The 144,179-nt window shown below is 45.9% G+C and overlaps 1 protein-coding gene across 1 annotated transcript; it reads right to left on the reverse strand.

Annotated features, from left to right (window-relative positions):
* Window positions 1-479: 479 nt before the first annotated feature.
* Window positions 480-99,441, reverse strand: SEL1L3 (SEL1L family member 3). The gene is made up of 24 exons (XM_057730073.1): window positions 99,277-99,441; window positions 85,613-86,183; window positions 74,760-74,886; window positions 72,995-73,116; window positions 72,517-72,632; window positions 69,848-69,906; window positions 61,917-62,049; window positions 59,963-60,095; window positions 58,305-58,445; window positions 45,574-45,785; window positions 44,249-44,428; window positions 36,058-36,177; window positions 34,068-34,208; window positions 30,310-30,372; window positions 27,103-27,279; window positions 24,640-24,767; window positions 23,468-23,551; window positions 16,228-16,318; window positions 16,011-16,095; window positions 14,904-15,013; window positions 10,720-10,847; window positions 10,015-10,117; window positions 9,867-9,939; window positions 480-1,592 (listed from the first exon to the last, which is right to left on the reverse strand). The coding sequence occupies exons 1-24, from the start codon at window positions 99,439-99,441 to the stop codon at window positions 1,453-1,455; spliced, it is 3,402 nt and encodes a 1,133-aa protein (XP_057586056.1). The 3' UTR covers window positions 480-1,452.
* Between the last annotated feature and the right edge of the window lie 44,738 nt (window positions 99,442-144,179).

The following is a 144,179-nucleotide window of genomic DNA, read 5'->3' on the forward strand; positions in this document are numbered from 1 at the left end:
TTTGTACAACAGTAATCCAAGACTCAGAGCGGTTAATCACTCACCCAGGATTACTAAACTGGTAAGCTACAGAACCAGAATCTGAATCCGGCGCTGGCCGACTCCAAAGTCTGGTTCTTTCGCAAGCAGGAAGGATGACGTTTGCTAAAACAAGAGCAGTACACAGAACACACAGAGGAGAAAGAGGATGGGCCACAGACAACCCAGAACTGATAGAAACCCAGCCTCTCAACAGCCAGAACCCTGAGACAATGGCTGAGACTGTGCAAACGTCACCGGGGGCCAAAGCCTGAGCTCGGGCTTCCTGGAGAGGAGACTCCTGCCACCTCTCTATCCGCAGACGTTAATGGTTACCAGAAATAATCCCTCTCATAAGGGGACTTTTTTTGCCTCCTTGAGGTGAATGCATGGACCTTAGGACTTTGTATGATGACAACAGCAACTATGAAAAAGAAAATAAAAGCCACTTCCCAGGAATCAATGGTATAAAAATAATTTTTATTTACTACTGTAAATAAAGTAGTGCAAAGAGTAGTTTGGACCCACAATATTGCATTACTGATTTATTTACTACCTTAGCAGCATACAGTGTAGACAGTCTGCTCTTCCTCTTCTTCCCTCTCTCTCTCACGCACGCACGTACACACACGCACACCCCACCCCGGCCATGCAGACTCAGGCAGGCATAAGGGGTGGAGAATGACACTATGAGCTAAAGGCTTGTTTCCTGCATATCCCACTGCTGCCAGTCTATTCTAATGGGTAATTCATGGAAAAGACTGCACTTAAAGACTAAGAATTTTCTAAATGTTATTTTATGGATTGCAATTGAAAAGTAAAAGTATCCAAGTGTCATTACGTGATTTGGAAGCACTACGACCCTAGAAAAATTCAAGGAGAAAAATGTAAACCAATTTACAAAGCCATTGCCTTCCCTGTATTTCCAGCCTTAACCTATTTATTTCAAGGTTCTTTAGAACTGCTGGGCTTGGATGTCAAATGGAAACCTGTCCATGGGACTGCAAGGAGCAGAGCAGCGACAAACACACGTACCAAATATTATCTGATAGAGAAGTCACAATTTTCTGTTTTTAATAAAAGGGAATGAACAAAGGGCTAAGATTCTTAAAATACATCTGAGTGTATACAGATGTGGCTACGCCACAGGGCAAGCTCTGAGTCCCACACACACCATCATCAGGAACGGACATCTGCCATGACCTGTTAACCTTCCCTGTGATCAGGCTGTTCCTTGTATTTGTTTTATAGCCTTTGGTATAACCACTGTCTGCTCTGGGTATTTCTTTGATTAAAAAAAAAAAAAAGACACCAAGTGCAAAATTCGCCTCCATCTGACAAGACATTTAAGGTGTATAATGCACCAGCCCCAGCTTTGTAATACCAGCTGTTGAAAGGATTCTCTCTCATCTGGAGAGACCTGGAGGGCACAGTTCACCCACGCGGCTCTGGATTATTGGTGACGGTGGGCTGGTCCTGAGCAGAAGTGTCTGCAGCTGGAGTCGCAGCTGGACTTGCAGTGGGAGCGGTCGGGTCTGGGAAGGCCTGGGCTGGTGCTGGATGGGAACCGCTGGCTGCAGAGACACACGCACAACAAGTGCTGAATATTCCAAACAGTACGTGCAGGACACACAACCGCACCTAGACCCCAGCAAGCCAGGAGAGATGCTTCTAGCCTACTGGCCCTGGCACTAACTACATGAGCGACTTTGGACCTATTATCTGGGTTCTTTAGACTTTGGTGTCCCCTCCTACAAAATGGAAGGTTGGAATAGATGTGCAAAGATCTCTAAGTCCTAAATTTATGCTGTGAATTGCAGGTATATATGAAAGAAGGAAGAAAGAAAGAGAGAGAGGGAGGGAGGGAGGGAGGAAGGGAAGGAAGGAAGGAAGGAGAGAGAGAGAAAGAAAGAAGGAAAAGAGGGAGGAAAGAAGGGGGAGGGAGGAAGGAAGAAAGAAACAACTCTTTGGTCTGTTTCCTATGTTCATATCTCTTTTTTTTCACCTGGTGTTGATGCAATGCAAGCTATGGATTATATCAATCAATCAGAAAAGAGTGTTGGTTTTATTCACATTCTGATTCCATTTGGATGATATACCAAATTTGATTTAAATTGAATTATTGAAGTGAATGTGTATACATTTTGGAAAACATAATTACTAGGTTTAATTGTTTATCAATCTACCTTTAGTAAGGAGGCTGAACCACCATAAAGGTTAGGGAGGCTTATAAAATGTTATACTTTAGTCAATAGTTCTCACATGGAGGTAATTCTGACTCCCAGGGAACAGCTGGCAAAGTCGGTACATTTTTGGTTGTCACAACTGGAGGGTGGGGTGCTGCTGGCATTTAGTGGGTAGAAGCCAGGGATGCTGCTAGGCGTCCTAAAATGCCCGAGCCAGCACCCCTCACCCCCACCCCAACAAAGAACGGTCCAGCTCCAAATATCACTGCTGCTGAGGCTGACACACAACTGCTGTAGGCACTGAGGCTGAGAAGTATCCTGGTCCATAAGACTGTGGGCTCTGGGACCTGGCTGCTCCGCCCTTTATCAGTTATGTGAACTTGGACAAGTCACCTACTCTCCTTCTGCCTCTAAAAAATGGGGAAAATAAGAATATCTGTACCTCACTGAATGAGTTAACTTATATACGGTTCTTAGAACAGTGTTTGGCTCACCTAGGTACTCAACAGGTACTAGCTATTACTACCAGTGACCTGCTTTACCATGGAAATGTGTTGACTGATCAATTTCTGGGGCCTAGCTTGCAGGACCGATGAACGAGTTGGGGCATTTGTTTCTGGGATGCCTATAGTTAGATTTTAGACAGCAGTAGCCTATGAAAATAGCCAAAACTGCGAAGCCAGAACGCCCAGGAGTCACATGGTCCTGACAGTTATCAGTTACCGACAGTTACCCGACAGTCACATGGTCCTGACAGTTAAGTGGGCAAGTCACTTAACCTCTCTGAGCGTCAGTTTCTCTATCTGTAAAATGGGGGTACCAGTTTGCAGGGATATGTGACATATGGCTAGCACAGTGGCCATGGTTTGTGTGAACAATTGCAAGTTTGCCTTTAAGCAGTGCCCTTAAGCACAGCAGTCCTTGAGTCTTATACAATTTTCAGTAGGTGGGACTATTTTAAAGGTTCCCAAAATGTCCATCCTGAAATGTATCGACTTGTAGAAGATGCCACCACATGTTGACCATCTGACTTCTAGATAAGCTCTTCAAAATTTCCACCTCCAAGAGCCTAGTCTAGGAAATTCAGGAATGGGCTCCAAAGCCTCTGACCTTTTCGAATATGTAAAGGTGTTCTCCAAGGAACCCCTTCCAATATCTACAGAAGACCTTGTGAATGCAGAGACTGTTCTGAAAGAACAGGACAGTGGCGGGGGCGGGGGGAAGGGGATCCAGGCATAGCATGATGATGTGATGCTTCTAGGTCAGAGCCATCACGCTGGCAGGTGATCTAACCATGGCAGAAACCTTGAGACCCAGTGCTGAGGTACAAAGATCAGTTTCTGGAGTCAGGAGACCTGTTCTGAGCAAGTCTCATTTATCTACCACTAATAGGTGACTTTGGGGGTAGATACTGAATGACAGACATTTCAATCTTAAAATGCTTGAATCTCATAGGCTTCACTTTCTTCATCTGTGAACTGAGGGGCTTGGATCAAATGGTATCCAAGACTTCTCGGGCCCTAAGATTTATCTTTCTGATGATTCTCTGAGGAAGTTAATGAAATACTAAGGCACGTATTTTTCCTTTTCAAGCTCAGGGAAATGTTTAAGTCACCATGGTAACAAGATAAATCAGCAATCAGTTTTCTGATTAAAACAAAAAAGTGCCAATGTGTAAATGTAGAAGGAATGCATAATCAGCCTCGCCGCCGTTGAAATCTTCTTGTCGGAGCATAATAAAAATGCTCGATGTTTCGGGGGCAAGCTTGTTATTATCCACCTGGGAACTCTCCATTTCCACCAGGGCTTCGCAGTCACTGGACAAGCCCCCTACAGCCCGTCATAATTTTAAAGTGGCCTCTTTGTCTCTGCTCACCTGGAATCTGTGCTGATTTGATTACCGGACTAGAATCAAGGTAACCAGGAAAATCAGCGAGCTGCTTAAAAAATTACAGCGTCTGTTCCTGAGCCAAATAGAAGTGCCTTGGGGATTATTTGCTGCGTGGGGGGCCATTTTCCGTACATTAGTGAGAATAATAAAGAGCTGGCCCTGAGCTGGCAGCCCACGGGCCTCACGTGGCTCACGGCCTGTTTCCCGTGTGGTTTGCCATCTAAGAATGGTTTTTGCATTTTGAAATGAAGATCAAGAGAAGAGGACTATTTCGTGACGTGTGAGAAACATGTGAGATTCAGATCTTCGCGTCCATGGGCACGTTTTCTTGGAGACCAGCCATGTGATTTGTTTTCCTATGTTGTCCATGGCTGCTGTCGCACTATAATGCAAGTTGAGCAGTTGTGACGTGGAGATGGCCCTCAAAGCCCCAAATGTTTATTATCTGGCCCTTTACAGAAAAAATCTGCCAACCTCTGTTGTGGACCATTGCAGGAAAAATATCTGCTCGCCAGCTGACCCGTTGGGAGCATAAAGGAAAGAAGAATACAAGAGAATATAGTGGGTGAATCTGGAGATAATAGAATATTTACAGAGACGAAAGAGGGGTAGGTGAGGAGGTGAGGGAGGGACGCTCTGGAAATCACATACTATGAATAAGATCTAATCTACTTCATTTGGACCTCTGGATCCAGCGGGGACCAGTCCACGTATAAGATCCATGTCATTTAAACATTTCTTATGAGTAAAGATAGCGGGAGGGCACCAAGGGTAATGAGATAGGAGAAAAGTAAAATCTCACCATTAAATTCACTCTGACTTTAACGCTGCTGCTTTTTTCATGAGTGTCACTTTGTGACATTTTACTGTAATTTTAGTACAAACCTCATTCACCGGAAATGTAGAAGACAGGAAAAGGTTTAATTAATCTTGTCCATATCATTTCTCTTTTTAAAAGACCACTAGGCAAACCACTTAGGCGAAAAGGATGAGTTGGCTGAAATTATGAATGTTTTGAATAGGCTGACGTTGGTTTAAAAGGTGACCATGTCATGCCCAGAGCTGGTAGCCCTGCAGAGTTTGCTCTATACCGTGCATTCTATTTAGACATAAAGTTTACACTAACACGAGAAAGGCAGGACTCTCTCTTTGAAGTGGCCATTTCTTCCTCTATTCCTCCTGCAGGCAGCCAGCCAGCCAGGCTCCGTGCCTTTTCCGTCTCAGGGGACATTTGTGGCGGGATAGAAATGGAGATGGTTCGAGACATACTTTACTCTGAGATGTTTTTGTTTTTCCAAAAGCCTGGGTCCATTAAAGCAATTATGCTTGGCATCCTTGACAGGGAGGGGAGAGGGAAAGTGCTTTAGAGAGGCAATGAGGCAGGGAAAGGAGGTTTTTGGAGTGTGGGAAAGTGGCTGAGCCTGGCTGTGGGTGTACCCCAGTGGAGCCTTCACCTTGCCCTTCAGCAATCTGAGAAAGGAAGACTCGGGAGGAAAAAAAGGCTAAGGTGCTCAGCTTTGGCAAAGATGATGGGACTTGTAGGTGACCCAGAAGCTGCAAAGCTGACGGACCTGGAAGGATGGTGTAGACCCAGGGCGATGTATATTCTGCTATCAGACTGGTGACCATCTGAGTGGTTAGTGCTACCCCAAACCCAGGGACCTCTGCAAGTCCCCAGGAGGCATCAGCTTCAAGAAAGACTGAGCCACCTGGTGGAATGCAAACTAGGAAGCAAAACCAAGTTCCCTCAAAGGAAATAAAATAGATTTTTTGTGTGTGTACACAATAGTTTTTGTGGACTTGTTTTGGTACGCTTGCTAGACTAGTCAGTATCTTTGTTTGGCTGTTTTTTTTTTTTTCATTTTATGTTTTAGAAAGAGTCTAACAGCACAGAAAAGTGTGCTAGGCTCTGGTAGTGGTGTCTGCTGCTTACTGAGCTAAGCCAAGCTCTTTAAGTGTAGGTGCTGCCCAGTGTCAGCATGCTTTATGTGCAGGTAAAATGCCCCAGAGGGCATTACTCTTCAGGAGCTACTGGCTAACATTTCTTGAGTTCTAAGTACTTTACCGGTGTTCTCTCATTTGGTTCTCTCAACTACAATACGAGGTAGGTGTACTACTATTTCTGTTGTTTTAGAGAACGGGAAACTGAGGCACAGAGAGGGGCTCTCCCTTGCCCAAGGTCACACAGCTAGCGACAAGCCAGAATCTTAGAGGCCTGTGCTGTCAGCTGCTGTCGTGCACCGCTAGCCTTCTGAACGCAGGACAATTTACCGTGGCAAATGCGGCGAAGTGTTGACTATATATCACAAAGCGTATAAACTCAGGAGGAAAATAAAGGTAGCTGGAGCTGAACGCAAAATGGACGGACAGCTCAATTTAAAGGTTTGGCCATAAATCACTCGTTTTTAAAAACAACCGACTGGAAAAAATGCAAATCACAAAATGACAAAGATCCCTCACTCACAGCACAACTGTCCCACCCAGCGCCTTCAGGGAGGCTCTTAGCTCTCACATCCTGTCCTCCCCCACTCTGGCAGTCAGCATCCAGGCTGCGTTCCTGTGCCGGCTTCACTGCGGCCAGAGTCACCACCAGCATCTACTGCATCTGCCCTCTTCCCTCGTGGACCTCGGGCACCGGCTCACTGGGGAGACGCCCAGGGTAGAAACTCTGTCCCCGGGCAGTGCTTCTCTCCCGCCTTTCTGTGCTTCCACCCCCTTTGCCCCATCGTCCCGTCACTGATGGATTACCCTCTTATTTCAAAGTTATTCACAAATTTGCACTTATGTGGAGGACTTTAAAAATATGAAAATAATCCCACTCCTGGGCATATACCCTGAGAAAACCATCATCCAAAAAGACACCTGCACCACAATGTTCACGGCAGCACTGCTTACAATAGCCAGGTCATGGGAGCAACCTCAATGCCCATCAACAGAGGAATGGATAAAGAAGATGTGGCACATATATACAATGGAATACTACTCAGCCATAAAAAGGAATGACATTGAGTTGTTTGTAGTGAGGTGGATGGACCTAGAGTCTGTCATACAGAGCAAAGTAAATCAGAAGGAGAAAAACAAACACTGTATGCTAACTCATATATATGGAATCCAGAAAAATGGTACTGATGAACCTAGTGGCAGGGCAGTAATAGAAACACAGACGTAGAGAACAGACTTGAGGACACAGCAGATGGGAGGGGAAGGGGAAGCTGGGACATAGTGAGAGAGTAGCATTGACGTATACACAGTACCAAATGTAAAATAGCTTGTGGGAAGCTGCTGCAGAGCACAGGGAGATCAGCTCGGTGCTTTGTGAAGCCCTAATGGGGTGGGATAGGGGGGGTGGGAGGGAGGCTCAAGAGGGAGGGGATATGGGGATATATGTATACATATAGCTGATTCACTTTGTTGTACAGCAGAAACTAACACAATACTGTAAAGCAATCATACTCCAATAAAGATGAAAAAATTTTTTAAAAATGAAAATAATTTGCTACATATTTTAATTCAATGCTAGTCCTAACAGGGCTGGTAGGTAGCCCTGTAGGGGCACGTTATGGAAAAACATGGACTTTTTTTTTTAACTTCTAGGTCTTTGCAACTCTAAGTGTGTAGAATGGCATCGTGGATGTAACCTGAAACCTGGTGAGAAATGCAGGATGCCCGAGGCCACCCGCAGACCCACTGACTTAGAATCTGCATTTAACCAGATCCCTGTATGGTTCCTGTGCACATTGAAATGAAGAAGCACGGGGCTAGAATTTACATATTGAAATATGTATTATTATAATTACTTTCTTTTATATTTCTCCTTTATATTGCTGTTTAGGGCATTATTTTAAAAAAACAATTGTGTAAAAAAAATAACTGTGTAGGCAGGTTACTTGTTAGTCATGTGAAGGTACAAAAAACTGTGCTAAAAAAGACATCTTATCTAAGGGGACAGTGGGTCAGAGGCAGATGGTAGCCACTGTTTTAAAGTATTATGAGTGTGAAAAGTTCAGAAGTCTGCTGCCCTACATCCTTTCTTGGACTTCATTTTGTAATTTTGGGCAGAGCATGTCATTGCTTTAGCCCCATTTCTTCATCTGTAAAATGAAGGGCACAGAATTAAATTATTTTTAAAATCCTATCCAGACGTCTCCAATGCTCGCCGAAGGGATGCCGCATGTACAAGAAGAAGCAAGAGAAAGAGTTTGAAAAAAACAAAAAAGAAAATGAGTGAAAGAGCAAAGGATACATAGGAAGGTGGAAATCTATCAGAAGGCAGGAGGGACAGGGAGATGGGAATGTGGAGGGGCTGATCATGAAGCCACGGGAAAAGGAAAAGAAAGACGACTTCTGATAAAAGCCATTCTGCCAGCCCATGAATTTTCATGGCTACCAGCTGGCATAAAATCATAAAGACAATTTTCAGCTCCTCTAACGGAATTGCATTTGTAGTAATCATAACAATATTTCTACAGAGTAAAAATGACAAAGATAATTTGAAATGGAAAACACTGACAAGATGCAAAATAAATGTGCTATACCTGGCAACAAATTTAGGGACGGGACAGAATTTGCATGAGGAAAATTTATCAGCCGGCGTGCTACAGGGCATCAAACCTGGACGGGCTTGTGAGGGCTCCTTGTTAACCTCCTCAGGTAAACCAGGGGAGATGACTCCGTAACAGCCTCTCGGAACAGTGGCTTCTGTCTCACCATCGCATCTGTGCTGAAATGCACTTCTTTCGCTTCTCATTATCTGCTACACAAACAACGGCTGTGCTGATGCGCAAACACCATGTCCAGCCCTAACGTATCCATTTGTAAATATCCCTGTTGATCTCCGTGATTCTGGGCTATAGCATCCAAGGTGGTGGGGAACTGGAATCCTCCGCTGAGAGACGTTTGCAAATTTGAGCATCTACTAAGTGCAAGATCGTAAATGATGGGACCAAGGCCTTCCTCTGACTCAGCTTCTGGTCTCATAGGGAAGATAAACAGCTGACACTATCGACAGGGTTTTGTATGCCAAATAGATAGAGCAGCTAACATCGAACTACAGTGGTCATTTTGGTGTCGTGTATTTTTTTTCACTGGACCCTCCTCACATCCCTGAGAAGTAGCTACTATTACCACGTTATTCTATTGATGAGGAATTGTAGATCGGAAAGATGAAATAACCGGCCATAAGTCGCACGGCTAATGAAGAGCTAAGCCTGGACTCTAAAGCCAGCGAGAAAGGACTGGGGTGCGTATCTCCTGAACCACTGCCCTACACCAGCTCAGAAAAGAAACCGTGACTAGCGGAAACCACGCTAGACTAAATGCTGGTTGTATTGTCCCCCTTGGCCCCTCCCTCCACATCTAAGTGGCTGGGTATTTTTATTCATCACAAGTGCTTGTTTATCATCCCACACGTTTGACTTCTCGACTGGGATAAACAGGAAGACTTTGTATTGGAGGGGGCCTCGGAACTGGGTTTTAAGACACACAGGTGTAGTTTTGATAGCAGGTGTAATTTCAAGAGGAGAAGACATTTTTGTTCAATTTCTTAAGATCTTGTTTTTAAAAATTCTTGCTTACTTTGAAAAATATAACAATAATTGGAGCCTCCCATCAGCCTGAGGTTACCAGACAGCCCTAGGGGTAACCACCACACCAAAAATGATCCTCCTAACAAAAGGAAGTAGCATGGCTAGGGAGGGAGAGTGTCATTTTTCTAGTAGGGAAAAAGAATCCCTACATTTTTTATATTGCCCTGGCTTTTTATAAATCTTTACCTGAGACAGACTGGAAATACTGCACGGTCCAGGCGATCAATACAGACAGCAGGAAGGTTCCCAGAAAGTAGATCTGCAAACACCCGAAGCACACGTCAGACAAAGGGCAGGGACCACGAGGGCAGGGCTGAAGGGAGATGGTTCCTACCAGGGCAGAGTGCAGGACGGCACCCCAGATAAGCCGGAGGTTAAGGTAAAGCCAGGCCAGGGAGCAGGGGCTGAAGGACTCCTCGTTGCTGTGGCTCCAGCACCTGCAGACAAAAAGCAAAGGGCATCCTGACAGTGTCGCCAAACTTCGTTAGCATCACTGAACGACAGGTATTTGCAGATCCTTCACTCTGGGGCAAATGAGCACATGTAAGATGAGAGAAAAAAAAAATAAAGCCAGTTCAGCCAGGTTTGAGCCTGCGCTGAAATTCTAGGATCCTGGCAAAATCTCAGAAAAAGGTCAGTCTCATCCTTCATAAAAAGATAGGTCAAGGTGGACCTTTCAGCAGAAGGGCTGCCAAGCAACACTTTTGTCTGAGTGTCTGTCCAAAGTCCAGACACTGGGATGCCTCCCTATCTTGCAGAAAAGCATCATCTGATAGGATACTTTCTTTTCCACTTTCATGGAAAATCTTGGTCAGCATTTTAACTTCAGATCAAGCACATTCTGTATCTTAATCCTCAGATATTAGAAAAGGGAATTCAGTTTGGGTCCAGCTGAGTGTTCTCTAATCAAAACAAATCCTGAGCCCTTTATAACCACTGACATTAGAATATAAGACTAACACTAACTTTAACCAAGAAGCAAACACCACCCACTTGGGTTCCTCCAGCTGCCACGGTATTAAAGAGGCTCTGAACTCACCTTTCATACAGTTCCTGTAGGATGGAGATGTTACTGGAATGGATAGTTGGGTCAATTTCCAAGAAATCCAAAATATGATGTGGGATTATAGCACCTTCCTCAATTAGCAGGGCCAGGTTAAAAAATCCCTGAAAACAAGCCACAAACCAAACTCATTCACTCCTTATAATAAAACCTAGACACACAGCCTTCATCAGAATGTAAACTTTTACAACCTCTAGATTTTTTTTTTCAGTCCCTAGAGCCAGATGGTTTTGTCATCTTCATTGATGAATTGTTTCCCTAAATATATGCATCTGAGAAACTTATTTGCAGGAGATCCAGGAGGCTTTCAGAGGATGCTGTGTCCCATCTGCTCAGAAGGTAGTCAACCAGGGGAATCTGTCCTTTCTGCTCATTCTCTCAAAACGGAACTCGCTGGAAAACGTGCCCTTGTATCGTCAACAAAACCAGAATAGCGAATCAAAGGCAGGGTCTGTCACTTACAGACGACCCCCTGGGTCACCATCAGCATGTGACAATTCTAACCAATCGTGGCAGGGGTGCTGCTCAACGGCTGACATTCTAAGTGGAGAGGGTCTCTGATGTGCACAGTAACGTACGGGTGTTTGTCTCATCCTTCCTAGGTCAGTGAGGAAAACCTCCGCTCCTGATTCCCCCAGGCACAGACCCCCTACCTCTTCCATATTATACATCTGGTTCTTGACCCATAGCGGTAAGACCTGCCTTACTGGGCTGTGCAGGTCCAATAAAAGAACACAGTTAAGAGCCTGATGGTTGAGGTGCTTCATAAAGGATGGAAACTATTATAGTACCTGGAGGAGATACACTGTCCATCATGAGCTGAGCATGTGACCAGACCAAGAAATAAACAAAAAATGATGCGTTACTTATCATTACAGCTTGACACACTCAACTGAATTGTTGTCCTTCAAAGAATTAACAGTCATGCTTTAATGACTTACAGCCTCCCTTTCCTTTCATTTAGTTGGTTCTAAATAAAAATCACCATCCCCCGCGTTGTAAATAGCAGGAATCGCACAAGCATGCTATGAGATGGTCATGATAAAAATAACAGCAGCCAGCATTTTCTGAGTGATGCTATCTATGAGGCTTTGTTCTGTTTTATATATATTCACTCAATCCTCATAACAACAAATTGAGATAGGTTCTATTATCCTCTACACTATTAGTACTAGGAAGCTGAGGCACAGAGAAGTTAAGGAATTTGCCCTAGGTCACACAGCTGGAAAGGGGATTCAGATGCTAGCAGACAGGATTCAGAGTCTCAAATCCTGTTGCATCATGCTGCCAAATAACCTCTAAATAGATACAAGTATTAGGTATCTTTAAATTTCACACACACACAGAAGCAGAAGATAGACTGTTTCTCCACTTTCTGAAAGGAAGGTACTCTTAAAACTTGAGGTATTAGAAGAAAAGAAGAAAATGACTTTATAAAATGTTAAAGTCTCTGAACAATGGAAAAAGCAAGGTTAAAATAAATGGGAAAATGGTCTAGGGGAATATGTGTATGCAATGCAATAGCTTAAGGTTCATTATCTACTGGGCAAATGTATAAAGAACTAATTATAATTTAAATTAAAAAATATCAAAACTCCAACAGATAAGCAGACAAAGAGTAAGAACAGAGAATTCACATAAGAAAATATGAAGGGTAAATTATCACAGACTAATATATGTAAAAGTGTCTGTCCCAGTAGTTGTCAAATACATACAATTTAAAACAATAAGGAAGGATCAACTTACAATCATTCAGTTAGCAAAATTAAGTCATGAAAACATCCAGTGCTGACAAGATTTCAGTGATCCTTTTATACTAAGCACTGTTTGGTGATGTATTCATTGGGAAACAGTTTCAGAAAGGAAATTGGCAATATACAATTATTATGTAGCCATAAAACCATTGAGACTGTTTGATATAATCCCTCAGATTATAAAGAAATTACTCAAATGGAGGTGAAAGATGGAAATATGAGAATGTTCATTGTAGCACTTGCTATAATGACAACACAATAGGAAATGACCTTCACGTCTTCCTTAATAGACTATAAATCCCGTGAAGGCAAAAATACTGTCTATCTTTTAATCTTTTGTCCCAACACTAAGCCGTGTCTAAGACATGGCAGGACTACATAAACATGTGTCAAATCAATCAATAAATTAGCAAACAAGACAATAAATGTCCACCAAAAGATAAACTTAATAAATTACAGTCGATCAGTCAACAGACAATGAGGTAGCAGTTGAGTGATAATCACAGACGCTATGCAGTAGAATGTACACACTCCTGCAATATGTGAGAAGAGGCAGAGTTTTCCAGTGGCCCGTGTGCTCTAGTGGGACCCACTGGCCTGTGGCCAGGAGTAGAAAGGGATATGAAGGCTGAATGAATTAAAAAAAAAAAGACCAAAGGAATAAAGCCCATGACATGGAATTGTGGGTGCATTCTTTGAGCTTTTTTCTCTTTAAAAATTATTCTTTAATGTTTTTATAGCACTGTCTTTCGAAAAAATAAAAAATCAGAATTGAAAAAAAAAAAAAAAATCGGTCCGGGCATAATTTTGAGTAACAGCATATATCACTCAGGGGAGTTTGGTTCCCTGGCAAATCCTTTTAGCACCAACTTCTATTTCATTCCAGAAGAAATAATAATAACAGGAGAGGTCATGTCCACTGAGTGTACTGAGTGCTGGGGTTGGCGCTTTATATGCAACATCTCATTTAATCCTTGGAACCTATGAGGTGGATGCTATTATCATCCCCAGTTCACAAATGAGACAACGGAGAGTCAGTGATTGAGTGACCTGCCATATACAAATAGCTGTGAAGGCACAAAGATGTGGGGTAAAAATAAAAAGAGTACCTCCTTGGAAAAAAAAGCCTAAGCTAGGGATGAGTTTCCAACTTTTACTCTGTGGTCAGATCACAAATCACATGAGGAACCTGTGGCATGAGAGGGTAACAACTATTCCAGCTTCCATCGTGAAACAGCCCTGAGATCCTCACAAGAGAATTCTGATAAGCAAATGCAGAAGGAAGGAGAGAAATAGGAAATCATCACTGGCACACCCCAGTTAGTTGTCGCCGGCAAGATTTACTGAAGGATACTGAAATCAGTGGGCAGAAGTTAGAGGAGAAATCAAATATTCGCATCGTTGCAAACTATCTCCCCAAGACATCTATACATGAGAAAGAGAAAAATGTTAACTTTACAGGGGAGAAGCCCAACGGAAATCACCTTCACCGAGTGATGGAGATCAGCCTCACCAGTAAGAAGACATATTGACAGCATGTGTACCACATGTAATACATTGAGAAGGACACGTCACATCTGGGCTACCCCTGTCCCAAATGCATAACCTCAGTCTATTCACGAGAAAACAGAAGACAGACCCAAATCGAGGGACATTCTGCAAACTATCTGACCAGTATTCTTCAAAGGCATCAAGGTCATGAAAGGCAAGCAGAGACAGAAACTGTCCCAGATTGAAGAAGACGAAAGACATATGACAACTACATGCAACACGGGATCCGGGCTGGGATCCTGGAACAGAGAAATAACGTCAGCGGAAAAACGAGTGAAATCCAAATAAAGTCTGAAACATAGCTGTGGTACGGAACCAACACGGGTTTCTTAGTTTGACAGTGGTATTGTGGCTATGCAGCTTTTCTATAACTCTACAAATATTCCAAAATAAGAAGTTTTCCCTCAAAAAAAGTCACTAAGAGCAAAGTCCTATCGGTAAAGTATTGGCTCAGCTATGCAAGTAAACTACTTCCCATTTTGACCACTTCCGATTTCTTGAGTCTCTACCTGGTATGTTAGTTTGATGGAATCTGGTAGAAAGAAAGGTTTGGAGCCAGGAGACCTGGGTTTAGGCTCTGGCTGCTTTACCTACTACCTGGGTGTTTGGCCTTGAGCGACGTACCACCTTGTCACAATCTTGATGTTCTGTACTATAAAGTAGGTCTAATAATCCCCACTCGCATGAGGCTGCTGTGAGAGAGGCAGGGGAAACATAGTACGTGCTCAATAAAGGTTCACCGTTCGGGCCAGTGTCCTCAGAGAGGTTTTGTGAGGGGCTCGTGAACGTGGATGAGAAGTGACTTTGCAACCTCACAACGACCATCACCAGGGGCTCGTTTCTGTTGCTCTTTACCTGTGAGTCTCCATCCAGTGCTGCTTGGGCATACATCTGCACAGACAACTCAAGGTCTTGTGACTGGTTTTGGTGGCCATAGTAGTAAAGGTCTCCCATTTTCAAATACGCTGCAGGACGAAAAGCACAGGTCCATTCGTCAAGTGGTTTTATCTCAGACCGACATTTTCAATGATTGGTCTATTTGCATGATTAAGTTTTCCCCACCATAATCTGAATACGGATACATCTTTAGGCTTCCTTGACGTGGGGAGAGAAAAAAAGATTTCTGCCCTGGGTTTAGTGACTGATGGGTATTTCTTGGCTCTGTTTAAGCCACAAATGCTGTTTTTCCTCTAAGGAAAAAGTTTTGTTTAAGAGTGTATGTATCAATCAATGTCCAACCAGAAAAATAGAATCCTCTATCAGGTAGCTCAAAAGAGGGATGTTAACACTGGGAACCGGTTACCAAGGTGTTGGAAGAGGTGAAAGGGCAAAGGGAACAGTAGGCAACCCAGAGACTAGCAATGCAGGCAGCCACGACCTTCCTGGGACTGGGGGCCAGCTGAGACCACAGAGGACGGACTGCCAGGCAGGAGCTAGAACCATGGCAATGCTGCCGTTGCCAGAGATTCAGCTCAAAGCAGAGAAAGAAGGGGAGAAACATCTGGGCTTCTCACTTCCTCCCACCCTGCAATTCCCTGCCAGCGCCTCCCATTGGCTGAAAATAATCAGATGCCCCAGGGCACACAGGTCTGGGAACTAGTTCCTGAGGGTTGGCCTCTGATCACACAGGGCAGAGCCAGGAAGACAGGGAATCCAACTGAGGACAAAAAAGGCAAAAGACTGGCCCAGAGAATCTCTCCAGAATAGCCTTTCTCTTTTGCGTTCTCGCTGATTCCTTAGAAATGGTGGGTCCAAGCATTCGATGGACAGTGGATGAAGAACAAGGCATCGCTTGAGATGGAGAGCAGAGTTTAGGGAAGATCTTAGCTTACTAGCTGAGATTTTCCCCTCTCTTAATTGTTTAGAAATATCACACTTCACACAAAGCTGTTAGATGTTCCCTGTTACTAAAGATTAAAAGCCTCCAATGCTTCAATTTAGCACCCGTTTCTCTATACATACCAAATGAAGGCGCATCGATTTGAAAAACAGAGAAATTATAGTATCTCCAAACACAATTAACACCCAAGTATCTCTTGGCCAGGTCCTAAGGGGACGAAGGGGGAGAAAAAGTTAACGCGTTAATATTTTGGCCAAATGATTAATTTTGCCTCCATAAAGCCCAATTCATTATTCTTAACCTTAGAGCTTCTAGTCTGAGGAGAATACATTTACTTACTGGCCTCTCCTCACAGATGTGTGCTAAATTTGTCTGTGACACTTCAATTCCAGTTTCTGCTGCTAAAACATAATACAGCAAAGCTTCGTGCCTAAAAATAGATGATTAATAATAAATTTCATATAGTGGCTTTTACTAATACTCACAGAGAGCTTTATATTCACACATAAGAGGGCACAAAATAAGCAGTTTTTTTAAAACCACAAAATCATGAGTTTTTTTTTTTTTTTTAAATACTGTTGTTAAAAATGCTGCATGCACTGATTTATTTTCTATCTTAAAAGGCTGAATTCACAGATAAGGTTGGGGAGCTAGATGATACAACAGCTACCTCTGCTGGCCGAATAGTGTGTCGAGAGCTGGCTGGGGAGCTGCCTACTAGCTCTTGGGTCCTTGAAATCCTTCCATCCTCCACCCTCGCTTAGAGGAGATAAGTGGTATTAAGAAAAAGCTCTGCGCTTTCCGAGTCCTGTTTTGTGAAGGGCTTTATGGGGCTTAGGACTCCGAACAAGCTTAATTAAAGCTGAGCTTTTGTGGTACATTAGAAGTTTGGCAAAGGAGAGGCAGTTTACAAGGAACTTGATACCAATGGCCAAAAACACATCTGAAAAAAGTAAGTATTCGACACCACTGGATATTGAATAATTGCAAAACAAGGAGACCACTTTTCATCTGTTGAAAGATTGGCACACAATTCATAATACGGACACCGAATGGCAAGGGCTTGGGGAAAAATGGACATCTTCCTGCAACTGCTGCTAGTGGGAAGCCAGTTAATGCAATGGTTAAATGTGGGGAGTTTTACAAATGGACATGCCACCTGGCCCCACATTTCTGCCTCAGGAGGGTTTATTCTAAGAAACCATCAGAAACATGGGCAAAGATTCTGTGGCAACAGAGGTCATGGCAGAGCTGTTTATATGAATGGGAAAAATCAGTGACTAGTGCAATTAACCCATGGTGTGGCCACTTTCAGATGAGGCCACTAAAAACGATGTTGAGGAAGCGCGTTGAAAAATGTAGAAAAATGTCTCTGTCACATTTCCCACTGGGTGAAAAATAAACAACACAGGATAAAACACAGTGCAATTTCATTTTTGTAAAACAGAAATAAAACTGAATACACACATGTACACACACACGCGGACACATATATGTAGGAAAAAAAAAAGATCTACCAAAATGCTAACAGTACTTATCTCTAGGGGGTGAGAATGCAAGTGGTTTTTATTTTCTTTTTACTTATCTGATTTCCTCTGTTTTCTTTGTTAAAAATTTCATGAGTTAAAAATTTATTGTAACCATAAATCGTTGTTTCTAAAGCTTACTTTTCATGTTCAGTAGCTGATTTTAAGAGCTATTTCTTAATTGTAGCTCCATCTGGGAACTGGCTTAAGAAAGGGTGGGGGAGGTTGGGTCTGGGGAATAAGGAAGCAGATCGAGAAGCTTCTTTTCTACATGGCTAAAGCAGCTCCTGGCAAGCCATCGCATGGGGACAGAGAGAGGTGACTGGGGGGTCAAATTAGGACAGGTAGACCTTCAATCAGGCACACTGCAGGTCACAGCCACGTGGCTGCTGAGTGCGCGGATTCCTGGCCTCCGAGGTACCCAAGGCAGCTGACCAACTAGGCATGACTCATGCTAAAGAGACGAGGCTGGCTAAGCAGCATCCCCCGCGAGGACGAGCCACACAACAAGACCACAACTGCAACTGCAACAACACAAAAGGCCCCCAGACATTTTCTTGCAGAGCTTGCAAGCATCATGTCTGGTGACAAGAATCGTCAGAGTGGAGCCCAGACGGAGGACCTTCGAGGGATGCTCAGCAGAAAGTCCCCATCATCCTACAATAAGGTCCCGTTCCAAAGGCCTTATAAGCTCAGACACTTGGGTTTGCACCACTGCCTCAGTTTCCCCCAGGGACGGATGAGGGAAGGAGATGGTGTAGACTTGCCAGCCCAAGGTCAAATATCAGGCCGGCTCCGTCAGCTGCCAGAACTGGACGAAAGGGAGTTCATATGACTGCAACGTAATAAAATGTGTTTTTCTTTAGACAGCAGTTGGGCAGACTCTTAGAATGTGGGGGGGAGGGGACACAAGGTTGATACTTCCTGTAGGGGCACAGTCACTATGTTAAATTTTATAAAGACAATACCTTGCCTCTAAAGTTACCTGGACAGTGAGGGAAGGGAAGGGAGGAACACGTTTTTATAGGAAGAATTCAATTGACCAATTATTGGATAAGCCGGGAGGAAATGTCACGGAATTCTCCAGTATTTCCTTTGAGGAAGCACTGAAATCAAAGATATGACTAAAAACATTGATGTCAATAGAAGCACTGCACAGAAATCCACCTCTGTCTTCCATCTTGCAGAAGCCATCAGCAGAGGCCGTGGGCTCCAAAACCATCACCACCCGTCTTCATATACGGAAGAGTGAACTCTAGGCAAGGGTCAGAACTCTGTAGACCAGACTTTCCCAGCTTATTAAGACTTCGGAGATACGACACTTCTGCACAAACCCTACCCGCACTTAGCCTCCTAGCATTTTGCTCTTGCTTGTGTCTCAGCTGAGGCTGCCTGACAGTATTAATTACAGATATTTCTATCCTTATACTCATGCAATAAACATTTACTCAGTATGTGCTCTGTGCAGGAGGCCCAAAGACAAGCCACAAAGTTGTATCGTCCGTCTGGGAATTTCCTCAAGGTTTAGGAAGTCAACCAGAGGTCCAGCTTTATTTTCAATGCACTGAAGTGAAAGCGTTCCACAGGCAGTCATTCTGATGGGGATGGCGGGGGGGGGGGGGGGGGGGGGGCAGGGATGCCAGAGAGGAGGGGATTTAGAGTAAAGAAAGAGTGTAGGGGCACACTTGCTACCCTCCTGCTTCAGACTCGGCACATCCATTCACAGAAGTTTTATAATGATACATCTTAATAGTTAATCCTTTGGCTGCTTGCTGTGAATTGTGAATCTGAGTATCTCTGAGCAGTTTCTCAAACAATTCTATTGTTTTCTCTGGGCTCTTTTCTGCCAATGCCTGAGGCAGCCCAAACTGGAAGGATTAAAAAAAAAAATTCTGGGGCCTCAGCAGAATTTAAGACCCTGCTCTAAGGCAAAAAGATGAATCTCTTTCAGGTGGAATCTTACAAGCCTGCTTGTCTTGCCTCAAGCTTACTAGGATCTGGCTAACCTCCTGGGTTAAGTATTTGGGGTATATTTAAGACAAAGGACAATAAAACACAGAGCTCAAAGATGAAGCACACAGAGGGGTAAGGTGGAGAGAAATGAAAGAGGACAGGCAACCTCTCCTTAGCTGACTTCTCCTGGTGTCCGAGGATAGCCTCGGGCATGACAGCGTTATCGTCTGTATTTTGCCTAAACAGCAAAATGCCCTTTTTTCAATCATACTCCTCTTTTAAACTATCCCATATAAATCTTGGAACAACACCGAAAAGTACAAGCTCATCAAACTGACACATGTAATTTGAAAATAACATCCAGAATAAATTCACTCACAGAAAATGAAAAAGGGGGATGGACTTGGGACATTGATAGATGTTTTCACTCTATTACAGCAAAATAGATGGGACCCAAAAAACGCCACATTGTGGTTTGGGGAGGCCAACCCTCATATATTTCCTATTTAACCCCTGAGGCATTTGGAGGCAGGAGAAAAGGAAGAGAAGGAAGAGAGAAAAGCACTTTGTCTCAAATATATTTTGACAAAGATAGTCACACTATAATGGGTACTAAGTGTTTTCTCCTGTTGAAAGGAAACAGTCTTAAGTCCAGATTAAGACATGTCTAACAATACTTAGCATCCGCATCAAAATTGTCAAGGATATGAAGAAACAGAAATTTACGTGTGGTTGACAGGAGTGTAGACTGGTAAAATATTTTGGAAAACAGTTGGCATTATCTTGTAAACTGGAACTATGGCTAGCCTGTGACCCCACTCCTAAGTTCATATTTTAGAGAAATTTTTCCTATATGTAAATGTAACAGCAGATACTTGAAAATGTTCATGGGACTTCCCTGGTGGCGGAGTGGTTAAGACTCCACACTCCCAATGCAGGGGGCCTGGTTTGATCCCTGGTCAGGGAACTAGATCCCATACGCATGCTGCAGCGCAGAGTTCAAATGCCACAGCTAAGGAGCCCATGTGCCGCAACTAAGGAGCCCATGAGCCACAACTAAGGAGCCCGCCTGCCACAACTATGACCTGGTGCAAATAAATAAATAAATATTTTTTAAAAAATGTTCATGGCCACATTGTTCTTTAAAAAATGGGGAACAACTCAAATGCAAGTTAATATGAGAACTGGTAAACAAATTGCGGTATGTGACAGCAGTGAAAATGAATGACCAACACTACATGTTTCAAAAGATATGCACCTCAGAAACCAGGTTAACTAAACAACAACAAAAAAGCAGTGAACAATTATATATAATATGATTCTAATGATATGACGCTGAGTAACAAGTCAAATCTATTGCTAGGAATATATCCACATACAGCAAAACTATACAGAAAGCAAGGGGCAGAGCAACAATAAAATTCAAGGTGATGGTTAGTTCTGGATACTGGAGGTAGGGGGTTAATCTGGGAGGAACACGCAGCAGGCTTCGACAGTTCATCTTCTTAAGCAGGGGTGTACGGTTACAGGTGTTCATTTTATTGTTCATTTATGCTCTGAAACTTACATACATATCACCTATTATTTGGTACGTATCAATTATTGTGTGAAAAAAGAAGGGAAAACAACTTACCTGGCTCAGGCCACAGCTCCAGCTCAAAAGCTTAGCTCCTTTAACCTGGATTCTGAACTAGCTCCCCCTTTCAGGTTCTCCTTTCTATTCACCATCATTTGCAGCTCTTTGGTTAAGCTTCTCAGAACCTAGCTCTGTCATGTCACTACCCTCTCCCCAAACCACCAGTGGCTTCCCACTGCTCCACAAACTAAGTAGAACTACGTGACCTGCTATTTAAAATTCCATAATGCAGCACCTCTTTGGTCTTGTCATATATCACTCACTTTTACAAATTTTACCCTCAAGGTAAACTGGGTGGCTTAAAAATTTCTAGGCATACCCAGATTTTTCCTATTTCTTTGCTTTTGTTCCTCGGTTCCCTTCACTAGAAGTGTTGTTCTCTACAGGACGAAGTGGAAATTCCACCCATCCCCCCAAGGCCATATCATCTGTTACCTCCATTATAAAGGCTGACCTAAGTCCCCCAAACCAGGTAGCATCTTTTCTTCCTCCAAATCCCCGATGCTCTTTATGTATTGCTCATGGCTCTTGAGTTACGGTTGTTCTGTCTGTTTGCCTTAATTCATTCTCTCAGTAGTTTTTGAGTACTTCCCAGGTGCCAACAGGCGCTGGGCACTGGGATACACATCACAGGACAATCAACAAGTAAAGAGCCATCACGACCCATCCAAGGACAAAAGGGAGTAAGGAGTTAAGCAGGACACATGGGCAGAGGGAACAGCACGTGCAAAGGCCCAGGGGTCAGAGAGAATATGAGCTCTCTGAAAACTGCATGTAGTTTAACACCAGGAAGAGACAAGGCAGCGACTTCCCCCAGCCCTACTTGTGGCATCCCCCTGCACGCTGCATTTAAGTGCACCCAGTAAAATCTGCTGAACTCAACTCAAACTCACCAACAGTGTAGAACACACGAAATCCCTACCCCCAGCCCCAAAATCAATTGTGTGATGTGGCTGAATATTCTAAGAAAGACAGCAGACCACAAAACCTTAACTCCTCTTGACCGTCACAGAAAATTTTTTAATGTGCTCCCTGAAGTGCTTTGTGATATTAAATTCAAAAGTTGGCAAGAAAGCTAAGCTATTAGCAGATACTCTCTTTATGGGAAAGTGTCAGACATCTTGCGGGGGGTGTGTGTGTGTGTGAGTGTGTTGGGGGATGTTTACAGATGTGCCCTCCCTTTGGGAAAACCCCACATATAAACATTTTGATATTTAAATGCTTAGTTTCCCCTAAGAAGTTGTGGGGAGTAAAGGGTGGGAAATTTGGAGGGTGAGAAGTAGAAATGAGCAAATTTGGGAGTTTTACAAACTGAAGCTTACTTGGGAAACAAAACATCACACAAATTGTGAGGTGTATCAATTGGAAAATGATCATTTCATTAAAAAATTTCTTTCTGATTATGCAAAAGGAGGCCACAGATGATAAAATTTTACAGGGTAATAATAATAAACATTTTTATACAGTGATTTTTTTTCCCTGGCTCATTTCCCCTGAATTCCCTAATTTGAGATTCTCATTCACCGAGGTGCTGTTGATTACGTGGGCACCCATGGACCAAAGAAGAAAATGGCATTCTTTTCAACTTATATTTTAATTTTTAATTAAGGTTCGGATCAGAGTATGATCAATGATAGGTCTGCTCTAATGTCTTTGAGGTGGTGGACTGATGGGATATGTGCTGACTTGAATATGCTTTTTAATTATTACAGAAATACCCAGATCATTTAGGGAATAAACGAGCCAAGAAAATGTGGCCCAAGGAAAAGTAAGACAGAATTCAAGGCCTGACAGAAGAAAACAGAAAGACAGACTCAGGTAGGGCTTGCAGAAGTGTGCCCTTATTTGTAAAATCAAGTAACTGCAAATAGGGGGCATTTACAAGTCCTCATGTGCGGGGTCTCATCTCATTCAGTACAGGATGAGATTTGCTAACTCCATCAGAAGAAGCTTTGAAAGGGTGAGTCTGCTTAGCTGTGACACTGGAGGTCTGGAGAGTGACTTCCAGCAATCCTATGGAAGATGCAATAAAATATCTACGGGAAGATGTAGACTGAGCCCTAAACACACTGCTTTCCCTCATTCCCATGCACAAGGTGGAGATCCTGGACTTTCTGTGGCCTGCCAGTGAGAGGCAGAGGGTCAGCTAGATCCCCTGTGCTGTCTCCAGACTCTGAAAACATCAAGACGGAGCCTGAAGGGAAGAGAAGTCAACGTACTCATGTGTCTCTCAACTTGATGAATGTGGACGCTCCCCTCAGAGAACTACTTTTGTGTGTAATTAAACATGGAAATGCTATGTTTTCCAATCACAGCCAATCCGTCGGTGATACTCTGAATATCGTTACTGGGAGGCTGTGATTTCCCAGCAAATTGCTTTTTCGGTTACATTTTAAGACTCCATCTCATAAGACGACACTGTCAGACTGAAAGGTAAGGACTGAGAAAGTTCAGTCTAACTTACCATGAGCCCTCCAGGTAGGCGTTGAGGCCTTTGCGAATGACGTGACCCAAGTAGCCATTTTTCTCAGCTACATGCTTTGCCCATCTGAAAAGGAAACAGAAGAGAAAATACTCAAACTGTGGCAAATTACATAATTGCTTTTTACTTCATATGATTTCAATAAATCCCACTTGGGGAATACTTTGCTTCTTAGAATTTTTATGGAGCAACAAAGCAGAACTGAATGTTAAGAAAATAAAGAAAGACACATTTTGAGAGACTTGCATTCAGTGCCCTTTCTAATGAACGCTTAGGAGTTGTCACTTTGGGTGAAAAAGATGTGAAAAGTACCTAATGAAAAAAGTCTATCAATATGGAAAAAGATAATCTTTATTAAGAGTTCTAGCAAGTTAATTTCAGGAGGACAGCTCTTCCTAAACAAAGACTCCAGGAGAGACGTTGCCAAGAAGATTAAGTCAATAGAGATACTGGGAGGAGATTTAGACAACGGAAGGAGAATGTGGAGATCAAGTACACAGGAAATGATAAATACACAGAGAGCTAAGCAAATAAATAGCAATAAAAATAATTATTATTCCATAGAAAACAAAAAGTTATGCAAGAAAGAAAGAGTCGTCATAGCATACCACATGGCTCAGCTGTGAATAACCGTTAAAGGGTCATAACAATGTAAACCCTGATACCAATCCAACCAGAATAGTGATATTCTTAGGGGGAAGATGGGAGAGGGCAGGAAGTGTGAACACTCAAGGCAGCAAGAGGTGGCAGAGTGAAAACACTATACATTTTTATCCTTCCCAGTGAGACATCATTAGGCAATGCCCATAGTGAGTACAGCAAGAAATAGCAGTATAAGCACGTTATCGAGACAGAGAGGCAAATAAAAAAGAAACAATTAAAAGATGGAAAGTGATTTATTCTAGGGAGTAGGGAATGGAGTGTGGGTGGGGGAGGCTGAGCGTTCCTATTTTTTCTTGTCAAAGTATTTTTCGTTTTTAAGTTTTGTCTTAAATGACTTGGCTCTCGATGTGCACGTGTAGCTGATAAAAATAAACATGAAATTTTAAAACTGCAAAAAAAAAGAATAAAAGAAAAAAGAACTCTATTTTCTTAGCCATGGTGAATATAGTATATGTCTTTCCCTTCCTATGCAACACCTGGCAGGTTCTTACACAACAGCCTTCTCGGGATCTCGAGGGAACGTCTCCAGGTTGCCTGTGATGTAGTAGAGAGAACACCACAAGGTTCCTTCTATGTGTCCGCCTTGCGCAGCCTTATGGAAATATTCACCAGCTAACGTCTGTAAAGAGATGAGCAAACGTCAGTCTCATTAAGCAGAAGTCCTCCTGGACTAGGGTCGTGAGGCACTTAACACCTGATACCATCATAGGTTTATAACATATCTTTAAGAAAACTAAGTCAAGATCCAGGAAGACGGTCAATCACAGAAGGTGGCCTCTCGACGTGATCACCTTGACCGCAGCTATTCCGTTGATTAAGCTTACCCAATAAATAAGATTACAAGAGGCTAAGAATATCACTATCATCTTATCGGATCCTCACATAACCCCTGCCAGCCAGACAGGAGACTGCATCAAAAGTCCCACCAGGTGAAAATTCAGGCATTTGCCTTCCTAACCTTGCTTCATCTCTTTTTTTCAAACCCAGACGCAAAAACTGCATTTCCAGTAGGAAGGTGAGAATTAGAATATGACAATAAAAAATTCATGCTGGCAGATGTGTGGGAGGGCTAACAGACATTTGCAATGGATAAAAATATACAGCCTCCTGTGTGGTCAGAAAGAGGTAGAGGGAGAAAAGAAAACACTTAGATGGGTATACGTTCCACTGATTACTGTTATTTTCCCCAGGCAGTTAACTGCCATTTTTAAGTATGAGCTTTGGAGTCCGACAGGCTTGGGTCCTCATCCCAGCTCTGCTCCTTACTAGCGGCGTGACCTTGGGCATGTTAGTTAATCTCTCCAGCTAAGAGAATAACTCGGTTCCTACGACTGAAAAACGTGGCTTCTGATAGTGGCTGGCATGAAAGTTTGTTGTGAGGATTACCTGAGAGAACGGATATTCAAGGCTTGGTATGGGGCTTCACAAAAAGTAATTTTCTGCTTCCCCACTCCCAAATCTGCTGCCAGAGCTTGCCCATCCCACTACATGCGACCTTTCCTTCCCATCTCAATAAATGCCAAACACTCTGGAGCCATCCTGACGCCTCTCCTTGCCTCACACCCCATATCCAATCATCACCAAATCCTGCTGCCTTGACCTCCAAAATATACCCGGAATCTAGTCGCATCTCAGCCCCTCTTCTGATGCCGCCCTTCCTTTCTCGCTTGGATTCGATGCACTAACCCCCTTGCTCTTGCTCTTGTCTCCTTCAAGCCCAGTCTCCACCAGGATCCAGGAGGAACCTGTTGAAGCACCGTGTATCCCTGCTCTGTTCAGAGCTGTCCCATCTTGCTCAGAGCAGCTGCCTCTTCGACCTGATTTTCTGCCTCCTCATACCTTCCTTGCTGTGTGCTCCTGCCAGTTCAGCCTCCCTGCTACTCCTCGAGCACACCAAACCTGCTTTCTTCTCCGGGATTTTGCCCTGGCCGTTCCCTCTTTCTGGAATGTTCTCCCGGACATTCACAAGACTCCTTTAGGAGTCTGTACAATGTCACATTATCAGACACATCTTCTCTGATCTCCCTTATGAAATAGCATCCCCCAGTCTCTACCCTCCGGTCTTCCTTACCCTGCTTTATTTTTCCCCACAGCACTCATCCCGCCTGCCCTCATACTATATGTTTGTTTGCTTATTTTCTTTCTGCCCCACTGGAACGTAAGCTTCCCCAAAGCAGGGACTGTTTTGTCTGCGGCTTTATCCCCCCTGCCTGGAAGACTGCCTGGCATAGGGTGGGCATTCAATTAAGTTGTTGAATGTAATGGTGCTCAGATTATTATTACCACCATCGATATATTATTAAAAACCAGGGGCTTCCATTTCACACAGGGACCAGGTCCTGACTCCACTTAAGCGTATAACTCTAAGTTGTGAAAGTTTTCAGAACCTCGGCTGCTTACTCTGTTAAGTGGATGTAACTATCACAGAGGATAGGTAGGATGACATGGGGCGGTACACGGAGAGGGTCTGGCCCAGAGGAAGGGTTCGGCAAACACTGAAGACTGTCACTGCTATTTACATTATTATCAAATCCGGTCTCATACCAGGCAATCTCATTTGGACCCAGCTCTCTGCTCCCAGTAAGACCAGTCACCCATCTCTGCACCGTCTCTCTCTCTCATCCTCTCCTTTCTCCTCTCCCTGTCCTCTCCCCAGCTTAGGCCTCATCCTCCTGCATGAAGCCTTGCTCACTGCTTTGGTCTTCACTATTTCCCCTTTCCAGAACTGTTTGGATCACAGCAATTAGCACACACTTGGCATTTGGCTAATGCCAGCCTTTGCCCTTCACCCTCTTGTCTTCCTAACTGGGCCCTTGAGTTCCTCAAGATCATGGTCTGTGTCTTGGGGGGTGTCTGTACCACCCACGGGGGCTCGTCCGGGCTGGGCACACAGTACCCCTGCTTCATGACCAAGTGACTGACCAGCTGCACAGCTGCTCTCAAGTCTTACTTACTTGATTCCTTCCAGGAACTCCCGGGAAAATGCCATCCAAGTATAGGACTCCGAGATTGTACGATGCATCTGGGTTCCCCATTTGTTCTGCTTTTAACCAGTACGTTGCAGCTTTGGCATAATTTTTCTTGAATTTGTGGTAATACCATCCCAGGCCATTGACTGCCTGATGCAATCCCTGGATTTCAGAACAACAAGAAAGAAATTTCTTTTTTTTTTTTAAATGAAATCTAAGGAGAATCGATTGTTGTGAAAGCATTCTGCCTGAGTCTGAGAAAAACCTTTCCTGTCTCTTTTTTGGGGGCAGATGGCATGAAAGAAACGCTAAGTGCCGGAAACCATGAGCCCGCCTCAGCGTCTTCCCAGGAGGACTTCACCCGGCTGCTGCCGGGAGTTCTGCCTTCCAGCTCGGCATTGATGCTGGCTCCTAAATCATCACTCAGCCCCTGTGGGCTCTTAACAGCAATGCCCTCACCTACAGAAGGTCTCGTATTGCCCTGCAGTATCAACAATGCCCTTGAAATTCATGACCACTCAACTGCAACAGGAGGCCGGAAACCTGCTCTGGCTAGGACGATTTCTAGGTGACCTGCCTGTCCATCTGTGGATCACTCTGCCCTGAACACCAACCAACCCTCTATGGGAAGCAGCCGCAACAGCCAACGTGTAAAGCACTGCTTAGCATCCCAGCTCCGACAGGCAGGGTCTGGTCCACAGGCAGGGTCGGGTCGGGGCTGAGGCAGAGGGGAGGAGGGCGGAGAAGGGCAGGCCATTGCAGAACTGTGTCTAAACTGGAACTGTACCAGGGAAGGGCTGGTTCGTGTGAGTCGAGTCTCAAGCCTCCTTGTTCTTGCTGATGCGTGCTCTCAGGTGCCTGCCTCTGCTCTCCCCAGATGTTCCCACCTGCTTCTATTCGGCAGCCTGCAGCCTGGTTGCTGAAGGCTCAGGAACCCTGCCGGGGTGTGAGTGTGCAAACCTGGGCATTCGGTGCTCTCATTCCTCCTCTCCTGCCAGATCCACAAGATCATGGACAAGCAGGGGGAAAAGGATTGCAGAAGCAAACGGTGCATCTTGCATCTGTGAAACAGGTTAAGAGTCCAAGTGTGGCAGCAAATCTCTTTCGCCTTCCCTTTCAGAAGTGAAGGACAGGTGTCCCTTAACAAAGGATGCCCAGATGCCAGCCTGCAGCCTTCTCAGTCTGCATCAGCTCCTAAAATGCTCTACTTCCTAGTTATTACGTTGGACTCCAGGTGCCAGGCAGACCAGGAGAGAGAAACTGACAAGGCCCATTAGAATTGATGCTCCATGAGGGCAGGGATCTTTCTTTTGTATTCCAAGCACCTATGTTAGTACTTGGCATAGAGCAAGTGCTCAATAAATACTTGACAAATGAACGAAAGCCATCCTTTGAATGCTGATGACACACAAAACAGAATCCAAATCCTGCACCCTGAGGACAGAGAGTAGGGTTCAGATTCACAGACCCTCAAGATAGCCGACACATGAGATGGTGTTAGTGCTGTGTATCAGTCACAGAAGCATTCTTTTTGAAGATGCAAGGCAGGCTCTTGAGAACTTGCAGGATGAAGGCATTTCCATGAATTAATAGACCATGCCATGTTATAAAGTAGCAAGAATGAGCTTTGGAACAAGCTTACAGAATATATATCAAAACGGCTCCTGCAGTGCTCACCAACCAGGCGCATAGCTTTATTCAAAGGTACCCGTCATCACTCAAACCACTCCCAAAATATCCTTTAGAAATTGTATTTGGACCCAGATCAGGAGCTCCCCAAGAACTCTTGTTTTATTGCATAATGTTCACACCTTATTCTGGACATTTCCAGCTGTATCCACAGATTTATTTTCCAGTGACTTTTGGCTAATTCCAAAAATCAAACTCTGAGCTTCACCACAGTGCCTGACAAAGAGTAAGGGCTTAATAACTCCCTGCAGAATGAATGGGTGAGAATCATGTAAAGCTTTTAAGAATGCGAGTACTCCAGGCCATAAAACTGCATTTCCTCCAACATTCATCTCAGCTCTGCTAAAAATACACTCAGAATAAAGCACCTTAGACAACAATTCACCACTAGCATGCTAAAGAGATGCAAATTTCACACCTGCCAGGAAACCCCATTACTGCCCATTTAAGGGTGCTCTGGAACCATGCCCTCAATGACTACCCTGAACCTGCTTTCTATTTCTGCCCTGTAGTCTGTGCCAGGGTGGGGAGCTGGCATGTACTTCCGTGGTTCCCTTCTCCTGGGCCCCATGTCCTCTCGAGACCACACAGATGGAGGAAAAGCCTCTTGGCTCTCTTCCTCTATGCTCCAACTTCCTGTTCTACAGAAAAAAGACACTCTGAGCTCCCTAAAGAAAGGGGATTGAGGAAGAGAAACTGGCATGGTTACTTGAGGAGTCTTTGTTGATAGGGCAGATATGATCGGCCTTGGGGAGGGAGGCACATTCAAGAGCCTGAAGGGCCGTAAAGGGCCCTGTCGAGGTTGTAACATTACAACGGTTTCTACCGATCCACTTATTTGCGAATGGTACACACGCACATGCGCACGTACACATGTGGATGTGCGTCCACGCGGGGTTTGCACTCAGGGATGTGTGTACGTGCGTGTGTGTGTCTCCCCGTGCAAGTGGTATTAGAACCTCCACTCTGTAGTGCAATACTGAAAGCAGTTCGCTTGAAAATAACTTTGAGGAGTAAATAGTGACAAAAGGAAAACAATTCCTAACCCCGGCAATAAACTTGATAAAACGGCCCCTTTATTAAAGCATGGAGAAGCAAATGAGCATTGGACACGACGGGGATAACCTTCAGAGGATTCAGGCTTTTGGTTTTCCTAATTCGATGGCCTTTATATCCATTCCATCTCAAGGACACCCCCGCCCCCCGCCACTAGGGCTTGTTTTTAGGGCAGCCCTTGATTATAATTTTAGCCTTCAAACAAAATCGGTCCGAATTCTATTGATTGGAAAGTGAGTTCGGCTTTTGAATTTTGCCATCCTCATTGTGTGGGTTTCTGTATGTGTGGTAGCTCAAAAATGACTAATCACTGCAATGCCAGCGACCCCTTCCTCCCCACTGCCTTTCTACCTTCTTCAGAAGGCTGGCCATTTACTCTCCCGACTTGTGAGCGCGTGGGTGTGTGGGGTGGAAATGTTTCCCTCTGACAATATGCACAAGTGTTACCTTGGAAGCTGCTTTCTTCATCAGCTCTAAGGCAAGCCGTCTGTTCTTTTTGACTCCTTGACCCTAAACAACAATAAACAGCAACGATCACAAAGAAATTAAACGTGGAGTGCACACAAAATCATCACACCAGTCTGTCAGTGTTCCACGTAAGATACTTAAAAATAAAGCCCAAGCCTTCTCAATTAAAAACCTGATCTTGACGATTTCTCTACACAAAGCTGTTACATCACCATCATTATTTTGTATATATTGGTAGAACAGAGGCAACAAGCCTCACCCTCCCAGCTTAGCATCCATACAGAATTCCCCATTGATCATCGAGTGAGTCACGTCCCCATCAATCCACAGGTGCTGTTGGGAGAAGCCATGAATAAGGTTAAATGAGTCTGGTCATCCTGGCTGCATTTCCCTGAGATTACCTGATATGCGAGCTAGATAAAACACTTTCTCTGTGTCAGAGAGTCAGGAGTCATTAGGCTGTCATTTGCAACCTTCCAGTGTCCTCGTGGGAGCCCCCAAGGTGGAACACTGTGGCTTCAGAACCAGCTCGAGGGCCAGAGGTCAAGGAGATGGCACCTCTTAGAATCCGTTCCCTCAGACGCTGCCAAACTGACAAGCTTCCTCCAGCAAAACCTCCAGGTTTTTCCAACAGAGGTGGTTTGTGCATCACACAGAGAGATGTGGCTTTGGAGTTCTTGTGACAAGAGCAGAACTCCATGGGAGCATGCTGGGGTGTCGGCAGGACCACACGGGAAAATGGTGGGTCTGAGTGTGGGGCAGGAGGGTCCCTACGGCTCTCTCCACATAGCTCTGACCATGCAGATGGCAGGTAAGAGGAGCTGGATGAAAACTCTGATGCTTCCAAGCTCACTTAGAGTCTGTTATTGACCCACACACCCCATGGAGTCCTCCTGGTCTCAGACTCAGCGCTTGACAGGGTCACATGTGATATAATGTTAGAAGGCTCTGCAATGAATACAGCTATTAACTCTATTTAAATACTTAGCTCTCCAGGAAATGAAGACAGCACTAGTAAACAGTCCTGTGTTAATTAACGTGCGCCAAGAACTCTCCTGTCATATCTAATCCTCCCAACCCCAGCCGGGGTGCTGCTATCATTCTCATCAGAGAAACTTGCCCAGAATCACACAGCGAGCGAGGCGGAGAGGCAGGATATGTGAACCCAGGCTCCAGAGTCCAAGTTTATAACCGCCATGCTGTATTTTCTCCTATATATTTTCATTTCCATGTTGAGAAAGCATAATGATTTGTAATCTCCTTACAGGATACAGAAAACATGCTGTAGAATCTGTTTGTCTGAATAGTTTTCCAGGACCCAAAATAAAACTGTGAATCCAAATAAAGGTTAAATTATACACACTGAGTTTCTACTCGATTTTAACTTACCTATTTAATAAAACCAATGAGCTGAAGCAAAGTGGAAGATGAAAATATTTTTCAGAAGTGCACCATTACTTCGTTTAATTAGAGAGGGAGAGGAAAGAGAAAAGGACATGAAGGCTATTTGGAGTAACTGGATGCAGCAATGAGACAACCTTTTTGGATTTCAGGGAAGGCATGAGAACGACCAGGATGACAAAATGTCAGAACCTGGTTGCACTCAAAGTTTATCTTCTCCAACTTCTTTGTTTTGAAGGAATAAAACTGGGGCCCAGAGGGGTTGACTTCCCCAAAACCTTGCAGTTAGATCTGCAACTTAGACACTCTGATTTCTAGGCCAGGGATTTTCCAGTGTGATTATATAATCGGAAGTGGGATGATGTCTCGCTCAAAGACTACACCTATGCGCAAGTCTAAGTAGTACCGGAAGTGGTAAAGTGAGAGAAAAATAAAGTCCTGATGCATAGCAAGTGCTCAATAACTACCCACTGAAGGAATTCATGGAGGGCAGTTGCTGCAGTAAAGGTCCAAGCTCCATCCTCCTGTGAATGCGGAATGAGATGGACCCGACTGTCTTGGACAAACTATAGCCGTCACCATGGTGCCATCTTTGAATACAAGAAGCCCAATACCCACAACAAGACAAGAAGCCGAGTGCACGCTGCCCTCCTTCATGTGTCGAAAGTTCATGTTTTGTATAGGGTTCTTTTACGTTGAAAACACTTAAAGACGCCTTTGGCCAGAGGTAAAAATCCGCCTTGAGATGCTGATAAAGGGCTTCCTTCCCCAACTCAGAGATAACTTAGAATGCAGGAAAACCAAAAAAGCTTTAAGGTTTGGGAAATCAGACCCCGAAGAAACATTCTGTCACCTCCCGTGTCATTTATTTATGTCTTTGGCTTTGCCTCTAGTGTTTGAGCTCCTGGTGGGCAGAAGTAAGGTCTGAGTCATGCCTTTATCTTCTCCGCACTTCGGGCAGTGGCCAGCCCTAGTTCCGGTGGACTGGTGCCTCTCCTCTGTGTCTGTTTCAGTCCTCTGTCTTCCCCACGAGTGTCTGAGACCGCTGAGGCCAGGGATGTGGCTCCTGCATCCATACGTCCCTCTACCTAGTGCCATCTGGCACGGTGTCAGCCCCGAATGGGTGTTTATTGTATAAACACACAAACGCACTGGCATACGGCTGAGAGGCAAACCATTTCTACGTTGATTTGACGACGACAAAGGAAAAGTCTCAGCTCTAAATCTGGAAACCATAACAATCAATAGGTTTTAAGACTCTGGAGGGTCAGAAATGTAGCAAAAGCCATGGCTGTTAATCAGCGAGCGGCCACAGCTGTGGTTCTGGAGATGAGCCGGCCATGTGCACCCACGTCCTTGTTTGAAGACCCTCGCCCTCTGTGGACAGTTGCCGCCTTTGGGCCTGGACATAGGGACCAAGAGCCTTCCTAGAGCCAACAGTTTTCCAAGGTTGGTGAATTGATGTCTCTGCGTTCAGGGATGAAGCGCACAGACGCTGAAGCCAGACTGCCTGGATCCCAGTCCCAGCTCTGAAACCTACCAGTTGTTTGACAATGGGCAAGTTCCAAACCCTTTCTGAGCCTCTATAAGGACGCATGTAAACAGCGATCATAATACACCATGGTACCTGCCTCGCAAGGTTTTCATGAGGATTGAATGTGGTAATAATTCATGTACATCAGGTAAGAGGCACAGCATCAATCAATGTGAAATATGATCGATATTATCCTGTAAAGCATTTTGCAGTTTTTAGAGCCCCTTCCTTAGGTTATTTCACTCAATCTGTGGTCATTACCAATGTCCCATAAGATCGGATAAGTCCAAGGATGAAGTCAGTGCTTGCAGAGGAGGGATTTGACCTCCATCCTCTGTCTCCTGGGCTAATGCGCTTCCCTTCCATCCTCCTGCTCTCCTGTTGGCTTAAAATCAAGATGTTTGTCTTGATCAACAGAACTGTTGGGATCCAGCCCAAATGCACACTTTGTCTCAGCTGTAATTCAACGATAGCTCTGCGTGGTAGAGAACTTGCAGCACCTTTGGGGGCTGCCAGCCATGTACCAATCTGTAAAATATGGTTGTCTCCTCCAGAGTGCCAGTCTTTGCAAAAGCAAAAAGAATCCAGGTGTCAAACCTAAGACTAATGGTTTAAAAACGAGGCCAGGGAACTGCTTCTGACTCTGCCTTTTCAGCAAATACCCCTTTCCATCCAAACTGACAGAAGCATATTCTAAGGTTCTTCAGTTACAGGCTCTCTGCCCGCCTGCACGCCTACAGGAAACCACTCGGGAAGTCTGATAGGAATTGTGCAATTTCAGCACAAATTGAGTGATTCTTACCTTGAATAACACAATGGCGTAGTCGTATATTAATGCGGGGTCCTCGGTCTCCAGGGCACCCTTGGCGTACCACTCGATAGCTGCTTCCGGGTTCTTGGCCACGCCTTGCTGGCCCCAGAACAGCATCTGGGCCAACCGTTGCTTCAAGACAGTAGCGATTTAGAATAAATCATGACTTTCCTGTGTGATGCTTATCATACAAGACTTTAAAAGGGGGGAAGGCAAACCTAGTTTCAAATGTTTTTATGTTGAGAACCAAGATTTAGGTGGACACATGTTATCTTCCTCCTGGGGACAAGAGCCCTGAAGGTGAACTGGTGTAAATACAAGTCACTAACACAAGTTGGAAATGGGGTGTGTGTGTGTGTGTGTGGTGTGTATGTGTGTGGGGGTGTGTGTGGCGGGGGGAGGGTGTATGTGTGGGGGTGTGTGTGTGTGATTGAACCTATTGCACCCAGGCCAGAACCGATGGATCAACCACCACACTGTCTCCTCTCCTGAAGTGCCTTTCCTTTGGGAGGTACTGTCTGTCCTCTTGGCCAGTAAAGGGCATGGAGACCTGTGCACATCCGTATCAGTGAGGGTGTCTGCCCACAGCACTATCCCAGCATCTGTCCACGTGGCTGGCTCCACTGTTAGACGCGAGCAAGGCCGGGGGCCTTTGTGGGCAGGGATCTCGAGACGTCATTTGTCTGCCCTCATCCCCCCCAGCTCCCACCCAGCAGAACTCAATAGAAACTCATAGAAGCAACGCAACAAACATTTGTGGAATGAAGGAGGGAAGAAGTGTCCATCGTTAGGGAAGTTCAGGCAGGCTCTAGAGCACCCAGGAAAGCTGGCAGCAGCACGTCCCACACTATGCCCTGGCACTCCTCCCTGCACTAGAAGGACTGCAGGCTGGGACAGAGCCCGGGACGGAGCCACAGGCAGTGTCTGATATCTTCCTGGCCCCTGCGGGCCCCTTACTGTCTTTCCTTCTTTCTACGTCTCCTCTCTTCTCCTTCTCTTCTCTTCCACCCCCCACCCCGCCCAAAGGAAACCTTATAACTTCCAGAAAAGCACCTTCTGAGATGCTAGGAAGGCCTCTAAGGAGGGGTGGGAGACCCGTCACTACAGGGTCTCTGAAGTATTTGCTTGTCAATGCGTTTGTTCTTTGGTTTTCTTTCTCTTTCCCATCTCTGGCCTTCTGCCTGCTTAGCAGACCCAGAGGCTCACGGGGAACACAAAGCCAAAGCTGAATCCATCCTTAGGGAAGGAGGTTTCCTCCCTCAGGTGCAATCAGCCTTAGCCGGCTCCCATAAGGACTTTTCTTCATAGTGAAACCAGGGCAAGAAGTCAGACAGGGGGGTCCTTCCAGGCCTCTGCCCTTTCACGTACCTCTTACAAGTCCACCCAAAAGATAAGACATGTTCAAGAGACAAGGTCAATCCTTCTGGTCTAACATGCGGCACAGATTTTCTGTTACTCTCCTAGCTGAATTCATGGCCTTCTTCGCGCTGCCCATCTAATCTCTCCTGCGCCCCAAGATGCTTCTTTTTATTTCCATCTGATGCACTAGAGCATCTGATGGTAGTGTCGGGACCGATCGTAACTACTGTGGGCTCTCTCTCCTCTGGGTGCGGATCTGACGACACTTCCAGCCCACCTGAGGTCCAGAGGGACACACTGACTTGCTTTGGCTGAAGAAATGGGAGAAGTGACTCGTGTGCCTTCTGAGCAGAAACATGAAGAGCCAGGCTGTGGTGGGTCACGGGGTCGCCCTGCAGCAATGGCTTTGGAAGCATGTTTTGGCGAAGCCTCTGTTCGCTGGGGCTCCTAGTCCTAGGAGACTATGAGAGCACAGCCCATGCCACCCCTATCGGACAGGTAGTCAGAACCGCAATACAATGGTGTTGTGTTAAGCCACTAGGTTTGGGGTATTTTGTCATCACAGCGTAACCTGGTCTGTCATGGCCAAGAGACGTTCCAAGACTGGGAACTACATTTTTACCTGAGCTGCCGCGTTGCCTCGAGTAGCTTCGTGCTTCAGCCACATAAAGACGTCTCCATCTTCTTTGGTTTGTACCTTGAGTATTTCATCATCTTTTAGCCTAATTGTTTCAACGTATGCCTAAAAGAGAAGGAAGGAAGAAAGGAAGGAGGGAAGGAAGGGAGGGAGACAGATAGGGAGGGAGGGAAGAAGGGAGAATGAAAATATCCAAATGATATGGGCGTGCAAGAGACATGACGTTATTCTTATACAAGCAATTGCTCAAGTAAAAACCATATGAACGACTGAAATATGAGGCGTGACCACAGCGCTGTGAGACCAAATTCTTTTTTAAATGAGTGGATCATGCATCCTGTATCTAAACACGTATTTTTGTTCCTATCAAAGCGCTTTCCTTGGGCGGACAAAACTTATTTCACTTCCTCTTCCATCACTCAGGCTAGTTCAGAAGTCCACCTCTGTGTCACCGATTTCAGAGCCAGGTTACACACGGCATCAAAAAAGGTAAATCAATATTTTCTAAGTATAACCTTATTATTATTATTTTCTTCTGAAGTGTTATTATCCTGCATGACTAACCCTCTGCATTTAGCAGGCTCAGCCGCGAATACCTTGGGGCTATTTCCAAAAATGAAATCTGCTCTGGAGAGAAGAGGGCATGTTAAGCTGAGGATGAGAGCGAGAAAGGGCCAGAGGCTCTAAAGAGGAACCCAAGGGGAAAGTCCGCAAAGTGTTCTGAATTTGCCCACAGCCTCCCAGGTATTTGCCTTCTGTGAAGAAAATAAGACTCATCTTTATGTATAAATTCTGGCTGTTTATCCAAAAAACGGTCTTGTTGTTTGACAGTTTCCCCTTATACATGAGGAACTCTATTTAACAGCACTAGGAACGCCTGGGAAAGGCTTCAAGGCCACAAGCAGATGGTGAAAAAACTGCATCTGGATAAGCCTGGGAAAGAAGCCTTAGAGAACAAGGAGCCAGGCCTGATTTCCTTTCTGACCCTCTCTGTCAATGAAGAAAAGGACGTGGATCCACAAGCTCTAGCCTGTAGCCCGTTCCTGAGAGGGTCGCTCGGCTGCCTCCTCCACCGTGGCCACGTGGAGCCAGAGGTCCCTCTCAGGGGCAACAGGGGGCAGACTTGGGGACAGAGCTAGGACGCGGAGCCAGCGGGTATCAGTTCCTGCTGGATGTCTAACCTCGAGACGCCATCCAGCAAATAGCAAGAATTGGAATAAGGATGTCCGTCACCTTCGACTGAAACCAACAATGTGCGGGGTGCTGAACAAAGGATTTCTTCATTTAATCCTCACGGCAGGGCTGAGACCCAAATATCACTGTCCTCAACTTATAGGCAAAGAAACTGAGGCTCAGAATGTGAACCCATGGACTCAAGGTCATATTGTAGAGCTGGCCCTGGAAGCCAGGTTGGACTGACTCCAAGGACGGGCTCTGACGGGCTCCCCCACGATGTTGCCTTCTAGCGGGAAGGCCCTGGAATCCTGTCTGGGCATCAGCCTCTCTATGTCGCTGATTCTCTGCCAAGTGTGTGGGCGCTTCAGCTCACACTCCAGGGGACACTGTGTCATCTGTGATGAGCCTGGAACTGAGCTGAAGCTCAGGTTACTCAAACAATAGAAGTTTCTTGTTCAACTGGAGAGTTTGGGTGTTTTGATTTGGGGTTGATTTTCTTCTTTTCCTTATTTTGTTTCTTCTTCCTTAACTTTGTCATGGGATTTGAATGAAAGACAGAACACAGGAAGACAGAGTTTCTATCCTGCAAGGACTTATACTCTAAGGTGTTTCTGCTACTCTCTGGCAGTGATAACATATCATAATCACCCGCAAGGACTGTGCAGGGACCAAATGCTTGGCCCAGGTTGACTCACTAAATCTTTGCAACCTTATAAGACAGTCACTATCAATATCGCCATTTCACAGATGTGGAAACTGAGGCCCAGAAAGGTTAAGTAACTTACCTAAGTTCTTCAAACTTAGGAATCAAATCCAGGCCGGTTGGCTGTGGGACCCATCGTCCTCACCCAGCCTCACCACCCTGTGAAGGACTCATGCATCTGGGAGGAAGCAGATGGGGGGCTGTTTCACTGTCTCCCCTTATACATAATGAACTCCATCTAACTGTGTTGTGAGAGGGGTCCTGGCAAAGGCCTTGTTTCCAGGGCACCTGGGCAACCATGCATCACTCTGAAGAAGGAACTCTTTCGTCTTTCATGTCACTGTCCCTCGACCTGGCCCCTTGCCGCTCCCTGGGCAGTACCACTAAGCTTCACAGCAGGGCAGGGCCATTAAGAGCACAACCTTTCACATCAGACCCAGCAGACATGAATTCTAACTCACCACTAACTACCTGTGGGCCTTGGGCCGCTGACGTTATTTATCTGAGTCTTGGCTTCTGTGCCCATAAAAATGAAGCTTAGAGTGGTATCTGCTATATCAAAGGCACTCCACCTATTAGCCATTATTTTTTATAGTATGAAGAGTTAGAAGCATCCAGGTTCAAATCTAGGCTCCGCTACTCATTTGCTGTGTGACTTTGGGCAGGTCCTTTGGCTTCCCTGAGTCTCAGGTGCCCCATCTGTAAAATGGGAACAATACTTGTACGGACCTCACAGTGTTGCGTGAGGATTAAATAAGATGGTTTGTGAAGATCTTAGCAGAGTGTCTGGCACATGGGACGCTCTCAGGAATGGTAACTTGTCATTTTTTAGGTCCTTAGTTCACTCTAACATGTAAAGGGCTGCCAGCAGCTTAGAACATCATCCTTCCTGTTGGTATCTGCAGTTTTGTACAGCTCAAAGCCTTACGTTGTGGGGATGAAGGCCTATCTAAGAGAATTCGGTGCTTTTGAAGATGGAAGGGACAGATCTGAGGGAGTGCCGGTACTGGAAACACTTGAGGGCAACACGCTGTGTGCTGCGGTCCTTCCAACACACAGCCTATGGGTTACTTTTTTCATGCTGTAAACTCTGTGAGCTGCAGTCCGTCACAGCAGTTTTTACAGGTGAAAAACCTGTGCAGAGACAGAGAAGTGAGTAGACTTATCCGAGGTTTTACACCCGGTGAATGCAGACCTGGGACCCGAACCAGGCAGGCTGGCCCTAGAGCCACACCACAGCCGCCTGCCTCACCCGGTCGGTGGTTGTGTCTTCACAGCTCTGGGGCCCCCCCACGGCAACCAGCACCAGTCAGAGCCACACGCCCAAGGCCTTCTGTGAGAGCCAACCATCTACAAAGACATCTGATGAAGGAACAGCCCCTAAAAGGGAGTGGTGTTGGAGCGTTCATCATCAAACACCTTGAGACCGGGGAATGATGCTTCAGGTGGGAAAGTGACCAATCCCGGAAGAAGCTGTGATGTGGAGAAGGAATGGTGGGAGCAGGAGTGCAGGGCGGAGCTAGGGAGACACTGACTGGGACCCAGAGTCCGAGACTGACTAGTTCTGGAAGCTTCTGTGCCTTCCCAGGGTGGTGGGAATTTTCGTTGCTGTGTTATAAAATCAGCGTCTCTGGAATGAGCAGTTCATAGCTTATACCATAGGGTTAAAACCTGCTGACCAGGTTAGAGGAGGTCCAACGTCCAGAGACGCTACAGTCCTCAGATGCCCCTGGACCCAGCGTCAGAGAAGGCGCCACGCCGTCCCAGAGACGCTGACCCTTCATACACTTCACCTCCTTTCTCTCTGCTCAGCCTGTAGGCTGCAAGGGCAGTGTTCACATCACATCAGCTGTCTGCCATCAATCACAGGAAAGGCAGGGCAGAGCGGAGAGCAGGGGAGGGGTGGAGAGGGTAAAGGATGTGGTGGAATTTGTACCTGGGGAGCAAACGCTCTCAGCAGCGCCGCCGTTTTCCCGAGCATCTGCATTTTCTGAAGTCGTGAAATATGACGCTTCAGCCAGCGCTCCCGGAACTCAGGAGCAGGGCAATTTCAGAGCCTACACTTAAACCACCACCTCCTTCAGGGACTGGAGGAACCACCACGAGGAGCCTGTGCCTTAGGGTGTTTAAAATCAGCTATCATGGTTGGCTCCCAGTGGGGGGTATACGTTTTCTTTGTTGAAATTTAACATTTTAGTAATTTTAAAGTAAGAAGGGAGGACTATCAGGTATAATGATGGAGAGACAGAGAAGCAAGTACCCAAGATTCCCCAAATGGGAGGTGCCCCACACAAAGGTGGTGCTGAATGCAAGAGGGGCAGAGGTGAGAGCCACGTGCCTGGGTGCTTGCCTTTGACAATGAACACGGGTCCCATCAGAAAGCACCAGGGTCAAGGAGACACGGTGATCACCTTGTGTCCATCACTGGCTGCTCTGCACTCTCATGTGGTCCACCGTCCCATCAGTAAACAGGCAATGCCAACTACCTGTCAAGCACAGGGCTGGGCACCGGGGTCACGGACATGAACAGACGAGGTGCTGCCTCAGGGAGCTCACGGTCTAGTGGGAGAGCCAGCTCCGAGCCCTGCACTCAGCACCCATCATCGAGCAATGGCAGGGACGTGTCTGGGTGCCGGGACGGCACCGCAAAGGGAAGATCCAAGGAGGTGGTGGTGTCTGAGCCCAGCATCCTTGTAGGAGGCGGGGGCAGGGGGCAGGAAAAGGGGGGTGGGCGTGGAGAAAGCAAATCGGGCAGAGGAGATTGAGCAGGGCCAGGGAGTGTGGACAACACAAAGCTTGGCATTGCCAGAGCGGGCAGGCCAAGCAGGGAATCGCTGAGCGCTGAGGTTGGAGAAGCAGAGAGGAACCAGATCGAAGAACAACTCCTATGCCAAGTGATGAGCTGGACTTAGTGTTTGTGGGTCAGGAGCTGTCAACACTGACTGCTCATTACGGCCCTCTGAGGAGCTCTTGAAATAGACACGTGCACACAGACATATACATGCCTATTACATGCCTGGACCCGCCCTCTGTCACGTCAATGAGACGGTGGGGTGCAGCTGCACAGAGGTATTCTCTGAGTCCCCGCGTGACTCTGGTGCGCAGCCAGGTGGAGAACCTCCACCGTCGACAGCCCGCCTTGGCCTCCGTGGGAAGAAAGTGGGAAGCGATAAGACGGGTAAGAGAAAGGCCAGTAGGAGGTGACGTCATTTGCCAGGGCTGCCATAACCAAACCCCACAGGCTGCGTGGCTTAAGCCACAGAAATACATTTTCTCACGCTTCTGGAGGCTGGAAGTCCAAGGTCAAGATGCTGGCAGGTTCAGTTTCTTCTGAGGCCCCTCTCCCTAGTGTGTGTCCTCACATGGTCGTCTCTCTGTTTCATCTGTGTCCTAATCTCCTCTTCTTGTAAGGACACCAGTTATACTGGATTAGGGCACCTAATGACTCCATTTAACTTAATCCTCTCTTCAAAGTTCCTGTCTCCAAATGCGGTGTTCTATTCTGAGGTACTGGAGGTGAGGAATTCAACACATGAATTTAGGGGTCCATTCACTCCATAATAATTTAGGGACCAATTCAGCCCATAGGTCCACAACAGGAGGCTGTCAGAGTCGCTCAGGGGAGAGATGAGGATGGAGAGCTGTAGCCTGTGACAGCACACTGGGTGGAGACGGGAGGAGAGTGAAATTGGCATGTAACGCTGGTGAGGGTTAGAACTGGTAGGATGATGGGAGGATCAAAGGTGACTTCCCCGTTGCTGGCACGGACGATGGTGCCTTCGGTTGAGGTGTTTGTGGGGAATGGAGAGGAGGGGATGGTGTGGCTCCTTTGTGGTATGTTACGACTGCAGATGGGGGTCTTGAGAAAGACCTCAGCCTGAGAATAAGATGTGCGTGTCATCAGTATGCGGAGGGCAGTTGAAACCAGACATGCGGGTGAGACCCCGGCCCTCTAGAAGGTGTAGACCGAGAAGGCTGAGGACCAAACCTTTCAGAAGAGCAAATTCTGAGGGGTGAAGAGAATGAAAGGAGCCCATCTGCGATTAAGCCACAAAAAAACCCCAAAAAACAAACAAAAAAAAGAAAGAAAAAACTAGCATCTTCTTTCTCTCTAACCTGAAGCAGAGTCCCCCTAAATCATAAAGAAGTGACGTGAAGTGAGACGACTAATAAAGAAGATGAAGTGATGGGGACTACGAGTCACATAAAGGAGAAAATGAAACAAGAATCAAGCAAGAAGTTACTGACGGATCCTTGGTTTGTTAATTAGGGGTCTGGCTTTCCATATCTCCTCATTTATTATGTGCTGCTGGTGAATTAATAGATCGCTCAACAAAAGGACATTTAAATCAATGTATGACACCTGCTGAAACTCTCAAGAAACCATTAATTACACATTCTTAAGAAAATGAGCTATGATACAACTCTTCTAACTGTATAATTCGTATCTGTGATTCTTAATCATACGACTTTCCAGCTGCAAGATGGATCTTTTCTATTCATCTTCTCTGGTTCTGACCAATTAAACATTTTCTTTCATAATCATAACACTTCATGGGCCACATCTTCAAAAGAGAAGGAGCTTGTTAGCAATATACCATCTCCCCTTGCTAATTTATGCTGAATTAGAATTCCTGAAAGTATAATACGTACATAGAGGATATTATTAACACATTCAGGCTTACCAGAACAATGGCAACATTATTTTGTGGCTTGATTTGGTATAACTGTGTTTTCAGAATCACTCTTTAAAAAAACTATCAATTAATAAATAAATCTCTGTCAAACTGAGGTCAGATTTTGCTCGTAACCGATACATGCTGAGAGAATACAGATGATGATAAGCGTGTGTGAGTTTATTCAGAAGAAATCATTAGTTTCTAAAGGAATTAGAATATCTATACAGACAGCCTTTGGGTGTTTTATAGCTTGATTCATGTTTAATGTTCACGGACAACATGTATCTCTGAATCATTTATATTATAACTGTACAGTGGCCACTGTAGATTTCTTTTCCAGAAACCATTCATTGCTAACTATCAAAGCACACGCTTCTTGCGCAGGGGGTTTCTGAGTGAGTGCAGGAGCAGCATGGGGAAGAGTGAGTGGTCTGGTTCCCAGTTAGCTGCTCTGCCTACGATTCCTCAATCCTGACCTATCCCCCAGACTCACCTAGGAAAATCCAGGGTTTATGGCTTGATAAATCTGGGCCAGATCTGACCATGCAGTCACTTACTGTCTATAGCCGTACAAACCCAGGCACCCCATTATGCCTTGTCTTCAGCAGAGCTGAGTAGTTGCAAAAGTGACTGTAAAAACAGAGCCTAAAATATCTGGGCTTTTACAGAAAAAAACTGCCAACTCCTGGTACAGACTACTTGCACTTAACTACCTAAAGTGCTGTGACCATCAAAACATCTTAAAACCGTTCTGGAGAAAGAGATACAGAAAAAATACATGCCAAGAAGCCAACCACGTCATAATCTACTCCTGCTGGATGCAAACCTACATCATCTACAGGCAGTTTTCTTTCTATTCTTACATTATCACCTGTATACATTCTTCTATTCGTGGTCCCCCAAACAAACCATCAGTTGGTCCAAGGTTACACGTTATGTTTTTTGGGCAGGTGTGGACCACTGATTTTTTTGCCTAAAGAGTCAATAAGACGTGGGAACCTACAAAATTAGGGGCTGGAGTTAGTGCCCCTCATCCAGTCCTTCATCCAGGATGGGGTAGAGTCTTCAAACACCGCCGGCCGTCAGTCACCTGTGAGCACTGTGGCTCATGTGATGGGCAGGCGCTTCTCGAGGTGTCCGACAGCGGGTGACACAACCAGGGATGGAGCCTCCTTATGTTGTAGGCCCTGCTTCCTTGGGATGTACTGAAGAGCCCTTGGCTTACTGCCCTCTCCTAATCTGACTCAATCTCCCCTAATATCTCCAGACCCCACCACTTTCACATAGTTTTGGAACAAAGACAAAATGCCTATGTTTCTGGGACACATTTTTTTCAAAATCAAAATCTGCCCAGGGCCATATCTACCCTCCCCATGCTGGTCCTCTCATTCATGAAAAGCTTTTCACACTGATGTAGGATGGTCCCTGCATTCAGCCTGAGAGTACATGGAGGAAATATGAATTGGCAGACGCAAGAACGCTTTTCTCTCCATTGGATTATGCTTGTACTCTAAAGGCCAGCGAATAAGCCAGCCACAGGGGCAGACACTTTATAAAACTGTCCAGGAAGCCCTGGTAAGCAGGGCCATAACCATGTCCACTCCCTTCGGTCTCATACCTGATCTCCTTGGAGCGTGTGCTGGTCAAGGGGTGTCTTGGTGGCGATGTTGCTATAGTAGGCGTAGGACAACTCCCAGTCCAAGGGGTAGTGATCAATGCCCTGGTAGTGTTTGTACCCAAGGTTCATCGAAGACAGCCTCTCACTGCCCTGGCCTCCAACCAGACTATACAACATGCCCTGTTAGGAAGAAACAGACAGTGTTCACAAGATTAGAGGAAAGGGTCATAAAATCCTAAACATAGAAAGGTCATCTGGCCCCACCCCTATATGTGAGCACAGTCATTCCGGAAACAAGTTAACATGCCTTTTAAAAAAAAAAAACTTTAGAAAAGAAGCCACAAGAGCTTTCTAATGGCTATCTGTTCTTAATGTCTAACAGCTGAAAATTCCTTTGCCCTTTTCTCAATGAAGATCGGGGTCCTCCCCTGACTTATCTCACAGCATCTCTTTGTGTATCTCTCAACTGTTCTAAGGATCCTGGTCCACTTCAGCTACATCGTCTATGGTCAAATGATCTGAATGGTGGGCCATGCCCCAACCTCACACTGTCAGAAGGTTGGTGATAGTAAGGGTATTTAGAGAGCGACTGATCCAATCACCTCATTTCAGAGTTGAGGAAGTAGAGGCTCAGAGAGTGGAAGGCATATGTCCTTGGTCAATCAGCTATTTTGTGACAGAGACGGGGCTAGAATCTTCTACCCTATTCCACCTTGGTGGGGACTGCCTCGGGGACTCTGGAAAGTATGCCATCAATCACGAGCAATCCCATATGCACATAAAAAACTAGAAGTGATCAGGGACCATTTAGTAGCACTTACAAAAATGCGATTCCAAACGTTAAGCAAGTTGCATAGTACACACTTGGATTCAACGCCACAAACAAAACCATCTAGTTTGACTTTTATTTTAATGACAGAAGGCTGGATGTGATGCTACTTTGTTTAGAGGTCCGAATGATTTCACTTAGGTAAAAAGTCACATGGGGTGATGCACCCACAGCCAGAAGAGTTACAAGAACTGGGTAAGAGGCACCCGTTCTTGAAGGACTGGGATTCTGGTAAGCCCGGCCCAAACTATTCCTTAGACAATATATCAATCGTATCCCCGTGCTGTGTCCAGAAATGGATAAAGTGCCCCTTTTCACTCACTGACGGCAGGAGATCCTGTCTTTAACACAGCTACAGGCTGTTTTTCTTGAGTTGTAAGATTTTAAAGGACTCCAGGGAGTATGAGTATGTCCAGTTCCACCCAGGGCGTGAGAGCCTTACTCTGCAAATATGATGCAGGTGACTGATGTTCCTAGAACCCATGAAATACTCTACCTGCAGCTGATCCCGGGGTACATTTAATCCAGTTTCATAAAAGACTGCGAGGTAGTAGGATGCTTTATGGTATCCACAGCAGCTGGCATCCATCAGAAAGGGGATGACAGAGCTAATTTGGTGAAGACCATCGACGCTGGAGAGTCTCTTTACAGCCTTCTCGAACATCCGCCCACCAATTTCTAATACAGATTCATTGCGGTTGCTCGGCACTGTAAATAACACAATTCACAGCACACACGATTAACTACCACGCGATCGACACGGCTTTAAAAAGAAGTGGGAAAAGCCAATTAAATCACCTGAGTTATTAATATGGTTGGTCCTGCAGTGACTTGATACATACCACCTTCCGGGGAGGTAAATCAAACCCGTTAGTGAAGCCAGGGCGTCATTCTGTAAACAGCTTTTCCTTTGCCACTAAATGACAGGCTAGTATCCTGGGGGAAAAGGATGTGCTTTCCATAGCTGAGAGAGCGCCTCAAGAGAGTAATTTACTCAGTGTAATCACTAGCAAGTCAGGACCACCAAAACTGCCAGAGAGACTTTTTTTTTTCCCTCTGAGACTCTGAAGGAGAATGTATTTTATCTCAGAAAGAGTTCCTAGGTGCTGCTGTAAAAAGCTGAGCACAAGAACCTTATTTTGAGATGCTTTCTTATCTTTTGCCTCCGGTTTTCCTCGTGGGTTTCTAAATACAATAAAAAGAATGCCATCTTTCATTGAGAGCCTATAAAATGCCAAACACTGGGTTGAGTATCTTATGCAAATTATGTCATGTAATGCAAACAAGTTTTATGAGGTAGGTGCTATTATTAGCGTCCTCATTTTTCAGATGAGGAGACCGAAGGCTGGAGAATTCGACTAACGTGTCTAAAGTTACAAAAGCTGGCAAATGGCTAAGTCAAGCTTAGAATCCAGCTTGGTAGGTCCCGAAAGCAAGATTCCTATTCACTCCGCTCCACCTGCCTCCTGATTAATAGGCAACCAGTTGCCTTAATAAGTACCTTGCCACCAGGGGTAGAGACCTCTTTGTGCACCTGCTTTAAGCTATGATACTTCCTTTTACCTAATCCTCCCATACGCTGATAAACTCTTAAGTCCAAATAGGCAAGTTATATGACCCTATAATCTGTTACAGTCTTGTAAAGTCCACCTACATCATTCATCTCTCGTTAATTAATTCACCCAATGAAGGTTTACAGTTCTATTCTGTGCATCTATTAGATGCTATGTTACAAAAGGCCATATAGGATTGCACAGGTACTATCTGCATTTAAAGAGACGTGGTCAATTTATTTAAAACTAAAATTTTCTTCCCCTGAGAATTAGGTCCAACATTTTTCTTTGCTTTTCTTCATTCCATCCCAAATTAAAATGTTACGGACAACTTCCAGGAGGCAACAAGAGACTCACTCTATCAGTACTCCATCAAGGAACGAATAGAGATGCGTTTCCAATGTGGGAAAACTCAATGAGAGGATTTGAGATTGGATTTAAGGGCAATTCCTTAGCAGAGGTTGATGCCTCTGACAAAGCACCAACACAGAAGCCAGTGGGATCCACGGATGAAACTGTGAAACCTAAACCATTGGTTATGAGCTGGTGCCTGTCCCTTTGGGCACACAGGTGGGCTGGCTGCCCCTGGCAGGGGGGCATGTGCCTTCACTTGCTGAGCTGTGGAAAAGGAGCCCACCCACCACCTCCACCCAGCGCTAAGGCAACCCCATCTCCTGCCTCCATCCCCGCCCTCTCCAGGTTTCTGAGAGGCAGCAGCTTGGATCTGCTATTACTCTCTATCCCAAGAGGTAGGTGCTAAAAAAACAAACAAACAAAACAAACAACAACAAAAAACCGAAAACAAACGAACAAAAAAATCACCTTAACTAAACGAATGGAGTTTGCTCCTCTTTCTGTATTGTTTTGAATCCCTAAAGGAATAGATGCTTGTTGTAAAAAACAAAAATCAAATAATGTAGATTTGTATAAAACAAAAACAGAAGTCCTCTCTCTCCCAATCCTTCTTTAATAGTGAAGATAAACTGTTGAAAGCTTGGTGTATATACTTCCAGACTGTTCCTTGGCATAGACAATAATTCACTACACATCTATCTGCCTATATACATACACATTTTCTTTCCAAAAAGCTCCTATAGATTTGGACTCTCAACTTTTTTCCCTTAAGAATATAATTTTTTATTGAACTATAGTTGATTTACAATATTGTGTTAGTTCCAGGTGTACAGCAAAATGACATATATTCTTTTTCAGATTCTTTTCCATTATAGGTTATTACAAGATATTGAGTACAGTTCCCTATGCTAGACAGTAAATCGTTGTCTATCTGTCAACTTTCTTTTTTAAATTAACCACATACCACAAATACCTGCCCTCGGCAGTCAGAAGCTCATTCTTCCTAAAGTTTCAATAGTGTTGCATTCCATAGCAGTGCCGTTTTTCCAAGTGGTTCTCTATTTTTAGACTCCTGGGTTGCTTCCACTGGCTTTGCTATAACCAACAACACAGCAATGAACATCCCTGAACGCTTCCCTCTGCTGATCTGCTGAGATATATCTGAATAATAACCCCCTTTCCACAGGAGTCTGGGGATCTCCTTTTGGATTTTTCCCTTTGCATAGTTGAGAGAAGAATTCCGTCCTACCCAAACATCAGACAAGATAAGAGCCTTCTCCACTGGATTCAGTGTGCACTACAGCACTCAGATGGAGTTGCAAAGTAAACCCAACTCCTACTTATTCATATGTTTACTTTTAAATACATACTCATCTCTGATGCCCCTCTGGGCACACTCTGAGCAAAGCAACGTTAACATTTTGTTAACGATTCATTTCGGCCTCACCTGCTCTGCCAAGTTCCTTCTGCTGTGCAGTAGAAGCTAACACAATGTTGTAAAGCAACTGTATTCCAATAAAAATTAATTAAAAAAATAACAAGCCATTTCACAAAAATTAAAATAAAATAGGTATTAAAAAATAACTAAGATGATGAGTTTTGCCTGAGTACCCACGGGCACGGGCTTTGGGGTCTCAGAGGAGAGAAGAGGCTCCAAACCAAATGAAACTCCAAATGAAACACTTGCCCTGCTGACCTCTGGCACAGGACCCCAGAAATCATTACTGGGCTTGCCCAGGTAACTGGGATGGATGGAGAATAAGGATCAGGAGGGGGGCCCTTCATAAGGCTCAAATCCTTAGCAAACGCACAAAAAAACTTTGCAGACCGAGACAGGGGCAGGTTGAAAAGCCTTCATTATTTCTTTTACCTATTAAAATTCTTAACTCCCCCCAAAATTACCAATCAGTATTTTCTCTGCAAAAGAATCTGGACAATTTTCTGCGCTAGTGAATATAATAATAAAATAATAATGCTTCTAAAGAAAAAGCGCTCATTTTGCACATTCTTTAAAGTTCAAATTCCAAATGTGGTGCAGAATCAAAACTCTAATGTCACTGGTGATATTGTAAAACTGGCAATTTAAAAATCCGTTTAATGAAACTGCTAATTTCACCCATCTGGTTTAGCATATGCATTTTTTTCTAATCAATCTGTAACTGAAAAACATGCCTTGTTTATGGAGATTAATGGAGTAATGTAAAACAAACAAACAAAATAGAAGTAGGAGCCATTTTCCCAGTTTTCTTTCTTCCTACACCAGAAGCTAAGGAAGCAAAAGGCATCACCGCCATTAATTAACTCCTACTCTTGCCGAGTAGCACAGCGTTGTTTATTTTGCTCTTTTTTCTTCTTTCCAGCAATAGCGTAAGGTCACCATTTGTGTGCTCATCGTTAAAAGAGGCAAAAAGCAGAAAATGAGAAGGTAGTCGCCTACTGAAGGAGCCGGAGCTGCCTCTGATGGAGAATTTGGGAGAAGAAAGGCAGACTTATTCCTTATGAGGGGAACGAGAGACATCAACAGAAAATTCATTTTTAGTTTCAAGATTCCAAAAGGTGTAATGCATCCAGGGAAGTTTGAAAGGGAAAAAAAATGCAAAAGGAGAAATTATTATTTAACCAGAAAAGGAAAGATCTTCACCAAGTTTACTGTTGTAAAAAAGCGTAGTGTGGACTTCCCTAGTGGCGCTGTGGTTAAGGATCCGCCTGCCAATGCAGGGGACACGGGTTCCATCCCTGGTCCAGGAAGATTCCACATGTCACAGAGCAACTAAGCCCCTGCACCACAACTACTGAACCTGCTCCCTAGAGCCCGCGAGCTGCAACAAGTGAACCTGAGTGCCACAGTTACTGAAGCCCCCACGCCTAGAACCCGTACTCCACAAGAGAAGCCACCGCAATGAGAAACTCGTGCATTGCAACAAGAAGTAGCCCCCGCTCACTGCAACTAGAGAGAGCCTGCGTGCAGCAACAAAGACCTAACGCAGCCAATAAATAAATATAAACTAAAATAAAATAATAAAATAAAATAAACACAGCACGTCCCTCATTTGCATTCTCATTTGATGAGCCCCACTGGGTTCCTGAGACTCAAAGAGGTGGCTTATTTCTCTCTCAAAAGTAAACTATTTGTACTTTTCTGTCCTGTGCAGACTTTCTGGTTTTACACATGTATTTTCTCTCTGTCCCTCCTCCTCTCTCCCCTCCCTCCTTCGCTTTTCCACTCTTTCTCTCTCTCTCTGTGTATTTTTTTTTAAAAACTATAATGTATGCTTTCTTAAATTGAAAAAAAAATAAGATAAGGGTCCTTTAATGAACATCAGTGAACACAGCTCTTAAAGGACACACGATTCTGGAGTTACTAAATAACACCGTTGTGTTTCTACCTTTTCCATGCTATGCGTTTTAGTTTCCAGATAAGCATCGCAATGGTTGGCAACAATAAGAAGAGTTAGTAACAAGCTAGAGGGATACGAGCGCAGCCAGCGCCCCTCGGCATACTGTGCAGAGGAGCCTGTCCCGCACTCAGCTCTCTGAAGCCTGGGGCAGGAGTCAGGCTGCGCCCTGAAGGAGCAATTCAGATGGTGTTGGCCTGGGCGGGAAGCCCAGCCTCAGACCTGGCCTCCTCCCGAGGACCATTTGCTGGCAGACCCTGGCCTTTCTGCAGCCACAGTCTCCAGCTCCCCTGGGCTCAGAGATGCCCAGTCCAGCATGAAAGGAAGAAAGGGAGTAGGCAGTTCTGGCCTTGGGGAAAAGGTCTGGAGGTCGTGCGGGTCCACTCACCTGTCCTACTTACCTGGGCCTCCCTGCCTTCAAGTCCCCCCTGCACCCGGGCCTGTGTGTCCTTCCTCACCCCTTCCTACCATAACCCGCTCCGGGGCCTGGAGCCCCACCGAGCGCTGCCACTCCTGCAGCCTCTTACAAGCCAGTCCCCGCCACCTCCCTTCCCTGATGCCAGAGCCCCACTCAAAGGGTTTTTGAATTCAAATGGTTCCATTTTGTCAAGAAAGGTGTGAGAGGAGAGTAAAAGAAACAGCCAGCACACCTCTTAAAGGATGAAAAGGCGTGCATACTAAAACACGACCAGCCTAGAATTAGAAAAAGCCCCAATGCAAACAGGGAAATTTCTGTGCTATGACAAGAGCCATTTTCCTAGAGAACTGGAGTTTCCCCAGGAAACAACACAGAGGCTGACTAATCAGAATGGTCCCCCTGAAGTCTTGAACACGGGGCCTAGTGTCGGATGCCCCCAGAGCCTGGACAGCGGTGGAGCACTCCCAGGCCACTTGAGGAAGTCAGGATGCAGAGCCGTGGCTCCGGGATGCCGGGAGGCAAGAAGGTCGGCTGCCGCATCTGCATGCAGCGCAGCTGGGTGCCCCGGGAGCACTGCTGTCTTTAATTCAAAGGCATGCTGACTCCGGAGGGCAAGGTACAAGTCCTGTGATGCTTCAGAGTGGGAACCACCAGCGGGGACATCCCCGGGCAGAGACTCGTGTGTGGGCCAGTCTACACTTTTCAGGACGGTCGCCCCAGGGCTCCGCACCAGGCTTGGAGGTTCTCAACACAGGGGTGCCAAGTTGGGTCTGCATGTACCTTAGGGCTGTTTCATTTCTGGGCACCTAAATTCCTCAGCAAGGAGGTTACAGATAAATGAAAGCAAGAACCCTGAGGGCAGTGTTTCGGGAGTTCTTTTGTAACGGCTATGCATAGACTAAGGAGGACTCTGGTCTACTTTTGTTGACAGGAGAGAGTTGAGAGACAGCGTTCTGGCTGACCGGGGAAACAGGGCTATGTTTGCAAAGGTGTTTCCAGAGCCAGGACGGCAGCTCCTGAGGGAGAAGCAGGCTAAGGAAGCGTGCTTTTCTCAAAAAATGTAGAGGAAAGGCACATAAGCCCACAGACTCCATCAGTCTGGACTGGTGTCAAGGCTTAGCTACTGCAGACCTTGAACTTGTATCTCCTGGAAGTTAAACTCCTTGTTCCTTCGGTGATTCACAGACTAAAAAAAGATGTTTTTAGTACTTGCAATGAGATCACTTACTCATTTGGAGTGCGTTCCGTGACTCAACAAATACTTAGGGAGGGTCTTCAGAGAAAACCTAGGTTCTGTTGCTGTCTTTGAAGATGTCTGAGCTCCACTGTGGAATCAGACAGGCAAATCCACACTGTAACATGGTAAGACAGGTACTGGTAAGGGGACACCCGCCCAATGGCAAGGAGGACAGGGGAGATGGAGCCGACTGCCTGGGGGGACAGGAAAGATGATGTGAGGAGGCTGTGTTTGAGCTGGGACTTGAAGGCTGCTTGCAGGGCAGGCAAGCTGAGAAGCATGGGTGGTGAGCTGTGTTCTTTGAGGGGGGTGGGGCAGGAATGCACTGTATAGGGTCATGTGGAAGACGGACTGATGACCAAGCAGCTGACACATGCCCAGCACCGTCGCAGACACTGTGGAGGAACTGGACGTGTCGTGGGATATTTACGCCCCTTGCGTTACCCTCTACACGCCTGCAACCGAGCAAGCGATGGAGACACACCAGAGCATCAAAGCGCTGTAACTCAAGGCAGATGAGACGAGCTCTACGCGGGAGACTCTGTCTCTCATGTCTGTAGGGGACCTTCCTGTCCGTGAAGCTCTTTCGTAGGCACTGTCGCTGTATGAGAGCACTGCATTCTTCATTCCTATGAAGGCAGACTCCCCCCCCCACCCCCCGTGGGTAATTTACAAACGTAAATTACCCTCCCCCCTCCCCCCACCCCCCCAGGATGGTGACTGTCAAAAACCGAGAAAACTACACGTGTTGCTGAGAATGGGGAGAGGCTGGAACCCTTGCACGTGTTGACGGGAACGTAAGATGGTGCAGCCCCTATGGAAGACAGGATGACGGTCCCTCGAAAGATTAAATGTAGCATCGCCGTAGGATCCAGTGAGCCCACCTCTGAGCGTACGTCCGAAAGAACTGAAAGCCGAGTCCTGAAGAGATCCTCGTACACCACGTGCAAAGCAGCACTAGCCACAGTAGCCAAGAGGCGGAAGCACCCCAGATGTCCATCAACAGGTGGATGTTGGTCTATACACACATCATGGCACACTATTCAGCCTTAAAAAGGAGGGAGATTCTGACAGAGGCCTCGGCGTGGATGAACCCTGAGGACGTTATGCTAAGTGCCATAAGCCAGTCACACAAAGACAAACACTGTATGATTTCACTCATGTGAGATATCTAGAAGAGTCAAGTTCATAGACACAGAAAGCAGAGTGGTGGTCACCAGGGACTGGGGGTGGGGGCAGCGTGGGGAGCTGTGGTGTAATGAGAACAGAGTATCAGTTTTGCAAGGCGAGCAAGTTCTAGAGTCAGTTGTGCAACAAGGTGAACGCACTCAACGCTACTGAAGGGTGCACTTAAAAATGGCGACGATGCAGAATTTTAAATTATGTGCATTTCACCACAAACCTTTTTGAGAACGGCAGTCCTTAAAGAGGAAGGGTGTAAATATTTGGCAATTCTCTCTCGTAGTGGAAACACAGAGCTCAGTCTTTTGGGAACAACTAGAAGGTGGTGGCCGCTCCTGACCTCACGGGGCAGAAGAAAGGGGACACTCCTACTGGTTGTGAGGAAGCCCCACCTTCCGACTCCGCACCCCGTGCACTGTTGTCACGGCTGCTCTGAAGGGCTTCGTCGGCTCAGAGAGCGAGCAGACGATGCATCTAAAATCACACGGTGTCGGGGGAAACGCTCACATCTGCAGCGTGCGTGCGCAGAGGACTGGCAGCGGAGTTGGCCGTTCATGTGAAACGAGGCTGCCAAGAAAATGGTGAGTCTGTCGCAAAGAACCAGAAATTACAGGCCGTTGTCTCATGCTGTCATATATATTTTTTTAATGCCAGGAAAAAAATAATTCCCACCAATTAATTTCCTTTGTGGGAACTATGGGAACTGACAGCTTTCTCTGCATTTAATGTAAGTCCCTCTCATTCAAAACAAGGCCCCATCTTTGCGCTATCCTGACTCACAGGGGCCTCTTGGTCAATGCTTGTCTAGTGAATAAATGGATGGAAGGATGTAATGGGAGTGTCTTAAGTTCCTCACACGGTTTCATTCCTTATCTCTGTTACTCCGCCTACTCGGTTCCTACAGCAAGAATTCTGAGCAGCCAGTATCTGATTCTTGAGTCCGTTCTTGTGGCTCATCTCAGAAACAGAGAAAAATGTAATATGATGAGGATGTTCTAGTAAAGTCCACTAGTTGACAGAACCAAACAGCTCAGGCCAGCAGCAGAAAACATGATGCAAATGTAGTTCCTATTGACTCGAGCTGTCCAAAGCACTCCAAAGCCAGCTAGACACTCACAGCAGGATAAACTTGGACCAAAAGGTATGTGAGGAACCAGGAATAGACACACAGTCACACCAGTCTGACCAGCATAAAGACAGGTAAATAATGTAAACTTTTTTTTTTTACCCTCAATTTACAAAATCAAATTTTCTGCCCTTCTCTCAGGATTGTTAGAAACTGGGCACAATGTCTGACACCAATCCCTCTCCAGGGTTAACCAGAGAGATTATCTAGTTAACTATGATCTCCTCGAGCAAGGGCAGTGTGCCAGGGCGCGATGAACTTTAATGAGGAGTGTAAGCCCTATGTCTGCAGAAGCCTCCCCCAGTCCTTACGGATGGGACAATGTAAACTAGAGAAACAGGGGCTGGAGGCAGAATGGGAGCCTGAGGTTGGTTCTGCAGATTTGCCTACCCTGCCCATCCTCCCTCTTCACCCGCTTCTGAGCCCCCAAAAATGGCAAGGAGAGGCGGGATGCAGGTGGCTGCGTGCCCAGGGAGGCAGAGGCCCCTCAGGGTAGGTTCCTTGGTGCTGATCTAAGCAGACTTGGCACCAGAAGGACCTGACTGGCTGCTGGAGCACCAGCAGTGGGCCCTAAAGTGGCAAATCTGGCTTTGCGCCCCCTCTCCCCCTAGGGGTGGGGGCCTGGAAGCCTGACAGAGGCAGCTGGACACGTGTCTGTGCTGCAGTAGGACAATCCCCAGGCACCGCAGCCCATCAAGGCACAAGGTTCAGGGGCTCATGATCTGGGTTTTTAATTAGCTCCCTTTCTAGGCCTCCACAGAGAATAAATCATTCCACATTCTTTAAAAGAAACTTCTGAGCTGTAAAAATAACACAAAAACATTCTTTATTGAGAGTATTTGCTTTAAAAAGAATGTTTTGTGAAAATGATTCACTCCTGTTCCCAATCAGTAAAACTATATTTAAATATATCTGAAATCTCATAAAGCCGGTGTTGAGCTGGATGTGGTCTTCGCCTGTTTAGCCTACGCTTTCCAACAGGCATCACCCTCTTCTGTTTGCCGGTCTCAGGGGGCAGTTCCACCACCTCCCAGAAGACCCACGAAAACCCGGAAATTGTCTCTGCCCCGTAGTAACAGGGTAACACTTACACAGCAGTGATTCTCCACCAGGGATGATTTGGCCTCCTTGGGAACACTTGGCAATGTCTGGAGACACTTTTGGTTGTCACATTTGGGTGGGGGTTTATGGGAGTGGACAGAGTGCTGCTGGTATCTAGTGGGTAGAGACCAGAAATGCAGCTAAACATCCAACAATGCACAGGGCAGACCCTTCAAAACAATGAATTATCCGAAATGCCAAGATTGAGAAATGCTGTTTACATAGCGTTTACTAATTGGCCATACTCTTCTTAGTGTCAATTCCTTAACCCAACCCTAGGAGACAGGGACTACTGTCATGCCCATTTTGCAGATGAGGAAACTGAGGCTCAGAGAAATGAAGTGGCTTGCCCAAGATCACACAGCTAGTAAGTGCTGAGTTAACATCAGAACCAGGTCACTTGGCTGCAGAGGCTATGCTGACACCTGACTCCACGTGGCCTCCTTTGCCCGGATCAGGTAGAGATGAAGTCCTTCAGAGCCAACCCCTTACATCCTTTAGCTCCGTCTCCATCACTCTGTCCCATTCAGGCCTGCATCCTCTCCTCCCTGGACCATGCAATGGACTCTCTGCTTCCAGACCCACACCCCTCTATTTCACCTCCCTCAATCTCCCACTGCTGACAAGAGTGACCCCAAATACCCAAATCTGATCATGCCTCTACCCCCTGCTTGAAACTCTTCGACAGGTCTCCATCACCTACAAAGTAAAGCTAAAACTTTTCAGGTTGGTGTCTGAGCTCTAGTAAGGAGCCTTCCTGTGTTGGTGGGAATGTAAGTTGGTGCAGCCACTACGAGAACAATAAGGAGGGTCCTTAAAAAAACTAAAAATAAAACAACCATATGATCCTACAATCCCACTCGTGGGTACATATCCAGAGAAAACCATAATTCAAAAAGATACATGCACCCCAATGTTCACTGCAGCACTATTTACAATAGCCAAGACATGGAGGCAAGCTAAATGTCCATCGACAGATGAATGGATAAAGAAGATGTGGTACATATACACATTGGAATATTACTCAGCCATAAAATAAAGAACGAAATAATGCCATTTGCAGTAACATGGATGGACCTAGTGATTATCATACTAAGTGAAGGAAGCCAGACAGAGAAAGACAAATATATGATATCGCTTATAGGTGGAATCTTAAAAAAAAAAGATACAAATGAAGTTATTTACAAAACAGAAATAGACCCACAGACATAGGAAATACAGTTACCAAAGGGTAAAGGAAGGGAGGTGGGATAAATTAGGAGTTTGGGATTAAGATGTACACACTACTATATGTGAAATAGATAACCAACGAGGACCTACTACATAGCATAGGGAACTACCTTCAATATCCTGTAATAACCTATAACAGAAAAGAATCTGAAAAAAAAAATATATATATATATATATATCACTGAATCACTGTGCTGTATACCTGAAACTAACACAACACTGCAGATCAAAAAAAATTTTTTTAAAGAATAATTACTTTCCAGGCCTTCTCTGCTTCCCAAATTCCTTGCACATCATTAAAAATGATGTGCTATTCCCATCTCTCTGCCTCTACTCTGCCTGCAATACCTACCCCCACCTCGCTTATCTGGCAAACATCAACTGACCCTTCAAGAATCAATCCCAGTGTCACCTCCTCTAGGAAGCCTTCCCAGAACAGCCTAGACTTCCAAGCAGAACTGACCACTCCCTTCTTTGTGCCTTTGCCAACTACCCCCATAGATTTTATTTTTTAAAAATACATTACCATTTTTCTTTGCTTTCCAGTCAGTCCCTCAAGGGCAGAGACCTTGTACTATTTTACTTACCTCTGAAGTCTAGCCAAGTAACTGAGCAGTCATTCAGCAAATATCAAATGAACCAAAGATGAAATATCTTGTATGGTTTGAATTCTTTCAAGATGAGGTGAGAGTGAGTCACTATCTGCAAAGAGAGTCTATTCTGCTGGACACTGCCATTTTTAGGAAGTTCTTATATGCAGCAGAAGTCAGTTTCTGCATTGCCTTGACTCAAGGGTCTGGTCACATGCCCAGGTCACATATCACGAGCTGCTAACCGCGAAGATAGTTCTCACAGCCCTCCTTATCATTCCTTTCCCCAGGGTGAACACCTCCAGCTTCTCTCCTCTTCCTAACAGACATCGTTTCAAGATCCCTTGTAGTCTTACAGTGTGTACTCAATTACTACGCAAATCTAAATCGCAATGGACTTAAGCTGGACACATTTTGGAAATATACACAGATTCCTGAGATGCTGCTTAAAATGTACTTCAAATCAGAGGTCTCAAGTTCAAGTGCCTGAAGGCCCAGGCAGGTAAGATCCACGACTGAAGTCGGCAGGAGGTACTCAGCTAGAGGCAGGAGGGGCTGTGGATGGAGGGAACTTGCCTGTACCAACCGCTCACCTCTGGGATTGCTGCCACTCAGGAACAGAGGCCCGGGTGGCCGGATCTTTGGGTTTTTTGAGAAAAGCTAGAAATGTGCATTTTCATATAAGTTTTTAGATATCGGTAACTAATTTTTTTAAAAAATCGACAACCATATGTGTGCCAAAGCAACCACATTTGGGGACCGGCTCTGGCTGTCAATTGTTTGTTTGTGGCCTTGGCTTGAAATAAAGAATTGCTCAAGTGATTCCTAAATTTAAGTTTTTGTATTTAGTGTTGAAAATGTGCCCAGATATATTGAGAGTGGTGGACACACAAGGGCAGAATTTAAATTTGAAATTAAGCTAGAACACTAGGGTTAAAAATAACTTTGAGGCATAAATCACCACAGAGGGTGAGGGAAAGCAGAAACACAGGGACCTTCCTAACCAGCATCCAAAGGCAAGCGAGACGGAGACTCAATTACCTGCCACCAAACCCATCTCCAGCAAGGCCCGGAACAGGCTCCGGTGCTTGGCTTTCAGGTCCTTCTCCCAGGGGAAGGCTCTGCACATCGAGGGTCGCCCGTACCTGAGCTTCAGGTCCAGGTAGGCGTTCCGGAGGTCGCCTACAGGAAAGGGAAACACAAGCTCCCATTAGAGGGAAAGCCTTGCCTCTCTAAATCCTTTCCTCTACAAGGAAATAGAAATAAGAGGTGTGACTTAGCGTTACTAGATGTTGGTTTGGGTGCATCAGGGATTTGAAATTGGCTACAATGCCTCTGCCTCAAGGTCACAAATTCAAAGCCAAGGCCAAGGGAAACGTGCCAAAGCTGCCGATAGCTGTTGAATAATTCCACCGAATGAGCAGCTGGCCTTGGACTGGTCCCCAGGAGGCCAATACTAGGCCATTTTGTTGGCAGTGTGAGTCAAGGAGCAAAGCACAGGGACCCCCAGGGAGGCAAGGCAGTAGAAGACGTTAGGAAAATCTTCCCAATGCCACCGAACAGATCAGCATGCAAGACCAGCCTTCCGACTCTGAGTATCTCTCCTGAAATTACATCAGCTATCAAAATCAGTTTCTTTCCTGTTTGGGATATTACTATTCCTATATATCTTCCCCCTCTTCTGACAGCATCATATTTTCTGGATGATTCAGCGGTGAGAGCAGCAGCTGGGGGATTAGTATAGCCTATTCTTAAATTAAATTGCAGAAGTGCTGCCTTTCTACACTTACCTATCACCATCTCTAATCACTTCCTAGGACCATTTTATGTGAACTCTATCGGACTGGGGTATGTGCAAGATGTATCCATCCCTCCATGGCCTGAAACGGGAAGTTCGGCTCTGGAGATGTTGAGATATTTAGGCAGGACTGAAATACTCAATTCACTTCTGCTGATGGCAAAGGCCCCACAGGAATTTCTCTTCCAGAAGGAACATATGTGACTAACTCTAGTGCCACCATATCATGTGAGAAGATGTATAGCCAAAGAAATTTATAAGTGCTAGATCCAAGCTGGAACATTGGAAGGCAAGATGGGATGAGTTTTACAAAGATACACACTCCGTATGAATGAAAGCATGTCTGTGCAAATACCGGCAGGCATGAAAGCAGTCTGTTTGAAATTCATTCCTTCTGTTGAAAAATTAACAATGTCTTCCAGAATGAGTCAATTTCAAGGATTTAAAAAATAAAATCCAGCCGCAAAAAACAAAGTCATTGTTCAACATTTCCGAAAGCTAATATTCAGATATTAATGGTCCAAGACAAACGTGCACCGATGGGGAAACATTTCTAATGATTAATTTATTTTCCAATTCATTTTTATTTTCTTAGGCTGGCCTGAGATCCCATTAAGGATGGGATTAATGCAATTTGGGGCTCAAAACACTCTCATTTATATCTGTAAACTAAATTACAGCTAGCTGAAGCTACGAGACAGGTTTGGGTTCTTGCTGGCTGCTGGTCTTGGTGGGATCTAGGTGGAAAGCATACTTTCATTCGCATGCACCTGGGGAGGTCATACTTGCTGCCATTGGTCAAGTCACATATCTTCTATTTCAACCCCGTTATGAAAGAAGACAAACATGTTGATACAAATGCCCGGAGCTAAAAATTGCTCTCCCGAAGTTCAATACTTACATGCTTCTTGTCTCCTGTCCCCCTGCTGTACCGTGGATGTGTACACAGATACTATTTCTTGAACCTCTGCACACCTTTCATAATATAACTTGATATGTTCAGCAAGTTGCTTCTCAAGGAGGGGATTGAAAATCTAGAAGAGGGCAAGAAAACGGAATGAACAACAATCGTCATCAAACACCCACGATACCCATGAGGCTACATCCACGTGGATTTCTCTTGCTCTCACCAGGTGGCTGGTTTGTACACAGATCATCCACTCTGGATTCTCAGAGGAAGGGTGTTACTAGTAATTCAAGGACACGCTGGCTCTGACTGCTTCCCTCTAGCTTCTTTTCGTGGCATCTTCCCCTCTGCTTCTTAAGTGTCAGGATTTCCCGGATACCAGGCCTTCATCCTCCTCTCTTCACCGCTGCTACGTGCTATCCCCAGAAAATGACATTTACCTCCCATCAGTTCCCAAAGGACCTCAAGTCTACTGGTGCTGCACCTGCTGCCTGGAAGCCTCCTTTCTTTTTCTTCTGTTTAAAAGGCTCCCACTCAACCTCCAAGAGCCAGATCCAAGATCATCACTTCAGGGCAGCCTCCCTAACAGCCCACCCCACCTTCACACATGTACCGGTCCAGAGGACTGCACCTCGGCACTCTGCTCACATCTTCAGTAAAGCGTGTACCCCATTCTTTCATGACTTATCTGTTTAAGACCCAGGCAGGGAGCTCCTCAAGATCAGAGGCCTTATCTCAACTCAGTGGTTTTCCAAACACAGGTTATGACCCATCGGAGGGTCGTGAAATTATTTCAGTGGTTTGTAACCAGCAGGGACTTTGTTTTTTATAAGGCAGAACACAGAATATCAGAGTACACTGAACATAGCAAGAGTCTGTATCCTTAGTAAAATTCTTGTTTCATTTTTGTGTTTTATCTATATATGTGTGTATGTATGTATATGTGTACCATATATGCACATGTATGTACCGCTCATGCTATTAAATAGATTTCTTATTGTGGACCACCTTCAAAAAAAAGTTTGAAAGCCACCACCTTCGTTCATCTTGGGCCTCAGCATCTTGCACAGAGCCTGGCACATAGTAGGTGCTTAATAAGTATCGGCTGCACAAATGAATAAATGAAGTTCACTTTTTTCCTCTTATAGAGGCATCTCGGCAGGAGCTCTAAGATACCCCGTGGGTGATAAGGTGCCCCATTCTTCCTAACTGACTTTGCCTAGTGACGCTGGCTTTTCGCAGAACAAATCCCACAAGGTCGCGGGAAGGAAAGAATGTTCCTTTTTCAGGTATCCAGTGATCTCCTTACCAAGGCACAGAAAGCAACCGGGGTGAAGGTTCCCTGGTGGGGCAGCACCCCCCTACCTGCCAGCCCTGCTGGAGCTGGCCTGGAGACGCCGACGATTCCGTTCCACTCGTGGGTGGGTTTCGGACTTGAGAATTCAGTTCTGACCGCAAAGCCCTCTGTGATCTCCACCACTGCAGCCCACCCACCCAGTGTGAGCGGAAGGCCCGTGTTTCTGGAGAGAGCAGTAAGCAGAACCAAGAGTCTCATTTGCTGCAGTGTCTCTTCTCTGACACTTTAAATAATAGGACATAAAAGAAGCTTTACCAAATAACTAAGACTCTCTCCTTTCATTAGCTTAATCGCTGGATAGGCAACAGCCTGATAAAAATCGACTCTATAATTAAGCTACCAGTTATTAAAACAGGGGAAGTAAATGGTTTCCATTTTATGAGTACTAAATGAACCAAATGTTAACAAAAATCTATTACCGAGTTTGCGGGGTGGGGGGGTAAGCCTCAGTGTTAATTATGTTTGGTGACAGAGCCGATGCGCGGTCCAGCTTGGGTAAATCTTCTGTTTACACTGGACTGGCTGCACGTCCCTGAGCCATGCACCCACCACCCATAAGCACCCGTAGACTCCTTGGTCCCCTGCGCTCACCTGTGCAGGGTGCAGAGCGTGGAGGCGATAGTACTTCAGGGGCCCAAAAAATCCTTCAATGCCGGCCACGTACCTGCTGCCTCCAAGAATGAAGTACCCAGCGGTGTCATTATAATGGAAATCCTCGCGGAAGCTAGAGAGGAACACAGGATTAAGAGACTGTTGGGTCTGAACAGATTTAAAAAAAGAAAAAGACTCTTTCATTGACCCCTTGACTTAAGACCCCAAATTTCTGCAAACCCTTCACTCTAGTTCTAGACGATGAGATCACGGTGGGGTCAGGCAGACCTGAGCTAGGATCCCAACTCTGCTATTTACGAGCTGTGTGACTTTGGACCAGTTGCTTAACCTCTCTGAGACTGAGTCTCCTCATTAGTAAAATGATCATTCCTCTCTTACTGGATTGTAAAGACGTACAGCATCTAGCAGCGCTTGGCCCACCATAGGTAGTTTTTTTTCCTTTTTATTTATTTTTTTACTTGACTTTTTATTTTATATTGGAGTATAGTTGATAAAGAATGTTGTGTTAGTTTCAGGTGTACAACAAAGTGATTCAGTTTTACATATACATGTATCTATTCTTTTTCAAATTCTTTTCTCAGTTAGGTTGTTACAGAATATTGAGCAGAGGTCCCTGTGCTATACAGCAGCTCCCTGTTGCTTATCTATTTTAAACACAGCAGTGTGTACATGTCAGTCCCAAACTCCCTAACTATCCCTCCCCGCCCCTCCCCCCTGGTAATCACAAGTTCCACCGTAAGTACTTAGTACATGCCGACTATTGATACTGGTGAAATTGTTTAGCATCATCGGAATTATTTGGAATTCCTAATCTTAATTAGAAGTATTTTGCACTAAAAGGAAAAAAAGAAAACCTATTGCATAGATAGAAGGTGGATGTGGAGGAAAACAAAAACATACCCTATTAGATAAGAACTGCGGTCAAATTCAGAGTTAGGAGAAGGAGGCCACAGCAAGGTCAAAGGGCTTGGCCAGAGATAAGAGGTCAGCACAGGTGATGTGTTGGAAGTCCACCTTGTCCTGAAAGACTTGAAGGATCATGAAGGAAAGTGGAGGGAAAAATGAGTTGGCATGAATACAACGCACAGTCCTTCCTTGCAGCATTGTTTATACCCATCAAAGACTGGGAGAGTTTAGGTGTCTGTCAGTGAGGACTGGTACCCACTCCCATCCAATGGGCCCTGGACATGAGCTCTTTTACTACACAGCTTAAAAAAGGACAAAGGGCTCTGTGTACTGACCTGGAATAATCTCTAAAATAGATGGTTAAGTGAAAAAAATAAAGACAAAAGAGCAGAACAATAAATATACTTTTATCCAAGAAAGAGGAGAATGGATTCTTTTTTTTTTTTTTTTTGTATTTGCATTAAAAAAAAAATCTGGAGGCACATATGAGAAACTAATAAAAGTCTTTCCCCGTGGCTTGGGGGTTAGGGGATGGAGTGGATGGGTGCAGAGTTGGAAGCAAGACATCTAACTGTAGACCTTTTCACGTAGTTCTGGTTTTTTTATACCATGTGCATTTATTACCTATTTAGAAAGTAAAATAGGAAGAGGTGGACAAGGTGCCATCAGAACATATGTGAACAGCAAGGGGGGATCAAGATAGGCATCAAGTGAGAAGCCAGGCAAAAACGAAAGAGCCAGGGAGCACAGAGGGCAGATGGCAGCAGAAGGGAAGACACAGCACGTCAGGCAGGCGGCCAGGTGACGCGGATGGGACAGAGCAGCCACCAGTGGTTGGATCGGAGAAAGCAGGCAACCCGGGGTCATCCCAGGAGAGAGGATGGGCTGACTGTTAGCCAGAAACCCGACCCTGAGCAGGTGCTCCCGGCTGGAAGGAAGACAAAAAGGTGAAGAAATGGGCACTCTGACAACATCAACCGATGGTGGCAAGAGGGAACACTTAGAAATCAGCTTTCTACAAAGGCAACTAACATGGAAAAGAAATGCTTTATCTCCTGCTTTCTTTTTCTGGAAGCTCAGGCTTGAAGGGCCCTAAGAAGATGATGGTCTCTTTTTTTTTTTAAGGTGGGACCACAAAGTTATTATCTGAGAGCTGTGAACTGATTCAATTTTTCAAGACCTTTGAAAGATGTCAACATTCCAACTACCCTCATGAGGTAATACCTGGCACTCGATGGACACGAAGCAATGCTTCTGCAGTAGAAGCTCTCGTAATAGAACTCTGCCTAACCAACTCACAGCTCACCTCATGGCCCATCCCCACAACATGCTGGATGCCTGCCAGCTGGAGGTTACTCTCTGCAGCCTTCGTCTTCTCATTTTTTTTTTTTAATTTGAAATTTTTTTTTTTACTTTTTGGCTGCACCGTGTGGCTTGTGGGATCTTAGCTCCTCCACCAGGGATCAAACCCAGGCCCCCTGCAGTCGAAGTGCAGAGTCCAAACCACTGGAACGACAGTGACTTCCCTGCCTTCTCATTTGTAAATGGAGATTAAAATAGTACCTATCTACAGGGTTGTTGGGAAATTTTAATATTTAATATTAAACAAAGCATTTAGAACATTGCCTGTCACATAGTAGGCACCATACCTGTTAACTGCAGTTATTATTATTAACCTAGTCCAATTTGGACTTTTGTTGCCATTTTTTGAGTCGCATGCTCACTGAGAATAAGAGGTGTTTGTTCCCAAACCTGTCAACTGCCAACGGTATGGTCATTGTAACCATACAATGTAATTAAATCTTATGTAATCCAATAAAATAGGGATGGAGACGAAAGACACGTTCATTCTTTAAAAATTAAGTTGAATATTTTGGGTAGACTCAGTAAAAAATGGTTACTAAAAAACGGCTGTGGAATTAAGACAGCTGGAAAAGGCTAGAAAAAGAAACTGAAGAAATCTAGATGGATTTTGGGCTCTGAGAGTTTCACAAGTGTCTTTGTTTTCTTTTCATTTGGAAGAAACAGAAATCGGGTACCGTTTGTGAAAGAAAGATCACAGGGAACTCCAATCAATAGATCCACACTCAAAGGCAAGGCTCTAGCTAGAAAGACTGGCAAATTAACGTACATTTCCATTTTTTAAACTAAAGTAAAATATTTATGGATTCTTTTTTTATGGATTCTTTTCTATGGATGTTTGCTTTAACTGAATTCTCAACTAATCAAATTACTTGGTCTCTGCAGTACTAGATTGTAATTTTGTATCGTTATTATAATACAACTAACAGATCTCTCTCGCTCAGTCTCCCTCCACATCCGTGCCTCCACATTTTTCTCCTCTAAAATTCTCAGTGGCTGCACCAAGACTGCAAGAAGTTCCTTGCACTGTGCACTGTTTGATGGTCATCAATTTTGCTGACATAAAAGCTGAGCTCGACAGTTCATAAGCCCAAGACGGTCCCTTGCTCAAGCCTCAGACATGCTGACAAACTGTCTTTTCTCGTATTTGGACGTGGGAAAGTGCCCCAGCTTATTCCTGTGGAGGACCCAGCAGTAGGGAAGGATCGTCTCCATCGTTATCTAGAGAACAGCTTTGACTCGTGGGTATGTCTTTTTTTCTGGCCACATGGCATGGGCATGTGGGATCTTAGTTCCCCAACCAGGGATGAACCCAGGCCCCCTGCAGTGGAAGAGTGGAGTCTTAACCACCAGACAGCCAGGGAAGTCCCTGCTCATAGGTTCTTTTTTAAGTTTTTATTTATTGGCTGTGTTGGGTCTTTGTTGCTGTGTCCAGGCTTTCTCTAGCTGCGGCAAGCAGGGGCTTGGTTGTAGTATGCAGGGTTCTCATTGCTGTAGGTTCTCCTGTTGCAGAGCACAGGCTCTAGGCGCACGGGCTTCAGTAGTTGTGGCACGTGGGCTCAATAGTTGCGGTTCGCAGGCTCTAGAGCTCAGGCTCAGTAGTTGTGGTGTACAGGCTTAGTTGTTCCACGGCATGTGGGATCTTCCCAGCCCAGGGATTGAACCCGTGTCCCCTGTGATGGCAGGCAGATTCTTAACCACTGTGCCACCAGGGAAGCCCTGCTCGTGGGTTCTTTAGCAGGGGAATTTAAAGCTTCAAAATAGCGGTCCCTCTCACCTCTTAAAGTAATTCTCACCTTAAGTGTCACTTCCTCAGGCTTGGTCTAAATTTCGGCCCCTGTGTGATCCTCTCAAGCCAACCTATTTATTTCCTTCCCTGTATTCATCACAATTTGTAAATTTAAATTTATTTGTGAATGTATCTGTATAAGATCTGCCTTCCCCTCACTAGATTTTGTAGCTCCATGAAGGCGGGGACGGACTGCTGTTCATCTTGTTGTTCATCATTTTATTCCCAGAGTCCAGCACTGTGTCAGACGTGTGGTAAATGTGTTGGATGAATGAATATATACTGGATGGATGGAGGGATGGATGGATGGATGGATGGATGGATGGATGGATGGATGGAAGGATGGATGGAGGGATGGATGGATGGATGGATGGATGGAGGGATGGATGAAGGGGTGGATGGTTGGATGGATGGAGGGATGGATGGAGAGATGGAGGGATGGAGGGATGGATGGAGGGAGGGATGGATGGACAGATGAATGAATTCAACACTAGTCACGTCTGCAATTGTTACTGTGGCCTTTCCAGCAGTGCAGCACTATACTTCTGAGTACTTAATTACTGATCCTACACCACTTTCGTGGGATAAGAACTATCATTATGCCTACATTACCGGAACAAATAAAAAGGAGGATTAAGAGGCTTTCCTTGGAACACCTATAACCATCTGCAGTATTTGACATTTAGTTTACTAGCTTGGCCCATTCTGAAATCTCTCTGGTGAATGAGATTCCAAATAGCTAACCACAGGTATCCCGGGCGGGCCCAAGATTAATTCTTTAGTTGTTCTATTGATGGAAGGAGTCCCAGCAGTGCTGGAAGGGCAGCTGAGATGGTGGTGAGCGGCAGTCTTGGGCCTGGGGACTGCCTGTATTTCCAGGTAAGGAATCATTTCAAAGTATTCACTGGGATGTTGAATCGGTATGTACCTAAAAAATCAGTCCTGAATTCTGGAATCTTATATGATCATCATGGATTCTTTTTTTTTTTTTTTTTAATTGGCTGTGTTGGGTCTTTTTTGCTGTGCGCTGGCTTTCTTTTCAGTTGCACTGAGTAGGGGCTACTCTTCGTTGTGGTGCGCAGGCTCCTCATTGCCGTGGCTTTTCTTGTTGCAGAGCACGGGCTCTAGGCATGTGGGCTTCAGTAGTTGCTGCACATGGGCTCAACAGTTGTGGCTCTCAATAGTTGTGGCTCACGGGCTTTAAAGCGCAGGCTCAATAGTTGTGGCGCACGGGCTTAGTTGCTCCGCGGCATGTGGGATCTTCCTGGGGCAGGGATCGAACCCGTGTCCCCTACATTGGCAGGCGGATTCTCAACCGCTGCGCCACCTAGGAAGCCCCATCATGGATTATTTACGTTAATCTTGATTTTTAAAAATACTGTATTAAATGTTATTTATCATGACTACTGTTATGAATGGAGTTGTGTCCCCCCAAAATTCATATGCTGAAGTCTGAACCCCCAGTACCTCAAAATGTGACCTTGTTTGGATATAGGGTCATTGCAGATATAATTAGTTAAGATAAGACCGTATTGGAATAGAATGGGCCCTTAATCCAATGACTGGTATCCTTATAAAAAGGGGAAATTTGGACAAAGACAGATACTCACACAGGGAAAATGCCATGCAAAGTTTGGCGTTATGCTGCCACAAGCCAAGGAACTATTAGTAGCTGGAGAGAGGCTTAGAACAGATCTTTCCCTAGAGCCTTCAGAGGGAGCACAGCTCTGCAGACACCTTGATCTCGGACCTCTAGCCTCTAGAACTTCGAGGCAATACATTTCTTTTGTTTACATCACTCGGTTTGTGGTACTGTGTTCTGGCAGCCTTAGCAAATTAATGTAATTACTAAGTTTTTTTGCTGCCTCCTTAGATTTCATGCGGAAGGTGCCTCCCTCGCCTCACCCCAGTCCCAGCCCTGGGTCTTACTGTGATTCACTCCACTCATGTCAGCATCTACATTTCTGGGATTTAAGAGGAAAGGAAGCCCTGACATAGAAAATGAAAAAAAAGCGTATGAAATCAACTGGATGTCAGAAGTGTCTCAGGTTGGAGGTGGGTGTCAGGGAAGAAAGGGCAGATATTATTTTAGACCCCACATCCTAAAATGCAAACCCTTAATTTCTAGGGCACGACAGGGCACTTGAAGAGATTTCTAAAGGGGCCTGTTTCTCCAAAGCAAACTCCCAGGCCTTTCTTATTCTCTAACTCTTCATAGAAGATCCCATGGCCACTGGTTATATAACGAAACATATCTGTTGAACTCTTCCTGACTGGTCTAAATCCACCTGGTACACTTAAGACTTCTGTTCTGTTCTAAGGCCTCAGCCTCTCTGCTTCGATATAGCTGTCAAGTCACCCCTGACTTTCTCTTTGCAGGCTAAGGAATAACACTGCTTTAGCCTTTCTCTAGAACTCTAATCCTTTAATCCAGTCATGAAAATAAGAATTGTTTTACGTGCCCAGAGCCTAAAAGAAACTGTTTGACTTAATGGTGGGGAAAAAAAATAGAAAGTAGAGTGTTTGTCCCCTACTCTGCTGTCATCACCCCTCTTTGCTTTCCTTTCTTTAATAATTGGTTTCCAAGAACATTTGGATCATGTGGGGACTCAGTGAATGGAGCCTGTTTGCAGAGACGGTTTTCAGCTTAAGGTAGTGAAATGACTAAAGGATGAAGGAAGGAACCATCCCCCAGCCAAAGTGCCCAACAGTCCTGATACATTTTTTTTAATATAACTTTTTTTTTTTGGCTGCACCGTGCAGCATGTAGGATCTTAGTTCCCTGACCAGGAATCAGTCCCCTACCCGCTGCACTGGAAGTGCGGAGTCCTAACCACTGAACTGCCAGGGAATTCCCCTGATACATTTTTTAAAATTATACATATGAAGCTGGTAATTTTTGTTTCTTTTCTTTAGACTTATTCTTAAGCATTTGATTTTATATATACATTTTGATTTTATATCTATATCTATATAATATTGATGTATATATAAAATCTAGCTATGATGAAGTATCCTGCGTTCCTAAAGAAGAGCTCATGCCCCATGGTTCTGATGCTATAAAACCCACTCTTACACAGGGATATTTAAAAATTTAAAAATTTAAAAAATCATGACATTCTTGTATCACAGCCTTTGTTACCGTATTATCACCTGCTTACTAGTCGATCTCCTAGACTGTCAGCATCTTGAGAGCAGGGACCACACTTTATTTTCACTGTTATCCTGTGCCTGACATAGTGCCTATTATTTACTAGCTATTTAATAAATGTTTGTTGAATAAATAAATAATGTTTTGTCTATACATCAAAAAAAAATTATGACAAACGAGGAAAAAGACCCAATTCTCAGTTGCTGCAACTCTTGCAGAGAATCATATGAGGATGAAAAGTTATCCCAACATCAACAGTCGCATACATTTCAAGTTTAGATTATAAACATAAATATGAAGGCTGTCTGTTTTTACGTTTTATACGAGGCCAAAGTTACCAACCCCTCTCCATAAGCAACATTAATACTTTTATTTTTCAGAATCCTTTGTAGAAGATAATTTTCAAAGAAAATAAATTATACAGTGCCGTGAAAAGAAGAATTTACAGAGAGATCTGGAGAGAGAACTAGTTTCTCTTGCTGGGAAAAAAGGGTTGTGGGGGAAACAAGGAGAGTTTGTGGACATTTAAAAAAGAAGAAAAAATAGAACAAAGATTCGCTACAGGGCAGACTAGCCACAGTCCATGCTTGCAAAAGCTGAATCAGACGGGGCAAGAATAACGTTAGGGCTGAGGGCTAACAAAGGAACGTTCCTCAATCGTCGTCCAGCAAAATTTTGAATCAAAAGAAACATTACACTTACCTAATGGTCTGATTATGGTAGTCTTTCAAATCCTGTCCAGTGCTGGTGGTTACCACTATCTATGTTGGGAGAGATACACAAGGATCAGTAATGCCTCAAGACCCCACATCATAAATACAGTCCTGGGTAACAGTTACTCATAAAATATGCTGAGCAGTTTCTGCAAAAAATAAAATGAGCAGTTTACTAGCCCTGTGTATATTTTGAGACTTAAGACATTTAATTTCCCCAAATGACTTTTTTTTAAAGAAGTATTTCAGTCTATTTAATTTTATTTATTTAAATTTTTTTTTTTTTTTTTTGGCTGTAGGCAGCATGTGAGATCTTAGTTCCCCACCAGGGATCAAACCCATGCCCCCTGCAGTGGAAGCTCAGAGTCTTAACCACTGGACCACCAGGGAAGTCCCTCCAAAGGACTTAATGTGATAAAAATAATGCGGTCTCCCCCAGCGAGTTGCAGACACTTCCACACTACCAGCCAAAGGTTCATTTGGTGTATTCCTGCTTGAAAGCTTGTGGCACAGAAAGACAAACAAATGTGTAAGATACAACAAGGAGTTCTTGAAATTTGACTCTGATTCCAGGAGAGCCTGAGTGGGAAAAGCAAGTTGGGGGATCATTGCAATGGTGACAATGTTTCCGTCGTAAATGTTGTTAGCTGTGGTGTATTCTTCTCCTGTCTGGGACTACAACATAAACCCTTTGGATTGGGGGCTCCCTTTATTCCCCCAGTGCTAGCAGAGAGCAGATGTTCAGGAAACACATTCTGGCTTAACTAGATTCTCAAAAACGTGGCTCCAACACCATGTCTATGAAAGAAAAGCTAACTTACACAACCCAACCCAATTCAGCCATACAGAGCATGTTGGTTCAGAGAAGAAAATGACGCAGACCAGTTGTTTCTCTAAACCAACCACTTACTTTAAGCCAATGTATCCATTTTGTCAAAGCAATGAAGGTAGTACTCTCACCTGCAGAGCTGGATTTTGTGTAGAAAAACAATAAGTATTATTTTGGAACCTATGTGTATCAGAGAGACCAATTGGGATGGAAAGAAAAAAGGGCAAATGGCAAAAGTTTACAAAAAAAATAAAACTACTTGTTTTTTCTTTCCACTCTGTCTGGTCTCCCTAATTCTTCTCTCCTGCTTTACCCGAGGAAGTACTCTGCCATTGCATTCATCTCTTTAATTAAAGGAACTACTTTGATTTATTCTTCTGCTCAAAAATCTCCGATGATGCTATGCTGTCTTGCAAGTAGAAATTTAAATTCCATGATATTCAAGATTCTCCACATTCTAGCCCTAAAGATATTTTTTTCTTCTATTAGTGTTCTATAGGCTGCAAATTTCTGTACCAAACTGGTTCATCTGCTCACCTCCGATGAGGTGCTGAAATACCTCTCCTTGCTTCTCCATTTAAACTCTGTCCATCCGAAGGAAACTTCTTGATGAAACCTCCCCTTGAGCACCCAGTGTGAAGTGCTGTCTCTCTTCCGTGAATCAGTATGAATCATTTGGCAATTAAGCTCGCCTTATGGCACCCCTTCACCTGCTTAATGAGACTTCCAGAAATAGTCTATAAGCTCCTTGAGCATTGTGCCTTACATACAGCAGGTGCAAAATAAGATCTGTGATTTGCTCTGATGGTTTGATACCTCAGTGACACACAGTGCTGAGCTGACCTCAACAGAAAGCAGCAACCAAGCTATGCCAGCACAATTTTCATACAAATGAGAAGCTAAAACATGGACCACAGCAATGTCACCCAACAGCATGAAGGAAACAGACATATAAAAAAGGCCAGCTAATATCTTACAGACTCTCTTTGGGAAAGCTACAAGGACTGACCTGATTTCTTTTCTCTTCAGAAAAAGGAACTGTGATAGACCTAACCACCAAGGGAAGTCTGTGTATTATCTAGTACACGAGACAAACAAAACGCCCTTTCCAGTTTTGTTTTCGGAAAATCACACATCAATAAGAAAAGCTGATGAGAAAATAAAGTAACCAGAAAAAAGTAGCATACCAACGTTGTATATATCAAGAAATGGAATTATCTTCAATTATAACGAGAGATTTGCCATAACCCATAAAACCTATATTATGGGAGCTTGAAACTATTATGTGCAGTGTTTTATAGTACAAAGTAGATAAAGACCCTCCTTCTCACCAGAATTAACACTTAGGTTTGTTGGTTATTATTTGTCTGTTTAATGCCAAGCATAAGCAATTGTTTTAACTGCCAAAAACAGTCAAACCATTTCCTGGCTGAACTAACCAACCAATTTCCTGTAAAAAAAAGTTGTAGATTTGATAATACTATATAAATATGGCCAAGGCTGTCTTAACATCTATCTCCCCAAAGCCTATCTCGCTAGCAGAAAAGGCTTGAATTGCTCAGATAATTGTGGTTATATAGCTGGCTATATTATTTACTCATTCACAGTATAGTCGAAAGAAGCACTTTAAAAGTTAATTAAGTGGGATAAGAGTCTTATGAGTTAAATTTCGAACTATAAAAATTTGATTAAAAAAGTGTTATGGTTGTAAAAGTTTATCAGATACCACCAATTTGTTTCTGCAGATCTCCTAGCTCTCTGACTTTACCGCAGTGCTTAAAGTGAAGTGCTGATGCTGACAGGAGGCACGGTGGCGCTGCGTTCAGTACCTGGCCGCCATTAAAAGAGATATCCAGGCGGAACCACTCCTTCAAAGGTAGGGTGAATTTCGTTTTTACAGCAAGGTCTTCTCCCTTGACAAGGTGCATCTGAACATGCAAGTGGCCTGAAAGGAAAACGAAAGCTTGTGAAAATGACCCAAAAATGCTTAGGAGTGAATGAAGTGGCTATATCTTTTCCATGATTGTCCTAAAAAGCTGTAAGATGAGATCACATTCCTTCTTGCCTTAAACAAAAGCAAAGCGTAACAAAACCAACACATCAAAACACCACATAAGTGCATCCGTCTGCATATGTTTGTTTTAAGCTTCCAGAAAAAAAGTTGAACTTGAAGCCCTTATTTGGAAACCATCATCCTCACTGAATTGCCACGCTGACAACATTCCTTATTCTAGACAGACCTATCTGCCAATAGACAGAGCACGAGAAAACTGCACTATCATTCTAAAGGTTCTGTTTCCTACTTACCCTCTTCAGTGAGAAACACAGAAGGTGTGCCGTACATCTCAGTAGAATCGACAAAATACAGAATCCCACAGAGACTGGCCTTGCAATAATGGAGTAAATAAAGCCACAGTGAAACAGTAAACCTGTAAGAGTGAGGAGAAAAAAAAAATTCTGCAGATTGATACCATCCAAGCACAGGGAATTACAGTTAACAATGACGGAGTAAATTGCTTTCTTTCCAATGAAGGGATGAATGTGCCTTCGTGTTCATCATGGGAGATCAGCGTGCAAAGCTTGATTTTTGAGACAAAGGAGGTAGTTGTAGTAACTGCAAAAGACTGGAGTTAAGCGTCATTGTACAAAACTAGCAGACATTGTACCTTGCACCAAAAACTCTCCCTGTGCCTTTCTGAGAATCGCACGGGCCTGCCATTTGAATCCTTGATTAAGGCTCATAAAGCCAGACACAGAATAAAAATCTGGATTTGAGTAACAGGTGATTTGATAAGAAGCTATTCTAATTTCAATGATTAAAAAAAAAACATAATTAGGGCTTTTTGAGCAATTTTGTTTCTTTCAAAGATAAAAGCCCTAAGGCAGAAAAATGTCATAATCTGCAAATGGCATCACTATATGCTAATCGGGACACACAGATACTATTTTAATGCACACATTAGGTTGTTTGGTACCACAGTTCTGGCTGACCAATATGGAACAACTACTCTAATTGTTCCATTTCTGGACTAGGGCTATTTTAGTTGAAAAAAATATTGTCCATCTGCGATTTGTGGAGTGAGGATAAAATAACAGTAGCCAACTTAACTAGGACACGCTTAGCCAAGCTATGTGATCCACGACCCATGCAGCAAATATTTGCTGTTTGAACACTTGTTTGATGTCACACATTGTGCTAGTGACCAGCAGTTCAAAGATGAGCTGGGAGAAACTGCATTTTGCACGTGAAACACGAATCAAGGTCAAAACCAGTACAGAGGATATTCTCCATTACCCCAGAAACCAATTCACAGTTTGGGTTAAAGTGGCAGCGACCCCAGGTTCTTCGGGGATTCATCCCAACAAAACCTTTCGAATATTCTGGGCTTTATAATCTGGCCTCCAAATCAGTGGTAAGATATGCAAACAGAGGGGGCCACACAGCTCCCTCCTGACCCATCCAGCGGAGCAAGCTCATGAAGATAAGTTATTACAAGGAAGCTTAGCAAGAACATACGCTTAGTAAAGTGACTCAAGATCTTTCTACAGCCAGCAGCATGGGAAGAATTAAATCACTCTGCTAAATCCATCCGGTCTGAGGTGAACCACAAACCATTTTCAGCATCTTCAATTCAGCAGAAGGAAAAAAATATATCTGGGTTTTGCTGAAATCAACGGAGGAGATCAGAAGTTGTGAGATTTCAAGCAACTCATCCAATCTTCCAAGACAGAAAAGGCATAGCAAAGGCTGCAATCTGGCAGGGCTGTGGCTGGCTGCACCTGACACCTTGCGAAGCCTCGGGCTCCAACACCTGACTCCCCTACTTGGGTCATTCCCAGGACGGACATACAAGATCTGAGGAAAACTACGGATTGCTAAGTACAGGAATCATTTCAGAATGCTTTAAGGTTTTCAGGTCCACAGATTCTACCTAAGCTACGTAGATCTCATCATTTTTCCAAAGCATATTACAAAGGCAGGTCCTCCTAACTGGCTCCACTAGCCTGCCGTGGTCCTCAGATAAAAAGAGCACTACTGCCCCACCGGCCCCCATCACCGGCCCCTTCTTACACTGGGTAATCTATCCGCTGGCGTCGGGTGGCCTCCAGCTCTCGATTCTGAAATTTCGGAAACTTCTTCACAATGCCTGTGTTTTCTCCACTGGAGGCATAGAGAAAGCCCAGGAGGGTGACCACATCTGTAAATAGCAAGATGGCTGCCTTTTAATTATTTCCAGAAAAACACTGCTTCCAACATCCCATTCTTCCTGGAACACACTGCCTAGCTCCCATCAAACATTTAAATGGGACTTCCCTGGTGGCGCAGTGGTTAAGAATCTGCCTGCCAATGCAGGGGACACGGGTTTGTGCCCTCGTCAGGGACGACCCCCCATGCTACAGAGCAAGTAAGCCCTTGCGCAACTACTGAGCCTGTGCTCTAGAGCGTGCACAAGCCACAACTACTGAAGCCCGCGCGCCTAGAGCCAGGCTCTGCAACAAGAGAAGCCACAGCATTGAGGAGCCCACGCACCATAATGAAGAGTAGCCCCCACTTGCCACAGCTACAGAAAGCCCGTGCACAGCAACAAAGACCCAACACAGCCAATAATAAATAAATAAATAATTTTTTTTTAATTTAAATGAATAGTCTGAAAATATTAGCAAACATTTATTTCACACTGAATATATGCCAGGCACCCAAGAAGCACTTTAGAGAGCTATCTCAATTTGTGTTCACAGCAACCCTATAAAGGAGATTCTTTTTTTTTTTAATGTATTATACATGTTTTATATTCTTTTCATCAGAGTACGAGTGTCCGCTTTCTCACAGTCTAGGACAGTGATTTTTAATCCTCATACGTCACTGTAATCATCTGGGGAGATTTCAGAAAAATGACAATGTCTGGGCTGTACCACAGATGAATTACCGCAAAGCCTCCAGGTGAGGGGCCCAGGCGTCAGTGTTTTTAAAAGGCTCCCCGTTTTCTGCTTCTAATGCACAGCCAGGGTTAAGGAGGCTACTGGTCCGGGGCAGCTAAAGGAGATTCTTTACTAGTCCCATTCTACAGATGAAAAGCCCGAGGTATAGAGAGGTAAAATAACTCACATACGGTAACAGAGCTAATAAGTAGTAGAGCAAAACTTCAAGTTTCCAGCTCAGGTTCTGTGTGCTCAACCATTTTACATCCTGCCCTTCTAATGCTAAGAAAAGCATTTTGAATTTGTGTAATAATGGTAACAGTTAACACTTCAGTAGCCCTCACTATGGTCCGCACTACTGTAAAAAATAAATGTATACATATTTATTTATAAATTCATTTAATCCCCATTATTATCCCCAGTCTATAGACAAGGAAATAGATGCACAGCTGCCAAGATAGTAACTAACATTTATTTAACACTTAGAATAAGCCAGGCAACATGCGATGCACATTTCAGGCATAATCTTGCTTCATTTCACAATTTATAAGATAGATTCTATTATTGTCCCCCTTTGAACTGAGCCTTAGAGAAGGTTGAATAATAAGAGTTGGAGCTGGGCTTCAAACTCGAGCAGTCTGGTTTCAGAATCTATGCTCTTAAAATTGCACAGTTTGTTTTTCTTCCATGCAGACTTTCCACATAACCTAAACATGTCACCCTATGCAAATACTACTAACCATACCCCTTAAAATTTCAGGGAGCCTTCCACCTTATTTTGCAAATGTGGGACAATTCTGTGGTTCTAGAAAAGAAGAGTGTCGGTAACAAATCTGAAAGGGAGAACTGAGCGATCTCATCCATATTTAATATCTACAAGGCTAATATGGATTTTTTTATTTCCTATATGCCACTCCCCTTCGAAGAAAAAAAAAATTCACCAAATGCAACCTAGAAATAAAGATCAGTTTTCTCTTTCTTCGAATGTTCCTTGGTTTAAATATCCATAATTAAATGGTGGAAATAATCTATTTTCCTGGGCTTCTTAGACTTGACTTCCATGCAAGTTACCAAATGCCAATGTTGGAAAAATTGTAGGACCCTCAGCCTGGGATACTGGACACCCCAGCTCTCATTCCTCAATGGAGAATAATGTTTTATTATGTAAAGAGGTACCTCTGGTTCACTATAACTTGGAAATCATAAGAGCAATGTTTCCATAGTCTCAGAGATGCACCTGGAAATCCAAAATGGTGGAGTTATCAATCCCAGCAGAAATACTTCAAATCTTTTTTCTTTGCAACTTGAGCTCAATGTGGGCACACCGGGCTTGCTGGTCGGTTACTGGAATGAGGAGGGGGGATTAGAAATGGAAATACCGCAAGGGTGTCTTCAGAATCCAAGCGAAAAATTCACCAAGAGGTTGATATCAGCCCAACCTTGGTTGGCTTCCACCGTGTTGAGGGGAATATAAGAGACCAGATGGTTGGGTCAGCCCCCTGGGAGGCCTTCTGCTCGTGATTGCTGTTGAGTTATCTAGTGTACAGTAGGAACATTTATCAAAATGAACAGGATTTGATTCTGCCCAACCTGACTCCAGTAAAAAGGAGGCTTCCAAAGTGAAAGGAGTTAAAAGGGAATGTTGATGAGTCTTTCCTTTATCCAGGGATCAAAGTAAAGCTGGTTGAATAGGAAAACGTACAGCAAAAGACTGTGGAGGGAAAATCTAAGACCCCCAAATTTTAGAAAAACACATATCTTTTGTATCCAACCAAACCAAAGCGATGGTGGTTCTCTTGTAAAATCAGTAGCTTTACTAGTTCTATGATTTGGAGTTCTATTATAATTTTCCCTCAGTTTAATACTGTCTTTCCATTTCATTAGAAAGAATTAATATGAATAAAATTTTGATACCGGAAAGGACTTTAGAATCCATCTAGCCCAGGATAACATTTTCCAGTAACTGCTGGCTGCTCGGAGTGGTATAATTGCTTAGCGATGCCTGTCGTAAGCACTGGAACAGGAAGTAAAAGCACCAGTGCCACGCCCCACTAAAGAACTTACAGGCGGGAACACTTCAGTCCAAAACTTGGGCCCAAGTAAGTTAAATGGCTTGCTTACGTAGAATGTAAGCTCCAAGAGAGCACGCACTTTACTTCATCCATTATTCCATCCTCGGAGCCAGAATAACGGCCAACACTTGACAGAGGATCCATAAATATTCAGGGAGTGAGTGAATGAATGAGCACATGAACACCGTGTGGCCAAGGCAGGATTTGAACCTGTCTCTCTTTCACCCAACACGTTCTACAGTTTTATAACGTACCCCATGCTGCCCAAGCCAAAAATTAAGTCTCTCTTTTTTCAGATCCTTCCCCCAAATCCATTTCTTTGGCTCATCTCGAGTGAGGAAGTTAGGTAAGGAAAAGGCATCATTATGACATAAATGCAAAATGCCAGGAAAACAGTTCAGGTTTGGAACCCACCCCCTTGGTCATTTTGCTTGTTTTGTTTCCTCAAATTTTAGAGCAAGAAGAGGCATTAGATATAACATGGTGCAAACGCCTTCACTAACACAAGAAGAGTGTTCGTGTCTTGTTGAAGGTTGGTCTCCCACTGCAAACCAATGGGCATCACATCTCACAAGTCCTCCCAGAGAGAACTAGGGCTGATGTTTAGCGGGCATGCCCCTGTGCAACGGTACTGGTTGTTAAAATACTGCAATACGTCAATATATTGGTTAGCTGATTGGTGCTGCCTTGAACCTCCAAAGCCCCCCACCCACTACCCACCCACCCTGGCTTCTTCAGAGTAGAACCTGGCTCACCAAGGATCTCCAGCACCATCTTGTTTCAGCACCAGGGCCAGGGCCTGGGGAGCCTGGCTGGGGCCCCCATCTCGAACAATTTGTTCAGTATTTTGAGTATCATCCTGAGTGGGGTGGCTGGGGGAGGGGTCACAGAGCCCATTCTCCAGTTCAGCAGAGTGATCAGAGCCCTGACACGGACACCTGCTCTGGGGAAGGTCCAGTTCCTACATAACAAAGCCCTATTCAAGATGAGCTCCAAATATACCAGAGTGATGCAGCTGAGACCCTCAGTCCCTTAGTGGAGAAGGGAGAGAGAGTCTTGAGGCAAGGAATAACTATGGCTAAATGTTTGTAAGGGGAACCTGGGGGAAAGCTAAGATTTTCCCACCTGGAGAAGAAAAGGTAGAATGTCGATAATTCAAACTGCTTTCCAAATGCAATCTGCTTTTCCAAAAACAGGCAGCGGAGATCTGGAGTTTTATTTTCCTTAAAGCCCAAACCTGAAAACAGAAACTACTTTCTAGTAAGTATGATTTAGGTCAGAACTTCCCTCCCAAAGGATACTAGGCAGTGAAGTGAGGGACTAAGGAGGTCTGTAAAATACTCAATACTAGGAGTCTTAAGAATAAGTAAATTCCACTCCCAGAAATTTATCCTCCAAACATATTTATTTCTGTGCACAAAGATACACGTACAGGATGCTTGGAGAAACCTTGGTGTTCATGGGAAAAGACTGGAAATGACCTGCATGACCATCAGCAGGGGACAGGGTAAATAAGTTATGGACTGTCAGGCAATGCAATGCTAAGAAGGTATTGAAAAGAATGGGGTTGTGTAGCACGTACTGACATAGAAAAATCTCTGCCATACTGTTAATGAGTGCAGCGCAGAGCCTATAGTATCCTCCCACGTGCGCACGAAGAGAAGGGGCTATCAAGCTAATGCTTACATGGGGAGAGAACATTTCTGGAAGGAGACGCAGAAACTACTGTTACTGAGTTTGCTTCTAGAAATAGGACCAAAAGAGTAGGGTGGGTAGGAATTTACTCTTCCCCCAAGCCCTTTTATGCTCTGTGGTTTTTTTTTTTTTTTTTTAACCAGGTACATGAATTACTTTTTTGGCTGCCAGGGAAGAGAAAAACATCTCTGAGCATTTCCGTGCAGGCGGGCAGAAGGAGCCAGCCACGTGCAGAGGCTTCCCCGCCCTGGGCGCTGCGGTGGTTCAATCTGCTTCAAACAGGCAAAGTCCAATGGGTGAGGAAAACAGGGTGATTCATGTCAGTAAAAATTCAACTCACAAAAAAGTTTATTCCTTCTACTTTAGAACCTGGGTTAGGGCTGTACTAGCATATTTCAGAGAGGTGGCTTAGCCCAGCTGAAAGAATCAAGAACTTGGACTCCATTAAAGAAGTTCCCTGAGCCTCGGTTCTCCCCTCTGTATAGACAGAATGAGAATACTGTCCTTCCCCAGGGCTATGAAGGGTTAAATAAGACATTCTGCACAGGAAACATGGTTCAGAAATCACACAGGGCGATGCAGATGCTAGGTACTCATTAGCAGTATTACTGAAAAATCCAGTCTACAGTGATTAACTGGGGCAAAGAAAGAACTGTTTTTTTTTTTTCCCTAAAAGTATCAAATGTGTAGTTCTTATAGTTACAAAAAGCATCATGATGTCATTAACTTGAATTGTCTCCCTGAATAAACTGATATTTTCACAAAGACAGGTAAAGCCTGTCTCCAAAATTTGACTTATTAGTCTATGATTTTGTGGTAAGGAATTTTGTTACAAGAAATTCCACTTCCAATCCACTGGCTCTGACAATGAGAATGATTTTTTAGTGAAAGGAAAAGAGAGTGAAGAGGAAGGAAACTGCCAGGTTCCCCGGTTTCTGACTTACGAGGGAAGGTCAGAAAAGTGTTCATACAGGTAGAAGGAGGACAGAAGGACTGTACCTGATCATGGCATTTAAGAATCTCCAAAGCGTGGCCCCAACCTCCCTTTCCAGTCTTATTTCCTGAATTGCCCATCTCACACTTGAGACTCTACCTGAACAAATAACAGCTCAGGTGCTGCTACTCCACACTCCCACCCGTGGCAGATGTCGGTCATCAATCCACTAGCACTCTTTCTCACTAAGCACAGACTCGGCCTCAGAACCCTTCTCAGCACTGTGTTCCGGGTAGCCACCCCATCACTCTGAGCTAGCACGCAAGATGAAACTCATTTGCCATCCCTCACACCAAGGGATGTAGGCTCGTCCCCACTCCCCCATCAGTCTGCATTTTCTCCTCCTTTTCCCTTCTGCCTGGATGCCTCTCCTTTATTCCTTTTCTAACCATGAAAACTCTGCTCATCCTTCACGTTTCTGTTCAAATGTCACCTCTTCTGTGAAGAACCTTAGCAAAGTGCCTAACACGTAGACGGCTCAGTAACTTTTTTAAATGAATAAGTGAGCTAAATAAATAAATAGCTTCATGACATCACCTAGCAGTATAGCTTAATGGTTAAGTGTGGTGTTTGGGAACCAAACTACCTGGGTTCACGTCCTAGCTCCATCATTAGCTGTGTGACCTCAGACAAATTACTCTACCTCTGAGTCAGTTTCCTTCTCTGTAAATAATGACAGTAGACCTCTAGGCAGGTTAAATTAGATACTCACACAAAGCACTTAGCACGGTTCCTGGCACACAGCAAGTGCTCAACAAGGGAACGTGGCCGTCACTATCAGTAGCTGTGCTTACTTCCCATGTAACCACCTTCAAGACGGGGACCACGCCTGCATCTCTGACCCTCCAGACTTAGTAAAGAAATTGGTACGTGGTAGGTGTTCAGTCCATCTTCATTGAGTTGAACATGATACACATCATAAAAGGGTCGTGGGTACCAACAAGAATTAGGGGAGGCTGGAGGGTAGAAAGTTAATTTCTGACGTGGGAATCAAAAGAAAAGAGAAGAGCTTGTGGGGAAGGAGTGGAAATTGGAGCTGGCTAGTGAAATATGAGTATGATTTTGCCAGGAAGAAATGAAAGATGGCAGTGGGGGTGGGGGGATGGTGGGGAGGAGGGGGGAGTCAGGGACGGCAGAAGCTCCTTTCGCTAAGGCATTGGGGGGGGGACCACAGACCCAAACTAGAGGGCAGGTGCAGGGTGCAGGCGAGCTCGTGGGTGGGTGCAAAGGGGAATCCCTGCAGCCTTAACCAGCACAGCCCAAACGGGCTCCGCCCGGGGAGCCTCAGGGTGTGCTGGCCCTGGGGAAGGCCCACGGCTGCCCCCCACCCCCACACGCTCCCTGCCACAGCCCGCCACGTGAGGATGTTGTCACAGTGTGACGATCACACTTAAGCGAAGAGAGGAAAGGTCCTTGCCCCGTGGCTAAGCGCGTTCATCACTCAATCAACAAACAGTCCCTGTGCGCCTGCTGTGTGCAGGGTGCCGCGCTGGGCCCTGGAACCAGACGAGGCAGGACTTACGGAGCCTGCGTTCTCATGTGGAGACACGCAACAGGCAAATAAGCCACTAAATATATTTAATTACAAGGTGCGGTGGTGCCAGGGCTATGAAGGAAATAAAAGGCGGATACTGATGGAGCGGGAGCAGCAGGGGTGGGGCTGCCATGCAAGCTGTCCCAGGTGAGATGACATTTGTGCAGAGGCAGGACTGCGGGAAGAGAGCAAGCCACGTAGTGATCCGGGGGGAGGAGCATCTCAGGTGGAGGGGACAGCAAGGCAAATGGTACGTGGAGGGAGGAGCAAGCAGGTGTGCGTGGCTGGAACAGGTGGGCAAGGGGGAGCATGCTGGAGGATGAGGCCGGCAAGGTGACGGGGACAGATCCCAGCGGCCATGCTAAGGGGCAGGGCTGACCCCTCCTGATGTGGCTGCTGCGCGAGGCACGCGGGCCAGCGGGGAGGCCACGTGCAGCTTATGGCCGGAGCCCAGACAGGGCCAAGGGTGGCTTAGACTAGGACGACAGCAAACACGTGGTGAGAAGCAATTGGATACGCAGGGACGGGCTGAAGGTGGAGGCGGCGGGGCTGGCTGAGCTCTCACAGCAGGACGTGCGGTGCAGGTGCCCCCCTAGAGCTCCTGCCTGCGTGGTTGACTTCTTTCTCTGGGTGAGCTCACGCGTGAGTCGGCACACGTGTGACCGGAGAGGGGCAGCAGCTAACGTCCAGGGCCCTCCCCCAAGGGAATGGGCAATACGTGGCCGCAGACAGGGTGACCCAGCCGCCGATGGCCCACGCGCCCAGAGTGCAGCGGGAACAGGTGCGTCAGAAGGGCACGCGGCCGACCCTTGGCACACACGTGTCCTGAAAGGCTGCCAGCTTCCGACCTGGGGTAGGTTTACTCAGCAGGCGGGACACAGCCGGCTGCACCTCCACCAAAACTCAGCCCCCCGGCCTGGCCTGGCCGGGTCCTGACACGGGAGGTAAGCTGCAGAGTGTCTGGGCGCTCACAGCTCGGGCCCTGGGAGCCTAACCCAAGGCTTTGGTAGAGAAGCACTCCAGCCACGCTCACGGAACATCCGTGCACAGGGACTGGGCTCTCTCTCTTTATAAAGAAAAAAGAAAATGCAAGCGAGTCAGGGGGTACTTAGTTCAGACGCAGAGCTCTTGTAGGACATCAGGCACTCGGCACAGAAAACGTCCTCCCCACCCCACACCAGGGCTGGCTGCAGACTGTGACGAGGCCAGGCCTGAAAGCGCCCCCGCGGCGCCCTAATGCCGCCTTGTTGTTCTGACTTGACTCTTGTTCTTCAAGAGCTGAATACAGAAGCCCCTGCTGGGAACAAGCCAGAGGCCTGGCCCACTTCCATCGCGCAGCCGATATCAGGAACAAAGGTCGTGGACACTTTCCACCCGGCTGCTGCAGACGCTCTTTTGATTTGTCTTTTTAAGAGAGGGAGTGGAAGTGCTCCCCTTTCCTGGCGAACAAATCTCAGCTCTGCAAACAGCTGGGCCTGAGGGTGGACGAAGCTCCCCCGCCCACTTTCAGTGACTTTGACTCTTAGAAAAAGGTTTTCCTCTGCTTTCATTCGACTGATTCTCACCCCAAAAGCAATGGTCTGAAGGAGGTGGGGAGAAAAAAAAAAATCCCACTGTGCTGTTCCTGAGCCCTGTGAATAAGGGAAGGAACAACAAAAGAAAGAGAAGACATTTCACATTTTAAGGGTACGTTCAGGCGCCCTAAGAACTCAGCCGGTTCGTAAATGGCTTCATTTGAAAACTTCCAGCTTGCAATTCAGTCATTCTTCAATGAGAAATATGTGATTTGCCAAACATGAAATGGAATCATTAAGCCCTGACAAAATCAATCGGAGGCACAGTAAAACTGTGACTGCGTGTGCCCCACGCTTCCTTCTCCTTAACAAATTAGGTATCCGGGCGGAAGGCATTCCAGACGGATGCTAGCATGGGGTTCTGCCTGGAAGAGGGATGCACACAGACTACCAAAACGCATGCAGCGCGACGATTTCGGAGGTTTAATAGCCCCCCACCCCACCCCCGATGTGCACACATACATGCAGAAAGGGAATTCATCGTCGTCTTCTAGATATTTCTGTATTTAAAGGACTGCACAAACATAAGCCAGACACAGAAGAGGGCTATTAAAATAAATGTAGGCTGAACTTGTCTAGAACTATGCACACCCAAAAGTGCATGTAAAAGCAGGTGTAAGCTGAATAAGGTCTGCAGTCTAGTTAAGAGTATCAGATCAACATCAGTTTCCTGGTTTTGATATTGTACTATAGTCATGGAAGATGTCACAATTACGGGAAGCTAGGGGAGGGATATAGGGGACTCTCTCCCACTTTTGCAACTTCCTGCAAATCTCTAATTATTTCAAAATAAAGAGTTTTGGTTTGGGTTTTGTTTTTTTAATGCCAAATGTGTTGGTTCTAGGACAAGTGGCCTCTGACCAACTATGACACGTGGTTGCTCTGGCCCTTTCAGTTTTCATTATATGCAGGGCTTTTTGGGGGTGGCCCCAGGAAATGATCACTGCCATTGTTTTCACCTTGCTCCAAACCAGACCTCTTGGAGACTAAGAGGTATCAGGCGCGTCCCATGGAAGGGTCTGCTGTCACAGGCCCGTGGATTTCCTCCACCCACCAAGCCCGCCAGGGGGTCCAGCCACTGCAACTCAAAGTCCCACGAGCTTTATCCCTGCTCTACGGAGTTCTCAAGCTTTAAGGTGCTTGAGAGTCATGGGAATGTATTTAAAATGTGGATTCCAGGGCCCTGCACCCCACAGATCCTGGCTAAGCAGGAAATATATGAGGACCGTGAATGTGCATTTGCAGCAAGAGCCCTGGTGATTCTGTTGCAGGTGGTCTTAGGGGCCCCACTTTAGGAAACACTACCAGACTGCAGGTGGGTGCCTGGAGCATGCCCGGATAGGCTCTCTTTGCAGGACGGGGAGAGAAGCTGGCAGGCACTCAGCATCTACGTAACAAGGTGCCCTCCACAACAACAGGGAGAACTTCGGCCCCCTTCTAAATGCATGTAGCCAGAGAGCGCCAATGCCAGAGCTCCAAGGAGGCGGAGAAAGGGCCCAGGAGCCTCTTCTACTGATCCTTCAGAGGCTGTGACCCTGTAACATTTAGGATAAAATACAGAGTTTGCATTATCATCATGGCTACCACTTCTTACTGGGTGTTGGTATGTGCTAAGCACATCTCATTTAATCCTCACAACACTGCCCTGAGGGAATTGTTACTTAGTGCCCCCATTTTACAGATGAGAAAACTGAGACTCTGAAAGTTCCAAACTTACACAGGCAGAAAGTGGCAGAGCCAGGAGGTGAACCTAGGCCAGCTTGGCTGAAAAGCAAATGCTGCACAAAAACTGACACATGAGAGATTTTTGAGGGAGATGGGGAGGAAGATTTTCCCAGTCCATTTTTCAGTGGCACTAATGCTCCTTTCCAATGTAGCACAGATCCAAGCCTCTCAAGGTGCCCCTTCCATGGCCCTTTGTCCGTCTCTCACCTCCCTCGTCAATCCTATTCTCTCCTGCTCTCTCTTCTCTACACCTTTTCGCTTTTCCTCTTTTGTCCCCAAAGGCCAAATTTACAGACTCCATTTGCCTTGTGTTCCCCGCCACTAATATAAGCATTTTCTCCTGCCCTCCTCTTATGATCCAGGCTGTCTGAAAAGATGAGAATTAGGTTACTAGCAAGGCAAACGACCTACCATTCTCGAGAGGACACTGGGGAATCTTGTTTGCTCGAAGGTTCCAGATATAATCCATGTTCCACTCAAGGCACACCTGATGATCTTTGAAAGGGCGTTCAAAGGGTGGGATGGTCTTCAGCAGAGTGTAATTCTTCGCTACAGCATGTAGCAAGTTCTCCTCCCATTTAATATTCAAGTCTCCACCGCTATGTTGGTGAGTAATCCAGGCGCGTAGTATCACCACAGATACCGGAATGGAGTGTCTGATGAAATAATCATCTCTGTAAACCATGATGCTTGGAAATTTCACGTGTACTATTTGTGTCCTGGTGGTGTGAAGATGTTTCTCATTCTTCCACCTTTTTTTGTACACGGGAATGCTACTTCGGAACTCAGATGAAACAACAGCTTCCAAATTGACAACACAGGGCCGAGAGCATAAATACTCCACCGAGACTTCAGAAACGTTGCGGACATTTCCTTCAAAGGCAGTGAAATAAATAAAGTCTTTGTAAGCTACGCTCTGCTCAGCTCTGGGTACCACCGACGTCGTCAGGGAAGTCTGCCTGCCCAAAGACGGTACAAAATTCTGAAAAGAAAAAAAAAAATAGAGAAAGTTTAAACATGATTATATTAACAGATACGTGAATCGTTATTTTCCTGGAAGAAAAAAAAAATCCATTTACATAATGCAACGCGAGCGGAAGATAAAAGATGTCAAAAGCACTACTGAACAATTGGAGAAAAACCAACGTACACACAAATGAAGATTAGGCCACATTAAACTCTCTCCCCAGACTCAGCAGCATCTGCTGCTCAAAATGGGACTTTCAAAGCTACGTGGCAATCATTCCAGAGTTGGTTTCCAAATGGGGGATCTAGTTCATGACAAATCCAGCAGCAGTGAGCCTGCCTTAGAGTGAAAAAGAGGCAATCCAGCTCCAGACATTTTCAAACTATTGTCCCGACTTCAAATGGTAGTCAGATGCAGCCAAATCAAAGGGTGGGAGAAGAGTTCAAACTGCACGCGAGCGCACACACGTCAGGGGTGCCAGCCGGGGCCCTTTTTCTCCATAAGTTCTGAGCCAGCACAAGTGTGCATACGAACGGGCCGGCAGGAGGTTTCTATTGCTCCAAATCACACACAGGCAGGCTTGGGCCACAGACTGTGTTGTCTGCTTCTTTCACCACGGATGGTGCCACATGCGCCAAGAAAGATTTTAGCTGCAGGTTTATCTAGTTCTTTATGTTTTTATTTTAATTTTTTATTTTATTTATTATTATTATTTTGGCTGTGTTGGGTCTTCATTGCTCCGTGCAGGCTTTCTCTAGTTGTGGCAAGTGGGGGCTACTCTTTGTTGCAGAGCTTGGGCTTCTCATTGCAGCGGCTTCTCTTGCAGAGCACGGGCTCTAGGTGTGCAAGCTTCAGTAGTTGCGGCTCGTGGGCTCAGTAGTTGTGGCCCACAGGATTAGTTGCTCCGAGGCATGTGGGATCTTCCCGGACCAGGGATGGAACCCGTGTCCCCTACATTGGCAGGCGGATTCTTAACCACTGTACCACCAGGGAAGTCCCTTAATTTTTATTTTATATTGGAGTATAGTTGATTTATAACATTGTATTAGTTATCTAGTGCTTTAGATGGCAAAGCCCTCTGAGTGTGGACTTTCCTTCCAGAGAAATCTGGAAAGTTTGGTCATGAAATCAAGGCAACATTTCCATCATGAGGCATGGATGGACGGATGCTAAGAGCTCTTCTAAATGTGACTTGGAGATTTAGACACCCATAACACGATAATAAAAATGTTACTTTGGACCAATTTGCACCCATTAGAATGGCTACTATTACAGAAAAGAAAATAACAAGCATTGGAGAGGATGTAGAGAAATCAGAACCCTGTGTATCGTTGGTGGGAATGTAAAATGGTGCAGCCACTGTGGAAAGCAGTACTGCATTTCCTAAAAAAATTAAGCATGGAATTGCCATATGATCCAGCAATTCCACTTCTGGGTCTATATCTGAGTTGAAAGCAGGGCCTGGAAGAGTTCATAGACTTACACCAGGTTCATTATTCATAATAGCTAAAAGGTGGAAACAACACAGCTGTCCACTGACGGATGAACAGATAAAACGTGGTATATACACACAATGCAATGTTATTCAGCCTTAAAAAGGAAGGAAATTCTGACAAATGCTATAATATGGATGAACGTTGAGGACATTATGCTAAGCGAAATAAAAGTCACAAAAGAATGAATACTGTCTGATTTCACTTCTATGAAGTACCAAGAGTAGTCAGATTCGTAGAGACAGAAAGTAGAATGGTGGTTACCAGGGCTTGGGGGGAGAGGAAATGGGGAGCTGTGGTTTAACAAGCAGAGTTTCAGTTCTACAAGATGAAACGAGTCCTGGTGATGGCTGGACAACCATGTGAATATACTTACTGGCACTGAACTATAAATTTAAAAATGGCTAAAGGGGTAAATGTTATGCTATGAATATTTTTACTACAATTTTAAAGAAAAAGGTCACTGTGGGGGCTTCCCTCGTGGTCTAGTGGTAAAGAAGCCGCCTTCCAATGCAGTGGACGCTGGTTCGATCCCTGGTTGGGGAACTAAGATCTCACATGCCGCAGGGCAACTAAACCCGCATGCCACAACCACTGAGTTCACGGGCCTCGACTACAGAGCTCGCATGCCAAAAACTAGAGAGCCCACATGCTCTGGAGCCAGTGCACCACCATTAGAGAGAAAACCCACGTGCCACAGCTAGAGAGAACCCCGCATACTGCAAGGGAAGATCCCACATGTTACAGCAAAGATCCCGTGTGCCGCAACTAAGACCCGACACAGCCAAAAAGAAAAAAAGAAAAAGGTCACTGTGGTCTTCTCCAAAGAAGGAAGACACAGGGACCCCCCTTTCTTCACTTCTGGCCTAGGGCTGTAGGAGGGGGTAAAGGTGGACAACACACGAAGTCTGGAATCAGGGAATCATGTTTGCAAACAGCAGTGACACATGGCGGAACACGGCACTCCAGTCAAACTAAAAGCAAACCCTAAGCGAACCCAGCACCAGATGAGGCCCATTCTGACTGGGTGCTCTGGGAAAGGCTTTATGGAGGAAAGGGCGTTTCATTTGGGCTTTGACGGATGCAGAGAAGCTCTTTAAGTAGAGAGGCAAAGGGAGGACACTGTAAGTGGTGTGAACAGCTTAAGGAGAGACGTAAAGGCAGGGGAACGCAGCTGTCCTGGCGGTCTAACAAGCAGCTGGGTTTGGCCAGAGAATAGAAGGGGGGTAAAGACACAAAAGGACATGGGAATATGAGGGTGAAAAGAAAGGCAGAATCCTAGCTCAGGAGGGTGCTGGATCCCCGCCCAAGGAATGGGGACTTTTACTCTACTGACAACAAAGAATCAGTGAAGGTGTCTATACAAGGGGATAATGTTTCTATTTTAAAGCACTGACCATCAGTTAGAAACAAGGCTGACAATCAAGAAGAATGAGCAAACGACATTGTTCATTGATAAGGAAATTCTCACTTAGAGCAAGACAAAAGCAAATTGAAAGCACACCGAAATACCATTTTGAACCTATTAGATTCTCAGAGATCAAAAAGCCCAGTAACACATGATACTGGCGGGAGTGGGGACACATGCCCTCTTATGTGTTGCCGTGGGTGTGAGCTCTACGGACAGCAGTCAGGCAATAGCTATCAAAAGTGAAAATGCCCCCACCCTCTGGGCCCTAAATTCTTCTAGGAGTTTATCCTACAAATATACGTACTCAAATCTGCGCAAAATGAGGTATGCGGTTTTTCACTGTAGCACTATTTATAATAGCAAAAGATGGAAAACCTAAACGTCCACCAAGAGAAGCCTGGTTCAGTAAATTATAATACATCTGCCCCTGGAGTAGTACACAGCTCTTCACATTGGGAAGATCTTTATGTGCAGATACTGGGATAATCTGAAGTTTGGGGGTTTTTCTTAAGCAAGTTCAGAAGCACAACTTGGCTTTTTAAGAAAAAAAAAGGAAAAATATATTCACATTTGCTTCGGTACACACAGCACCGGTTGCTCCCATGGAGAAGGACAAGGTGACCAAGAGAGAGGGTAGGAGAGAGATTTGCAGTGTCTGTCTTTGCTTATCTTCTGAATTTTGTACTACATGACTATTTCCCCCCAAAAGGGGGTGGGAAGGGGAGAAAAGTAACAGTTCTAAAAGATGAAAATGGAAAATGCAGGCTTCTCCAAATGGCAGGGGAAGGCTAGAAGAGCCAACCATGCCTTTGATTAATCACGGGAAACCTGTGGGAAGAAACACGTAAAGAGGGGGGTAGAGTCCAAACTGCCCGCCCGCACAGGGAGAGGTACAATCATTTTATGTCCTTATTAAGGCCTCCAAACTACAGGGGAGAAAACAAAACGAAAAATCATCTTATGGTGAAACGCAGATAACATTAGAGCGGACGAGCCCTTGGTGACAAGCCAGCCCACCCCGTTTTTTCAGACGAGGAGATGGCAACCCCGACGGGACATTCTGTGACATCCTGCAGCTGGAGGCTTAGCAGAGGCCAGCCCAGCGGCCCGGCTCCATTTCCTCACGCCCACTCCGACGTTCTCCACCCCGCAGCAGACACCACGAAACTAAAGATTTGCCGTTTCACAGCTGACCAGGAACTCCAGGCTGAATTCTGCTTTCATGTAAAGAGAGATATAGCCAACATTTGTCCACAAGCAACGGTGCATTCATTTGGCCAGATGTGCCGAGACGTGGCCCCCTTCTCAGGATTCGATTTGCGCTATTAAGCCCGCAGCAGTGTTTCGCCAAAGCCAGAGACTGCTGGTGCTGATGGAAGCTGGATCAAACCAGTGCCCATGGGTGGCCAGCGCGCCTCGGTCCAGATGCCCTGGGGGCTTCCCTTTCTCAGCTCCGGGAAGGAGACGTTTGCTTATTTAGTGAGACAATAGGGAGCAGAGTCCAGGATATGCTGTGGTATATTAAATATCACATTCTATCCCTCCTCAAAGAATGACTTAAAACCTCTTCCTCCTTCTTTTCACGTATACCTTAACACCTCAGCCAGGCCCGGTTCTCCCACTTCAATTTTTTTAAGTCACATTTTTATTGCTGATGCTAGGAACTCCAGTGATAACCTCTTTTAAACAAAGCTGTCTGACTTCCTTAAATTTCATTGGAAAGTGCAGTTCATAAAAGTCACTTCATTAGTTTACATCTTATTGCTAAAAATGCCCCAGCCCACTTCTCCGCGTTAATAAGCTCAGCATCGTGCTAGATATAGTTCCATGTCTGCTTGGCGACCCACAAATTTCCAGACCCCAGGCTCATCACTGTGGCGATGGGTGGTGACTGATGAGAATGAAGAAGGTATAGGACACCTGACTGCGTATTCTCTCCAGGACCTTCCCTTGAAATTCTGCTTTTAAGGAAATCTCCATATACTCATATGAAGATCACTTTATCTTCACCGCCTTCAGATTCTCAAATGAAGTAAAAGTAAATTCCAGGTTGACGGGTCCCAGATACATGCTATCTGATATGGTAGCCACAAGTCATACTAAGCACTTAAATTGAGATGTGCTGTAAGTGTAAAAGATACAATGGATTTCAAAGACTGAACACAAGAAAGGATGAAAAAATCTCATTAATAATTTTTATTACTTTGAAATGACAAGATTAGGATACAGTAAGTTAAATAAAATGCATTACTAAAATTAATTTTATCTGTTTCTATTTATTTGTTTTGTGTGGCTACTAGAAAGTTTGAATTTACACATGTGGCTCGAATTTGTGGCTCACATGATATTTCCACCCATTGGTGCTATCCTAGATTTGAGGTCAGACTTTTCTTGTAAAAAAGGACCATATGGTAATTATCTGGGCTTTCTCCGCCACTCGATGTTCACCTAGTGTGGTATCAAGAAAGCAGCCACTGACAACACACAAGCCAGTGAGCAGGACTGTGGTCCAGTGCAACCTTGTTTACAGAAAAAGGATTAACCCTGGGGGGCCACAGTTTGCAGATCACTGTTGCAGATTATCAAGCTTTTATTCTAGATAGAGTTTTTGTATCATCCAGATCTTATTTTGTCGCTTTTATGAAAAAGTGTTCTCATGTCATTATTTTGAATTTCGGCCATTTGGAAAGATGACAAGATCATATAATAATCAACTGAACTAGAAGACCACTTAAAGTGTTAGACAGAGTTTTAAAGAACACAGAGCGACAGAAGATACACTTTTTAAAGGCATAATCACACAGGAGAAATGAGATGAATAACCCAATGACGTATCATTTCCTATAGGTGTGGTTGATGGGGCTTGATTTGTTATTTCGCCAAAGGTCCCTCGTGGGCGAGTTGACACCTTGCTAATGTTTCTTTCACTAAAGATCTAAGTAGGATGAGAAGTTGGAGCTAGGCTGGGAAAAGAGATAGGATTTCAGGGACTGAGACAGATGATTTGAGAAGTGGGAGAAGCACGAGTGACAGCTGGGGGACAAGAGAAGAGCAACTTCAGGGATAGGGCGATGTTCTTAATATGATGGGGGTGTGCTGGCCCCAAGGAGGATCTCAGAGTCGCTGCATGCGGTTTGAGGAGCATGGTCTAAATCCCTCAAGAAGGCGTTACAATCTCCAGTCCGTGGGCATCTAGTCATGTAGGAAGCTGGCATCTCAAGGGCTGGAGAAAACCCCGTGGGCAGCTGCTACGCTGTGAGTCGTGGCTACCTCTGTTATGTACAAAACCAACACCGATTAGCGACACATCACACTCTAAATATTGATTAAGCTGAAGCTGATTTCCTGGCTCAAGTCATGTGTGTGGTTATGTGCTATTTCCTGCCAGGAAAATAAGGCAATTAACGTGAAGAGTTTCAGCTACAGGCATGACACGTGTCCAACCTTCATAGGTATTTTCACATGCCAGGTTGCATTAACAGAAGCTAAAAATTAGCCAAACGTTCCTTTGTTTAGAAATTAAAAAGTCAGAGTCCGTGTCTTATTCATTGTTACGTCTGCGGCTTCTAAGAGAGGGCTCAGCACATAGTAGAGTTTGGCTAAGTGTTTCTTGCTGAAATAAAGTACTGGGCATCGGCCGTTCTGCCAGGAGCCTCAGTGGTCCAACTCAGACCAACTGCCCCACAGCCCCGGGGGCACCTGAACTTAAGCTGAAGGACTTGATCCAATCTTGAGTTCTCGTCACATTTCCCTGACATTCAAGTTCTTTGGCCGGGGAGGGGATGGGGGGTTGGCTCTTGTCTGTTTTCCATCCACCTCTTTAATCTCCTTCCAAAGACTCCTTACCCTCTGGCATCTCACAGGGTGCAGAGCTGACCTGGGGGACTGTGTGGTCAGAGAAGGCGGCCCTCTGGCACCCACCTAGTGCCTTTAGGGTGGACTTCTCCCAGACCTTTCAGACAATTGCCCTACATTCTAGAACTTTTCCACTTCTCCACACCAACAATGCAAATTAAAAAATTTAAATTTCCTGTCTCTCCACCCCCTGTTGGACTCGTGTTCATCTGGCAAGTTCATCCATGTTAATGTGATAACGAGAAACACTGCGGTAGCGTCACATATCTGCATTTCTATGCCAGCCTGGCGGAGATAATGCCTTAAAAACAAAGGCCAAACGCACTGCAGCTGTAAGCAAGATAGCTGGGGTGTAAAGGGCACTTCTGTGCCCCTCAAATTATGCCATTTAGGCAGCCACAGAGATGTTCACCTCGGAAGCTGCTGATCCGCTCTGCACACAACAGAGCTGGGCTCTGAAAGATGCCGGAGCCCTCAAACATCTGTTCATACCAGAAGGAAGCCCTCATCAAAGTCAAATTTGACAACATCCCACACAGTCACAAAACATAGATTCCTTTGTCTCTGTGTAATTGTGTATGTTTTGTAACTTTTTTTTTTTAAAGAAATGGGTCATTTCATGTGTGTTCCTGATAAAAGACCCAACACTGGACATCTAAATGCATTCCATTCAGCCTGGGAATCAAGAAACAGATGAACTTATGTATCCTCTGGATGGGGAAAAAAAAATCTATCAAAACCGCCTAAACTTTTTTTAGGATGAGTGCATTTCATTCCTTTAAAAATCAATAAGAGGAAACTCTATTCAAATAACCTTCCCTTGTTCCAAAGAGCTGAGAAAACTTAGCCTCTTTTCTCTATATGATCCCCTTATTATTGAAGGAAGGGACAGAAAGATTAGAAAATCTGAACTCGCGTCACTCGTGTCTCTCTATGGGACGTTTCATTTACACTTACACGTGCATGTGGTATGTGTGACTGCAAACAATAATTGACTGTTTTCCTCATCCCGTCCATTCTGCCCCACGGTCACCTAAGACACCCTTGGCTCTTGAGAACCTTCTCTCCAAACGGGCTTGATCAAAATTCCCAGAGGTCAAAGAGGTAATGGTATTGGCTTAAAAGGCCTAGGTTTCTGATTTCTGCCAATGAGAAATAAGCAAATATTCTGTTCACGTCAACAAAGCATGCAGTTACGCAGAAGGAGCGATGACATCACTGTGGACTTCAAGGTCAAGACGAGCCTTGGGAAACAGTTCCCAGCCGACCCCTGTGCCTTCCCAAACCTGGGAGCCGGCTAGAGAAACGCCATCGCAGGAAGGACCAACACCCCTTGAGGTGCTGGATCCTCTCCCCCTTTCAATCCCGTGTGCTAAATTCTGAGAGGGGAACCAAGGTTGGCGCAGTTTCGTTTCACTGAGAACCTACTATGCGCTGGGCACTGGCACACACGCAGTACGTCTTCTCCTTCACTTCTCACCGCATCCTCTCACTCTGAATGTCACAGAACTTCTCCCCTCTAACCCCACAACAGCTCTCTGAGGGACGCAGCATGCCAGTTAACAGCGGAGGCCGTGAAATGGATTCAGAGAGGGTACGTCACTCACCCAAGATCAACCAGCTATTAAAAAGCAGAACCAAAATTCCAGCCCAGAGCTGCTGAGCCCAAAGCCGGCGACGGCGTGCCTGCTGCCTTCCAGAAACACCCAAAATGATGCCCTCAACTCACCCACTTACTGCTACACCTGTCACCACCTTCTGGTGACAGGGAGGGGAATCTTGGGACGTTGCTACTCCCATCCTGAAAGTGGGGGGTGAGGGGCTAACATCCCATCCGATCCCCACGCGTTATGTCTGGGGAGGGTAGATGTTATCTTACTCGCGACACACACAGCGCCCTGAGCCGGCTCCCCGGCGGGGTCCGGCCCGTTCTCCTGGTGAAGGCTGGGAGACCAGCCGCCAGCACAGAACCCCCTCAGCAGTTCCTCACATCCCGCATGCCCTCCTTCCCCTCTGTTCCTTTCTCCGGGGAATGGGATGAGCCAATAAACAGGGTAAATGAATTCACTTTAGGCTATTTATGGTCTGCTCCAGTCTAGCCATCTTCTCCGTGAATTGCCTGGCTTCTTTACGTCTTCTCTCCCACCTTCCCTCCAGCTGTTCTGTTCAACCGATTGGTGGCTTCCACACTTTTGCCAACAGGCAGCCAGAGGAAGAGAAGACAAGAGGCAGGCATCACCACTTGCGAGATTTTAGGGACTCTGGCTGGGGTGCGTGTGGAAGCTACTGGCTGATGTGAAGTTAGAGGATGGTCTCTGTATTTCAAATATCCATAATCACGCTTGCACAAACTAAGTAACTGAAGGTCTCTATACCTTGTTTTGAACTTGCTAGGTCCTGCGCTACACAACACAAGGAGTTAATGAATACGTCTAGAGGGATCACTGATGGTCTGTGATCCCTCACAGAGAATTCTGCACGAGGCTGTCACGGCCACTTTCTGCGAACGAGCTCCACATACATGTGTGCGGCCGATGCCCTCCCGTTTCTTTGTCTGCTGGTTGTCTCACAAGTGCAAATGTCCACTCGGAATATTTCAGCTCTACAGCTGACACCAATACCAGCCACTGTGAGATTTGCTTTCTCATTTAAGAAAAAAATTATACATTCGAGACCAGAGTTCGGAAGAGACGGAACTGCCTTCTACAAGTGCCATTGTTACAGATGGGACTGGGCAGCCTCAGGCTGTCCTAGCCAAGTCTGGAGGAAGGTAAGAGTTAATACGGACGCGAATGGCAAAGGGGTCCAGGAGGCAGAGCAAGACGGGCACGGGCACGGGCCACACCACTCAGCTCCCGCGACCTCAGTGGCAGCGGTTCCCGTTAACTTTTGCTTTCAAAGCCCCCACCCTCTCTGAGAGGCGCTCTGCATCTTGACCTTTGCTGACCTCAGAATTTTGGGGGGCAGCTGCTGGAACCAGGGAATCATCTTTTCAGAAATCTGCTTGGCATCGGTTCCGTGACTTATCTTTCAGGCCTCATCACAATTATTCATGCCTTGGCAGTATCCTAGCTACAGTCACAGTCCTGTTCTTGGGCTGCTACTGAAGGTTATTCTGTCCCCGCCAATGGAGAAGGAATGTGCCCATCACCTCAGGACCCTGGCTCCAGGAAGCACGCTCCCCAGGAGGGCAAGGGCTTAAAGGCGTCTGTTTAGAAAGCCACTCTCAATCCCAGCCCTTGTGAACAAGCAAATAGGTACAGATAATACAAAATAGGAGTCGGTCCCCAAATCACGGACAATCTGTCTTTGGAATACATTCCAAGGCACACTTGGCTACACTCTTGGACACGTGTTCATACAAACACAAGTGCTCTACTCTGCCAGCTGCCTCTGGATTATACAAGGATCCCATCGTTGACCTCTCTATCGTGAGGGCAAATATCTTCTTGCTTTACCTTTTTTTCTCTCTTCAACATCCTGCTTCTACTCTGTGGCCTGGGCTTCCTTTGTGTATTTTAGGCTACTTTAGACATGACCTCACATCCTGGCCAATTTCACAGTAGCTGCCAATTTTGAGAGCTTTGCTAATGGCCCATACATCTATGAGGGGAATGGGTTACAAGCAGCAAAACCCAGAAGTCAATAAGCTAGAAGGCAATGGCTAGAACTGGGGCTCTGCAAGGGGACAGACTTGGGTTTCAACCTTGGACTACCTGTGTCACCCAGTGCAACTAACTCAACCTCTCTGAGCCTCAGTTAACTCATCTGAATGGGGATCATACTAGCTCCTACCTCGCAAGGTTATTGTTAAGATTAATATCAGACAATGCATATAAATAACCTAGTACAACGCAAACTATCCCTACTACTACTACTACTACTATTATTTAGGTTTCCAAATTATAGGATAGCTTTCTTCCTCCAATGTCTACCTATTCCTGAGGTCCTGCTTAGCTATTCTGCTCGACTTCTACCCTCCACCTGTCCATCCCCCTGCCCTGACCAATCACTTTCTCTAGGAAGAATTCCTTGATGTACAAGATACACAGTTATGCATTTTTCTCAGTTGTTTATGTTTTTCATGTGCTCATGCAGCTGTTTTACATTTTCCCGAATTTGCAACTGAATTTCTCCAAGGTCAAGAAGGCTTACCTTTCAGCAGTTTCTCTAGCAGCACAAACCTCTAGAGCAAAATCCCTACCAATGGCTAGACCTTTAGAACAAAAGGTGAAGCCCACCTTCCAAGTCACACTTTTGATTCCCTGGGTTTTGCAAAACTTTCTCATTCGGTTGCAAAAGGGCTTTCTTGTTTATTCAAGTCTCTTTTTTTTTTTTTTCACAGTAGCATATCCAAAGCCCATCTGAAGGAAAAAACACATACTTAGCAAGCACTGACATTTCCCTCTCCATGATAGTTCCAAAATCCATCCCTTCCTGTTGGCCAAGACATTCATCCATGCTCTAGCTGTTTTCCACATTACAGTATTTTCTATAATCTTTCTTTTTGGAGTCCTACCTCACCATTTCACTAACTCACCATAGTCTGTCCATAGCATCATTTTTCTCCTGTGATCTGTTCTCTCAAATCCCCCTTGGTCCGTACAGAACTTTTATACTTGACTCCATCATCTGTCTTTGTTCCCGTGGGCCACTTAGGCCTTATTGCTCTTGTTTTCCTGATTTCTTGTAACTGTCAAGAAGCAGTCTCTCCTTGCCAGGTCTTGGGGTTTCCATGTGGAACTTTCTTGACCCCTTGTACATTAATGTTTCACACACTGCTGTACTACATCACTTCTGCCTCTGTGGGTAACCAGTGCATTGTGGACGGGAATCATCTGTTTAAACTGAAACCCTGTCATTTGTTATGGCAGTTTTATTTATGAGCCTCTGTGCTGTAACCCTGTGGCACAAATATTAAATAATAATATCTCCTGGGTGAAAAAAATCATTCATGTTAACTGACAACTGCTTATAAATATATGAACTAAAGCCAACCACAAAATCTAGTACTGGCTTATTTTACAATATGAGGAAAAGCATGGATTGCTCAAGAGGTAGATGCAAAAGCAGAATTACAATTTGCATTTTTACCTCCTCTTGCTTCAAGAAATGAAATATTCAAGAAGTAAAGAGTGTCAAAAGAAACTTGTGCGGGGTGGCAAATTTCTTTGGGATCAATTTCTAATTCCTGCCAGTGTCTTCTAAGCAGTTTTTAGCCTCCAAGAAGAAAGTCTCCGAATAATGGCAATGCCACACAAATGAAAAAAATTCTGGACAATGACACCGCTCTATTTTTTTTTTTTTTTTTAGCATTCTGTGAATTTCCTATTACATCAGGTTCATGATTCAGCATTTTCCATTTCACTTATTTACGGTAATATATGGCGAGATAACCCAAGGTTTCTGCAGGATCCTGGAACATAAGGTAAGCTGGACAGAAAGGGTGTCACCTCCTGTAAATTTACTATTGTTTAGGAGAATTCAAAGCAGAAGAAAGCAAGCCATCAAAAGATTGGGGGAATATTCCCCCATCTTGTTCTGAGGGTCTAAATTACTCTGGTATTTTAAATGAGTTGGTTTTGAAAAACAGGTTACGGCCATTTAGTTGATGACTAAAACAGAAGCCCAGAAGTGTGCAAAGTGTAAAAGGACATGCATGAGCCAGACGTGTTCTCTGAAATGACAACGTTCAAGACGCAGCTAAAGTCCCCACTCCGGCGGAAAGCGTGTTACAAAGAACTAGATTTCTTTCTGGCATCCGCAACTTGGCTGGAGTGACCACGGAGGAGTTGAAGAGCGCTGGAAATACGAGGTTCCCCGCCGACTGCGTCCGCAGAAAACGGTCCGGGCCGCGAGCACCGGGCGGAAACTAAAAGGAGGGTCGAGGCGGGTGGCGTTCGCGCAGAGAAAGAGGCGAAGTTGGGCACGGGAAGGCAAGGGGGCTCGAGAGGACGGGGAGGGACGCCCGGGAAGCGCAGGGAGGGGGCTGGGGCCGTGCGCGGCGGGGAGGCAGGCGGCGCGGGGTGGCGAGGCTCCCAGGTGGCGCGGGGAACGGGGCTGGGGCTCCCGGGGAAACCGACCCGGCTCTGGAGCGGGTCTGGGAGGGAGAGGAACGGACCCCGGCGAGAGCGCAGCCCCGCAAGTCCGGTCCACGCACCCCTCTCCGCGCCCGGGGTCCCCATCCCAGGTGGCGGGAGCGCCCGGGGCGCGGCGGCGAGGAGGAGGCAGAACTAGCCGCGCCGCCCCCGCCCGCGGGGCGCAGGTCCGCGCCGCCCCCGCCCGCCCGCCCGCCAGCCGCCCCGGGGCCCCGCGCGGAGGGGAGACCCGGCAAGGGTCCGGCGCTCACCAGGTAGCAGAGCAGGAGCAGCGCGCAGGCGGGGCGCCCGCCGAGGCCCGGGGCGCCGCCGCCGCTCGGGGGGGCCATGGCTGCGGCCCGGGGGCCGACCGCGGGCGGCGGGGGGTGTCGCTGCTGCCGCCGTGGCCGCCCGCGCCCCGCGCCGCGCCGCTGCATGGCGAGGCCGCCCGGCTCCGGGCCGGAACAGGTCACCTGGTGCGGGGACCGGCCCCCGCCCGAGGCGCCACCTTCCCGCCCGCCCCCGGCCGGGCCGGCCGCCGCGCGCGCGCGGGGCCACCTGCCGCCGCCGGTGCCGGACCCGCCGCCGCCTCCACCTCCACGGCCGCCGCCGCCCCCGCAGCCCCAGCCGAGCGCCGGCTCCTCCCTGCCTCCCAGTCCCCGTCCCCTCCCTCCCCTCGGCGCCCGGCGCAGCCCGCCTCCCCGCCGCTCGCTCCGGCCCCCAGGCGCCCACCCCGGGGGGCGGCCGGCGCCCGCGCAGGTGGGGACCGACCCGGGTCCCGCCCCCCGGCCGCCGCCCCCCGCCCCCGGCCCGCCCCGCATCCCTTTCTTCCCTTTCCTCCCCCGCCCCCCTTCCGCGCTCTTTCTCTCGGCCATGCCTCTCCCCTCCCTCCGTTTCCCTTTTTTCCCTCTCCCCGGTTCTCTCACTCTCACCTCTCTCTTCCTAATCCTCTCTTTCTCTCTCTTTTTTTCCCCCGCTTTCTTCCTTCTCTCCCAGTCCGTTTCCTCTCTCCCCTCCCTCCTCTTCTCATTCTGTTCCTCTCTCGCGCATCCTCTCCCTCCCACCCACTCCTTTGGCGGGTCGCGCAGCCCAGTTCCCGCCCGTGCAATGGGTTTTTGTTTGGTTGCATTTTTGGCGGGGGCGCTATTCCCGCCGGGCGCGGGGCGTGTGTGCCCCAGGGAGTCGCGCCAGGCAGGGGCCCAGCTTCCAGCCTTGAAGGATGGATTTTGACCCCTACCAACCTCCACCTGTCCACCTGCAAGGGCGGGGCCGCCTCCCTGCAGGCACAGGTTTAGCCCGGGTTGCGCCGCACCCTGCAGCTGGTTCACGGCGCGTTCTGGATGCCTCCCGAGGGTTTTGTGCCGGGCCGGCGCCGCCGCCGCCGAGCTCTTTGTTTTAATTGTCCGGAGTATCGGCGCCCAAAGCGGGCTTGTATTTGATTTGCATCCCTGTGCCCCAGCTTACGCTTTGGACTGAAAAGAAAATGAATTAATTAGGCCAATGCAATTGTGCTCAAGCCCCCAAGTGAAAGGGGTGAGGCCCTTGAAGTGCACCAACAGCTTTAAAAAAAAAAAAAAAAATCCAGGCACATCTTCGGCCTTGGGGACGCAGGTTGGGACTGGCTGCTGACCGACCCGGGTTCTGCCGCCAGGCCGAGGGGTCCGGCTGGACGGAGGGATCCCCAACCCGCGCCAGCCCTGGCGCTCTGGGAAGCTCGTGGCTGTGTCTAGCGGCTCAGACAATTGCTTGGGCCCGCGGCTGCTCTGAAACAGTTAATCCACCTCCGAAAGTTCTCAAAAGCTTCCCTTTGGCACTGGTGGATTTGTGCGGATTGGAACTGATAGATGACTGGGAGCCTGAGCGGACACAGCCCTTTCTCAGAGGAGTGCCACCATAGCAGGTCAAGTCCCGACAGGCGTCAGGCGAGGCTGGTGGTGACGATAGGATGCCCAGGGTGGGGTTACAACAGCGTTGGCATCCCCTGTGCCTGGATATGCCCTCAGCCATCTCAGTACAGCCCTGGCCACACTGCAACTCAGCTGAATCATCCCTTACTTTTTTTTAGGTCATCAAAGGGCTGTGGCCCTGGGTCAGGCTCTTGGCTCCAAGTCCCTTTCTGCAAAGTAATGACTTCTGTCAGCGGTTCTCAAACTTCAGCCTGCATCCCAGTCACCAGGAGGGCTTGTTAAAACACACATTGCTGGGCAGCCTGGCGAGAATTTCAGCTTCTGGTCCTGGGTGGGGCTTGAGAAGGTGCCTTGCTAACAAGCTGGGGGGTGATGCTGGTGCCGGCCCAGAGACTCCATTTCCAGAACCCCTGGCTGATAGGAGCGGGTCACGCTGCTTCTCTCACCCAGGAGCCACCACATGAAGGCATTTGAGGCTTTCTTTGTTTGACAACGCCTTGTCCCACTTCCACAGACCCAAAGCACTTAAAATTCTCCTGTGTGATGTCAAAAACCATTTGTTCTATCGCGTGTCCAAAGGGATAAAAGAGTTGGTGGCTTTGTCCTAGATCATGTCCATATTTTTTCTATCAGTATGGAAGACTATACGTTTTAATGTGTGTGGAAGGAAAACTGTTCCAGTTCCAGAGAACAGGACTTCACAGTATTTCTGCGGTTTCCACCTGTCTTCTCGGGCCTTCCCCTGAATTTTCTCTCCTCCTTCATTGCACATGGTTTGGGTTGGTCTTCAGGGAACTGAATGCTTCCCTCAGGTCGTTTGTAATCAGGATTCATGGAATCCGGAGTTTTTAAGCCTGGCGAGCTTTACGGGTTTGAATTTACCTAACTATAGTGAGTTTGGAGGCACCCCCAGGGGCCTGGGCGTGTTTAAGCTGGTGTAGCCAGTGTCTCCTCCTGCGCTCCTACTGTGTGTCTGGCACCACCCCGGGCCCTGGGAGTCCTGCGGGGCAGCAGTCATGCAGAAGCCTGACCAAAACACAATTCTATCCTTTAAAAGTGACTTTCGGGGTGCTCTGTGGCCGGGGGGTGATGGGATTGACTGATTCATTCTGTATTGCAGAGGGGTAGAGAAAGAGAAGGTCAGGATTTCTATTCACAGTGGACTGTGACATTTTGATCCAGAAGACAGAATCCATTATTGCCCCGCCTCCTCTCTAGACGTTTGTGTCGGTAATTTGAAGGGTGTGGTCTGATTTCACAAGAAGGCCCTTTATTTAAAAATAGCCTCCTTTCCCATTGCCCTGTGGAAGGGCTTAAAATTCCACCATTACAATTCATTGGTTTGAATTAAGCTTTAATACTCCACTAAAACGTGAAGGCCCTTGGGGAGGGTGTATTAATCCGGTATCGCTCATTACGGTCGAAGTATAAGTGGGTTCATCACGTCCCCTCTAAGGAGACAGTGAGAGGTGAGCGACTCCACACGTGAACACGGGAGAGGACAAAGGCAACGGAGTCTGGGAGGAGGATGGCAGGCACGCTTATCCCAGCCCCGTGGAGGAGCACCCGGGGACCTGAAGGGAAAGGGGCTGGGGAGAAGCTGCTTGCCTGGGTGGGCTGCACAACATCGCAGGCCAGTAGTTCTCAGATTCTGAAATGGTCGGAGATCAGAAGAATCTCAGGGACCGAGGCAGTGGACCAGCTGTTAACTTGCCAAATGAAAATGTTTAAGCCAAACCAACCAACAAAAAAACAACCCCCCAGTATACAATCTTTTATCAACATTATTTTATTGAAAAAAAAAAGGGGGCGTTTTTACCAGTAAAAAATTAGGAAGGACCTAACATCATAATAAAAGACAATCACTTAAATTGAACGTAATTTGCTTGTGAAAAAGTCCTAACCTGTCTTGGTCTTATTCTGCTGTGAGTGAGTGGAAACTCACCTTCAGGTCGGTGCTGTCCATTGCTGGGCGCTCGGAAGCCACATTTCTAAATACTAAGGCTGTGTAGGGTCAGGAGGTCTGCTTCTACAGAGACAACTGACCTAGGGGTTACAGAGGTGGGGAGGGAGGGCCCTGTGGAGGAGGGAAGAATGCTCCTTCTACCCTCTTCCCTCTGTACAAACCTAGGGCCCAGGCAAATGCCACCAGCTCCAGGGAGCTCCCTTCATGACCTCAGTTCAAAACTTCAGTTATCTTGTCATTATCTGTAATGCAAACCAAAATATATATATATATATATATATATATATATATATCTGAATCACTTTGCTGTACACCTAAAATGAACACAATACTGTAAATCAACTCCACTCCAATTTTAAAAAGCCACCAAATTAAAAAAAAAAGCCACCGAATAAAATTACATACGTACGAAAAAGAAAAACTCAATTAGTCTTTTCTCTCTGCCCCCACTGAGCATCAGCCGTGGCCATTTAATCCTGTTTTATTTATATTGCAGCTGGTTTCAGATAGACGGTAAGCACCTTGAAAGCAGGGGTTGTTTCTTAATCAGCTCTGTGGAATCCCCTCATGCCACGTATAGAAAGTTCCTAGACAAATTCACTAAATAAAATTGAATCCCTCATCTTCCTTTTTCATTTTTTCTTCCATCCTCCCTTTCCTGCCCCTTTTTTATCTTCCTTCCTCCTTTTCCTTTTTTATTCGTTGCTCTCTCCCTTCATCCAATAGAACACAGCTTCCCCACCCCCCGCAATCAGGGGTCTCTGGAATCCTGCAGCCTCTCCTCCCTTCCATCCCCAGCTTCTTTCCTGCAGTTTCTGATATTCTGAATATAGATTGAACTGTGACATTTGCCTTTTGCATCAAAATAGAACAAAACAAAAATAGAAGGCAACATCCACCCATTCTGATTGGAAGACTATGGCTTTTTTTTCTGCCAAGGGTGACCTTCAGGATTCAGCTAAATCCTGCATGCCATTTTTTTGTTGTTGTGTTGTTTTTTTTTGTTTTTGTTTTTGTTTTAAGTTTTGGCCTCACTGCAAGGCATGTGCGATCTTAGTTCCCTGACCAGGGATTGAACCCATGCCCCTGCACTGGAAGGCGGAGTCTTCACCACTCAGCCGCGGGGAACGTCCACTGCACCCTGTTCTTAATGTTCAATACTTCTGTTTTTCTGGTTACACCTATTCTTTACCTTCCCTACATCCCTTTTCTATCTCTGTTCTTCCTGTTTTGCATTCTCCATATTCATCGATTACTTCCTATTTCTTCCTTCCTTAGAACATCCCACCAGATACCATCCTCATGTCTTGGTCCCCAAACCTTGTTTTTCGAGCTTCAAGTCTTTGACTCTGCATACTCTCTTTCTGTGGGCCCCAGAGCCCTCTCTCTAAGCAGTTGTAGTGAAGAGGGGATGGATGCTTGTGTGTCACCTCAGACTTTTTTATGGGAATTTGAAGGTGTATTTCTACAGGGATGCTGAAGGTCTCGGAATCACTCGGTCTGTAGCTCTGAAATGAGCTCTATTTCTGGGCCTGTCAGATGAAATGCTGTTGCTCCTAGTTATTTTTGGCTCTTTGCCCTTCTGAATAGGTGCATATTCAGCTCAGTGCTCCCCCCACCCTGAGCTGGGAGAAAGCAGGCAGCTTCCCCTCGCCAAGCCTCCTCCCTCCTGTGTTGGGAACACTTGTCCCCTGAAGCAGCAGCTGTCGTCTGCTCCCTGGACTGCACCCGGAATGTCTGTGTGGTGTCCAGGTGGGTGACAGGGAAATCCGCTCTCTGGCCACTGATGAAGAGCTTTGTGAGCTGAACATCCCTGGGCAGGTGCAGCCAGGTGTCCAGAGTCTCCTCACTTGTACGTAGGTCTGCATCCTGCCCTGTGTGGCATGGCTGCAAAACTTCTCCAGCAGATCCTTGGAGGAACCTTGGATGAAGGGGGACATGTCAGGCTCAGTGAGCAGTGAAATATTTGTACACTGAGGGTCTCAGGAAGGAAGGTGCCCTGGGATGCAGAAGGTCGAGGGCACATGTCCATAGGTTCAAGGATGTCTTTGGCTGAGCGTGTTGAGGAGAACACGTGTGTGGAAAGGAGCAGAGTGGAGAGAAATTGAGTGTGAATGTACAGATCTGCTTGGGATGGAGAGTGAGAGGAGAGAGCCACTGGGCACCAAGGGAGAGAATGTCGGTGTAAATTATTGAAGCGGGAGAGTGAGTGCACGCGAGAGCCTGGGGAAGGCAGCCTGTGTCGACACGTCCCGACAATATCTTCCAACTACATCCTGCAGCTGAAATCGCGATACTCAAGCGCGCAATAACAGTGACTAAGGGCTTTTAATCTATCCGGTAACATGCAATATCCAGTAAAGTAAAAGGTCCGTATCAGCTGGGACGCTTAGTAAGGTCCGTGTACAGTCAGGAAAGCAGAGAGAAGGGGAAACTGGACCAGAGTCCTCTGAAGAGCTACTTATCTCTCCAGCTTGTCACTGAGAGATCTCTTTTTAAAGTTCTTGTCAAGTGTGGCTTCCATGCATGAACTCATTTAATCCTCACGACAACCCTGAGAGGGAGTAAGTGCCCTTGTCGTCAGCAACTTCACTTTACGGAGGAGGAAGTGGAGTCGTTTGAAAGAGCCCAGCTCCAGGGCTGGGAAGCAGCAGAGCCAGTTTGGATTCGGTGTTGGTTAAGGACTCATGCTCTCACCACAGCGCTCAACTCCTGCTGGCAGCGGGGTTGGGGGGGCAAACAGGTGTCGTGCAGCGTGTAGGGGAGTCACGCCTGGGTTTTAGACTTAGGGCCCTGCCGGGGCTTCACCGGTGCTCGAGGGCATAGGCTGCCATCTCAGACACTGCTCTCCAGCTTTGCTGTCCCACCACTTCCAGCTGCGTGACCTTGGGCAAATCACTAATTCTTTTCGAAACCATCGCCCCCTCTGTAAAAATAAGGATAAAGCCACTGGATCTGCCCATTTACGTGGTGTTGTGAAGGCAGGTAATTGACAGGTGGGTGATTGTCAATTATCAAGCCCTAGACAAGAGTAAAGCACCATTCGGATAGGACTCATGCCTGCCGACTTCAAAAGAAGGCTCACAATGAAAGAGACATCCCTGATAAGACCATGAAAAATAACGAAAGGTTAATAAATGGCTGTGGTAACATGTCTCCAAAGTTGACAGCCGTGAACCGCATCTCCCATTACAACCTCGCAGGGGAGGAATAAATCCCCCCAGCATGACCCCTGGGGGAAGCCAGTGGCCATGTGTGACCTGCACGGGCATGATGTGAGAAAGCCCAAGCTGGCCATCTGGAGGGAGAGAGCCAGCCTCTAGCCATTCAGGCCATCTCAGCCCAAGCGACACACAATGAGCAAACCATCTTGCATGTTGACCCCAGTTGAGCCTTTAGATGACTCTAAGCCCAGCCACCATCAGGCTGAAACGGTACGAGCATCCCTAAGCAAGAGTGCCCAGTGCTGTCAGCTCACTGAGCCATGAAAGATAAAAATAAATTGTGTTTTTTTTTTAATCCTAATTTTAATGTCCCATCAAAGTTTGGCTTTGGTAACCAAATTTACAAGGTAGCCAGGTAAAAATAAATTGTTTTTTGAGTCACTAAGTTTGGGGGTTGTTTGTTCACAGCAGTAGATAACTGAAACAGTGCCCTGGGCTAATTTTAATATTTTAACTGAGCAGTATAGTTGGCTTTGCGCTTTCTGGCATTCAAAGCAAAAAGAGGAGCTGGGTGGATTGTGCGCACTTCTTATCGCCTTGAGGTGCTATGATTTACTTGAATGGATGGTTCATCCGACCCATCTCCTTGCAGTCAAATCAGAATGAAAATTGAACTGTCTTCCTTACGTGAGCATCTCTCCTATCTGTACCAAAATTACAGTTGTGCAAATTCTATAATCTGCCTTGCCAGAGCAAACCGAAGAATTGGAGTTGTCATTAATGAGAAAATGTCCCTTGCATCTGGCCCAAATCTTTCAGAGTGGAACTCAAGCCCATGTTCTCCTGTTTGGGTCTCAGTGCATCTTCTGCCTCCCGCCTCGTTCCCATCCCAAATTAAGTCCCAAACGGGCTCGGTGACTCCAGGGCCCTAAGCAGCCAAAATTAATGATTAAAATAGAAATGCTGAAAATAGTTGAAACTGAAGAAGATTAGACGATTTATTCAAACCTGCAGGAAAAATTACTATTCAGTCCAGGATTGAAATTTAGACTTGTGGTTCCTAATCAACGAGAATGCAGTGCTTCCCTGGTACTAACCCCCTCGCCCCCGCTCCCCAAAGAAAGGGAAAGGGGAAAAAAACACGTAAAATATGTACACGTGCTTGTGCCTTGTGTTCCTTAGACCCTGTGCTCTGGAAGGTCAGAAACCATTTCTATCTTCTGAACAGTGCAGTGTTTAATGCCTTACTGGTGCTTATTAAAGCTTTTCTTCATTAAGTGACCTTCCAAATCTGTGATAATAAAAGACCTAAGATGAGTGTGAGTCGGTGATTTCCATCCTCTCCAGTGTGGCCTTGACAAAAGGGACCAGCAGGCAATCAATGCTTGCGATATTCTGGGAAGTCCGTGTTAGCGGGTGGGGTATTTCAAGGGACCTTACTCACCTGGGACCTGAACTAGGCCCAGGCAGCCCTGTAAGTTAGTGAACTTGTCTTCCGGGCCCTTGACTTCGACACTTTTCCCCTCCATTTGTTTTCACAACTGGACTTCAGAGTCCTTATGCTGAAACTCTCTGTGGATAGCCTAATGGTTGGGAGAAAGGACCAGACTCAAGTCCCAGCTGAGTTCCTTATCCTACATTTGCATAAACACTTTCTAATCATCAAGACATTTCATACATGTGTTTCAGTTCATTGTTTAACCATCTTGTGGAGTAAGTAGTTATGGGTCGAATTGTGTCCTCTGAAAAGATAGGTTGGAGTCTTAACACCTAGTACCTGACTTTATTTGAAAATAGGGTCTTTGTAGATGTAATCAAGTTAAGGTGAGGTCATACGATGGGCCCTAATCTAATATGACAGCTGTCCTTACAAGAAGATGGAAATTTGGACGTCCACATGCACAGAGGGGTGACACCGTGAAGACACAGAGGGCAGACAGTCATGTGAAGACGGAGGCAGAGATTGGAGTTTTGCTGCCGTGAGCCAAGAAACGACTGGGACTACCAGCAACTGGGAGAGGGAAGGAAAGATCCTTGTCTAGAGGCTTCAAAGGGAGCACGGCTTTGCCAGTACCCAATTTTGGACTTCTACCTTCCAGAACAGTAAGACAATAAGTGTCTGTTGTTTCAAGCCACCCGGTGTGTGACACGTTGTTCCAGCAGCCCTGGAAAACTAACACATAGGTGTTATCATTTTTCTTACACTTTTTAATCCAATGTCATTGGGTCCCTACTGTGTACCAGGCTCTGGGCTGATCTCTGGAACCCAGACACAAGGCTATAGGTTAACACAGAGCAAATCAGAGCCCCTGAGCCCGTCTGGTGAATTCCACGCTCAGTCCCACGTGTCTAGGCTCTCCCCAGCCACCCCCACCCAGCGGGTGTGTGCCTGTTCCCACAGCTGGCTGAGAGAGAGAACGCTGGCACAGGACGTGACTCGGGAGATCTCCTGATCCGTCTTCCTGGTCTTCCAGGTGTGCTCCCTGAGGTTCAGAGGGGTCTTGCCACCGGCAGAAAGGCAGCCTTGGACTCCACCACATCTTTGCGCACCCTGGCTCTGATTAATTCATGTTATGAATGAATTCAACAAACAACAAATGTTTGTCGAATGAACAAATACATTATTAATGAGTGGTAAAGAGAATGCGTTATACTTCCCAGAGGTATCTGAATGCGGGACAATGCCTTCACCCAGAGAAGGGAATTTCTGAGTGTGGGATGTGGGATGGAGTTGAGTGGACCAGGCAGGGCAGGGAGATTTGGGAACGAGGGCAGAGTCTTTTGCTGATGCTTTATCTCATATCCCTAGCGCACCTTCTGAGTCTGCTCAGGATAAGGCTGGCTGCCTTGGAGGGTTCTGGAAATGGGCTGAGGAAAAGCTGGGTCTCTTCTGTACTTTGAGAGGCCGTGCAGGTCTGTGACCAGTGCCCTCCTGGATGCAGAAGGAAGCACTGGCCTCATTATGTGCATGTACCACGACTGCTGTTTTAAACTCCAATACTGCTGAACAGTTTAGAAACAGATCCATTATAGGTCTGCTTTAGCCCCAGGGCTTTAACACAGGTCACCAGAAAATCCAAGACTGCACAGTGATTCAAACTCTCAAGAGGAATAGAAAAAAATTCCCTTCAGCACTTCCCCTCCCCCCCTCCCCCAGCATAACAGAGAGCGCCTCTTCATTTCTGTAGTGCTTTGGAATAAATAGCTCTTACATTGAACTTGAAATCTAAATTTTTCACCAGCTATTAATTGATAAGAGAGCTCGTTTTACCTCTCACGCTCTGAAGTAAGATTACAGTGTAAATAAACTGGGTCAGGTTTAGCAGGATGGACGTGAACTGTTCCCTAATTCCTCTTAATCTCTGGTAAAGGAATAACTAGGATTTGGACGTCAACATTCAATAAGCAATTATGTCGCTCCTTCAGACTCCATCTAAATTAGTCCACTGCTCCTTCAAAGAGAATCCAACGAACCGCCAAATCGTGCTGTTAAATTGCAATCTCATTTTGTTCTAGCCCCTGAGAGGAGCCGAGATGGTAGGAGGGATTTGATTTGATTTATATTAATTTTTAGAGTATCAGGGATCTCTTGTTTTACTTGGAACGGATCAGGGAAAAGGGGTCAATAAACAAGGTTTTCTTGACTACTGATCGCCACGCCGTGCTCAGCGTCTCAGGAGCCTGGTTTCTCATTTTCACAGTGCCTTAGAACCATTATCTAATTATTAATCTCACCCTAGAGTTTTGAGGAGCTTATGATGCCCGCTGAAGTTAATGAAGGCTTTTACCTATAGATCTGGTGCTAAATCATTGTGCCTGAGAGCCCACAAAATCTGGTAGGCACTGATAGAACTGGCAGAAGGGGAGAGAGAGAGAGGGAAATTAAGAAGAGCAAGAAAGAGAAGGCGACAGGAAGGAGGAGGGTCGAGAAACCATACCCAGACTGGAACTTCAAAACACCTCATTAAGAAAATGGGGCAGTTAAGGAAGAACTCACCAAGTAATTTGCTTAAACTTTAATTATTCATTAACATATATTTATGTGGCACACTTTCTCTAAGGAACCCCATGTGCTTTGCAAACATATTAAATAATTAACTCTCTCAAATCTGAGCGAAGTGGAGAGACGGCAAAATTCTTCCAGGAAGGGCTGAGCGGGTTGGTGAGTGATGGCCAGATGTCTCACTTTGAAAAGACAACCCCACATGGTACTCAGCAGAGGCCACAGGGCACAAGACTTGTTCTGGGAGCTGATACGCTGGTGGTCTGTCCTAGCATCTTCCAGAATAAGCAGTTTTTGTTTATATAGATAAACGATGCTGGAAGGACAGACAGGCAGACACATAAATAGGTATGAATTACTATAGAAATCCAGTATATTTTGAGAGAGGCTGTTATTAGAAGAAAGTCGAGTGGAGAATATTAAAAAAAAATACTGCCTTCAGGAAGAAAATAAAAGGAAGTATTTCAAATCAAGAACATCGAATATGGCATTAAATAAAATGAAACTGCAAAGGCCAAACAGCAAATGATGAGACATAACATTTACTAGGTTGTATTTAAACATAGTTTGAGTTCCTAAAATTGTACTCTCACTGTACTATCGACAAGACACACATTAAAAAATATACCTTTAACACAAACGGTTTAAACATCTCTCTGGGAAGTAGAAATGTATTCACCAAGTCAGTGGAGGGCAAAAACAAACAAAAAAACTTGGGAAATTAAAAAAAAAAAAAGAGAGAAGTGAAAGTGGCAGCTGCGTGGACGTAGAGAGCATGGCTGCAGAGTGAGTAGGGCAGCCACATGCCTTCATGGGCTAAGAGCTCTTGGCCAATTACAGGAACAGATGTCTGTTCACTGCATCTTAAAACTGGTAAGTTGGACTCCACACACAGAGGAGGACAGGCGTGGTCCTTGGAGAGACCATGGTGATTACAATCACAACATGTAATCCTTCACTTAACGACCGCTGGGTGACACAGTGCCCAGAAGCTAATGTTGAGGTTTGGCCAACTCACCTCCAGGAAGTTTCAGTGTGGGAGAGAGACGGTGATGAACAAGAAGACAGGTTTTCTTACCTTCTTAAAATGAAAGATGACCTTACCCCAAGACCACTAGCAGGAAATTAAAATAAAAAAGGGAAGGGTGGTGGGTCGGAAAGGAAGAAACTTTTTAAAAAAGCAAAGGCAACTATTCTCTTGACCCCCCAACTCCACCTGGAATCCTGACTGCTTTCAATTTTTATTTTATTTTACATTTTTTTTTTTTTGGAAAAAAAAAAAGGAGTGGGAATTTGTCTTCCTTGGTATGTGGGATAGAATTGGGTCTCCACCAATTCCCAATCAAGAACCTTTGAGCAAGTCCCTTCAAGCCTTCTGAGCAGACTTTATCCGTTGAAAATGATGCCCGCCACTCTCAGGATTGTTCTGTGGGCTGAATGAAACGGTGGCTGAGACGTGCTTTGCAAACGACACAAATGTGATGTTATTTGCATCATTTTGGACAGGGATGAGAGTCTTACTGCTCAGGGCATACACTTCTGAGAGTCAGGAATGAAAACCTCACAGGTCTCTCTCCCTCCCACCCTCTTCCTTAGCCCACATCCCATGCTGCTGCCACTGGAATGTTCCAGCATCATGCTTGGTTTCAGAGAGGCCTCACTTTTATTACTTGCGTCCCCCCCGGACTCACCCCAGTTTATCTCGTGAATTTCAACCTCAGGGAGCAGTCTTCAGCCTTTACCTAAATGGACCAACATCTTTCTGCCTAACCCTCCTCCTTGCAGCAGCACAGACCACAAAACCAAACCAAACGAGCCCTGTCTCTGTATTCTTTCAGGGGCTGTAGATAAATTCTCCTTCCCCAAGATAAACACGAAGCCTGCCTGGGGTGACTTTTGTCTAGGGCGCTCTGATATTCAGACCAACTAAGTTTTACTAATTCTAGTCACATTTTCAGTAGATATAGCGTATAACTTCTAAAGTACCAAAAACCTTTTCATATCACATAAGCCATTAAGGTATTATTAAGATATATGATTAAGGCATTATTAATATTTTAGGTAATAGTTTATTATCATTTACACGAGGAATCTATTCAAGGATATTTGCTATATCTATAACACAGTTTGAATCTATTTGATATATTACATGTAGAAAACAAACTACTACCTATTAGAGACAAGTTTGAACTTATTTTGTAGATATGTTTATATCTACAAAATAATCTATATATTTTATATATACATGAAATAAGTTTATATTTGTCTACATCTAATCTCAACTCACCAGACTTAAATTTAGGGTGGTTGACAGGTACTTCCATGACATTTCTAAATCCTGCATCTCCAATTATATAAAAGAAACATCTGCCTACCTAACCCATTTCACAAAAAGAAATAGGGAAAATAAAAGGAAAGACCTGGCAGCATCAATGGGAGAAGTAACACGCCTTCAGTGATAACGCCAGGTCCCCCGACTGTGATCTCATGAAAGCTTGCAACCCTCAGACGAGAGAGTCAGTCACCGTTTTTATTTTTATTCTCAGAGAAAGGACAGCGGAGGTCCAAGGAGAGTTCGCCAGTTTTCAAGGTCACTGACGGACACCACCGCAAAAAGGCCGAAAGCCAAACATCTTCAGTGTGCCTGGTTGTGGCAGCCCCAGCTGGACAGTGATGTCTGTCCCAGCAGAGGATGGGGACTGCTGGACCCCCATCAGGACACTTCACTTTTGGGAAATGTTACAAAGCTTTCCCAGTTCCTCCAGGTTATGGGTAAGCATCCAAATGATTATAGTACAGCCTTTAATATCCTCCCATCTCCCACCAAAACTGAGATGGGGAAAAATATTTAAAGTCTCAAGAGCACAGAAAGTGAACAACTGGAATTTTGTTTGTTTGTTCTGTAAAGGAAGAAATGGCAGAGCTGTTTTTGTACTCCCAGCTTAAAATGAAAACGTGGACATGCAGAATCAAAAGCTCAGCTTCCCTCAGTGAAAGGGAAGGGGTTGCCCCTTAGCTGGGAGTTTCGTGTACAGTCATTTTCATACCCATGCTCTGTGTCGAGATAGTTTGAGAAGTAAAACGGATTTCAGGTTGAAAAACCTCTGGCCACAGTCTATAGAAAAACTGAAACATTGTTTTGTGAAAGAATCTTCAGATTATTGGCAATGAGTATTTTTATTTCAGGAGAGCCTCTACACCCAGTGTGTTAATTATGGATCCTCTAGTAGAGTGGTTCCACAGTGGGGGTGGTGCGGGCACTTTCCTCCCCAGGGGACATTTGGCAGCGTCTGGAGACATTGTTGCTTATCACAGCCGGGAGGGGGGATGTTTTGCTATTGGCATCGAATGGGTGGAGGCCAGGGAGGCTGTTAAACATGCTGCAGTGCACAGGACAGCCCCACAGCAAAGAATGGTCCAGCCTCAAGTGTCAGCGGCACAGAGATTGAGAAATCCCGCTTTACTGACAATCACACGCAACACTCAGGAAATAGGGGCCCCTCCCCTTACTCCCCCCACCCAGAATTCTGCCTGAATTCTTCCTGTTATTATTGTTGTCTCAGCATCCTCTGCGTTAGAATAGCTTGAACCAAGAATACTTTTTCAGATCTTTTGCATCTCCCCATGTTGAATGCTGGAGTCTGAAAATGCCATTGGCGGTGTATTTTATGATTAGCATTATAAATGGGGTCAAGAATGGTTATATTTTGAATTTGTTTATATTTCATCGCAGTTGTAAATGGAAGCTCCAGCACAAGAAGGCCACACACGCTACCTTTCAGGGGAGAGATTATGTCAGTTGGTTGGGTGCCTTGGGTTCTATTAAAGTTGAAACCGGGCTTCCCCGTCAGACTGTTACAGCTCGACGCATTTGGATGTTCCAGCAGCAAGCACAGGCGTCCTGCCCAAACAGCTCCTTGTGCACAGAGGAGAGAGCAGATCCGGGCCACTGGAGCATGGCCCTCTGCCACCCCTGAGCATCTTCCCTATTATCCACTCAGACCTGGGAGACCAGCCTGCCTGACAGCTAACAGCTGTTGGGGGACACCTGCAATTGAATCAAGTTGATGCCCAGGGACTGTATAAGGCAAGAACAAGTTCAAAAACCCTCTTCCTTGCATGCCTCTGAGTCCCACAACTCACACCGTGAAATTGGATCTCTTCCTGTCCTCCACCTATTCTTCCCCATGTATCAATTTTGCTCTTAAGATAAGGACACAGATCCTTTAGCGCCCACAAGGTCCTACCCACACCCTTGGCTCTCTCCCCTCCTGCCACACTGACCTTCATTCTAATCTTCAGGTAAGGCATACTGTCCCACCACAGGGACTTTGCATGAGCTGTTCTCATTTCCTCAAGCTGTCCTCCACTCCACCCCCGCCCCCACTTTACCTAGTTAATTCACTTGCTCATTTAACAGACATCAGCTCAGCCTATCACTTCTGTAAGAACTCTTCCCAGACCTCCCTAAATCAAATCCCTCTAATACACATTTCCATCGTATCTTGCTCTTCCTTCAGAGCAGTTTGACAACTCTTTATGTAATTGTTTGAATAATGTCTGGCTAGGACACATCACTGTACTCTGGGCACCAAGCACAACACTTGGCATACCATAAATGCTGGGTAAGTATTTATTGCCTGACCATTTAATTAAGCAAATGGACAAATGAATGAAACAACAAATGAATCAATGAATGAATGAATGAATGAATGAATGAATGAAAGAAACTATCCTAAAAGGCACAGTCAGCAGCAAAGCCATAGGTGTGAAACTGTGTGTGTGTGCTTAGGTCCAGGTAACCATCTGGATTGTCAGTATTTGGTATTTAGATTATTGAAAGGAGCAGGAGGGAAACCTATCCTACAAAACAACAGAGAAAATATTGTATACCTCACTTACAGCATCATTAAGTTAGAGAACAACTCCCACACTGTGCTCTAAGATGAAGCCAACATCCAGATTCTCATTGCAAACTTGGCTCCCTGCGAATTCTCCTCTTCTCTTCCCTGGTCCTGCTGCTTCCTAAACATGAAATAGCCACAGCTGCACCATTCCTCTACTTTTTTCTTTTCTTTGGCTCGGTTAACCTTCCTTCTTCAGTTGTGTGTTGTACAACACCCAAGCGGCCAACAGTACCATTTGACATACTTAATGACGACTGTAGGAAATGAGACTGTCTTAGATTCAAAAGCCCACAGTCACCAAGATGAACATGACTGCGTTTAAAATCCCTAAATAAAGAGATGCAGAACTTCCTGCATATTCATTGCTGAGATGAATATTATATGTGATTCCTCATTTTGTAAGCATTCAAACAAGGCAGAAGAAGGGAATGTGGATTTGCTTCTTTTTATCAATGAAAACAAACTGCACGTGACCAAAGAAAGAATTGTTTTCTCTAGGATAAAGAGTGATGTATACACGGAAGGCAGTTCTGTGTATTAGTCTCTAAGCAAAGCTTTAGTTTTATATTATTGTGTCATTTTATGTACAGTCCGCAAGCGCCTTGTCAGTGGCAGCTACTCATTGAATCACTTAAACTATCCTACAAAAATAAAGATGGAATTTAAGCTACACTGAGCCAGGCAGCCCGTGAGCAAATCCTGATTGCTCCCCATGGGGTCCCAAGAATTCTTGCAGGTGATGGAGGTATATATTAAAGAAGTATATGGTCCATTTCCTTGAAAGGACTTAGAGGCGAATCTAAGTGACAAATAGATGAACATGTAATCAAAATGAGATTATTCAGATAAATCCTGTCTTGGAAAAATAAACTGAAGGTCAGCCGTGGATCCTCTTCACTGACAGGAGGGAAGTTGGCCCTTGAATATGAAACAGTTTGGCGAAGGGCTAGAGGGTCATGACTCTGGATAAAGACCCTCCAAGAGGTCAGCTGGGTTGAGCGCCTCCATTTTGGGACAAGTGAAGCCACAGAATTAATTTGGTACATCTTCCAGAAGGGTCACTTTCCCTTTCTGGCAAAAAATGTATAACATTTTTCAACATGGAAACAAACATGGCTATATCATGAGGATAGTTTTTAAAAAAAAAAAAACCTACGAAACTGTGGAGCCACAAGAACTTTCACAGACTGAAGGTGGGCGGACAGATGGGTTCAGTCACTCTGGAAAACTGTTTGGGAGTGTTGACTAAGTTGCAATATGCAAAACCCACCCTCCAGAAGTCCTCTTCTAGCTATATACAATCCCAGATTCGTGCTCAGGTGCACCGACAGATATTTACAAGAATGTTCACGGAAGTGTTAGCGTAATAACCAACAACTAGATACAGCCTAAATGCCCATCAGCAATGAGATATATAAATAGATTGTGGAATACTCACATAATGCCACATGACAACGAAAGTGCGTGAACTAGAACCACACACAGCATCAGAGATGAATCTAATGTTAAGTGAAAAAGCCACACGAAAGGAATACATAGTGTTTGATTCCATTTACGTAAAATCCCCAAATAGGCAAAACTGGCAATTGTAGTTGGTTTCCTTCGGGGAGAAGCCAGTGAGGCACAAAGGGGCAGGGGGCTTCGGGGGCACTTGTTTACCTGGCAGCCATACGCCTTGTGATAGCTAATCAAGCTGTCTCCTTATGTTTTGTGTGCTTTCTGGCGTGCATGTTATACATATTTAATTTAATCATATTCCAGAGATTAAAACTTTTTTTCTTAAAACATGTGACCTTTTGAAAATAAAAACACTAGCTTTCAGAGAAATACACTGCTTGTGGGTGGGACGACCTCCCACCTCCACTGCCCCCAATTTGTGAAGTATGTGTTCATCCTTTGTGATTAAGTGCAAGAGGTATTGGCAGGACTTCCCTGGTGGTGCCGTGGTTAAGAATCCGCCTGCCAATGCAGGGGACATGGGTTGGATCCCTGCTCCGGGAAGATCCCACACGCCTCGGAGCAACTAAGCCCGTGGACCACAACTACCGAGCCTGTGCTCTGGAGCCCGAGAGCCACAACGACGGAGCCCACGTGCTGCAACTACTGAAGGCTGCATGCCTAGAGCCCTTGCTCCGCAACAAGGGAAGCCACCGCAACGAGAGGCCTGCGCACTGCAAGGAAGAGCAGCCCCCTCCCCCGCCTGCCTCACCACAACTAGAGAAAGCCCATGCGTAGAAACAAAGACCCAGTGCAGCCAATAAATAAACACATAAATAAATAAACAAATAAGTAAAGTAAATAAATAAATTTACTTATTTATTAAAAAAAGAGATATTGGCAAGGGAGAGGGGTTATCATAGCAGACCTGGGAGCTGGAAGGTAGGTGGGACTTGGTGGGGTTCCGTTTCCTAGCCCTGGGGAGAGTCCATCCAGGGCACTATCACCTGGGGACCGCCAAGTGTAAGCACTAGACCAGGGTCACCTAAAGAGACTAGAGACAGACTAGTCCACAATGCAAGAAGACTTGGGTTTAAGTACAGAAGTCAGAGGGTAGAGCCAGATAAATGGCACCAAATGACAGATGTAACCAATGAGGCAGTAAAAGAAGAAACAGCTGGAGAGAAGTTGCTGAGGAGTCTAAGTGAGGTCAGAAAATAGAATGATGGGTAAGAGCTGGGACCTGCAGGACTAGAGCTGGCTCTCCCACGCTGCCTGCCTTATTCAAGCATGAAGACTCTGAGAACTCAGAAAATCTGGATTTGAATCTAGGCTTCTAGATGGTGTCAAGGTAGCAAGAGAGAACACGTTTTGTCTAGAAGCTTGTTAGACTGATGTATAACTTCTAAATATTTGGATATATGGGATGCTGGTCTTCACTGGAACTCTTGCCCCAGGGCCCAGGAATGTTAGGGGTGGAACTGCAGGAGCCTCACAGTTCTGCCTCAGGAGAGCACATTTTGGTCACTGCTTTAGCCCCTCAAGAATTTTTTGCAACAGTGATGCTGACATATCAATGCCAGTTATTAGCTGTGCCCCATCCCCTCAGCTATGGGCAAACTTCACATTGATAACATGACTTCTGATTTATTTGTGCCAATAAAAATGCTGAGCAGGACAGGAGTTAAGTCCAGAGTCTTGCGGGAACTTGTTAGAGATCTCCAAGATTAATGTCAGCCCATTCATCTGTACATTTTGGGGGCCATCGTTTGACCATCAACACAGCCACCTAACCAGTTCTGTCCTACCTATAGGGATGTGGCGGGAGGTTTTTGAACTCTGATGCAATCGATATACTTGGCAAGCTGCTGAGCTCAGACTCGGGGACTCCTGCTGAGAATAAATGGAGTGGTTTGACCAGACTTGCCTGGTTCCCGGTGCTCAGTGTCTTACTGCCTCTTTTGTGCGTGACTCTCCACTCTGTTTCCTGCTACTGACTTGAAGAGCACAATTGAATCCAGCCGCTTGATAAAGGCAGAGGTGAGCAGTGCACAAGGCGATGAGGCCAACCTTCAAGGTGATCTCTGAAATTTCTGGTCTGATGGGAAAGTAGGCAGACTTTGGAGAACCAAAGGGCAGGAGTGAGCACACGTTCTCTGTAAAGCACCAAATCATGAGTACTTCAGACCTAGCAAATCATACAGTCTCTGTTGCAACTACTCAATTCTGCTCTGAAGTCATCTGTAGTGCAAAAGCAGCTACGGAGAACACGGAATGAGATGACAACGCTGTGTTCTAGTAAGCCTTTATTTACAAAAACAGGTGTCGGGCCAGATACAGCCCGGGGGCCGTAGTTTGCAGACCCCTGTTCTAGGGTATACACACTCCTTGAGAATAAGTAAAGAACTTTAGAAGTGGATTAATTTTCTGAATCAGTGAAAAAAAACACCACCAGGTATTACCCTTAAGGTGGATCTCATTGCTCTGATCTGCAGAGCAAAGACCATCAGAAGAAACCATCTAAAAGACCAAGCTGACTGTACCCTTCTCAGCCTGAAGATCTTCAGGGCTCATATTCACATGGAGCCTGGCCCAGCCACCCTGCCTTCTTTTCCAGCTTCATCTTCATCACTGTCACACACGCCATGCCGTCAGCCATGCAAACCTCTTCCCTGTTCCCTCATTAGCTGTGCAGAGTCGTGTCTCCAAATCTTTGCCCATGCTGCTACTCTGCGGGGAAGTCTCCCCATGCCATTTTCAAACTCTTATTCATCCTTCAGGACACCATTCAAATGTCTCTGTCTTGATGTTTCCCGGCACCCCTAGGTTGGGTTAATTTCTGCCTCTTCTGTGTTCCCAGCACACGCTGTACATAATCTATACTTCAGTGCAACTTCAGAGTGATCTCTTCTAGTTGATCTCTAATGATTTAAGCTTATCTTGCACAGTAAATTTTTAAAATCTGTGTGCTCCTTCCCCACTGGGTTGGGAACACTTTCAGACAAGGTGATACTTTGTGAATCTTCTTTCACCTGGAGTGAGCACTGGATGTGCCATGGAAAAGGCTGGGTTCATGTTTGCACAAATGTTTAACTCAGTGCAGAATCCAGTCTGGGCCATCAGGGGTTCGTGGAATGATTCACAGTTTAGACTGTCTGTTATTTTTATACTTTCAGTGGCTTAATAAGCAACTCTTTTTGACAAGGCACTTGGGAACTGTTCACAAATGACAGAATGACATGAAAATAAAGTCAGGTTCAGAGGTAAGTACACAAATCTCTCCTCTACCTACATTATATGCTCCCTTCAAATCAGGAGAGATAACTGCTTGAGTTTACACAGCTGTTGTGTATTTCTGCACATGAATTTTTCTCTTTGGAAGACATCTCATGAAAATCTCATTCTCATATTAGCTATGGGACCATGTTGCATTTTTTTCTTCTCTTAATGGCTTTCCTAGATCTTGTTAACTCACGCTTTCATTCCATTTAGAACACCAAAATGATCACTTTTTCAGTGGAATCCTAGCAACTCAAAGTGTGGCTGCAGTTTTTCAAAGTGCCTCCTGGATGATCCCTCACAGGATTAAATCCAGGGGAGAAAAGAGCCCAGGAAATGCCAGGTGTCCCCAGGCCTACTGTTACATTGTTTGTCCAAGGAAAAGACAAATGGTATTTGAGGTGGACATACATTAAGTACTAGTTGAACCCCACCACGTCGTCAGGTTTTCTGCAGCACCCACCACTTTCCAGTTGCTGTTTTTTTTGCAAATTAATGAATAGGGCACACGGGGTGGGGGGGATGACACGGGGGGGGGGGTCAGATGTGTAGGTGTGTTCTGCCCCCAGCCTCACCCAAGGGGGGATGTGGGAGGCACCTCACCCTGCCCTGCCACTAGTCCTAGCCTCGGGCTGCCCGGGGTGGGGGGCCAGGGCAGTGGGTCATCTTTTTAAAACTTATACACAGGCACCTTAAGGACCAGGACTGGCCTCAAGGAAAACCAAGGCAAAAATTCCAAAGACTGGGCACACCCTGAACCTTAATAAACCCTCACTTCCTGTAAAACGTCCGACAGCCTCACATTTTCCCTCTTATTTGCCCCAAGAATTCTTGGGGAAACAGTAGGTCTGTGAGACTCCCCGCAGCTGGCACGGTTGTCTGGGTCCTGCCCCCGGTTAGGCAGCAGCATCACTGCTACCTAACCTCGCCCCCTCCATCCTGGTCTCTCCCTCACCAGCAGCTTCCGCTCCGGTGAAGGAGCCTACCTGCCTGGAGCTCCATGCCGGCCTGAAGCCCATGCAGGCCAGCTCCTCAAGGTTACGAAGGCCATGAAACAAGAGAGAGGAAAAGGAGAAGTAGTGGAAATCAGTTTCTTCTCGGCTTCGCCTGATGTCCTCTGGGTTCTGAGTTTGGCAGGGCATAAATAGATAATCAAAGATTTTTACTTTCCCAGGTTGGAATTATGTAATCAGAGGCTGCTTCTTCCTTTGTTTTTCTGAAACTTCACTGGAAGGAAATTCCCCTTGCGTTCTCAATAACACCGAGCAGTTCCCCTCTGCTTTTACTTGGAAATCTTCAAGTTAAGTCAACAGCCTCTGAAGCTAATCAGATAATTCTGTGTAAATTAATGCACACACTGGAGTTTTAAAAATATATCCTTTATGATCCTTTGGAGTGTGTGTGTGTGTGTGTGTGTGTGTGTGTGTGTGTGTGAAGACATATCATATACCAACATGGATAACCCATTTCAAAAATAGCCTTGATTCCTTTTCACGGATCCGCTGAACCCAGGAACTCAGCCCCACTCCCCTCCTCCACCCCCAGAGCCTCAAAGATGAACAAGTGCTGTGTCCCTGCTCCCATTCTGAGAAGGCGAACTTTTAATTCCCATTGGCAGAGGGAATAATTTCTTCCCTTAGTACTTGAATTCTGATCCTCCCAGGCTTGAGCCCCCATTGCGAGTGACTCCCAACTCTCCTCTTGGCCCCCAAGACCCACTCTCCTCTTGGACATTTCCACATGTTTATCGCCCAGCCATCTCTAGCTCCCCCTGTCTGTCCCACCTTCAGCCCACCAGACCTGCACTTCCTCTGGCATTTCCTGCAGCACTGGGAATACGCCCTGTCATCCAAGCAAGAAATGCAATGCCCCTGGCCAGGAATTCTCTTCTGGGAAACAAACCTCACTCCCATTGTGCCCCAGCACCCAGCCCGGGTCTACACGCATCAGGATGGCCAGGGGATCCTCTTCCTTCCTGCTCATCTCCGCACCCGGGCAGTTTTATCCTCTCCATCCCCTCTCTCCTTGCTCCAGCTCAGGTCCTTAGCTTCTTCCCTAGACCTCCTTAAATTAGAATGATGCCTCATGGGCATTTGGAAAGGACAGGTTGGCAGGCTTTTCCCATAAAGGGCCAGGTAGTATTTCCGGTTTTGTAGGTCAAGATGCAAAATTAAGGCTATGATATAGGTACTTATATAACTAGGCTGCGAATAAATTTCCACAACCTATTTTACTGACAAAATTCAAAATATAATAATAATTGAGGACTTTTCTTAATAATACAGATCTGCAAATGAGAGCAATGGAGTTCTTTTGGGGGGAAAGATAATATTTTGCTTAATTAGGTTCAAAGTTAGTGTTTTCTATCACCAAAATCTTGTGCAAATGTTCATCTGTGAAAAATCATTCTTAGCTCGCGGGCTAAAAACATAAACAGGTGGTGGACTAGATTCGGCCCATAGTTTGTGTAAATACTCCAGGGAAAGAATGAGAGAGAGTGCAAAGTACTTAACACACTATGAGTACTCGACGGGTGTTGGTTATTGTAATTATTTCTTATCTTTCTATCCACGTTTATCCCTGGCTTCAGCCATGTAAACAGCTGGGGTTTCCTTGAGCTGTTTCATCCCTCTGAGCCTTTGCTCAGGCTACGCCCTAAGCCTTCATCTCCTTAGGAATCCTTTCCTGTTGTCTCCCTTCTTCCATATTTTTCTATCCCACTCCCCCCTCAAGGTCTTGCTCAGAGCGACCCTTTACAGAGCCCCCAGTAGCATTTCATGATTTACTTCCTTCCATTTAAACTGTGAATAGAAACCATGCATTAGCAGGGAGGGTTGGTGGGGAATGAATTGGGAGATTGGGATTGCCATATATACATTACTAATAAGAAAAAAAATACCAAATTGTACATTCTAAAAGAAAGAAAGAAAGAAAGAAAGAAAGAAAGAAAGAAAGAAAGAAAGAAAGAAAGAAAGAAAGAAAAGAAATCAGGCATTACTCACGAGGTCTCAGCTCTGAGCCCAATCATATCATGTGTTCAACAAATATTGAGTGAACAAATAAATGAACTTCCTCCATGCAGATGGGAGACTCAGCAGAAACCCTCCTTGACCACCCCAGATCCCAGGGAGCTCTTTATTCTCTGTGTACCTAAAGCCCTCATGGATTTTCTTATAGGGACCCTTGGCCCTGGGTACAAATTCCAGCTCCATCACTTCCTAGCTTTGTGGCTTTGTACAAGTGACTTAACTTCTCTGAGTCTCTACTTCCTTGTTGGTAAAACAGAGATAACAAAGGTACCCACCTCACAGGCTGTTTGCAGGTTAAATGAAATACAGCATATAAAGTACTCAGCACAGTGAATACCCTACAAATGTTTGTTACTTTGTTCACATTTATTGAGTAATGTCCAGAGTTAAGTCTTTTTGTTAATATGTTTATTCCTCACAACGACCCTGTGAGGTAGGTACTATTGTTATCCCTATCTTACAGATGAGAAAACTGAGGCTTTAGAAGTTGTATAACTTGCCTAAGGCCACACAGCCCATGTGGCAGAGCCAGGATTCAAACGCAGGTTGTCTGCCTCCGAAGCTGTGCTGTTAGCCCTTGTTGATAGAGACGTACCTCTTCTGCAAGATTGTAGACTCGTTGAGGGTCAGGAATGTGTTCCAGAATTCTTTGTACCTTTCCTAGCTGCCAGCACAGCACCCTGCACGAGGCGACGCTCCACAGACACCTGCTCATTCATTTACCCATCTCTCCTCCACCCTGATCAAGAGGAGGGGGCCAAGTGTTTTAGAGACCCTTCCTCCCGTCTGGGGTGGACCACCAATGAGCACTTGTGTGTCTCAGAGATGGTGATAGGAAGGGAAGCAGGAAAGGAAAGAGTAACTAAGGAAGGAGTGCAGGGGAGTCTGGGGAGAATTTTGCCCCCTCAGAAGGTGACAGTGGGCTCTCAGCCTAACTCGCAGAACTCATATTCCCCGTGGGAGCAATAAGCCCACCATCAGTAAGTGGCTCTGAGGACGCTGACCAACGCCGGCTGACTCCACTGATTATCTGTAACGGGACTGTTCCTCTTCATCAAAGTGATGTCATCCTTTGATTTCAGAAAGTGAAGGATAGCAAAATTAATGATGGCTCCAGGGGGCTTCTGACGGCCACGGCCGCGGAGAGGCCGTAGGGCTGCGGAGCCCGCTGCATTTCAATGATGCGCGCAGGGATGTCATCGCTCACAAGGGTCCTGTAAGTCTTAATTACCCAGAACCGAGGCCTCACCTTGCTGCCTGTCCCCCGGGAGCTCCCTGTGAAGTCAGTGGGAGCTTTGCCTGCAGTTCAGCCTGGTGAAAACTTGCCTGCAAATGTTTGCAAATTACCTGGGGCACCTCGGATAGAAACAGGAGAGAATTAGCTATTTTTAGAATGTTGGCATAGCCGGTCCCTGCCCTGCCTGACGAATACTGCAGCGCTACTCCAAGCCCACTGCCTTTGCCTCTGATTAATTCGGGATTGTGGGTCTCTCTTCTTCCTGGTTGATGATACACCGCTTTGGTCTAGCCGTCAACCAGACCGCTGGTGATCTCCCGCTGCTCTCGCCCCTCGCTTAGCAGCTCTTTCTAGAGAGCCTAATGCATTTTCCATTAGAGGAACAGATTCGCCCTTTCCTTTCCAGCACCGACAAGCCGCAATCTCCCTCCTTGGAAGAGGTCAAGACCCCTTACCCGGCTCTTCCTTCCCTCTGGGAGTAGATGCTCTTGGCAGCCCACCCACGTGTCCCTGCCGGGCTGGGAGGTGGTGCGCTGCGAATAGCTCACAGCTGCTCCTTTCTCCTGAGACTGGCCCTGGGAGAAAAGCACCAAGTATTTTCACTAGGAAATGCCGGGGAGGTTTTGCCTCCTTTCTGGGGACAGCCCATGGCCAGGACGGCCTGGTAAGGAGGTACAAGGCCCCCCAAGCCCCGGCGTTCCCTGTGCGATCGGGCGAGGCTGGACCACATCTCTGCCTGCCCTATTCTGGCTTCCTGCACGTCTTTTCAGGTTTCACCTGAAAGCGCTCCCTCCAGAAACTGCTTACGCAGAAAGCCAGTCTCAGGCTCAGCTTCTGGGCATCCCAGCCTAGGAGGCCTCTCTATGCTGCCCTCCCCACGGCACGCAGAGTAGTCTTTAGAACCTCAGCCTGATCGTCTCGCTTCCTTTCTTAAAACCTTCCATGCCTCCCACTGGCCAAACTCCATCGCATGGGTCTCAATCTCACAGACCTGGTGCTGTCTACTCCTCCTGCCTCACCTCTCATCAAACCTCCTGCCTCACGGGAGAGGTCACTTCCTCCAGAGGGGACCACCCGGACCCCACTCTGTTGGGCCTGAGACATCTGTGCGCGTATACAGAGCCCTCTGGGCTGACTCCTCCCACAAATCCCATCATATTGAAACTGCTGCCTGCCTGCCTGTCTCCTCCTCTAGACGGCAAACCCCTCCAGGATTCCCAAAGCCCAGCTTGTATCTGGCTCGCATGAGACTTTCAATAATTATTTGTTGATTGGTTGATTGTTGAAATGAAGCAACACAGGACTGAACTAGATGTTTCATAAAGGTTTACTAGTGAGAACCAAATTCCCACTGCAAGTAAACATGTCAACATTGCCTACTCGTGGTTTATCTACAGTTTTCCTAAATAGAAGAATTCACTGGAAACGTATTAAAAGAATGCAATGTCTTCAATACCCACACATCTATGCAGTCTGGTTAGAGTGTCTAATATAATCGAGGTATGAATAGGCCCAGATATTTCAGAAGGTTTCCATTTCTTTTGGACCCTGAGCTTGACAATCAAAGATTTCCCAGCCCTGCCAGCCTCTGACTCTCAGGGCTCCTCTGCTGAATTTTAAAACCCCTTGCCTTCCCTGTCTGCTCAACAACAACAAAAACAAACAAATAAGCAAAAAAAAAAAAAAAAAAAGTGCAATTCCAAGTGCCAGAATAGCTCTGCTCATCTGAGGAAGAAACCCTTGAACATCAATGAACCGTGATTTTTAAACTGCCATTTCACGGCCGACTTTTCAGAAAAGCATCACCCTGCAAAGAAGTTGCTCTTGAACGCACACCTTGTGACTGCCAGGATCATCCAAGGTTCTGACTTGCCTCGTCCTCTCTTTGGAATTGGGTGTGTTAGTCCGTAGAGGTACATTAATTCTCGGCGTGACCTCAGACGAAACACACGCAGCATTAACAAATTACCAGGGACGGAGGAGCAAATGGAGCAAGGACGAACATTCAGACAGTCCTATCGCTCTGTGCTGCTACCTCATCTTGTCCAAAATTCACAGAAATATTAATCCTCCTGGAAGGCTTAGCAATGTGTATACAGTAACATTCCTGAGGAACTTAATAATTATCTCTCGTTAGCAAGATCAACTTACTGCAGTCTTTCACTGCAGGGACAGAAAAATATTGTGACTTGCTATGCGACGTGAAACGTGGTGACAGGATAAATTAGGACATTTAAGCTAGCAGTAATAAAGACACACAGCTCTGGTTCCCCTCTACATATAACTGATAAAACTAACAGAAAATAGACACCATGGTAATAGAAGAATGTGTTGTGAATGGTTGGTTGAAACACAAAGGGACACACTTTCTTCCATTGCTTATGTTGTTACAGCTAATATTTATTAGGCTTCCACTGTGCATGGCACGACTCTTATCAGGGACAAGGATAATAATAAATTACTACCTGTCAGCCACGTGCACAGTAACTTCATTACGTGACAGGGCAGCACTCTTATTAAGTCTTTGGAATCTATTAAAAGTCTCATTTTGAAACAATGAACCACGAGGAACAAATTTATGAATTGTGGATCCCTGGTATTAACCCAAAGACTCAGCCTTGGAGAAAGGAAAAAAAAAAAAAAAAAACTTCTTAAGAAAAAAAATTAATTTCTGCCAAGGAAAATCTAAGAACATACGTTAGCTGGCCCAACCAGCTGCCTCTGGCTGTGCTGTAACAGAGATGAGGCAAATATCTAATTTCACAGCAGAAAAATTTATAGACTAGACTTTGAATCAGGCTGAGTCCAAAAACCTTCCCTGCCGGGTTCTCAATCAAATGGCGTAATAAACAGCCGTGCCCTTGCACGTCTGAGATGCCCCTCTGATCCCTGGCTTTGATCGGTATCATGCTGTCACCTCCACTGATGTATCCGGACAGAACTCGCCCTTTACATTCACTCGTTTAATTTGCTTAGCGAACATGGTAGGTTGTTTGCAAAATTGGTCGCAATAAATCCTCACATCAGTGTGTGCACATCCCGTTGCAATGTCACTTTGAACCACCTCCTGCCGAGTGGTGGGGTCTATTCCTCCTTGCCTTGAACATAGGAAGGTCTTGTAACTTGCTTTGACCAAAGGAATACAATGGAAGTGATGTCTTGGTGACTCCTGAGCCTAGGACTTAGAGGGTCTTGCAGCCTCTGCTCTCACCTTCTTAGAACACAGGACCGCCAGGTAAGGAAGCCCCGGCTAGACATCTTGAAGAGGAGAACTTTGATTGTACAGCTAACAGCCAGTACCAGCTGTCAGATGTGTGAGTGAGGTCATCTTGGACCCTCTAGTCCCAGTACTACGGAGTGAATGGTTGTCCCTCCAAATTCACGTGTGGAAGCTCTAATCCCCCATGTGATGGTATTTGGAGGTGGGCCCTTTGGAAGGTAATTAGGTCATGAAGGTAGAGCTCTCACGAATGGGATTAGTACCCTTACAAGAAGAGACATGAGAGAGATGGTCTCTGTCTGTCATGAGAGGACACAGGAGGTGACATCCCCTGCAAACCATTTGGAAAGTCTTCACCAGGAATTGAATCGGCTGGCACCTTAATCTCGAACTTCCCAGACTTCAGAATGAGGAGGAACAAATTTCTGTTGTTTAAGCCACAGAGTCTCTGATATCTTTGTTACAGCAGCCTGAACCCAGCCGTGCTGCCGGATGATGGAAGCTGCCTCCGTGTCTCCAGAAGAGTTCAAGCAGAAGAACCACCTCACTGAGCCCAGCACGAACTGCTGACCCTCAGAGTCCTGAACAAATAAAAGAGTTACAGCTTTAAGCCACTCGATTGTGTTTGTTACACAGCAGTAGGTCGCCAGACCATGAACCATGTGATAGACTTTAAAATTTCATGCATTGTTTTAAAAGATTGATTCTGCTCTAACTCCTTGTACAGGGCAGCAGCTTCCAGAACCGTAGTAACTTGTGGAGCAGAGGGATTTCTTCTTGCTTCTTCCCCATCACCTCTTACAGCAATTCACATGGAGACTGAACTGTTCCACCTTCCTTTGCCAAGGGAATAATAAAAATTGAAGGCTCAGAAATGCTTGTTCAGTGGTTGACTGATAGTTTGTTTACAGTGAAGTGGGTTGAGAGGCAGCCTCAGGCATTCAGCTCTGTCTAGGCGAGGCAGCCCCAGACCTGCCAAGATCCTGAGGCCTAAGGAGGAGGGCGTCTGGGGACAGGGACCCTTGGATGGTGCATTAGTCAGGGCTCTTCAAAGAAACAGACTATGTATAACTATATTTCTATCTATATCGATATGGACTGGGTGGCGAGAGAGGGAGGGAGAGAGAGAGAAAGAGAGAGAGAGAGAGAACTTGTTTTAAGAAATTCACTTACATGATTGTGGAGGCTAGACCAGCCCAGAATGTGCAGGGTAGGCTGGAAGGGTGAAGACCCAGGGAAGGATTTCAGTTGGAGTCCAAAGGTGGTCCGCTGGCAGAATGCCTTCTTCTTCCAGGGAGATCAGTCTGTTTCTATTAAGGCTTCAGCCGATCAGCTGGAGGGAAATCTGCTTGACTCAAAATCTCCTAATTTAAGTATTAATCTCATCTGGAAAAAATAACTTCACAAAAACATCTAGAATAATGTTGGATCAAATATCTGGTTACTGTGGCCTAACCAAGTTGACACATAAAATTAACCATCACAGATGGTGTTATGTGTTGCATGGTATCTCCCCCCAAAAGATATGCTGAAATCGTAACCCTCAGTACCACAGAATGCGACCTTATTTGGAAACAGGAGCTTTGCAGAGGTGATTCAGTTAAAATGGGTTTTTGAGGTGGGCCCTGATCCAATATAACCGATGTCCTTGTAAAAACGGGAAATGTGGACACATGGAAGATATGCACAGAGGAAAGACCGCATGAGGACACCCAGGGAGAAGACGTCACATGACTGAAGTGGTGCATTTACAAGGCAAGGGAGGCCAAGGAGTGCTGGCACACTCCATAAGCTCGAGGAGGTGGGGAGGGATCTCCCCCGGAGCCATCACAGAGAGTGCAGCTCTGCCAACACCTCGATTTTGGACTCTAGCCTCCAGAAGTGTGAGACAATAAATTTCTGTTTGAAGCCATCTAGCTTTGGGTACTATGTTACAACAGTCCTAGGGGTTAATCCTGATGGATAACTGGGAACCTGGCTTCTGCATCTGAGAGACCAGGGGCACCTGGCCCTCTGGGGGAGGCGGGGAGCATTCTCTCCCTGAGCTCCTGGCCTTACAACATGGGCCTTTGACAAGCCCTGGGGAAGAGAGAGATCTAAAAGGAGCCAGGAAAGCTTTTATTTCCTCCACAAAGAGGCAAAGACATTCCCTAGATTTCTAGATCACCAACTGGGGCAGGAGGATGGGGGTTCTTGGTTGCGAGTTGGTAGGGGGCATCGCTGCCCAGCCATCTGTGGAAGGAATTTAGCAACGTCCAGCGTGGCTCTCACAGCAAGATGCCACTGGTCCTGCATTGTTAAGACTGCTCACCCTGTGGAAGTCACACTGAGTTCCCAAAATGGGCAACAGTGGGAACCCAGGAGCCAGACAAGCCTGGGTAAGTCCCAGCTCTGCCAGTCACCAGTTAATAATAGTAATAATGGCTGTCATTTTCTTGAATGCTAAGCACTTCAGGTACATATCTCATTGACTCATTCTAACAGCTCATTTTACAGATGAAAGGCTGAAGCTCAGAGAGGTTAACAAACCTTCCCAAAGTCACACAGCCAGCTAGTATTCTAATCAAGGCGGTCTGACTCCCAAGCCCCAAAGACCAAATTCTTAGCCACCATACCGGAAAAAAAAAAACATATTGGAGACACCGTGGCCCAGATTAAATCTCTATACTTAATCAAGGCTTCCAGCAGGCCAGAAGCACCTACCTGTTAGATGTTCTTAAAAGTACAAAAAAAAAAAAAAAAAAAAGCAAGATGGGGCCTTGGCCTTGATGGTCTAGTGACAGAACAGCCATTCGGGAGTAATTAGAACTGCCATTGCCCCCTTCTTCGGGAGTATGGAAAGTTTAAGTTCACCCACAGGGAAACTAGCTGAACTTTCGTTCACCTTTAGCTACCAGAAGCGTCACCGTTTTGAACAAGTTGGCATTTTGCCCTCCAACCACAGCAGCAGGTGAACGTATTTTATTGGAAGAGTTCTGTGGGCAATGTGAGAGCGCTGGCAACATGAGGAGGTTGGGCCATTGCTTAAAGTGCTAGGCAGCAGGCCCAAACTGCAGCTCATCACCCCTCCGGGCAAATCGCTGATTAATTCAGACTTTATTTCCCCTCGTCTCGCATCTTCTTCCTCATCTGTGCTGCTTACCTGACTCGCAGGAATGGGCGGGGGTGAGGGCTGGTCAGATCAAAGTGCTGTCACGTTCGCCAACCAAAGGCTCTGTGCCTGCACCAAGTTATTAAGACAGTACATCAAGAAATGGCTTCAACATTAATCACAAAGGAGAACGCCTGAGATCCGTACCGTGGAAACGGAACAGCCTTGGAATGTAAAGGAAGGACAACGCCCCGGTATTAGCTGTCCGCTGCCTCTAGGCACCTGCCCGTCCAGAGCAAACAGTGGGGCCCTGGACAGCCGTTGGGGCCGGAGTGTGTTCAGAGGGCAGGGGAGGGGAGAGCTGTCATACAGGGTGGGTCTGGGACCTGGTGGCTTCACACCCCTGTGGCAAAGAGGGTGGGGAGACATGGCTAAGAGGAGCTCACCTGCAAGGTGTGATGGAAGGAGAGGGTGGGACTCCCTGGCTGAAGAGACCTGTCCCTGGTCGGGGGGAGCTGGCAGGGGGTGGGGGTGGGGGGAGGGGGCGCACAGGCAGAGCGATCTTAGGTGAGATTCAAACAAATGTAGGTGGCTGGAGGCAGAACTCTGGATGACTGTATTAATTTCCTGGGGCCGCCGTAACAAGGTACCAAAAACTAAAGACTCAAAACAACAGACAACCCTTGTCTCACAGTTCTGGAGGCTAGAAGTCCTAAATCAAGGTGTTGGCAAGGTTGGTTCCTTCCGAGAGCTCATAGGGAGAATCTGTTCCAAGCATCTCTCGTAGCTTCTGGTGACAGCAGGCAATCCTTGTGGAGGCATCACCCCGATCTCTGCCTCCATCTGCACACAGCCTTCTCCCTGTGTGACTCGGAGTCCAAGTTTCCCTCTTTTAAGGACACCAGTTGTACCGGAGTAGGGCCTGCCCTCATAATGAACTGATTTTAACTTGATTACATCTGCACAGACCCTATTCCCAAAGAACGTCACATTCACAGATACTAGGGGTTAGGGCTTCAAGACCCCTTTTGGGGGAATACAGTTCAAATCAATGAAGAGCCTAATGAAGACCCCCTCACTGGACTGTGAGCAGATGAAAGATGTGCACTGTCTTATTTATTTCACATCCCCAATGCCTAGGACCACCCAGCAAATACCTAATGTCCAATAAGTGCTGAATGAATGAATAAGCGATCGCCTTCGCTGCATCTGTGTGGTACAGTTTATCTGGCCCAAATTCTGAGTGTAAAATCCTGGCTCCATTACTCGCTACCTGGATGGTCTTTGGCAAGTCTCTTAGTTCCCCTGAGCCTTGATTTTCACCTTCCTAGAATGAGTGTAATATAACATGCAGGATATTGGTGAGAAGCCAAGAGACAGAGTATATAAAACAGATGGCACATAGTAAGTGTTCAGTAAATGGGAGACACTATTTTTAAAGGAAACTTCAAACTTAACCCTACATATTACCCTCTAGTTCACATTTCTTTACACTACATTCATCCCATCATATCAATTCTTCAAGATTTTCAAAAAGCCTAATATATAGGCTAATCTGACTATTTTTCAGGATGCTTTCAATTGGAACTGGCAGGAACTCCATTCAAACCCCATTCAAAAGGCAGCATGTAGGCTATTTATTAGTGCACATAATGCCCTACTGTTTGGCTTCAGGCAAGGCTTGATCCAGAATGTAAACAATGCTATCAGCGCTCTCCTGTTTCTCCAACAGGCCCTTGTCCTGTGGCTACCAGGGCATCAGACTGAAATCCTCCCAGCCTAATAACCCCAGGGGAAAGACATGGCCTTTCCTGATTGCAACATCAGAAAAGATCCAAAGACGATCCCGATTTCTTTGACTTGGATCATGTGCCTGTCCAAATCAGTCATTACAGCCAAGAGCATAGGATACGCGAATTGGGCAGCTCAAGCCTCCTTTGAAACGGATTCCCTACGGGAAGCAAGGTTCTGTTACAGAAAGAGGCGCCGCAAAGACTTAAACAAGAGGTGCCCCGACCCTTAAAACTGCCCATAGAACAGAAATTTAAAATGAGGCTAAAAGCCATCAGGCTTCCGGAAAAGTACCCAGTGTAGTTTTTGAAAAAAGTAAAAACAGACACCATAGCTTATATATAATAACGTGCTGCTTCACTATAAAAATACCGCCTTTGTGGTCCTCATAGCACATCAATTACTGCTGGAGATGAGGAGGGCTGCTGGGACTGACATAGACGGAGAGGGCCTATCAACACATCAGCTGTTAACACTGGGATGTCCCTGCTAGGGAGGCTGGACCACAGCCAGGTGAGGCAACTCCTTATGGATACGCTGAGGTACCCCTAGGCTGAGGACGTGGGATGGGGTGGGAGTAAGAGGAGGCTCTGTGGCAGGAGTGCCCATGTGCTCAGGAAAGCCCTGCCCAAATCCACTTAGGTTCGCCTCACTGTGTTTTTTTAACTTGTTAGTTTTGTATTAGACTTTGCTTTATGAAAAATACCCCATAACTCAGGTTTAATTTCCCTGGGGGAGACAGATTTTGAAATAACCATCAAATCTTTTTTTTTCTCTCCTCTTTCTGCTGCTGTAAGCAAACTGGAAAATATTTTCCCCTGAGGGATGATAGTCCAGTCACTCATGCAATAATCATTTAAATGCTATTTGCTTTTTTCTCTCCTTTTTTTTTTTTTTAAACTTTCAGCAGTGTTTGCATATAGCCCTTTCCATTTTATATTTCTACATTTTTAAAAACTGAGTAAGAGAGACAGCATGTCCCTGTTTAGGGTTTTGGGAGAAAGTCAACTTAATGGCCAGGGGTAGAAGCAGATGACTCACTGATGAAATTAGCTAGGATTTGTACAGTGCTTTTGACTATTTCTGTTGCATTATTTCATCGTCGCACAATCACATTATCCCTATTTTAAGATGAGGAAACTGAGGCCCAGAGAGGTGAATTAGGTTGTTAAGGTGCCACACACAAACTTAAACCCAAATAATATCAGCTGACATTTACTGTACTAAACAATTGCATGCAGCGTCTCATTTAAATCCTCTTTAAAAAACGGTGTGGCAGGTTATAGTTATCACACCCATTTGACAGATGAAGAAATTGAGGCTTAGAAGGTTAAATAAATTGGTAAGATTCAAACCTAGGTGTATCTCACTGCAAAGCTGCATTTAAATGCAGAACTTTCCCCCGGGCCTCATTTGGCTGTGAAAGTTCCAAATTAGGAAGAAGTAGAAGTAGTGGTTAGACCTCGGGCCAGAGTGGGGAGTGGTCAGATTTACCCCCACGCTCCACTGAGAAGCCTTTGCCTGCCGAGCCGGCTCTGTGGATGAACTATTTCCAGACCTTGCTCATTCAGAAGTGCTGAGGCAGCCTGGATGGAGGCCCAAACACAGAAACGGTGGTGCCCAAATGACAAAGCGTCAGAGTGAGCTGTTGTCTGCTGACCTCACCCAATGAAAACTTGGGGACCCCCACGTCCATAAAGATGCTGCAGATAGAAAGACATGTCTTGGTCAGCAGAGAGGTCTCAGCAAGTCCAGCCATCCACTGCAGTCAACAACCGTGGTGCATACCCATCCTCCCACACGGGGTGTGGACCACAGAGACATGGGGAGGAGGTAGCTGGAACACGCCAATTCCTTCACCAACAGCTAAGGGCAGCCCTGGCATCTCTCATCAATCCTAAGCACCCTCCTCCAGACTCCCCTAAATGACAAAGCTCCCATTTACAAGTTAATCAAAATCCTGACCATGAACGAGAAAGAAAAAAAAATACTCCATTAATTAAAATCTCAAAAGATGCCAGTGGTAACAGTCTGCAGATGCTTTCTTGCTGTACTAATTCTTTCGGGAGACCAGACACCACCAAGCAGTATACGAGTCACAGGTGCTATGATTAGGCCTGTGGGCATGTAGCTGTGACGAGTGGAATAGAGAAGATTTTTGACCTTCCTGAAATCCCACGCTTTGATGGTAATTAAATAATTAATGAGAAGCAAAGCTTTCCCTGCCTTCCCAGGAGAGCTTAAATTTCCAACTATCTTCCCTGAACAAGAGTTTTTCTAAAATTCTGGGAGAACATAAGAAAACAAGTATCTTCAGTCATTCAACAAATATTTATTGAGCATCTACTATGTACCAAGTATTCTGGAAGGTACTAGAGACACAGAGGGGAAGTAGATCACGTTACTGCACTCATGGTGCTTACATTCTAGAGTAAGGGGTGATGGTGAATGTGTAAACAGGTAGGTTGAGGGTGCTGTAGAGAAGAGAGCAAGGAGATAAATGGAGGGTGAATGGAGGGAGATGAGATTGGAAGAGGTAGGCAGGGACAAATGATCTGGAATTTTCTAAGGACACAGTAAGATGTTTGGATATTATTCTAAGTGATTAGGAAGACTTGGAGGTATTTTCACAAGAGGTCATACAATCTGATTTCAATTATGCAAGGTTAGCCCTGGCTGATAGGTGAAGAATGGTTATGGGGGTGACTGGTGGGGATAAAGGGGACAAAATGAGATCTAACATGGACTGTTTGTTCAGTAGGACCAGCAGTCCGTGTTAGATCTCATTACCTCTGACAGAGCGCAATTTTCTATTGACTTTACTACACAGCTAGTTGGTATTTTCAGAACGAATTTTTTTTCCGTTGTTTGGCAGAGTTCCATCATTTCAGACTTTCTAGGGTCTGAAGGCGGTATTTTTATAAGCTGACCTACCCTTTTATCCTTCTAGGGACTCAGGGATGAACCTGGGACAAAGAGAATTGACCGTAAAGGATTAAGAATATTGGCTGACCAGGCCGACCAGTGAAATCCTTTGTTCGTGTCCAAGGTGCACAGAGATTTCATGACTGTGTTCCTGAAGCAGTAAAGACACGCCTGCTCTGTGATGTCCAAGAACATTCTAAGTCAATGTCCTTCAGGCATGGTGAGCACGTAGGCAGGAGACCATCAGCCCTGTGAATGCGAGGTGACAGGAGAGAGGCTAAAAAAATCTGTCTGTTTTCTGAGGAACTGCTATGGTCTGAATGTTTGTGTCCCCTTGAAATTCATATTTTGAAATCCTAACCCTCAAAGGTGATGGTGTGAGGAGGTGAGGCCCTTGGGAGGTGCTTAAGTCACCTCCTTAAGTATTAGGAGGGTGGAGCCTTCATGAATGGGGTTGGTGCCTTAAAAATAAAAAGAGGGTTCAGAGAGATCCCTCCCACCTTCCATCACATGAGGACACAGCAAGAAGGACACAACTTATACAGAATTAGGGCCCATACCAACCATGCTGGCACCATGATCTTGGACTTTCAGTCTTCAGGCGTGTGAGAAATAAATGCTGATTGTTTATAAACTACCCAGTCTATGGTATTTTGTTACAGTGGCCTGAATCCACCAAGACAGGAACTAATGCTGTTTTTTGACTTTTGGCCCATCAATGCCCTCATGTTCATAAAAGAACAGAGGTATAAGAGGTGGTTTAATGTAAGAAATATTAAAATTTTGTCATCTTCTTGGATATGAAGTGTCCACTTTTTTGTTTGTTTGTGTTTCAGTGTCTCTTCATCCACAGAGAGGGGCCTTCTACACACAGATTGATGTGTCCAGGATAAAAGCAGAATCTTCTAAAACTAGGATCTCACGGAGCACAGAGGTGGTCTTGTTCCTAATGGGAAGTAAATCTAGATTCACTTCTAGCTGGAAGGAAGCAGACTAGAAACTCAGAGTTGTAGGTCCTTGGCCTGGGTGGATGTGCTAGAACGGGAACCATAGCCTCCAACACTTATCCTGGCAGATAGAAAATCGGGATTTGGGAGGGAAGTTTTGCATCAGGCGCTCAGGCGGAATAAATGCTTTCGCTTCTTGCCGGGATCCCAAACGCTCTGCACTCCGTCTACCAGGCTGCAAAGAATGCTCAGCACTGGACCCCGGGACCATATATTGACTGGAGTCACCTGGAGCACTTGAGGACAGTTCCAGGCTGCCATCCACTTTCTGTATTGCTTTCTTGCTTCTTTCCTTTTGCTCTTCTGTCCAGCAACACTTCAGGAACGCCAACACACATTGACTCAAGCACGTTTCCTTGGTGCCAAAACGGTAAGGTGACAATAGAAAAGAGAATGAGAACACAGATTCTCCAGTGGGTTCAAATCCTGGCTCCGCCTCTTACCAGCTATGTGGCTTTGGGCAAGGCTGAATTTCTACAGAGAAATTTCTGTAAAATGGGGAACTGTCTGCCGTCTACGTGTCTGGGTGGATGAGATTACATCTTTGATTAGATGAGATCAAGCACATAGCAGGCACTTAAAGTTTGTTGCTGCTATTGTGGTTATTACATTGAAAGAACTGGGTTAAATAAGATGTAATCTCTCATCAGGGACTTAAAATCTAGTATGTGAGATAAAAGACACTTAAATAATTTTAATATGGGCAAAAGGAGATAAACATTCTAATCAGTATGTGGGAAAAGCACTGTGAGAGCGATGGTGGATTAAAGATAACTGCGGAGCTAGGGGCTAGGCCCCATCCCATGCCCTCTCCCCTTAAAACTAGGCCAGCCATGGTCTTTGACCAATGGAAGGTAGCGGAAATGACTCCAGGTGTCTTCCAAGTCTAAACCATCAGACGTCTTGTGGCTCCCTCCCGATTTCCTTGGGATGCTCCCTCTTGCAACAGAGCCTCCCTCTGAGAGATGCCACCAATGGGTACTCCCATCAGCCCCAGCTGAGCATTCGCTGTCAGCCGTGGGAGTGAGCCATCTTAGATGGTCCAGTCCAGCTAGGCCCCCGGACGACTTCAGCTGTACCAGCGCCCAGCCACCCCTGTGATGCAGAAGAACGCCTAGTAAAGCCACAGCATTTCAAGAGATAGTAAACTGTTGTTTTAATTCTTAAGCACTAAGTTTTGGGTCACTAGCTGTGCAGCCAAAAATAATCCACACGGGAATTTAGGAGAGAATAGTCCATTTCAAGTCAAGTGATCTAGAAGGTCTCCTAGAAGAAGTGGGATTGGAGAACGTCCTAGGAGAGAAGGGCTGTGACAGGAGGCTCTGGGGACAAAGTCATCCAGAGACAGGGAGAGTTAGAGTGAAGCCTGGAGGCAGGCAAAGTGGGCTGCCTTTAGCACCTGGCACACAGATCAGGCCGCTGGAGTGGGGCCCGGGAGAGACAGGTGAGATGGAGAAAGAGAAGCCCAGAGGATCATCCAGGGTCAGATCATGGGGACAAGCTCACTTTGCTGCCAGGAAGGAAAACTTTCTCCTGCTCTTCTGAGTGAGAAACCACGGGGCCCCATGGGTAAGGGAGGCAGGCGTGTGCGGGAAGAGCGACAACGGCAGAGCCGCTGGACTTCCGCACAGAGCCCGGCACTGGGAGGTTGCTCGGCGTCCCCCCGTGGCTGCCTCCCACCCCCACCCACCCAGTCACATGCACAGTGACATCCGGAGTCCTCCGCAGCCTCTGAGGTCCCGGGCACGGTACCCTCACCCCGGCCTCCTCCACGTGCCCTCTGTACTTGGAAGAGCAAGCACATCGCGGGCTCAGCACTTTTGCACTCACAGTTCCCTCCGCCAGGATGGTTCGTCCTCCAGATATTCACATGGGTCCCTGCTTCCCTTCATTCAAGTGCCTGCCACCTTCTCAGAGAGGCCTTCCCTGACACCCAAGTAAAACAGTTGCCCCCCCACCCAGCCCCCAGTCCTCTTGCTGGTCTACTTGTCTTTCCAGCACTTATCACTCCATCTACCTATCTACCTATCTATCTATCTATCTATCTATCTATCTATCTATCTATCTATCTATCATCTATCTATCTATCATCTATCTATCTATCCATCTATCTATCATCTATCTATCTATCATCTATCATCTATCTATCTATCTATTTATCATCTATCTATCTATCTATCATCTATCTATCTATCTATCTATCTATCTATCATCTATCTATCTATCATCTATCTATCTATCTATCATCTATCTATCTATCTATCATCTATCTATCTATCTATCTATCATCTATCTATCTATCTATCTATCTATCTATCATCTATCTATCTATCTATCTATCTATCATCTATCTATCTATCTATCTATCTATCTATCTATCTATCTATCATCTATCTATCTATCTAGTTAGCTAGCTAGTTACGGGTTGTCCCTTTAGTTTCTTTTTAATCTGGAGTAATCCCTTCCCCCAGTGTTTTGTTATGACATAGATTCTTTTCCCTCCTCAGAATCCATTCCTTCCTCGTATGGCTTCTGGAGAAGTTAAAGCATGTTGCCAGAGCTTACTAAACCTCTTCTACTTTATTGGGCAGGGGAGTGGAGAGAGGATTTTTTTAATAGACCTTACTTTCTAGAGCAGTTTTAGGTTCCCAGCAAAATTGAGCAGAGAGTACGGAGAGTTCCCATATACCCTCTGCCCTCATATACAAACAGCCTCCCCCGCTATCAACATCCTCCCCCAGAGTGGAACCTGTGTGACAATCCACAGACGTACATTGACACAGCATTACCCTCCAGAGTTCATAGTTTACGTGAGGGTTCCCTCTTGGCGTTGTGTACTCTGTGAGTTGGGACAAAGGTATAAAGACAGGAATCCATTATTATGGTATCATACAAAGTGTCTTCACCGCCGTTAAAATCCTCTGGGTTCTGCCTTTTCATCACTCTCTGTCCCCTAGCCCCTGGCAAACTCTGATCTTTTTACCATCTCCATCGTTTTGCCTTTTCCAGAAAGTCATGTAGTTGGAATCATATAGTATGTAGATTTCAGACTGGCTTCTGTCACTTAGTAATATGAACTTGAGGCTCCTGTGTCTTTTCATGGCCTGATAGCGCCTTCTTTTTAGTGCTGAATCATATTCCGTTGTCTGGATGTACCATAGTGTATTTCTCCACTCACCTACTGAAGGGCATATCGGTTGCTTCCAAGTCTTAGCAATTTTGAACAAAGCTGCTACAAACATCCACGTGCAGGTTTTTGAGAGGACACTCCTTTGGGATTGTACGGGAAGAGTATGTTTAGTTTTGTAAGCAATTGCCAAACTGTCCCCATTTATTTTTTTAATCTATTTATTATTTACCTCTCCAACTAGAATACAAGCACCATGAGGGCAAGGACTTTGTCTAATGCTTAGAATAGTGTCTGGCATATAATAGGTGCTCCATAAAACTGGTAGAAATCCATGAATAAATAAATGAATCCCAGGCAGTCCTCAGGCTTAAGATGCCTCATGACTTCTCAGCAGTAGGGATCTGTGGATCTTGGTTTTCACTCTCCTCCATCGTGCTCTGCTTCCTGTTATTGCCAGGCAGTTCCTTCCCCATCTACTCGGCCCAGATTTTCTCTCACGGCCTCTGCCGACTCGTCACCATGGCTTACTCACAGCTCCTCTCATGTTGCTACCGGCTCCCCCTGTTCATCTGTCCAAAGTCTGCTCCCTCTGCAGAACTCCCAACTCTCCCTGACCTTCCAGCTGAAATTCCAGAGGCAGAGAGTCTGACGGGGTCAGCCCATTCCCCATTTAGGCAGAGATCTGGGACCTCTGACAATGTTCTGGGTCTTACATCCCCGCTGATTCAATCAGCCAAGGCCACGGGCACAGAGCATGGCAACCAGGACGAAGAGCACTGTTCTTTCACACGAAGCACATGGATGCAGCAGTGGCCTTTCATGTTGACCAGAGCCTGGGGTCCAGGATGAATAATTCACCCTTTAGAGAGACACGGAAGGCTTCCGAGAACAGCAGTGATTGACCAGATCTGTGGTTTCAGAAGATAACTTTGGCTTCCCCACGATGGAGACAGTTAGTGATTGAAGCGGATGACGCGTGCAAGACAGGTTGGGCAGCCATGGCCAAGGTGAGCAGGTGAAGCCTCAAAGCAAGCCAGTCGCCGTGAAGAGTGAGGGGGAAGGAGCAGGAACAAGTGGGTCTTGAACCTGAAGGTGGTCATCAGGCACATGAGGCTGGAGTGTAGCGGAAAGGCAGGGTCTAGGCACCTGGAAGTCACAAAGATCCTCGTTAAAAGTGTAGGCTGGATGGTGTGGCAAGAGATAAGCCAAGACGGACACGTGGGGGAAATCTCTTAGATGTAAAGAGCAGATCAAAGGAGAAAAACCTGACAAGTGATCTAAATTGGAAATATTTATGCAGATGGATAGGGACTCAGAGAGTCACAGAGCCCAAGAAAAAACAGGGAAGCATTTGCTCTGCTTACTCTCCTATTCTCAAAAGTACAGGTCCAGAGGGTCCTGTATTAGATCTCACTCCGCTCCAATCCCCAAGCTTCTAGCCTGACTGTTTTCCCGCACCAGGTAATGATACTTCTTGGGAATCCACAATAGTCTAAAAATACAGCAGCTGGGCTGCAGTGCCACAATTAGTGGAGCTGCTGTCCCAGGAAACCCTCGTCACATTTTGCTTAGATCAGAGGGTGGATTAACTTTGATGTCTGTCTGAACTCCATGCGAGACACCTCTGGGGGTCTGCTTCCTGCAAGCATTCAATCTCCACATCCAAGGGAAGAAGGCGGAAGGGCCGAACAGAAGCACAAACCAATTTTTTTTCTCAGTGACTGAGAAGAAAATATGCACCCTAGGACTCCTGACATACGTGATGTGCATCCTGCCACCCTACATCACTCGAGCTCTCTCTCCCTTTGAGTGAATACCTCCCCCAGACCCGCACCCCCTTTGGCATTCACAAACATTAGCACAACTATGAAGCCCCAAGCCCTTCATCTGTGCCTTGTGTTGGAGGTAAGTGTGGGCATTTCTTTATCTATTAGGGCTCCTAGTGGCATCCAGCTGAACTGACTCTGATTCGCTGAAATCCAAAGGGAGTTTACGGGGAGCATATGGGGTGATCTGTAGAATACAACGAACTATCCAGAATCAGACTGCAAGGCGGCACGAGGGAAGCTCCAGGACCCCAGGCACGCGGGAGACAGGCAATCCTCTTACCAGAACGTCAGCCGTGGGACATATCCCCTGCAACAGTGCTGTCTGTCCTTGTGTCACCATCCTCATGATTTTTGTTTCTGGGAGAAAGAGAACAATTGAACCCGGTCGGAATCGAACCCATACTTAGACAACATGAGCCCACTGATTGCAAGGCAGTTTAGACTGCTGCTAAGAGTGGGTCTCTGGAGCCATACAGCATGGATTTGAATCCAGGCTCTGCCACTTGCTGGCCATTTGACCTTGAGCTAGTCCTTTTTGCAATGATCCAGTCTCCCCCTCCACAAATGGGGGTGCCTGTCCTCGGGGGCTGGTGAGTACCAACTGGGTAAACCTGTGATGGTGACTGGCACAGAGGAAGTGTTCTACAGCTTTGATATTAATACTGCTAGGAACCCACAGAGTCCCTGGATTTACAGTCCAACCCAAAATGCCAAGATGAGACATCGTTCTCTGAAAGGAAACAGGAGCTATTATTAACGGAGGCTGAGTGTCCAAAAGCAGTTACTATCTCCAGCCAATATCTCATCCCTCCACCAGACTGCAGCCACCATGAGGACAACAGACTCTCCTCTTAACTCACTGCTGCACCCACCAGCACCTGAGAGGTCCCTGGCTCAGTGTAGCTTTGTCTAATGTTGACTGCTTCCTTTTGAGTTCCTGATCAACCAGCACAGTGCTTTGCCTGGAGTAGGCACACAATAAGCATTTGCTGTTTGAATCCATAGGTCAGTGGGATTCTCAGAAAGGGGAGTAACATTGGGATCAAAGAGATGAACTTGTATTTGGGAGGATTCCGTGGCAGGCAAGTGATGGTATAATGAGGCTCATAAGCTATCCATGGACTGTATTATTTGTATAGATTAGTGTATTTGTATAGATTATAGGTCAGCTGCTGGCCAGCCTAAAACCTCTAGCTCAGCATGAGGGGCAGAGAAACCACCAAGTACTTGCCTCATCACCTCGGAGTGGGGGTGGTTCATCTGTCCCACATTGGTCCTGTCCCTGCCTCGGAGGCACAGCTGGTGCCTCACGAGGACATCCTGGCACCCTCCACATTGGCTCTCAGATGCTCTGTGGATAGGGCTCAGCCAGCCATCTGCCGGGCTTGCTCACAAAGACAGTGGGATGTCATGGCAGAGTACATCCGATTAGGAATCATGAGAGCTCAGCCCTGGTCCTGGCTCAGCCAATGGGGTGGGGTCTCTGGTTCTTAGTGACCTATTTATTGATAAATAATAGGGTAATCCTTGACTTGAAGCTCGTGGAGGTGACAAGCAATGGAAATCACACCCATGGTGTTTTCATCTGGAACTCCTGTTTTAAAAGACAGAACCCAACTCAAACTCGCTTCAGTGAAGAGGGGACTTTATTGGTTCATGTTACTGAGAAATTCGGTTTGGGGCACAGTTGGCTTCCGGGGCTCAAATGTAGTGTCAGCATCTGATTTCTCCCCATCTCTCAGTTCTCCTTCTGCTATACTGTCTTCATTCTCGGTCTCTAAATGGTGGTCCCCAGCAGTTCCAGAGTCTCATCCCTTCAAGTTCAAATCCAGGCTCCTGGCAGCTGGGATAGACTACAGTTGGCTCAACATGGGTTACGTGGCCAGGCTGGACAATCTAGATGCAGCCACATCGGACAATCAGGCCTGGGTCCGGTGTCCATCTCTCCCCATGATGAGTGAGGAAGCCTGGTCAGTCTTGGTTATATGCTTAACCTTCAGAGCTGGGATGGGGGGAGAAGCCCCAGTTTACCTCAGAGACTGGGAGAGGAGTGGTTTGCCAAAAGGTATTTGGGATACTGTTAACAGAAAGAGAAGTGGGTGCTGGGTGGCTAAAACGACAAACGTGCCCTACACCTGGGATTTTTATATCACGGGATATAAAGCATGCATTGCCGCTTCCCTGTTTGCTATGAAGTCTTCTGTCTTCACCCTAACAAGCTCCTGCAAGCACCTGAGGAGCAGCTGTCTCACCCTACAGTCACATGTCTTCCTCCTCTGAACTTCGGGAGCCTGCAGGACAGTATCACTCACCAGCAACAGGTGGTGTCGGGTCATTAGTTATCTTTTTACGTACATGTCCTGTCTCTTCAACCATATGGCAGGATCCTGGAGAACAAGGGTCACGTCTTATTTATCTTTGTGTCCCCGATAGCGCTTTGCCTGATGTTTGGGGCGTAGCAGACAGCCTATAAATCTGCCGGCAGCTCAAACACCTGGTTTATATGCTTCTGGAACTACGGAAGTAAACAGTAGCTTGACTCAACTACAAAACTACAAAGAAAGAGGAAACCTGTGCCCTCCACATCATTTCTGAAAGATCGTAGATCTTTTCTGGACTAAATAATGATGCTGGGGTCAAGATTTGCTGGGGTCTTCCTTGCTCTGCAGCTCCGAGCCGTTGGTGTCATTCTTTTTCATAAAGGATTGAGTGAAGGCCCAAGGGATCTTAGCCTCAGCTGCCAGTACCTCTGGGTGGGTCGTGTGCCTGCATAGCCCACCTGGAAGCATGGGGGAATGGCAATCACAGGACGAGGAAGCAGATATCTGTCCTCAGCGGCTCCTACCTCAGGCGACAAGGCAGAGCCCCAAGGTCTCGACAGTGGGACAGGCTGCTGGCTCCCTGGCCTGTACCGATCTCTACACCCCATCCTCCTTCCTCACCCTGCCATCCAGCGAAGGGAAGAAAGAGAGAGAAGGGCATGGAAAATCAGAGTCAGAAAAGATCTGCTTGTAGCTTGGCTGTTGAAACAGTCCTCCCAGGTGGTTCAGAAGCTCCTGTGTCTCCGATTTCAGAATCCCCTGCAGGCCATCCTGGGCCAGGGGATTTGCACTTTTGTCTCTAATCCCCTCAAACCGCGCTTTAGGCCAAGTGACTTGTCCACATCCGCGCAGCCAAGCCAGGATTCCCTCACCTGTAAAAGATAGGAGGATTAAATCAACGAGCCCTAGAGAGCATCCGCCTCCTGGTATAG

Source organism: Hippopotamus amphibius, chromosome 3, assembly GCF_030028045.1.
Source record: "Hippopotamus amphibius kiboko isolate mHipAmp2 chromosome 3, mHipAmp2.hap2, whole genome shotgun sequence".
Classification (NCBI taxonomy): Eukaryota; Metazoa; Chordata; class Mammalia; order Artiodactyla; family Hippopotamidae; genus Hippopotamus; species Hippopotamus amphibius.

Excerpts from the sequence above, each read along its gene's own strand:
- SEL1L3 (XM_057730073.1), bottom strand. The coding sequence starts at position 99,441 with ATGCAGCGGCGCGGCGCGGGGCGCGGGCGGCCACGGCGGCAGCAGCGA. Across the intron at positions 73,117-74,759 it reads CAGCGGATAGATTACCCAGT|GTTTACTGTTTCACTGTGGC; the intron begins GTAAGAAGGGGC and ends TCACTCTTACAG. Across the intron at positions 15,014-16,010 it reads AATCGATGCGCCTTCATTTG|CGTATTTGAAAATGGGAGAC; the intron begins GTATGTATAGAG and ends TTCGTCCTGCAG.